This window comes from Zootoca vivipara, chromosome 13 (genome assembly GCF_965207765.1).
Source record: "Zootoca vivipara chromosome 13, rZooViv2.hap1.1, whole genome shotgun sequence".
NCBI lineage: Eukaryota > Metazoa > Chordata > Lepidosauria > Squamata > Lacertidae > Zootoca > Zootoca vivipara.
This window is the reverse complement of record NC_142596.1, coordinates 17,796,376-17,940,554: the sequence shown is the minus strand read 5'-3', so window position 1 is coordinate 17,940,554 and position 144,179 is coordinate 17,796,376. Positions and strand designations below refer to the sequence as shown.

The 144,179-nt window shown below is 45.4% G+C and overlaps 1 protein-coding gene across 2 annotated transcripts; it reads left to right on the top strand.

Moving 5' to 3' along the window:
- Positions 1-48,575: 48,575 nt before the first annotated feature.
- Positions 48,576-139,456, top strand: ACAN (aggrecan). Of its 2 annotated transcripts, XM_035132015.3 has the most exons (19): positions 48,576-48,937; positions 94,465-94,541; positions 95,252-95,635; positions 96,832-97,006; positions 98,461-98,588; positions 99,634-99,927; positions 100,767-101,234; positions 102,024-102,198; positions 106,961-107,088; positions 110,427-110,720; positions 111,596-111,775; positions 112,927-115,374; positions 116,128-116,241; positions 123,136-123,249; positions 129,865-130,023; positions 130,982-131,064; positions 132,205-132,349; positions 135,305-135,487; positions 138,842-139,456. In XM_035132015.3, the coding sequence occupies exons 2-19, from the start codon at positions 94,472-94,474 to the stop codon at positions 138,928-138,930; spliced, it is 5,631 nt and encodes a 1,876-aa protein (XP_034987906.3). In that variant the 5' UTR covers positions 48,576-48,937; positions 94,465-94,471; the 3' UTR covers positions 138,931-139,456. The 2 variants fall into 2 exon arrangements, with proteins under 2 accessions (XP_034987906.3, XP_034987909.3); XM_035132018.3 differs by lacking the exon at positions 123,136-123,249 and having other exon boundaries at positions 48,579-48,937.
- The last annotated feature ends 4,723 nt before the right edge of the window (positions 139,457-144,179 follow it).

The window sequence follows — 144,179 nt, the reverse complement described above, 5'->3', positions numbered from 1 at the left end:
GATGTTGGGAAAGATTGAGGGCACTAGGAGAAGGGGACGACAGAGGACGAGATGGTTGGACAGTGTTCTCAAAGCTACGAACATGAGTTTGACCAAACTGCGGGAGGCAGTGGAAGACAGGAGTGCCTGGCATGCTCTGGTCCATGGGTCACGAAGAGTCGGACATGACTAAACGACTAAACAACAACAACAAGCACCTGAACAGGTTGGTAAAAAGGAAGTTGAAATGGGAAAGTCAGGAGCATCTTATCTCTCCAGTGCCCTTGGGGGTCGTCCAAAACCATAACAATAAAAGTTCCATTTAGAATGTAGAGATCAGCAAAGGCACCACCACATCCAAGAGGATGCCAGTGTGATTAATGAGCAGAGTCAAGGAAGCTAAAAGAGGCAAGAAGGCTTCCTTCAGAAAACAGCAAGTCTTGCCCAAACAAGGAGAACAAAAAGGAACACAAGCTTTGGCAAAAGAAATGCAAGCAAAGAGTAAAGCGGGAGGATGACAAGGAGGGAGAGCAGAAAAGGCCTTGAAATTCTGTCCATGAGCAATTACTAGTTATTTAAAAGCATTTCTATACCACTGAATATTTTTTAAAAATCTAATAAATCTCTAGGCAGCATAACATCAATCTATCATTAAAACACAACTTCATACCAGTGAAACAGCAGTGTAAAAACACATAAAGGCAAATAAAGTGGAGATCTAGAAGATTTTAAACACATAAAACAGGGTGCAATCTTATGAGTCAGGGAAAGCCTGGGCAAAAAGATCAGCCTTTACAAGACTAGTGGTTGATGGTTTACGTATGGTAGAGGGAAAGGTATTCCAAAAAACAGGGGCAACAGCAGAAAATACCCATTTTGGGGTCACTGCCCTCTGATATTCTGCAGGGCATGGAGCCACGAGTAGAATTTCCCCAGAAGATAATTAATAATAATAATAATAATAATAATAATAATAATAATAATAATAGCAACCTGCCCATCTGACTGGGTTATCCCAGCCTCTCCAGGCAGTTAGCATAATAAAACATCAAACATTAAAACATTAAAAATTCCCTATGCAGGGTTGCCTTCAAATGTCTTCTAAAGGTTGTATAGTTACAGTCATGTTGTTGTTGTTTAGTCGTTTAGTCGTGTCCGACTCTTCGTGACCCCATGGACCATAGCACGCCAGGCACTCCTGTCTTGCACTGCCTCCCGCAGTTTGGTCAAACTCATGTTCGTAGCTTCGAGAACACTGTCCATCCATCTTGTCCTCTGTCGTCCCCTTCTCCTAGTGCCCTCAATCTTTCCCAACATCAGGGTCTTTTCCAAGGATTCTTCTCGTCTCATGAGGTGGCCAAAGTATTGGAGCCTCAGCTTCACGATCTGTCCTTCCAGGGAGCACTCAGGGCTGATTTCCTTAAGAATGGATAGGTTTGATCTTCTTGCAGTCCATGGGACTCTCAAGAGTCTCCTCCAGCACCATAATTCAAAAGCATCAATTCTTCGGCGATCAGCCTTCTTTATGGTCCAGCTCTCACTTCCATACATCACTACTGGGAAAACCATAGCTTTAACTATACGGACCTTTGTCATACCTCGGTTTAAGTACGCCTCGGTTTGATTATTTTCAGTTTAAGTACTCTGCGGACCTATCTGGAACGGATTAATCCACTTTCCATTATGTTCAATTGGAAAGTTCGCTTCAGGTTAAGTACGCTTCAGTTTAAGTACAGACTTCCGGAACCAATTGCATTTGTAAACCGAGGTACCACTGTACTTATCTCCTTGGCTCCAGTGTTGCATAACTCCATACCCTCCAACATTTCCCCAATGAAAATAGGGATTGTCCTACTGCTCTGGTTTCAGTGTTCCGTTGCGCCAGAAGTGGCTTAGTCATGCTGGCCACATGACCCGGAAAAACTGTCTGCGGAGCAGACAAACGCCAGCTCCCTCGGCCTGTAAAGCGAGGTGAGCGCCGCAACCCCAGAGTCGTTCATGATTGGACTTGACTGTCAGGGGTCCCCTTTACCTTTTACCATACCTTCCAACATTTCTCCAATGAAAACAGGTACACCTAAGGAAAAGTGGGACATTCTGGGATCAAATCAGAAACCGGGATGGCCTCTGTAAATCTGGGACTGTCCCTGGAAAATAGGGACACTTGGTGGGTCTGTCTTAAAGGTCAATACAGGGGGAGGTGGTCTTGCAGGAGGTAACCTGTTCAGGGCTGGAACATGGCCTGGTAGCTGATCAACAGCCAGTGCAGTTCCTCAGCAAAGGTGTTACTTGCACCCATCTCGGTGCTTCTCTCAGCAACCGGACCTCAGCATCCCAGTTAGCACCTGGAAGCAGACTGAGCAGAGATTCAACACACCTGGCCACAGCCTTCCCTATATTGGGGAGATGCATTTGGTTCCAATTGAAACTGCAGCAAGTATTTTTAAATTTGCACCGATATGTATAAGTTAGCATATACACAAGTATGTGTTCTCTTTTTGTGGGTGATGTAAATCCTCCCTTTTTAAGCAACGCATATCCGGACCTCTCGCTTTAGGAAATTCCCTGGCCCCTTCCTGTCCGTTAAGAAACCATGTTCTGTTTTTAGGATTGTATGGAAAAGCTTTTGTGGTTCGTGTTCTCCACGCATTTTGCAAAGGAAAAACCCCAATAAGCTAAAAACAGCACATTCCATTGCAATATTTAAAAAAACAAAACAAAAAAACACCCACAGGCAGGACAGATTTGTTTACCTATTGATATGCCAGGTAAATAACCAAGAAATGGAAACGACCAAAGTTGGGGTTATGTAGGGCAATGTTGGGGTACCACTTTAGGAAAATGTTTGGCTGCGTCAAAGAAAAATGAGTCTAAAAATGAGCCACTCTCTCTTCCCAACCTCCCAGTTAATTGAATATAACTTCTATTTTTGAATCGTAACTGCTCACTCTCCCACAATGAATAAATCTGGGCTGTTTTAACTTCTGAACAGCCTTGTGCTGTCCTGATATGCACTTTCTAGAGGAGTGAAACACTTAAAAAAACTCGGTTATGAGTGACACATGAGGAAGACAGACCTTAGTATTATAAATGAGGGATAATGGAGCAATTCAGCCTTTATAAATTCCACTGCGAACTGATCTGATCTATATGGGCTAATGCCCAGATCTGACCTCAATTTCTTCATCATCTTTCACACATTAAGAAGGTTCTGACGTACCGGTATATATATATATATAGAGAGAGAGAGCATTTAAAATGTATACTTTGGGAGAAAATGTCTTTAGAAATGCATGCTTTGCGAGAGAGAAACAACTGTTTATAAATAATTGTTTGGAGAGAAAATATATTTTTAAAAATCAGGTTTTGAGAGAAAACATGTTTCAAAACATGGATGTAAATAAATATTGAAATGTGGATTTTCGTGCAAATTAAAAACATTCACAGTTTAATACAGAAACAGGATGCCATGGACTTATGAATGAATTTATTTGATAGTATAACACCTGGAAAATGACTGATTTATTCTAGTTTAACCCCAGGACACTTGTAAAAAGCCAATTACAGAATCTAGAGCAGGCATCCCCAAACTTCGGCCCTCCAGATGTTTTGGACTACAATTCCCATCATCACTGACCACTGGTTCTGTTAGCTAGGGATCATGGGAGTTGTAGGCCAAAACATTTGGAGGGCCGAAGTTTGGGGATGCCTGATCTAGAGATACCAGTTTGGAGATTAGATAGATAGATGATAGATAGATTAGATAGATAGATAGATTAGATAGATAGATAGATAGAAAGATAGATAGATAGATAGAAGAAGAAGAGTTTGGATTTGATATCCCGCTTTATCACTACCCGAAGGAGTCTCAAAGCGGCTAACAATCTCCCCCCCCCCACAACAGACACTCTGTGAGGTGGGTGGGGCTGAGAGACTTCAGAGAAGTGTGACTAGCCCAAGGTCACCCAGCAGCTGCATGTGGAGGAGCGGAGATGCGAACCCGGTTCCCCAGATTACGAGTCTACCGCTCTTAACCACTATACCACACTGGCTCTGATGATAGATAGATAGATAGATAGATAGATAGATAGATAGATAGATATGAAATACAAGCATAGCTGCCAAGTTTTCCCTTTTCTCGCGAGGAAGCCTATTCAGCATAATGGAATTTCCCTTTAAAAAAGGGATAACTTGGCAGCTATGAATACAAGGCCAATTTAAAGTTGACAATGACCTCAGTTTAATGTAAATTCCTGTTCACAGCACAGGGGGGTAACTGATGGTACAAGGTTAAAAGATCACATTTGGTGCTAAATATATTTCAGTATGGACCTTTAACTTTTTCACACTTTGCAAAGATTTGGAGATTTTTAACTGTGGAAACCTGGGTTACATCCTTGCCATATTATTAGAGTATTTGAAATGAATCTATAAAGTAAATCATTTTATGCATTTTTTAAAAAGCCAACCAAACCTGACTGCACAGGTAATGACCCCCTATGGGATGATGTAGAGACCCCTAATTCTACACTCCTTCACTTTTTCCTTCCATTCAAATCCTCCTAAAGATAAACACGTTTTGAAGGACATGACCTGATGCATCATCAACACAGTACAGCTGCTGTGTAAAATTCAAATTTTCACTATGTTATCATTTCCTTAGACTCCCAGAATATTTTGAGCATAGAGGGTTTCATACCCACTCCATTACTTTAATTGGGGGTTCCCTTTTAAATAAAGTAAAACTGTCAACTGAAGCTCACAAATATGGGAGAGGTCCGAAAGACTATCTCTCTTTGTAGCAAGAAAATATCAATTAGCACAGGTATAAGGTAAAGGTAAAGGGACCCCTGACTGTTAGGTCCAGTCGTGGATGACTCTGGGGTTGCAGCGCTCATCTCGCTTTACTGGCCGAGGGAACTGGCGTATAGCTTCCAGGTCATGTGGCAAGCATGAATAAGCTGCTTCTGGTGAACCAGAGCAGCGCACGGAAACACTGTTTACCTTCCCGCTGGAGCAGTACCTATTTATCTACTTGCACTACATGCTTTCAAACTTCTAGGCTGGCAGGAGCAGGGACCGAGCAATGGGAGCTCACCCCTTCGTGGGGATTCGAATCGCCAACCTTCCGATCGGCAAGCCCTAGGCTCTGTGGTTTAACCCACAGTGCCACCTGTTTCCCTACAGGTATAAGAGGGTCCTTCAAAACATATTTTCATACCTCTTTGGGGTCATCTATGAACTACTCCCAAAGCATTGATTAGTTGAAATAACAAATGAATGGGGAGGAGCTGGTGGCAATTTAGAAGCAAACCAACTCCACTGTCTTTCACTTTCATGAGAATCGGGTTGCAGCTGGGATCTGGGTAACAGGATGTTTCAAGCTGAGGGTTTATGAAAACTCTTTTCATGAGCAGCACAGAAGATTGGCTGTTCCCAGGACCAGGGCCTTTAAACTCTCTCTCTTTCTCCCACCTCCCCGCATGGGTTGGTTCTGCACTTGAAATATGCCCAGTTCGCGGTGAACAAGACAACCCAGAGGAAGGAATTTACAGCAGCGGTTCAAATTTGGCAGCAGCTGGAGGCGTGGCTGCAGGCAAGAGGAGTTAGGAGCAGCCTGGGCTGGTGGGGAGAGGGTGTCTCATCAACGCCGGTACTGTAACTTGACGGTGCCAGTTTTGCTCTGTGGCCACAGGACCTTCCAGAAGTCCAGCTCAAGCACAGATGTTCCCATTGTACATCGAGCCGAAGAACCTTTTTGGAAAAAGCTCAAAAATGCTTCACCTCTCAGTCTGCCTCGTCGGGATTCCCACCCCCTGCCATTAGCACCATCGCCGAAATAAGGCAGATGGAGAGCTGAGAGAAAAGAGATCCCAACAACACTTTTCTGAAGAAACTGGACAAAAACAGCATATAATTTGAGGAGAAAGGAGCAGAGAGGTTTTGCCGTCTTTCCTTCCTGCCTTGGTGCATGGCAGGGAAAACATTCAGTCAAACCTACAGTGGAAGAACTCCCTCAGAAATACACAGTTGATCGGAACATGGGCTGCCTCGGTAAACATCATGCCACTTGGTCTCCACAGCCCCTTCTTGGCTAGTTGACTTTAGCACTAACCCTTAAGCTGCACACAAGCTGATCTCTGCCGTTGCACTTCCAACACCCCTCTCTGAAAAAACAGCAGGAAATGCTTTCCCTTCCCCTGCCTTCAGCAATCCCAGAATTCCAAAAGACTTCTGATTTCAGACTTCTGACATTCAGATAGGAATGTCCCTATTTCCCCTGTCAGTGCCACTGCCATTGAGCTTGGGGATGTTTTTGAGTTAAATGTTTTTGAGTTAAAGCATGGGTAGGCAAACTAAGGCCCAGGGGCCGGATCCAGCCCAACTGCCTTCTAAATCCGGCCCGCAGACGGTCCGGGAATCAGCGTGTTTTTACATGAGTAGAATGTGTCCTTTTATTTAAAATGCATCTCTGGGTTATTTGTGGGGCATAGGAATTCGTTCATTCCACCCCCCCCAAAAAAAATAGTCTGGCCCCCCACAAGGTCTGAGGTACAGTGGACCGGCCCCTTGCCGAAAAAGTTTGCTGACCCCTGAGTTAAAGTGAAGGGGACTAAGAAATTAGGAGTTCTCATCCTAAGGATGCCATATTTCAAAAAGTGAAAATTTGGCCAATTCAGTTCAGCTTTTTTCAGTTTTGCCCAAAGTTGTCAAGCTTTTCTCGCAAGATCTAAAAAAAGAGAAAGAAATTAGCTAAAATCTACTTTTCCAACATACATCCAGACACTGTTTTCGACGGCCGAATCCTGGCAATATCCGGGAAATTCTGGACGTATGGCAACCCTAAGACATCCTAGTCCATAATAATGATAATGATGATGATGACAATAATAAAAAATTTATACCTACCCATCTGATTGGGTTGTCTCAGCCATTCTGGGCGGCTTTCAACATATAAAAAAACATAATAAAACAATGAACATTAAAAAAAACTTCCCTGTAAAGGGCTGCCTTCAGATGGCTTGTGGTTTGGATAACTCATTCCCGTCCCCCAACATTTCTCCGATGAAAATAGGGACATCCTAAGGAAAAGCGGGACATTCCGGGATCAGATCAGAAACTGGGGCGGCTTCTGTAAATCTGGGGCTGTCCCAAGTAAAAAGGAACACTTGGAGGGTCTGTTACTGTCACCCCATCATTCACCCAGTTAGAAACTATTCATATATACTCCAAAAAGTTTGGTTAATTCTGGAGCCCCATAATTCTGTAAAAACTTACTGCTGGGAAATGCCATTATGCAACCTGGGGGCAGGCTGGAATTAACCACCTCAATTTATGGGAGAATCTTTATGGGAGATGTTCTCTTTGTTCCAGTTGTAGAAATTGTCGAATATAATGGAAGAGCTGAAATCATTTCTCCTTCAGTGCTTGCAAATGGGGAGCTTTATTTTAAATAAGTTAAGAGAGGATAATTTGAGAGAATTGCAACCATCCGCACAAAACTCTCTTATCTGTTCTGACTGAGTTCAAGGGCTTATTATTGACAGCCGGCAATATTCTTATTAGTTTTGTAATGCCGGATGATTCGTCTTGCAGGATTTGTCCTGCAGATTGACATTAAACTACTGTCCTTTTATATGGACTAAAAGTCCTGGATATTCCAGATGTGCTCTTAATCTGCTGCCTAAAAGAAGAAGGGGACACGGGTGGCGCTGTGGTCAAAACCACAGAGCCTAGGGCTTGCTGATCAGAAGGTCGGCGGTTCGAATCCCTGCAATGGGGTGAGCTCCCGTTGCTCGGTCCCTGCTCCTGCCCACCTAGCAGTTCAGAAGCACATCAAAGTACAAGTAGATAAATATGTACTGCTCCGGTGGGAAGGTAGACGGCGTTTCCGTGCGCTGTTCTGGTTCGCCAGAAGCGGCTTAGTCATGCTGGCCACATGACCCAGATGCTGTCTGTGGACAAACGCCGGCTCCCTCAGCCTATAGATGAGCGCCATGAATGGACCTAATGGTCAGGGGTACCTTTACCTTTAAAAGAAGAAGAAATCATTTTTAGAAATGTAAAGTTGTCTCCGACTCAGCGTAGATTACCCCTCACAGAATCATGTACCCAGCACCCTTAAAACAAATTACAGTTCCCAGGGTCCTTTAGAGAAAGCCAGTGCTTGAAATGCGCTTTAAAGCAAACCTATGCTGTGAACATGACTGTTATCTGTCCCTTTTGATATGCTTGTTTTCTAGATGCAGAGAGTGGGGCTTTTAGGAAGGGAAGCTATGGAGAACACTGGTCATCTAAGCCAAGCAGCTGTGAACAGTGTTTTCTTTTGCTACAAATTGAGGTGTTGGTGATCATCTATATATATAAAAATGTAAAGGGTCCGTGTTTGGAACTTTGCACTTTTCTCGAAAACCGCTTGACCGATTGTGTTCAAATTTGGACACAGTGTCCAGTACCAATATGCGAGTGCCAACATAACCTTAGATTCCACACACGCGCAAACCCTTGGCAGGTAAAAACGGAATTTTCTCAAAAAACAAAACAAAAAACATAGCACCCTCCACTGGAACAGATGCCATATCCTTTTGCAGCTAGAAAACCTTCGCCCTCTATTGGCAGCTACACTGGTACTGCACCTAGAAAACCTTCCCTCTCCACAGCACCTCGGCTTGCCTTTACAGACTAGGCTGAACTAGGCCGAATGGAGGTGGGGACTCGCATGGGTGGGTGTTGTGGGGAGGAGGGGACGGAATAGGTCATGGATTGGGACGGGGGGGGGGGAGACACAGGGATGAACCACAGCAATGTGTGGCCGGGCCAGCTAGTATCTTGATAAAAGTGCTGTGGGTGCCAGCTGTCATGGACAAGAAGGGGGGGAGGAGGTGCTGGCCTTCCATACTAGTGAGTACCAACACAACACACACACACACACACACACACACACAGAGAGAGAGAGAGAGAGAGAGAGAGCGAGAGAGCTCAATGGGTCTGGTTCAGATGGGCCAATCTGTCAAGAGCCAGTGTAGTATAGTGGTTAGAGTGTCAGAACCTGGGAGACCAGGGGTGGATCTAAACACAGGGGGGAAATGCTATAAATAAGTCGGAAATTTGATCGTTATAACTACTGGCAGAGGAAGAGGGGTGTGATGGGTACGGTCCGCCCCGGGTGTCATCCCTAAGGGGGGGGTGACATCGCTGTGCCACCCCCCTCCCCGGGATGTTCACCCTGCTGCTGGTACACAGCATGTGCGCCGCTCCGGGTGCTGGAGCAGCTAGCTCCGCCTCTGGTTATAACAAAAGGGGGGAACCCTATGGAAAATCATGTATAAAATTCTCCTGCTCTCTGGCGCCATCTGGTGTTGCATGTTTATAACGCATTCAAATCATTGTTGTTGTTTTTCTAATGTAGCTGAGTCCCAGGGTTTAAATCTCCACTAGGCCACGAAGCCTACTGGTGCGCCCTTGGGCCAGTTGCAGTCTCTCAGCCTAACCTACCTCACAATATTGTTGTGGACATTAAATGAGGAGGGGCAGAACTGTGTATGTTACCTTGAGCTGCCTGGAGAAATAGAAAGGATACAAATGCAATAAATAAAATAGAATTTGGGTTTCTCTGGTTTGCTCCTTTTTCCAAACATAGGTTCAGTTTGCCCCATTTTCCGCATCAGCTTGTAATTTTCTTTTAAAAGACCATATGAAAATTCGGAAGTATGTTTGGGCAGCTTTTCAAAATATTTTTATTTTTTATTTTATTTTGGATTACAGTTATATCCCACCTTTCTTCCAAGAAGTTCAAAGTCTTGTATGTGGTTCTCCCCACTTAATCAGCAGATCAGCCCTGTGATGCAGGTTCAACAGACATATACATGCATTTGGGATGCAATTTTGCCTAATATCTGTACTTTTGCTAGCAGTTTTCCCCGATAGAATGCATTTCCCTACATTATTTTCACCAATACGCACAGTTTGGTTACACTTCCCCACCAATAGACACATTCTTATGCGGAGAAGTGAATTTTGATGGATACCTGCATTTATCTTTGGACATTGGTTTGGGAAGCAGGAATTAGGTAGGCTTGCATTAAAATGTCAACTGGATGAATCACCCCTGCCTGCATCCCTAGTGCTGGTTGGCGTCTGGATGAGAGACTGCCGAGGAGCACATTTCCCTTGACTCCCATGGTGGAAGAAAAGTGAGATATAGAATCATAGAATTTGAAGAGACCGCAAGGATTATGTACTCCAACCCCCTGCAAGGCAAGAATCTTTTGCCCAACACGGACCTCGAACCCATGACCCTGAGATGAAGAGTCTCATGTTTAACCGACTGAGGTATCTAAATGTATTTATATACCTCCTAAAGAGGCACATTCCCTACTGAAAGGCACTGAGTATCTATTCCAAATATGATGATGGATTCCTTATGTGTGCTGCTAGGCCAAACGCCCCTGAACAAGTTTGATTCCACCCTCCCCCTTTTCTTTCCAGGGTCCCAAATACCTCCATTCATTGATAGAATTGCTATGCGATACTCTATTCACCTCCCTCTTCCACTTCCTGCTGTTCTCAAAGGACCAACAGAGCCCTTGTGAATGACCACACAGTGGATTCCTACAAAACACCTATTCATGTTTTTAAAAAGGAAAAATGACTTACACAAACTCCACGACATTAGCAGTAAAACAGCTCTTTATATACCTTACCTGAGTTTAAAAGGTCAATATAGTTAAGCCACTGCCCCATAGATACAGCTTTTTCCTCTTTAAGCCTGGGGTGTCCGCAGTAGCAAGAGTTTCTCTGCCGCTTGGAAACACATGACAGAAGAAAAGAGGACACTGGAGGGTTTGCTGGGACTGTACTGTGAGATATTGATACCCCCAAATCTACCTGGGCTGAGATATCTTGTCAGTGAATCAGAGGGTGCTCATAGCCTGTAACTGACTGTAATCATAGTGGGTGCTAAGTGGATTGAGAACGGAATGAGAACGGAAACATAAATCGCCCCTTTTTGATTTGTTCGTCCCATGTCTAAGGTCCGAAACAATCTAGCAAATACTATCAGTATTTGCTGTTGTTATTTTCAGTCCACAAATGATACGGCATTTATTATGCCACATACTCACCCACCCCAATTTGCAATGAAATGAATGGAGTGGAACAATGTCATGACATTATGCAATTTACACAAGTTACAAAGCTTCACCACAGTGGCCAGCAAGACAAACAAGGTAGTTTTGGCTGGAAGATGAAGTGCAGCGGAACGGGAATAATGCTACATTCAACAAATTCGGGGTGGAATGGAAAACAATGCGTTTTTTACATCCTTACTCCCAAGTAAGAACATCAGCCTGGTGTTTAGAGAAGCAAACTTGATCCGCAGGGACTGTCAGTGCCAGGTTCAAGTTCCCAGATAGAAATGGGCAAACTGAGGCCCAGTGGGCATCTCTTTTTAAATGTATCCATCCTATGTTTTATACATTGCTCTGCATTCAGAGACTACCTGAGCAGTGTCCAAAAATATTATATAACACAGAATGCAGATAGTAAAAGATTATTAAAACATAAAACCAACAAGAATTAAAAACTAGACTAAAACTAGACTATCCTAGATTCAGGTAGGTAGCCGTGTTGATCTGACGCAGTCAAAATAAATTAAGAAATTGCCCAGTAGCACTTTAGAGACCAACAAAGTTTGTTCTGGGTATAATCTTTCGTGTGCATGCACACTTCTTCAGATACCTGTTATCTGACGTTATCTGAAGAGGTGTGCATGCACATGAAAGCTTATACCCAGAACAGCTTCCTATGTTCCTAAGGACATGTGCATTTCTATTGCATTCTGCTTTTGCGGTGCTTCTTTCAGCTGAGGACTGATGCACATATATCACAAGGCACAGACTGGAAATTCTGCTGTCATCTCTCCCCCCACCCCACCCCAGCTCCATTGGCTGGAGGTAACAGCATCACAACCATCCCAGCTGCTATAGATGGCGTATGCATTCCCCCCCCCCCGACTTCTCCACTCACTTACACTTCCCCAAAAATGTTATTTTTAAAAGCTTGGCCTCACGAGCCTTTATGGGCTCTTAACTTCCCATCTGTCAGCTGCTGACACGTTTGCAGTTTGTCTGCCCGCGGAACAGCAGCGCAGGGAGACAGCCCATGCACTTCAAATGCGGAGAGGATCGCGAAAGAGGCTCAGCTCTGCTTCTCTGGAAAATCTGAAGCTTTTCCGTTATGACATATGCGGCTTGCCTGGAATTGAATTGAAAGGAAAAGCCCTCCCTACCAGCTGGGAAGGAACCTGGAGAATCTGATTCTACACGGACTGTAGATGGAAAGAAAGAGAAGTGTGTGTATGTGTGTGTGTGTGTGTGTCAGCTAAATTCACACATTTAAACCACTCTTTTCAACTTTCCCCCAAAGAATTCTGGGAACTGTAGTTTGTTAAAGGGCACTGAGAGTTCTTAAGGAAACCCTCATTCTCCTCACAGAGCTACATTTTTCAGAGTGGTTTAACGGCCAATCCCTCTTCTCAGGGAAATCTGGGAAATATAGCTCTATGGGGGTGGGGATTAGGGGTCTGCTCACAACTCCCAGCACCCTTAACAAACTACAGCTCCCAGAATTCTTTGGGGGAGCCACAACTGCGGTATCATAGTCGTAGCTGTCAAGTTCTCCCTTGTTTTTAAGGGAAATTCCCTTATGCTGAATAGGCTTCCTCGCGAGAAAAGGGAAAACTTGACAGCTATGATCATAGTGCTTTAAATGTATGGTGTCAATGTGGCTGAGACTTAAGGAGAAGGAAGCTGACAGACAGCACCACCCTCTGGGCTGACTGTATGTGGAGAGGCAGGCAGGTGGGGGGCTTGGTGGCCCATGACTTCATTTGCCCAAATTGGCTAGTCAAGACAGGCTTGGCCTGATCCAGGAAGGATCTCCTTAATGTTGCTATGCTCCTGCTCTAACGGTCCTGGTAATCAGTGGTCTAAAGGGCTTGGAATTGCACCAACACGAATCCTTCATATAGAAGAGAGAGCGTTTGTCTGTTTGTTTGAAGAGAGAGCAAGGAGAGAAGAATCTTTGAAGAGAATTCCCACCAGGCACCAAGGGCTCAGTGGAGCCTCCAGCTCTCTCTCCTCCCCCCCACCCCCCTGCCCCACCTCCTTTCCTTTTCTGAACAAACCCATGGATTCCCCGAATCCCAGCTCTCTCCTCCTCGCCTGTCTGCAGCCCAGGGAACAGGGCCATCCAGTCTGACTCGGTAGCAGACTGTAACTCCTTGATAGGCTCCAAAGACTGGCAGTCTTGTTCCTCGGCATAAGGAAACAGTGTTCGAGAGACGCCAGTCTCCCGGGCTTTCTCCCCACAAACTGTGTGATTATGTCATGTCTCTGTGAGGTCAGTTTAACGTTTCTGTAAGTTAAAGGAGCTTAAATCATTCCAGGCCTCCTCTCCGCAAGGTCACTACGGGGAGCACAGGGTGCGAAACTTCAGGTTCTGTTTAGCTGGGGGCCAGAGCAAACTCCCCCACCTCTTTCCCCACTTCTGGAAAGAAAAGAGCTTTTCTTCCCTGTCTCCCTGGAAATATATATATATGCGCGCAACCTGAAATGGTAAAGGTTTGGAAATCTAACACCTCGCTTTTCAGAGGCCAGGAAAAGCTAACGAGTGGCTCGGAGCCCAGTCCAGATTTTTCTTCCTCTTCTCGTGTGTTTTTAAAAACATGTTTTTAAGATTTTTTAAAAATTGTTCTATCAGTTGCCGTTTGCCATCCTGGGCTCCTTTGGGATGAAGTGTGGTTATAGGCATGTAATAAATAAATACATGCCGTCTCCCCAAATTACTTATGGAATTTTTGGGGTGTGTGCATGGTTTTGGTCCCGAGCTCATGTGGGAGCAATCTGACTCGCACCAAAGCACTGGAACAAAAAATGGGACGTTCTGGGATCCAATCAGAAGCTGGGGTGGCTTTTCTAATTCAGGGATGTCCTGCTCAAAAGGGGTTCTGCCCTCTGGCTTTGCTCCAAACCCTTCTCAAGTGTTTTTGCCTGACTGGCACATGCCCTTGAACTCTTCTTATGTCTCTTGATTGCCCAGATGGAGGACAGAGAGGGATGTGTGAGCATGTGGAAACATAAGCCCCGCCCGCCTTTGCCTCTGACCCCGCCCACCAACAGCATGTGGCCCCTGGAAGATGTGGCCCAGAAGAAAAGGTGGCCCTTGAGGTGAAAAAGCTTTCCCGCCTTTGCTTTAGATTCTCCTCCAGTTCTGCAGAAAACAAAACCCGCCGATTACTAAGAGATGTTCTTGAACAACCCCCGAGGGATGTTGCTGGTTTTATTGCAACGTCTTTTGGCTCGCTTCAAAATCCCTCAGATTTTGTTCCGTTTTGGTGTTGAATTTGACTATAGGCGATAAACAGAAAAGGCAGCCTGTTCCTAAAGCTTGGTGAACCGTTGCTCCAAGACCTGCCTCTTTTTACACCTCTCAGGTTTGGGACTATTCCCATTGCAGTGCCACGCATGAACCCGGCAGCCGGCTGATTTAGATAATAGAGGGAGCTCTGTGCTGCAGAGAGAACGATGCCCAAAACGCTAACCCAGTATGATTCATTGCTCACATTTTCTGCCTGGAAGGAAGGCGTAAATCCTGTAACACTGGCAAAAAATAAATAAATTTAAAAATGGCTTTTTAAAATTTCCTCTTCTTTCAGCTGGAGGGGCTCGGCGTGTATTTTTAGCCCTGGAATTCTGTTGCCATCAGGTGACGTCTCCATTTTCTTGGTTCCGATTTCCCAGCTGCAAAGATGCTGAGGTAGCAGGAAGCTCCCTTGAAGCAGCGTTCTGTGCCGCTGGCTGGCTGGCTGCTGAACTTCTGAGGATGTGCATTTCCGATGGCATCACCCGCTCCCTGGTGGGACACAGTTTCGTCTCTTTCTTGGCCTTGTCATGAAATACATGCTGCTATCCCGGGGGGAAAAAGATGCAGCCGAATGTGCCTGGGAAATTTCTAGCTGTTGTCAAGGCGCACAGCTACAAGTAGCTTCACTGACATTCCCTGCAACAGCAAACTCAGATCATCACATTAACCACATAGCTTCCTTTCCTGTTCTCTTTTAAGGTGGTGATCATCAACGTACAGGTGTACACTTGGCTGCAGGTAAAATAGCACACACACAGCACCTTGACACAGCCATGCGTGCAATCACATTTATTTCTTGCATTGTATTGTTACTCCACCTTTCCTCCAAGGATCTCAGGGTGGTGTACATTGTTTCCCCCTTCTCTATATTATCCATGCATCAGTTTTGCCAGGTCGGTTAGGCTGAGAGTTGAGGAGAGAGGTGGGCCAAGGTGAACATTGCAGCTGAGACGGGATTGTGAACTCTGCTCTCCGAGATCCGAGAAAGGAATAGATAAAGCAGTCTTAAACTGCTTAATGCCTCTTCTACGCATGGCCCAAGTACATCAATTCTGTCCCATTTCCATGATGATTATTAAAGTGGGAGTCCTGTTTGGAAACTAAACTTAGACCCTACATAATGAAGAAAGGAGTGCCTGGTGTGCTCTGGTCCATGGGGTCCCAAAGAGTCATAGAATCATAGAATCATAGAATCATAGAGTTGGAAGAGACCACAAGGGCCATCCAGTCCAACACCCTGCCAAGCAGGAAACACCATCAAAGCATTCCTGACAGATGGCTGTCAAGCCTCTGCTTAAAGACCTCCAAAGAAGGAGACTCCACCACACTCCTTGGCAGCAAATTCCACTGCCGAACAGCTCTTACTGTCAGGAAGTTCTTCCTAATGTTTAGGTGGAATTTTCTTTCTTGTAGTTTGAATCCGTTGCTCCGTGTCCGCTTCTCTGGAGCAGCAGAAAACAACCTTTCTCCCTCCTTTATATGACATCCTTTTATATATTTGAACATGGTTATCATATCACCCCTTAACCTTCTCTTCTCCAGGCTAAACATACCCAGCTCCCTAAGCCGTTCCTCATAAGGCATCGTTTCCAGGCCTTTGACCATTTTGGTTGCCCTCTTCTGGACACGTTCCAGCTTATCAGTATCCTTCTTGAACTGTGGTGCCCAGAACTGGACACAATACTCCAGGTGAGGTCTGACCAGAGCAGAATACAGTGGTACTATTACTTCCCTTGATCTAGATGCTATACTCCTATTGATGCAGCCCAGAATTGCATTGGCTTTTTTAGCTGCTGCATCACACTGCTGACTCATGTCAAGTTTGTGGTCAACCAAAACTCCTAGATCCTTTTCACATGTACTGCTCTCAAGCCAGGTGTCTCCCATCCTGTATCTGTGCCTTTCATTTTTTTTGCCCAAGTGTAGTACTTTACATTTCTCCTTGTTAAAATTCATCTTGTTTGCTTTGGCCCAGTTGTCTAATCTGTTAAGGTCATTCTGAAGTGTGATCCTGTCCTCTGGGGTGTTAGCCACCCCTCCCAACTTGGTGTCATCTGCAAACTTGCTCAGGATTCCCTCAAGCCCATCATCCAAGTCATTGATAAAGATGTTGAACAAGACTGGGCCCAAGACAGAACCCTGTGGCACCCCACTAGTCACTACTCTCCAGGATGAGGAGGAGCCATTGATGAGCACCCTTTGGGTTCGGTCAGTAATCCAGCTACAAATCCACTGAATGGTAGCATTGTCTAGCCCACATTTTACCAGCTTCTTTACAAGAATATCATGGGGCACCTTGTCAAAGGCCTTGCTGAAATCAAGATAGGCTACATCCACAGCGTTCCCTTCATCTACCAGGCTTGTAATTCTGTCAAAAAATGAGATCAGATTAGTCTGACATGACTTATTTTTCAGGAACCCATGCTGACTTTTAGTGATCACAGAGTTTCTTTCTAGGTGCTCACAGACTGTTTGCTTAATGATCTGCTCTAGAATCTTTCCTGGTATTGATGTCAGGCTGACTGGGCGGTAATTGTTTGGGTCCTCTCTTTTCCCCTTTTTGAAAATAGGGACAACATTTGCCCTCCTCCAGTCTGCTGGAACTTCGCCTGTTCTCCAGGAATTTTCAAAGATTATTGCCAGTGGTTCTGAAATCACCTCTGCCAGTTCTTTTAATACTCTTGGATGTAGTTCGTCTGGCCCTGGAGACTTGAATACATCTAAACTAGCCAAGTATTCTTGTACTACCTCCTTACTTATTCTGGGCTGTGTTTCCCCTGCTGAATCATCTGCTCCATATTCTTCAGGTCGGGCGTTGTTTTCTTTCTTGGAGAAGACTGAGGCAAAGAAGGCATTGAGGAGTTCTGCCCTTTCTCTGTCCCCTGTTTGCATTTCACCATCTTCTCCTCTGAGTGACCCCACTGTTTCCTTGTTTTTCCTTTTGCTACGGACATACCCATAAAAGCCCTTTTTGTTGCTTTTAACCTCTCTGGCGAGCCTGAGTTCATTCTGTGCTTTAGCTTTTCTGACTTTGTCTCTACACGTGCTGGCTATATGTTTGAATTCCTCTCTGGAGATTTCCCCCCTTTTCCATTTTTTGTACATATCCCTTTTAAATCTTAACTCAGTCAAAAGTTCTTTAGATAGCCAGCCTGGCTTCTTTAGGCACCTTCCATGTTTCCGTCTCATTGGTATTGCCTGAAGTTGTGCTTTTAATATCTCCCTTTTAACAAACTCCCAACCATCATGAACTCCCTTCCCTTTTAATATTACTGTCCATGGGATTTCACCCAGCGTTTCCCTAAGTTTTCTGAAGTCGGCTTTCTTAAAGTCTAGAATTTGGACCTTAGTATGCTTGGTTGCTCCTTTCCGCTGGATAATAAACTCCAGAAGAGCATGGTCACTCCCACCTAATGATCCTGCCACTTCTACCCCACTAACCAAGTCATCACTATTGGTTAGGACCAGATCTAAAATGGCTGATCCTCTTGTTGCTTCTCCCACTTTCTGGACAATGAAGTTGTCTGCAAGGCCAGTGAGGAATCTGTTCGACCTTATGCTCTTGGCTGAGTTTGACATCCAACAAATATCAGGATAGTTGAAATCCCCCATTACTACTATCTCACTTCCTTTGGAATGCTTGGCCATCTGTTCCAGGAAGGCATCATCTGTGTCCTCAGTTTGGCTTGGGGATCTATAGTAAACTCCCACAATGAGATCACTGTTGTTTTTCTCTCCCTTAATTTTGACCCAGATACTCTCAATTTGGCTTTGAAGTTTTAAATCCTGGATCTCTTCACAGGTATACATTTCCCTAACATATAAAGCTACTCCTCCTCCTTTCCTGTTTGGTCTATTTCTCTTAAATAGATTGTATCCCTCTATTACTACATTCCAGTCATGAGACTCATCCCACCAGGTTTCAGTGATGCCTATTATGTCATATTTAGTTTGCTGTACCAAGAGCTCAAGTTCATCGGACATGACTAAATGACAAAACAACAACAACAACAAACCTACATAATCTGCAAAAATTAGTAATTTTTTATGGCTGCGGAGACCACATAATACCGGTCATGAAAGGTCTACATTGGTTCCCAGGACATCTCCGAGCACAATTCAAAGTGTTGGTGCTGACCTTTAAAGCCCTAAACAGCCTCATCCCAGTATACCTGAAGGAGCGTCTCCACCCCCTGGACACTGAGGTCCAGCTCTGAGGGCCTTTTGGCGGTTCCCTCACTGCGAGAAGCAAAGCTACAGGGAACCAGGCAGAGGGCCTTCTCGGTAGTGGTGCCTGCCCTGTGGAACACCCTCCCACCAGATGTCAAAGGGGGAAAAAACTACCAGACTTTTAGAAGACATCTGAAGGCAGCCCTGTTTAGGGAAGCTTTTAATGTTTGATGTTTTTTATCATGTTTTTAATATTCTGTTGGGAGGTGCCCAGAGTGGCTGGGAAAACCCTGCCAGATGGACAGGGTATAAATAAATTATTATTATTATTATTATTATTATTATTATTATTATTATTACTATTATTATTAAAAATCTCCCCAAAGGTTTCATTTCCTTCCTTCCTTCCTTCCTTCCTTCCTTCCTTCCTTCCTTCCTTCCTTCCTTCCTTCCTTCCTTCCTTCCATGCCAGCTGTGGGTAGCTGAGGTTTCCCACCCACAGAGAGAGAGAGAGAGAGAGAGAGAGAGAGAGAGAGAGAGAGAGAGAGAGAGATCCTGATAGGGGCAGCACATCATCTCCCAGGGGAAATTGCAGCCACATTTCCCACACGAGCAGTAGGAACCCCATGTGCTAGCCACTTTAATGGCAAGTACCTGTTTGCTTGTTTTTTTCTTAGAAAGGAAAGAGTCAGCGCTCAGAGCATCTCAATGTGGAATCTGGTAAGAGTATATAGATTTTGAGGCAGATCACTACTGAGCAGCTGCATGTTGGTCCAAAGGGTGTGGATCAGGTGAGTCCTGTTTGGAAACTAAACTTAGACCCCATCTGCACTATGCATTTAAACTCACACCATGCCACTTTTCTTCCTGCTGCAAAGCACATGAATCTGACCTTTGAAGAGTTTGTAAGTAAACCCTTTTTAACTTACCAAGCGTATGGTCTCTTTTTGTGCTAAAGGAAGTGCAGAACTTTGAGAAGCAACTCAGAAGGGGATATTTTAAAGGTCTAACAGCCTCTATTTCCATGGTTTGCTTATTATTTTGTGATTTTAAATCTCTGCTGGGGCTCTTTCACCAAAGAGCACTTGCTCCAAACCTGGATCCAGGCATCCAGGATATTTTCCTTTTATTATATCATATCTAACATTTTTTACTTTTACCAAACCTAATCCAACAGGGTTGAGGAGAAATGTATTTGATTGGCATTTTAATGAAATTTACCAAATCCACACTTCCCAATCCAATACGTGAACCAAAACCATGCTCTCCATCAAAATTCACATTTCTCCACATTTTGCAACATAGTTGTTGAACGAAGGCACACATAGGAAGTGTGCGTATGCTAGCTAAAAGTGTATGCAAACATGGATATAGTAGTGAAGAAGTCATATTAAAATGTATTTTATTAGTTAGAAATCGCTTGCGAAAATGCCCATACACGGGACAAAATTGTGTACGAAAGCGAGTACAGTACAATTTTTCATCCAGACCTTTTTTTAAGAAAAAGAAATTGCAAATGCATGTGGAATTAGGGTAGTCTTATTTTAAGGCTGGAAACTTGAGAAACTGAGAGAAACCAAAATTGACAGATTCATCCACCCCTATGTAAAACTCAGCCTCAGCAACAGAGAAGCTGAATCACTGAACAGAGTTTGGCAAATATGTTTCAATGACACACAGTGCATTTTACAAAGTATACCAGCTTGCGGTTTGAAAGCACTGTGTCAAGAGGCATTGTCAGTAAACCCATGCTTGCAAATGTGGTCTCGTCAGTTCTCCGAAATGGAACAAGGCTGGTGTTTGAAAGCAAAGGCTTTCCAAGGATCCCTCAGCTCAGGGATTATAATGACTGGGTTAAAAAAAAAAAGGCCACACTTTCCTCTTGAATCAGCACAAAGTGAAGTCATGCTTTTTGGAAGTTATGGCAAGAGATCAATAAACCCCAATGTGTAGGTGATTTCACAAGGGAGAAATAATTTTCAGACTACACAGAGATGGCAAGATTAACTGGGAAAATCAGAAACCAGGAGGATCAAAAATTCAATAAAGATTGGGACAAATTTATATTTATAAAATGTTTAATGCTTTATTATGTTGTTATACAGTGGTACCTCGGTTTACAAACACAATTAGTTCCGGAAGTCTGTACTTAAGCTGAAGCGTACTTAACCTGAAGCGAACTTTCCCATTGAAAGTAATGGAAAGTGGATTAATCCGTTCCAGATGGTCCATGGAGTACTCAACCTGAAGCGTACTTAACCCGAATTATGAATGTAATTGGTTCTGGAAGTCCGTACTTAAACTGAAGCGCACTTAACCTGAAGTGAACTTTCCCATTGAAAGCAATGGAAAGTGGATTTAATCCGTTCCAGACAGGTCCGCGGAGTACTTAAACTGAAAGTACTCAAACCGAGGTGTACTTAAACCGAGGTATGACTGTATATTTGAAAGACCACTGTAAACACTTGAACTCTTTACCAGGTTTTAAATAACTCTTGCAAGGATACCGTACATAGATTTTGGATACAGCAGAGGACAGTAAACTGGATGGACCTATAATATGCAGTTAAAAAGTTATTCAAAGAACCCACAGAGAGGAGGGAAGTCTTGAAATTCAGAAGAATCTTGTGTATTTTTACTATGGATGAATATGAATGTTAAACGAATTTGTAAAACCAAATAAAAATTATTTATAAAATAATAAAAATAATAATTTACATTGCCCCACCCCCTCTAAAAGGGACCCAGGTGGCGCTGTGGGTTAAACCACTGAGCCTAGCGGCTTGCTGATCAGAAGGTTGGCGGTTCGAATCCCTGTGACGGGGTGAGCTCCCTTTGCTTGGTCCCAGCTCCTGCCAACCTAGCAGTTCAAAAGCACATCAAAATGCAAGTAGATAAATAGGAACCGCTCCAGCGGGAAGGTAAACGGCGTTTCCATGTGCTGCTCTGGTTTGCCAGAAGCGGCTTTGTCATGCTGGCCACATGAACTGGAAGCTATACGCCGGCTCCCTTGGCCAGGGTCAGGGGTCCCTTTACCTTTACCTTTACCCCCTCTAAAAAGTTGACAAGGGACTCATACCTTACAAAGATAATGTTTGTTTCTTGGAAAAGAGACACTTAACTTTAAAAAAAACCAAAAACAACCGCACACTTTTGCACATTATGATACAAAGCTTCAGGGAACTTCAAAGGTTAATGTGGCTAAATGGATGGAGCCACGCAGTGGTCCCTCAGCAATTTAATCACTATGTTCTAGCAAGAAATTATCCTGCAAGTAGGACATCTGGCATTCTTAACTGCTGCATGCCAAATTTGCTGTAAATTCAGCGTGCTGTTTTATTCTTTTTAACAGTAGAATCCCATCCTAGCCTACATCTGATTTAAGTGTCTGAAAGCGCTCACAGGGCTGGCACTTGTATTAGGAATTTTGGGAGCTGTAGTTTGCTAAGGGTGCTGAGCGTTGTTAGCAGGCCCCTATTCCACTCACGCAGCTATGATTCTCAAGAGAGGCTTCACAGCATACCTGCCAAGTCTCCAGCTGAAAAATGTGGGATCAGCATAGAAGCAACTTCCGGGGCCGCTCTTCCCATGTGTGGGCACCATAAATCGGGCAGAGTGGCACCGGAAGTCGCCTCTACGCATGCCCGGCAGCCATCTTGGTGGTGGCCACATGGCGACGGCCATCTTGGTGATCACCAAGATGGCCGCCGGGCATGTGTAGAAGCGACTTCCAGTCCCGCTCTGCCCGATTTCTGGTGCCCACACATGGGAAGAGCGGCACCCAAAATGGAGGCTCCCTGGCAGGTAGGAAATCCGGGGGATTTCCGGGATTTTTCTCCATTCAGGAGAACAGCGGGAAACGGATTAAAATGGGGGGGGGGTTTCCCGTGAAAAACGGGATACTTGGCAGCTAAGCTTCACAGTCAATCCCTCTTCCCAGGGGATGAATCTGACGCAGGGCTCCTTTTATGCCCATACAACTTCTCCATCTTTCCCACCCAGGAAGTGTTCAGCCTGTGAAAGGTGACCAGTCACTGCACATTTATTTCGCAGCCTGGCATAGTGCTTCAAGTTATATAAGGTGAAGTTCAGATCCCAAGCAAAATAAATAAATAAAATACCAGCATATTCATGGAATATTTAAATATCCTCGTGTCTTGACTGGGCTTTTTCTCTCTATCCACCTTCTCCAAAAACGACACTTTCAAAAGGGCCTTTCAAGGGTGCTTTTGCAAATAGGAATAACTGCTGGGCAAGCTGGTGCCAACACCGTGGAGACTTCCAGCAGAGGAGGGGGGAAATAACATTTCACTTTTCATTACATACATTCGTGAAAAATATATACATCTTGATACTGGACTGGCAACAGGGCCAGATTTAGGTTTGATGAGGCCCTAAGCTACTGATGTCCAGCTGTCCTTTGTCAACAACAAATTGTCATTGTTTTTTGTGTTGAATATATGCTATATGGTGATTTATGGACCTAATAGGTATCTAAACATAGCTGCCAAGTACACTGTTTTCCCCAGGAAATCCCCGTTTTTTCGTACCGTTTCCCGGAGGTCCCCCGTATCGGTTCCTCTCCCGTTATTCTCCCTTATTCCGCTCCTGGCAGTGGCCATTTTTGTAAAAAAATTTTTTTGCTGCTTTGCCCATCTATGGGCACCGAAAATGGCTGGTGCCGGAAGTCGTGTCTACGCATGTCTGGAAGTGTGTAGACGTGACTTCCAGCGCCGGCCATTTTTGGTGCCCATAGATAGGCAAAGCGACATCGGAAGTCACCTCTACGCATGTCCGAAAGTGTGTAGATGTGACTTCTGTTGTCGGCGCCACCATTTTTGGTGCCCATAGATGGGCAAAGCGACACTGGAAGTCGCGTCACACAGCTGCCGATCCCGGATTTTGCAATCCAGGACTTGGCAGGTATGTATCTAAAGCCATTTGTCATGCAGAATGTAGGCACCCCATATATGTTGTTGTTGTTTAGTCATTTAGTTATGTCCGACTCTTCATGACCCCATGGACCAAAGCACACCAGGCACTCCTGTCTTCCACTGCCTCCCGCAGTTTGGTCAAACTCATGTTCGTAGCTTCGAGAACATGCTAAAGCTCTCCTCTCAGATCCAACTGCTTAGTTTACCCCACACCCCAGTGAGAAAGTATAGGGTTCTCACCACCTAAGTTTCATTAGAGAAAACTCATTGGAATCAAGAAAGCTTTTGTTGTTGTTTAGTCGTTTAGTCGTGTCCGACTCTTCGTGACCCCATGGACCATAGCACGCCAGGCACTCCTGTCTTGCACTGCCTCCCGCAGTTTGGTCAAACTCATGTTCGTAGCTTCGAGAACACTGTCCAACCATCTCATCCTCTGTCATCCCCTTCTCCTAGTGCCCTCAATCTTTCCCAACATCAGGGTCTTTTCCAGGGAGTCTTCTCTTCTCATGAGGTGGCCAAAGTATTGGAGCCTCAGCTTCAGGATTTGTCCTTCCAGTGAGCACTCAGGGCTGATTTCCTTCAGAATGGATAGGTTTGATATTCTTGCAGTCCATGGGACTCTCAAGTCTCCTCTAGCACCATAATTCAAAAGCATCAATTCTTCGGGGATCAGCCTTCTTTATGGTCCAGCTCTCACTTCCATACATCACTACTGGGAAAACATAGCTGGAAAGACTGAGGGCACAAGGAGAAGGGGATGACTGAGGATGAGATGGTTGGACAGTGTTCTCGAAGCTACCAACATGAGTTTGACCAAACTGTGGGAGGCAATAGAAGACAGGAGTGCCTGGCGTGCTCTGGTCCATGGGGTCACGAAGAATCGGGCACAATTAAATGACTAAAAAACAACAACAACAACAACAACAACAACAACAATTCTGCCCTACTTTGCCCTACAGTTAATGTGAACCTGCTTTCACATTTCCCCCCAACGGAGTTAGGAGCAGTCAGCTTGATTCTATAGCTCATTCACTCAGCTCCTCCTGTTTACCATGATGAATCTGAGTCATTCCCTTGTAAGCCTCACAAGTTATAAAGCAGGACACCTGAATTTTCCACAGCCGTTTGGATGACACCTCAACCGTTCACTATTAAAAGCAACACAGTGTTCCCAAGGAGAGGAGCAGTACTAATAGAAACAGGGGGGGGGGAAACGCCCAATAAGCAAAAAGGTGTGGTTGGGCAGGAAGAGTGACTGGACATTGTTTCTTCCCCACTTTTCCGAACTTCATCTGTTAACCCTTTTTTGGCTTTCACCAATGAAAGAGAAAATAAACCAAAGTTAACCAAAAGGCCAGTGTGCATCTCAAATACATATTCATCTCTGGATGGAAGAGGAATAAGATCCAGGTTGCATTCAAAGGTGAATCTGTCTAATTTGGACTTTCTAAAATAATATGAGAACTGTAACACAGTCACAGACCCTCCAAGTGCCCCTATTTTCTTGGGGCGGTCCCAGATTTACAGAAGCTGTTCTGGTTTCTGATTTGATCCTGGAATGTCCTGCTTTTCCTTAGCATGTCCCTATTTTCATCGGAGAAATGTTGGAGGGTATGGAGTTATGTGACCTCCCCAAGCCAAGGAGATAAGTAACTATACAACCTTTAGAAGTCATCTGAAGGCAGCCCTGTACAGGGAGGATTAAAAAAAAAGTTTAATGTTTAATTATGTTTGTGTGTGTGTGTGTGTGTGTGTGTGTGTGTATGTATGTATGTATATATATATATATATATATATATATATATATATATATATATATATATAGTAAGTCACCCAGAGTGACTGGAGCAACCCAATCAGATGGGCAGGGTATTATTATTATTATTATTATTATTATTATTATTATTAATATCATTGAATAGGACACTCCTCTTTTCATCAGAGAAATGTTGGAGGATATGCAGCCATCCTTCAATATTCACACATTTTTTTTAAAAAAATCAACCTGATGTGGAAATGTGGAGAACTGAATTTAAGATGGGAAAAATGACAAATGCAGAGAAAGCAAATGGTGCAGATTCGCCCATCCCTGTTTACGACCGAGTTGATACTGTGGCACGACTCCCAAGAAGACCCTCGAAACATTCCATCAGCTTTCACAGTCCCTGCAGATTGCTGAATTTTGCTCCCGCCTTGCTAAATTCCTCCACTTCTTTTAAGCCCTGTGAGCAGTTGACATCTTCATCTCCAGCGAGGTGAGCCACGCCTCGGCTGCATTCCAAAACCCTGCCCTGCTAGAAGATGGAAATAAGTCCGAGGGCAGAGGAATGATGTGCGGAGGACAAACCTGACTGCTGGGGCCAGGCCAGGTTACAAGGCTCTGAGGCGGTGTATGGCTTTGACTCGGTTAAATGACTGCAGGCCCTTGCCTCGTGCGCTCCAGGGGGAATGGAAAAGTACCAGGATTCGCTGCAACAAATGAAATGGAACTGGGTGAGGGCGGAAAATCCCACAAGCAAGTTCCATTCATTCAAATGTGCTTGCGCAACCATGCTCCTTGTCACACAAACATGGGTTTGGTGAATACCTGAGCAGGGCACAAAGCCACACCACCAAGGAGCCATATTCCTGAATGTGTCCCATGATTAGGGTTGTTGAGCTTCTTCCCTTTTTTTGGCAAAGTTGATTAGCTTTTTGTGTGTGCAAAATCTAAAGAAAAACGAGAAGTTTTTACCTATATTTTAAGGAAAAAAAGCAACCTGGGCAACCTTGGCTAACAACACTTCAGTACGCCATTAGCCACTTTTTAAAAATTTTGCCCAGACGCCATTTTCGAAGGGCAAATCCTGGCTATGTCCAGCAGATTCCAGACATATCGCAGCCCTGCCCATGATGCCTGGGCATTCAGTGGAACACATGAATGGGGCATGTACATGCGTAGAGAGCTGTATCTGCATAGGAGATCCTTTCATATGTTCCTAATGTGAGTCCTAATGACTCATGCATTGCCAAAAGAAAAGGGAATGCCTTCTCTTCTTCCTCCTCCTCCTCCTCCTTCTTCATTGTCATCTTTTGACTACCCTCTGTTAGGGCGCCGACAGGTTGAAGGTGGAGCCTAGGCCCAACAGTCTGGGCCAGGAACCAGCCGAGGTTGGGTATCAGTACCGGGGGTCAGGAGAAGCCGAAGTCAGGAACACTGGAATCAGGAACAGGATGAGCGAGGACAAACCACGTGCTTCAGCACAGCAGTTGTGTGGCGAGGCTGCCAGAAATCCCCCCTTAATCATTCACAACAGACACAATATTTTAGTTTGGGTTTTTAGCACTAATTTTGGCCACAACTTTATACAATTTCAATTCGAGTGTTGGCTTAGGCTTTTGGTTAACCATTCGTCCTTCTGTAAGAAGGACCATCTTCATCTGTCCATTTAGGACAGGACTCAATTCATCTGTCCCCTTGGGACAGGACTCCGATCTTCTGTCCACTTGGGACAGGACTCACATCATCTGTCCACTTGGGACAATACCAGCTCTGACTTCCCATGGGTATAGGGAAGTCAAGTAAACACCCCTGTGAGAGGAGGTAGCTGTGCCCGGACATTCTCCCCTCTTGACCAAGAATGTTTCCCAAGGCTCGTACTCTATAAATGGCCCCCCAGGTTGGGCAAAGTGGGTGTAGAATTAGATTGCACATTGGAAAGTGTTGGGTAGCAAACAGCCCTTGCAGTCATCAGAGTGCCAGGGGTGTGTGTGTCCTAAAGCTGTACAACAGGAGTTCGCTGTTAAGCAGGCAGACCAGAACTTCCAGTTCTTCTCTGAAATGGGTGTCCCAGGAATTGCTGTTTCCCTGCCAAGTTCTTGTGGACATCAGCTTCCTGGCTCAGGCACCTGAGACAAGACATCTAGAACTGCTCTCCAGCCCACTCTGAAGATGAAGAGCGGCTGAACCACTGAGATCGGCACATTTTGCACTTCCTTGAGAAATTGTTTCTGTGTAAATACAAGCACACTCTTCATTAGGAGGATTGATGGCAAGAGCTTGACCCTCAACGTCTGATCACTGAGGCCCAGCTATCTCAAATAAAAACCCAGAGGGACACTATTCACTATGAACCTTTTTTTAAAAAAAATGTTGAATTTTCCTTCTGCCTGCTCAGCATACAGGCAGAAGTGTCGCTGGCAGGTTCCCCAAGGCAGGGCTGGCCTAATGCATTTTGCTGCTTGAGGCAAATCAGAAAATGGTGTTCCCTGTGCTCTTTCCAGTGGCAGAGCTGCCTGAGGCAACTGGAGGTGGCCTGTGTGCTAAAGACGGCAAGGAAGAGAAAAGGAGACCAGAGAGGAGCAGGCAGCAGCAGAGTGACCTTCCTGCTCAGGGGGTGACTGGGATGGCAGTGGTGGTGGTTCCTATCCTCAGCCAGAGGAGGGGTGGCAAAGGCATGTGAGCAGGGCTGGATTTAAATGAAGAGAGGCCCTAGGTAGGGTTGCCAGACTCAATAGAGGACAGCACCTCTGTGCCTTTAATTGCCCTGCTCTCTTTTAAGTCTGGAAACCTTAAAGAGAAACCAGCAGGCCCTTTGCTTGGAAATTAAACAAAGGGCCTGCTGGTTTCTCTTTAAGGTTTCCAGACTCAAAAGAGAGCAGGGCAATTAAAGGCACAGAAGTCCTGCCCTCTATTGAGTCTGGCAACCCTAACTTGTGAGGCCCATCTCCGTCCCCCACCCTCACAACTCGAATAAAATGGAAGATTGTTACAAACAAAACTGAGCAAAGGAAAGGATGGTGACAGGTATTTAAAATTCTGCAATTCACAATTTCGACATAAGATATTATTGTTAAAGACCATGGTGATTAAAAAAAAATCTGCAATTCACAATTTCTCCTCTAAAAGATGTAAGATATTATTGTTAAACACCATGGTGATTTAAAAGAAATGCATAAAATTAACACTGATTTTTTTTTTGCAGTAACTGAACTTTTTAAACCTTTTGTGGAATAAGCATAATTTTTTTCAGGGAAATGAAGTTGTAATGATATTCTTTAAAAAACAACAACCGTGGAGCTACCCTGTGCTGTGTGGCTCCTGCCCTGCCATTTGATAGGGTGTCCACTTGCCATCCTTTTTTTTAATTAAAGATTTTCTTGATTTACAGAAATATGTGCAATGTCTCTCATAACATTTTTACAAATCAGTTTCATTTGTTGAGACATTAGGGGATGAAAGGGGGAGAGGTAGATGGGAGAAAGATGGGTGGAGGTGGAGTGGGGTGACAGTGTTTCTATTCTACTTGGTATATGTGGGGGTTTTTTTGTCAGCGTTGCTTGTGCTGGTTCTCTGCTGTTTGCTTGTGTTCCTTTGGAGTTGAGAAGTTGGGATTGGCCTAGGGCAGGCATCCCCAAACTGCGGCCCTCCAGATGCTTTGGCCTACAATTCCCATCTTCCCCGACCACTGGTCCTGTTAGCTAGGGATCATGGGAGCCCTAGCTAACAGGACCAGTGATTGGTGAAGATGGGAATTGTAGTCCAAAACATCTGGAGGGCCGAAGTTTGGGAATGCCTGGCCTAGGGTGTGGTTGTTCATTTGTGGTTGGTTGTGGTGGTCTTTGTTTCGTGTGTGAGTGGGGTGTGTGTGTGTTTTGGGTCAGGTTAGCCATATTGATTTGTATGCTGTTGGTGGATTTTTGTCATTGTCTTGTTGGGCTGTGTATGTGATAAAGGGGAACCATACCTGGGTGAAGCCATCCTCTTCTATTTGTCCCTGTGTCATTCTCAGCTTGTTAGTTAATTTTTCTAGTAAGGCTGTTTCCTATACAGTTTGGTACCATTGGTCTATGCCAGGCATCCCCAAACTTCGGCCCTCCAGATGTTTTGGACTACATTTCCCATCATCCCTGACCACTGGTCCTATTAGCTAGGGATCATGGGAGTTGTAGGCCAAAACATCTGGAGGGCTGCAGTTTGGGGGTGCCTGGTCTATGCTTACTCCTGGCAGGTCTCTCCAGTGTCTGGTTATGGTGTTTCTGGTTGCTGAGAGTAGGTGGGTTATGAGTATTGCCCACTTGCCCTCCTTCTTGACATGGAATGCTCTCTATTGGGGTCTCCAGGTCCGGTACAAAGACCATAAGAAGGGAGAGCAGGGACCTTGAAGTTCCTAACAGCTGTTAATCAAGCAAGCAAGCACACAGGTCACCTTTGTCACAGTCAGGACGCCTATGTCCTGGCCAGGCCTGCCTGCGCCCAATCCCGTTTTTGTACACTCTTGTTTGTTCTCAGTAACCAAAACTATATTATCAACATTTATAAGCAGAAAAGTTGTTTTCCTTCATTTGCAAGGAATCGTACAAAACAAAGTGGCACTAATAAAGAAAAGTTCCAGGGTAGCAACAGAAAGCAAACTAAAAATGCTTTTGCAGTTCATCAAAACTATCCAGCAATATCAAGTTATAGGAAAACTGGTGCTATTAACAGTAATCCTTCTAGTTGGTTAATTGGTTCGGCAACTTCCATGCACATGACATGTGGTGCCAATTATTTCCCCAGAGAGTTAAATGATAACTAATCAGAGGCAGCTACAGTTGCAAATGGCAACAAAATATATGTGAAAGGAAAAGGAACAGGTTTGCTCAAGTGTGTTGCCGGTAGAAATACTGTTTGTAATGAAGTGAGAGCAGTAGTTTGTTGTTGTTGTTTAGTCGTTTAGTCATGTCTGACTCTTTGTTTACTTGCTTGAATTAACAAATAAGAAAGTTTTGAGAATTTAAATTCTAGATTAAAATTGATTATTTGAGAAGGGGATTATAAGAAAAACACTGGGGCCTAATTTGAATAGCAGAGTGCCTGGTATCTGGTGGGCAATCTCATCCTTTATTTCCACACTGTGGCTGCAGACCAAATCACCTGTCACGAGAGTTATGAGATTCAGGTGAGGGTCAGATGCCTTGTCAATCCTAGCAGGTATATAAGAGGATGACCGCCTTCGCCTTGGCCAGACATTAGCACTAGATTTAGACATTAGCACCCCTAGATTTAGAGGCCCGAGTTGCCCTGCCCTCACATGAAGTCTTGGGTTTGCAATTTGGGGAGAGGGGAGACTGCCCGCTGGGGAGTGGGCAGGCTGGTGAGCCCCCCTAGATTTAGAGGCCCTAAGCTTCAGCCTACTTAGCCTATACATAAATCCGGCACTGCACATGAGGATGCTCCTCCCTTTCCAGATCTGCTGTGCCTTAAAGCTGTCCCCAGCCTACCGTCCGAGGTGACTGCCTCAGCAGGGCTAATGGGTGGGCTGGCCCTAGTTCAAGGATACATTCCAGTCAGCTGAAAGCACTTGAGAAGTCTATGCAGCAGGGCTCTGAGGGAGTAGCCTCTGAAGATTCTTTGAGGGCCAGATTAGAGAGGCCTGGAGGGCCACACTTGGACCTCACACCTGAGGTCTCTTACTTCTGCCATAAGGGAGACCGCAAAGTAGGGCCACATTCAGGCCCCAGGCCCAAGTTCCCCACCCCTGGATTGGAGGATATGGCCCAGCCCCTAACAATAGCTTACTTGCTCACGTGTCCTGGTATGGAACCAATCGTGCCTCCCACCCAGCCCAGTTGGTTAACATACCCTCCAACATTTCTCCCATGAAAATAGGGATGTCCCATTCCATAATGATAGATTTACTATTTATACCCCACACATCTTATTGGGTTGCCTCAGCCACTCTGGGCAGCTTCCAACATATATAAAAAACATAATTAAACATTAAACATTGAAAAAACCCTTCCCTATACAGGCTTGCTTTCAGATGGCTCAGGGGTTGGATAACTCCATAACCTCCAACATTTCTCCAATGGAAATAGGGACATCCTAAGGAAAAGCGGGACATTCTGGGATCAAATCAGAAACCGGGATGGCTTCTCTAAAAAGGGACTTCCCTGGAAAATAGGGACACCTGGAGGTTCTGGGTTAGAGCGTAGTGCTGATAATGCCAAGATTGCAGGTTCGATCCCCAGGGATCAGGGTCCTTTACAATTCTACAGCTCTCCGGGTTTGGGAAGTGCTGTACAAATTCACCTCAGACAGATCCTGCAGGACATATTTTGTGGATGTATGAGTTCCAGCTCCAAGGGCCTTCTGGCGGTTCCATCCCTGCAGGAAGAGGGCCTTCTCGATAGTGGCGCCCGCCCTGTGGAACGCCCTCCCATCAGATGTCAAGGAAATAAACAACTATCTGACTTTTAGAAGACATCTGAAGGCAGCCCTGTTTAGGGAATCTTTTAATGTTTGATGTTTTATCGTGTTTTTAATATTCTGTTGGGAGCTGCCCAGAGTGGCTGGGGAAACCCAGCCAGATGGGTGGGTATAAATAATAAAATCATTATTATTATTAGAGAGAGAGAGAGAAAGCTGACAACTTACTGCGAAGCAGCAAAGCGGAGCTGCTGAGAGGCCAGAAGCAAACATGTAAGAAAAATCCAGCAAGTTGGCACCGCTCTTACCTTTCCAACTCCACTTTTGCTCTTTGGGAATCTTTTCCTTGTTTCTGCCAAGACTCCTACCTCAAAACTCCAGACATGAAAGCAAACTATGTGGCTTGGAGGAAGAAGTGGGGATGCAGACACTACAGCGACTCAAGGGTCTGATGTTCACGCACACAGTCTCACCCTAAAACATACCAGGAGACCAGAGATGGGCAGGAGAAGCCCCTCTTTGTTAGGAGAGCAGAAGTACTAGCTTCTGACATCAAGGCCAGTGATTCCCACAGGGTGTGCTAGTTTGCCATCATGTACTGCAGTGGGGGCTGGTCTATGGGGTGCAGACTAGAGGGTGTCACTATCGGCTTCCTCCCTCGTAGTCTCACCGTTGCCCCTTGTAGAAATCAGCAGGGAGGAGAATGGGGGCAAAATGAGAAAGAGTTGACTCCACCTGTCATTGGCGGTGACGCCCCCTACTGTCGGGCTCCCTGCCTTCCATCATATCAGTCCCAATGGACATCAGCCACCACTGCTGAAGCCCACAGGCAGAGAAGAGTATATCTGGTACCTGCTTGATGCAAGGGACAACCCTCTGTTCTTTGCACACAGTCATGATGGAGGCCTCTTGCAAAAAGCAACTCCCTGATACCCAGCAGATGTATCGGGCCAATGCTGTGGTCCATTCTGGCTCAGTTCATCACAGCACCTGGAAGACCTACCTCAATCCCTTGAAGGGTTCCTTTCTTGCAGCCTGAACACCGCACATTGTCCTTCTCCTCCAACCACATGCAGTCTGGAGTTTTTCTCCCAGTTGCTGACGCTAAAAAAACAGGCTTTTCCTTGTTCATTCTCTTGCAATTTCCAGTAAAGTGCTCTTCGCACAATCTCTCTGCGGCTGTTATAATTATGTGCGAAATCTTTCTCCCCTATAAGGAAAGGAAAACAAAATCAACATACTAGAAGCCTTTCTCTTGACAGGGCCTGGGGGATTGAGCAAAGAGAAAGAAAGAATGAAAACCAAGGAAAGATGCATTGCAGCCTGAGCTGGACCTGGACTAGCTCAATAATGGCAGAGCTTTGTATGCCAAAGGTCCCAGGTTTAATCCCTGGCATTTGCAGATATGGCTGAGAAAGACCCCCCCCCCCCCCGGTGAAACCCTGGAGAGCCATTGCCAACCAATCAGCTAGATGGACCAATGGTGTGCTTTAATACAGGACTGTGCTCCTCCTTACAATGAGACAGCTACAATTATTATTACCATATTGGCCTGAATATGTCACACTTTATTCCAAATTCCGACCGTGAAAAGTTAAAGTGTGTATCTGTATCATCATCATCATCATCATCATCATCATCCAACTCTTCCTTCCCCAAAGAACCCAGGGCAGCAAATGGATTACAATTTAAAAAGAAACAATGCTAAAACAGATTAAAACATCCTAAGAACAATTATAATTGCAAACATCTAGGAACAAGGGTCAGCAAGGTTTACCTTGCCTGGGCCGGTTCACTCCAGCAGAGATCCCTCTGTGGGCTGGATCACGAGTGTGTGTGATCGCACCCGCCCGTGATTTCCGGTATCTGTGTCTGCGCAGACACGATTTCCAGTGCCGCAGAAGCGAGTCTCTGCGCTGCGGTGTGCCAGTTTAGCACAGCGCGGGGACTCAATGAGTGGGCAGCTCAGTTCAGGGGCTGCTCGTGGGCCAGTTAAAAGAGCCCAATGGGCCACTTGTGGCCCACGGGCCTTAGGTTGCCGACCCCTGATCTAGAAGCAGCTACAAGTAAAAACATACTTCCATCCAGTGATCTCAAGATCACGCAAAAAAAGGTAAAGGTAAAGGGGCCCCTGACCATCAGGTCCAGTCGTGTCCGACTCTGGGGTTGCGGCGCTCATCTCGCTCTATAGGCCAAGGGAGCCGGTGTTTGTCCGCAGACAGCTTCCAGGTCATGTGGCCAGCATGACAAAGCTGCTTCTGGCGAACCAGAGCAGCACACGGAAACGCCGTTTACCTTCCCGCCGGAGCGGTCCCTATTTATCTACTTGCACTTTGAGGTGCTTTCAAACTGCTAGGTGGGCAGGAGCTGGGACCGAACAACGGGAGCTCACCCCGTCACAGGGATTTGAACCGCCGACCTTCTGATCAGCAAGCCCCAGACTCTGTGGTTTAACCCACAGTGCCACCTGGGTCCCATAGGCCCGAGCAAACAGGGATGTTTTCAAATTCCTTATAGACAGGAACAACTCACTAGGAAAGGCATTCCACAATCAGGGAACCACCACTGAAAAGGCCCTGCCATGGTTTGGCACCAACCAAGCAATGGGCATCATATTTTACACAATATTTTTATTTCTATATTCCACATTCCACATATGATGGATTTTTCCATTCCCAATAAATAGGTTCATTTTGGACATCAAGTCATAAAGAATCAACTAGATATGAAGAGAATCATTGAGTCATAAAAGGAAGGCTCTCTTAGGTGTCTGGTTGGGTCACGTCAATGACGCTTGTTAGCATCTATGCTACCTTCACAATTTCAGGTTTCCAAGAAGCTTTTGTATGGCCATTGTGGGAAGCAGGAGGCAGGGCATGATGGAACTTTGATCTGATCCTGCAGAGCACTTCTTGTGTTCTTACTTATTTTGCTTGGCTGCTGTGATTCAGTAATGGACTGTCCATTATCTAAGACCATAAGAAGAGCCTTCTGAATCAGGCCAATGGCCCATCTAGTCCAACATCCTATTCTCACTGTGGCCAACCAGATGCCCGTAGGAAGCACACAAGCAAAATCTGAGCACATCTACACTCTCTCCTCCTGCAGTTTTCATTAACTGGCATTCAAAAGCACATAGCCATCATGGCTAAGAGTCATTGACAGCCTTGTCTTCCATGAATTTGCCCAATCCTCTTTTAGCCCAATCCAAGTGGGTGACCATCACCAGATCTTGTAGCGATTTCATAGTCAATTCCATAATTTAACTATGGGCTGCCTGAGGAAGCACTTTCTCTTGAAAGTCCAGAATCTTCCAACATTCTGCTCCCAACAGTCTACCTGTGGCAGTGCACCTGCTGTTGTGATAGCCTGTGGTCTGGAAGACATCACTTGACCCTGGAAGGGTCCACTTGATCAGTAAGGGAGCTGGTGGGTAGATGCTCCTGCTTTGGGGACAGGGAAGGTGAGACTAGATTATCTATTTCAGGTTTCTCCCAGCTGTCCGAGCCTATGAATCAGCATCCTCAGAATTCTTATGGCATAGTTCATTTGGTGAAGAGCTGCAGTTTGCAGGACCTATCCCTGTTCACAAATATTGACATTGCAGTTGGTGAGTCCAGTGCTAGGAATAACATTTCTAGGGCTGGCTTTAATCTGACAAGCCTTTCAGTTAGTTGAGTAGGAAGAAGAAGAAGAAGAAGAAGAAGAAGAAGAAGAAGAAGAAGAAGAAGAAGAAGAAGAAGAAGAAGAAGAAGAAGAAGAAGAAGAAGAAGAAGAATCAGTTCCACTCCCCACTCAACTCATTACATCAGCCATTCGGACATGAGGGTGTGCCTGTAGACAACACCATATTAATGTGAATATGTGAAGCTTTGCAGAGTAGCAAGGAAATAACAAGAGACACCTGGGGAGTAGAGGGCTTTATTATTAGGACATTAGTCATCTGTTTTCTGACCATATGTGTGTATGTCCCAATCTTATAGTTTTGGTGGAAAAGTAAATGTTCTATGTGCCAAGTGACACATTCTAGGCTTTGGTCGGAATTCCATTAAAAGATTCCACTAAAAAATATTGGGAGGGGCAGACCTTGAAGCCGGTGGTCCCTTCTACAGCTTCTCCTCCTCTCCAGCATTCACTTCTGCCTCTGATTTTGGACTGCTTTCTGTCACAGACTTTTCCTGCTCACTTGAACAATGTTGCCGGTCCAGCTTCCAACACTTCCTCTTCTCAGTCTTCTCTCTCTTCTCATTGTCATCTCCCAGTTCCCTGGCTCTGATCCTTCTCCCCTTGGGGGTTCCCTAGCTGATTCCTCCCACCACTCCTCTGCATCCAGCCAGTCCATGACAGCAATGCCGTTCTCCAGCCAAGAAATGTGTACAAAAAGGAACATTTGATCATGGGGGCGGGGCGGGGGATGCTTCCTAAATCCAGTTGCTGGTCATCATCATTGTAGGCCCCTCCAGATCTGTGGACCAAAATGCCAACCATCCATGGCTGTTGGCCATGCTAGCTGGGGTTGATGGGAAATGTAGTCTACAACATCTGGAAGACACCATATTGGGAGTGGCTGCTGAGACCACATAACCCTGGTCCTAAAAGACCTACATTGGCTTCCAGTACATTTCTGAGCACAATTCAAAGGGTTGGAGCTGACCTTTAAAGCCCTAAACGGCCTTGGCCCAGTATACCTGAAGAAGCGTCTCCATCCCCATCAGACACTGAGGTCCAGCACCGAGGGCCCTCTGGCGGTTCCCTGACTGTGAGAAGTGAAGCTACAGGGAACCAGGCAGAGGGCTTTCTTGGTAGTGGCGCCTGCCCTGTGGAATGCCCTCCCTTCAGATGTCAAGGAAATAAGATTAGAAGGTATCTGAAGGCAGCCCTGTTTAGGGAAGTTTTTAATGATTGATGTTGTTGCTTTTTTGTTATTGTTATTGGTGTTCTGTTGGGAGCTGCACAGAGCGGCTGGGGAAACCCAGCCAGATGGGCGGGGTATAAATAATAAATTATTATTATTATTATTATTATTATTATTATTATTATTACTCCTACTCTGGCCCATAACTGATCATGTGCTGCCTCCAGCTTGGATTATGGGGAAAGGGAAATGAATTGCCACACTCATGGATGTTCCTGATCACCCAAACCTTTTCATCACAGCCAGGTTTAACATCATATGTGTCATCCAAAAGAACTTGTCAGTTGACAAATTAGCCTACCCAAATTGACCTCATATAGACCAGGAACTATGTGTACTTGAGAAGCAATTCAGAAGTCCACTCCCCCCACCCCCCAAAAAACCCCTGTAAATATCAGCTACCCACTCAGAGACCAATGGAGAAGAATTTCCTTTCCTCCCTTTCATTTTTCTGTTCTGTTGTGCTGAACTTGTTCCTCTCTATGTTTGGATACACTGGAGGGAACTTGTGGTTATATGGGGAGGTAGGAAAGGGAATGTCCCACTTCCTGTTTCATTCCTGATTCCAAGTGTCACCATGTCGGAAAGGGACAAATAACAACATGAGGTATGCAACCACTTTAAGCAATGTTCTTTAGCTGAAAAATAAGTAAATAAATGACTCCCACTACATGAGCCACTGATCTAACAACTATCTTCTGGCCTGCTATTCATTCTGTGTCCATCCATTCTGTGTCCATTTGAATCCTTACCAAAAAAGAAAAACTCTCCAGATGGAATTTCTTCCCAGACACTGGTGTTCCAATCTTTCCCCCTGAAATGGTGGGATAGTTTTTTGGGGTGTGGCGTGGGGAATGAGGGGGAAATTTGGGGGGGGGGCACTGTATGCTTTGCATTTCCTTTTTAAAGGAGATGGGCAGGAAAGTGAAATGAACTGCTCTCCCTCCTTTAGTTTCTCCCTCCAGGCTATATGTACACACTCGACGCGACTTCCCTCAATGAATCCTGGGAACCGTAGTTTTCTAAGAGTGCTGGGAAACATAGTTATTTGGGGAAAGTCATGTGCTTTAAATGTTCTTTAAATGCATGCTGCATACACAGTCAGAGCTTAGCTGCCAAGTATCCCATTTTTCGTGGGAAACCTCCGGATTTAAATCCGTTTCCTGCTGTTCTCCCGAATGGAGAAAAATCCCGGAAATCCCCTGGATTCCCTACCTGCCAGGGAGCCTCCATTTTGGGTGCCGCTCTTCCCATGTGTGGGCACCGGAAACCGGGCAGAGCGGCACCGGAAGTCGCTTCTACGCATGCCTGGCGGCCATCTTGGTGGTGGCCGCATGGCGACGGCCATCTTAGTGGTGGCCACATGGCAGCGGCCGCCACCAAGATGGCTGCCGGGCATGCGTAGAAGCAACTTCCGGTGCCGCTCTGCCCGATTTCTGGTGCCCACACATGGGAAGAGCGGCCCCGGAAGTTGCTTCTATGCAACTTCCGGTGCCGCGCTGCTGCTGATCCCGCATTTTTCAGCAGGAGACTTGGCAGGTCAGAGACAGTGTGAGCTACCTGCTACTGTCTGGTTGGCCACTATGAGAAAAGGATGAGGGACTATATTTGCCATCTGTCTGATATAATAGGGCTCTTTCTATGTTTTTTTTAAATGTTGACTTCCTCCCAAGGGATGCACAGCTGCTCTCTTCAGTCATGTCAGGGGGGGGGTGGACTTTCAAAGTCTTATTTGTTTCAGGTAGCAGTTCTTGGAAGAAGAAAAAGTTTTGTCCTGGCTGGATCTTCTTTAAAATATTGTTGAGGGTGGGTTTATTTTTTGGGGGGAGGGGTGTCATAGAAGCATAGAATTGTAGCATTGGAAGGGAACCAGAGGATCATCTAGTCCCTCCCCCTGCAATGTACTAATATGCAGCTGTCCCTTAAGGGGATCAAACCTTCATCCTCGGTGTTAATGGCACCCTGTTCTAACCCAGTCTGGATTATATTCATGGGTTCCTTCTAGGTCTGTAATCCTGCATCTGAGGTTAGAAATGAATATATAAAAGGAAACCCATGAGAACAGTTTCTTTGCAAGATAATGCCCTTGGCTGGGCAGATGAATATTTCCATTTACATGTCTAAAGAAGTTGCTCTGTTGCCGTAGAGACAAATGCGCGGGTCTTTTCCCACCTCACCTGAATGGATTGTCATCCTAGAGAAGAGAATTACAGGTGGGGAAGGGGCTGTGTGTGTCAGTTTTAGCTGATGCTGGAAACTGGAGAAACCAAGGCATGTTTTGCTGTGTGCTAGGGAACCTAATGGAGAAGCAGTATCCGTTGGGATGTTAATTCTGTGAGCCCTTCCATCCTATACTCAGGCTGTATATATGCTTAAATAAAACTATGCATCCCAAAGACACAGCAGCCTCCATTGAACTTCATTCCAAGAAAACAAAACCCCGGGTAAACACAGGTTTTCCTGGAGTCTCTTGCCATTTGGAGATTGTGGAATGTACCACTGTTATTTATTTTTTAAAACCTGATATATATTTTTCCAGATCCAATACAGTGGTACCTCGACTTACGAACCACTCGACAACCGAATTTTCCGACTTACGAATGGGGGTAATGGCCGCGCGCTTACAAATGTCTCGACATCCGGGGGGAAACCACGGCAGTTTTAGATAGGGATTTTTTGACTTACGAATTTTTAGATAGGGTTGCTTCGACTTACGAATTTTTCTATTTCCAATGTATTCCTATGGGAAATCGCATTTCCAATGGCGTTTTTTGACTTACGAATTTTTCGACTTACGAAGGTGCCTTTCGGAACGGATAAAATTCATAAGTCGAGGCACCACTACAAGTCGTATGCAATGTTAGTAATACTTGGAGCAAACCTGCTGAAATGAATCAATGCAACTCCCCTAGGTTGATTTATTTCAATGGGTTTAGTTTGAGTTAGAATAGGGGTCAGCAAACTTTTTCAGCAGGGGGTCGGTCCACTGTCCCTCAGACCTTGTGGGGGGCCAGACTATATGTTGAAGGAAAAAAATGAACGAGTTCCTATGCTCCACAAATAACCCAGAGATGCATTTTAAATAAAAGGACACATTCTACTCATGTAAAAACACGCTGATTCCTGGACCGTCTAAAGGCCGGATTTAGAAGGCAATTGGGCGGATCCGGCCCCCGGGTCTTAGTTTGCCTACCCATGAGTTAGAACTTAGTTGGAGACAACCCTATGGAATTTTATGTCGGCATTCTTGTTTGTCGCCTTGAGAGGGCTTCTCTCCCACCTCATCCTGGAAAGGCGGTCTATAAATATTCAAATTAAATAAATATAAAGTAGACATGTGATGGAACAATGGCTCTGTTGAGCTACCTTCAGCTCTCACTTCTGTAGCTAAGGAGAGAAGCGTTTCACGGGCACAAATACCCAACACAGCAAACGCTCTTCACCTGAGGTAATCCCACTATTCATCTCCAAGGTCAACAGAGAGCTGTTTATACAGTGCTGAACTAGGAAGAAAATTCTGGGAGAAAAGTCAACAAGGGAGATGTCGTGTGTCCGCCTGCACAAAAGACACCATTTTCTCCTACTTACCTGGTTCATCTAGTGACGGGGCAAACATAAAATTAGCCCTGTTTTCATTTGTTCATTAGTGCCAGCCTTTGCGTTCTCTCTCTTTGAGTTTTCTGACCTGTGTGCAGCAGAGAAGCCAAAATAAAGACAAGGGAGCAGCTTGATGAAGAGGTGAACCACAGCGAATGGGCAAAGAAAGGGTGTGTGTGCCCACAGGGCTGGCTCCAGATTTGAAGAGACCCCTCAAGAAACTGTTCTCTGATTGGCTGCTCTTACATTCAGGGAGCCTGGCTGTGGACTTACCTAGCAACAGCGGTGGACAGCGACAAACGGCTGTTTTAAATTTCCCACAATACCCCTTAAAGGTAGCATGACTCTGAAGCATTGTGGGAAACAAGGGCTCACACAGGAGGTTCTAGGCAGGTGTTGATGCTAGTAGGCACTGCCAGGACCTCAGCATCTGCCCAAGGTGCTCAAACCAGGCCTGTGTTCGGCCCAGGGGAGTGTCACATCCACAAAATAGTGGGATGCACCATTGACAAGATGGCTGTGAGATCTAGTAGGGCCTAGTGGTCAGTCTGTCTCTGGCCTTCAGATATAAGTAGCTGTGCTACTTTGGAGGACAGCGCTTATTTGATGGAGCCTTCTATTTGAAGGGTAAGTCCAGATTAAAGATAAAGAAGATAAAGAACTATAAGAAGGGAGGTGGATCTTGAAGTTGCCCATCAATTGTTAGCCTTATCTGAACAGCAGACAGAGCAGGTGTACAGCTCCCCTGGTCTTTCCTGTTATGGTGGTATGAAAAAGTATTGAGAATCAGATTGATGTTGTGCTTAGAAGGTAGTTATTTATATCTCTCAACCACTGAAACCACCAAGAGCTCTTCCTATAATGCTTTTTAAAAGGCTCTACCCCAGTGTCTGGCATATGCCTGTATGGAAAGGTGTGTCTTCAGCTGGTGCCTAAATTGCATAAGTATTGGCACCAGCAATTTTTCAGAAGCAATAAAAAGACACAGAAACATTTTTCCAAATAGAATAATGGGTATAGCTAGAAAAGAAGCAAATGTTGGCCTGCAATTGTTCTGGGCTTGGAATTATAGTAAATAATAATGACCCAGGTGGCGCTGTGGTTAAACCACTGAACCTAGGGCTTGCTGATCAGAAGGTCGGCGGTTTGAATCCCTGTGACGGGGTGAGCTCCCGTTGCTTGGTCCCAGCTCCTGCCAACCTAGCAGTTCGAAAGCACGTCAAAGTGCAAGTAGATAAATAGGAACCGCTACAGCGGGAAGGTAAACGGCGTTTCCATGTGCTGCTCTGGTTTGCCAGAAGCGGCTTTGTCATGCTGGCCACATGACCTGGAAGCTGTACGCTGGCTCCCTCGACCAATAATGCGAGATGAGCGCGCAACCCCAGAGTCGGTCACGACTGGACCTAATGGTCAGGGGTCCCTTTACCTTTTTAATATTTGCATAGCATTTCTGGGCGTTTGATGCACGTCATGTGCATTTTCTAGTTGTAACCCTTTACAAAAGCCTTGCAAGATAAGTGGGATCACAGGAAACAGGGGAAGCTGTCTTATATCATTGATCCGCCTAGTTTAGGACTGCCTGCATTGACTGGCAGAGGCTCTCCAGGGTTTCAGATAGCAGTCTCTCTCCAAACCATACTTGGAGATTCCAGGGATCGAACCTGGGATCTTCTGCATGCCCTACAATTGAGCTGAGGCCTTTATTATTCCCTATATTGAAAATGGGAGGGACTGGGGCATCATCATACCACTTGAAACAGTCATGGCTTCCCCTAAAGAATCCTGGGGGCTGTAGTTTGTTAAGGATGCAGAGAGTTGCTAGGAGACCTCTATTCCCCTCACAGAACTACAATTTCTAGAGCAGTTCAACAACCAATCCCTCTTCCCATGGAATTCTGGGAACTGTGAGGGGCCCTCCTAAAAACTCTTAGCACTGTTAATGGACTACAGTTCCCAGGATTCTTTGGGGGAAAACCATGACTATTTCAAGTCATGGGACATTGCATTAACTGGGACCTGAGAGAGTGTATAGGTTTGCCTGGGGGCACCTTGCAAATTCACAACAGAGGCAATGCTTGAACCAAGGATCCGAACCGAGTTCAGCCGCTATGTTGCAGCAGTTACCAAGCTGTGTCTTGCTTTTTTTCTGGACAGAGCAACTGGAAAGATACAGAGAGAATATGAGGGACAGGGGGCTGGGAACAGCTTCTAAATAAACCCCGCTCTGTGTAAGCAAGGCCCATCCTTCCTGGAAGCCTCTGTTTTTATTTTTGCCAGGTGATGAATAAGCCACAATATTGGGGTGGTGGTAGAGAGGGAGGTGGGGAGTGGAGATGGGAGAGGACTGTGGCTGTTTACAACTAACCTTGTAAGAGGTGCCCAGTCTACGCAAAGAGAAGGAGCCTCATTCAGAGCCAGCCGCTGCAGGTTAAATAGAGGTGCATTGTCCTGGGGGCAGCAGGCTTGGGCCAAAGCAAGGTTACCAACCTGAGGCTCCAAACTGCCAGGCAGCTAAAAGGGGAGGGATTCGGCCGCTCCCAAATTTGTGCATGAAGCTATCGCTTGTGTTAATGAAGAACAGGGAGAAATTTGGGTTTCGGGTTGGGCTCTTGCAATGCAAGGACTGATGAAGAGATGCACTGGATCAGGCCAACAGCCCATTGCAGGGGGAGCCATTCTGTTGCCCTCTGGATGCTGCAGGACCCCAACTTCCATGGGCCCCAGTCAACGTAGCCTATGCTCAGGGGTAGTGGAAGCTTCTAGAAGGAACCACATTGGCTTCCCCTGGTCCATCTCAGCTAACAGTAGAGAAGCAGAGGCCAGCCAGATGCCTTTATGCTGCCCATCAGTAGGCATGAAGGCAATGGTCTCCCTGTGTCATTGCTACCCAGCACTGGCATTCTATAGTCATACTAGGAGGTTCCAAATAGCCATTGCTAGCCTTTTCTCCATGAATTTATCTAACCGTTCCCCTTTAAGCCCATCTAAAATAGTGGTGGCCCTAACTATACCTGTTGTCGGTGAATTCCATACATTATTCTGTTACAAAAGTTGGATGACTCACCTTCTCTCTGCCGAGTGAAGATTTCAGGGGTTCCAGGCACTCATCCAGGGTCTGTGTTCCTTTGGAGAATTGAGACACAGCAAAGACTGTTGTAGCTTTAAGAAACATGGTTTATTCACCCATTTACACCTTCATTCTGTATGGAGGGAGTCCAGATCTTACAGCGTAGTCATTTCAAGAGGGGCTTGTCCCCCACAGCATTGCAGCTAGCCTTCAGCCAGCCTGCCCAAGATGGAGCCCAGTCCTCCTCCTCCTCCTCCTCTCCAAGGCAAAATATTCCTCTCAAATGGCCCATTAACCCCATTAATACATTTGCTGCTCTTCACAAGGCCAGTCAGGCTGGTTTGCATAAGCCAGCCCAGGGATTCCCTGTCTGGCACAACTCTGCAGCTTGTAGTTTCATCCATATCCCAATTAATCAAAATCCTACCATTTATTTATTTCTAGGGCTTAGCCCCCGCCCCAAATGATAACGACGCACTGACCCACAAGTTCTTTTCAATCCGTGAAACTGTTCAGATGGGCAAGGTCTGCAGAATATTTGGAGGTCTGGGAATTGTGGCTCTGGGAGGGTTTCTCCTGACAATTCCCAGCATGCTTAAAAAACTTCTGTTAGAGTGGTACAAAAGTGCTTCAAATGTGTGGTGTGGTTATGAGCCAAGTCTCTGTCAGAATCCTGGCAGTTACAGTTCACAGACTGTCTTCAAGGGCAGCCCTACACAAAGACCGTTTCAGTAATCTAAAGTAGCAGTAATCAGGGCGGGCATGAAGCTCGGACATGGCCAGGTGTGGTTTTTCTAGAAAAGGCAGCAGCTGAAGCACCAGCTGGCACTGAATTAAAGTCCTGCAGCTGCTGCCACCTGGACATCTGGTACCAATGCTGATTTCAGGAGTAATGCCTTCCTTCCCCTCCCCATACTTGTGAATGTGATCTTTGAGCGGAATGCAGTTCAACAGAGAACAGATTGTATATGGGCACTCAGATCAACAGAACCCCAGTCAACAGCATTTCACTGTCTGGATAGGGGTGGGTGAATCTGTCAATTTCGGCTTCTGTCCATTTCGTATTCTTAAATTCCTCTCTCTCAATTTCTGCATCAGCTTACAGCAGCTGTTTTCTAACGCCTCGTGAAAATTTGCCAGCATTTTAGTGCAAATTTCTCCTAACATATCCATCCAACATAAACGGCCTCGGTCCAATATACCTGAAGGAGCGTCTCCTCCCCCATCGTTCTGCCCGGAGACTGAGGTCCAGCGGCGAGGGCCTTCTGGCGGTTCCCTCGCTACGAGAAGCCAAGTTACAGGGAACCAGGCAGAGGGCCTTCTCGGTAGTGGCACCCACCCTGTGGAATGCCCTCCCACCAGAGGTCAAAGAGAATAACAATTACCAGACCTTTAGAAGGCATCTCAAGGCAGCCCTGTTTAGGGAAGCTTGTAATGTTTGATGGATTTCTGTATTTTAATATTTTGTTGGAAGCCGCCCAGAGTGGCTGGGGGAACCCGGCCAGATGGGCGGGATATAAATAATAAATTATTATTATTATTATTATTATTATTATTATTATTATTATTATTATTATTATTATCTTTCTCTGCAGTTGGGCCCATGTTTGCAAGCAGTTTCTCCCAACACAATGCATTTTTATGCATTGTTTTCATGAATGTATGCATTTTATTTTATTTTATTTTTTGCATTAGTTGGCTGCAGAACCACATCACAACATTTACAGACGTGAGAATTTCCAAGGATGGCTTTCCTACAGTTCGGATATTGTTTCAGAAAGTGCAAGTTAGATAGGTTCACATTAAAATATGAACCGTACCAAATTTCACCTCTATCCCGTTGGCTGGATTAAGTTGCGGTTTGTTTGCCCGCATCCACTCCTCCAGCAATAATGCCAAACACTGACTCCATATCTTCTTCAGCACCTTCCTACGATGTGCTCTGTGTGGGGCTGCCCTTGATCCAGAAGCTGCAATTAGTGCAGAATGCTGCAGCATGATTGCTGCCAGGAGAGAGACCTGTCAGGATATAACACCTCTGGTCAGAAACCTGCACTGGTTACCATTTTGCTACTGGTGGAAACTAAAGTTGTTAGCATATGAAGTCTGTAGCAGCTTGGGGACTAGTTTACTTGCAAGATCTCCTCACCTCATAATATACCCACCCAGTAGAGAATGAGACTCTTAATATCAGGGCTGTGGCTTCGAGCCTCATGTTGGCATTGCAGGGGGTTGGATTAGATTACTCTTGTGGCCTCTTCCAACTCTACAATTCTATGATCTGTGGAACTGCCACATAACACTCGTTGAGCGTTCGTAAGGAATCAATCTTTTAGTTTGGCCATTGCCCCACTCTAAAAAACCCTGCCTCTTGACTTAAGGCAGGCTCCTTCAAGGTACTGTTTTTTTAACTGGTGCTTTTGTTTAGAAAAGCCTATCCAGACATGTAGAATATTGATGAGTTTTTATTTGGTTTCTTAGCTCACTGATGGTTTTAAATATGTTTGAATGTGTTTATTTGTTGCTTTTCACTGATAATTTTATTATTTCCTTCCTTTTGTAAAGCACTTGAAGGTTTTGTAACAATCAAGCAGTATATAAACCTTGTGAATTAAATAAACGGGCCCGGAAATCAAAACAAGAGGAAAGAGCTGAGTGTCAACAAACTGCTACGGTAATGTCTCTTCAATGCAAATCATCTTTTGCATCCAGGAAGTTAAGCCCTCGACATATTCAGTGAAAGGGGTCAGGTAGCATGTGAAAGACCCTGGGAACAGCTGGGAATCATTATAGTCAATACTGTACTGGTCTTGACAGACAAATACTCTAACCTGCTGTAAGGCAGCTTTCCCCCATGTCCCTATATTGAAACTAAAAACTATACCATTCAGTATTCCATTATTTGATTATTACATCCATCAAAACTTGTTTTCACTGTTGAATTTATCTTAATGCTGCCAGTGTTTTCAGCTGTACACAATTATTTCCCATATATTCAATAAACGTTTTCCAATCTTCTTTAAACGTATGCTCTTCTTGTTCTCTTATTCAATATGTTAAGTCTGCACGTTGTGCATATTATTATTATTATTATTATTATTCTGTCAACTTAAGTTGCCATTCTTCTTGGGTTGGGACCTCGCTCGTTTTCCACTTTTGGGCTAACAAAACACGGGCCACAGTAGTAGCATACATAAATAACCTTTTTTGAAACCTGGGAATTTCAGCCTGAATTATCCCCAATAGAAAGGACTCTGGGTGTGTGTGTGTGTTTTTTGGGTGGAGTACTTTAAAACATTTTTTTCATTTCATTATGGATCATTTCCCAATACTCTTTTATCCTTTTACAAGTCTGCCACATATGAAAAAACGTTCCCTCCACCTCTCAGTGCAATTTAACTGCTTAAAACACACCAACATATTTATTTCAACTGAAACAAACAGTGGTCCCTTCCAGTTGCTTCTCCATGAAGCACTTGTTGCCAGTTTTCTGTCCATCACAAGTATGGCGCTTCCAACCATATTCATTCATTGATTCATTTGTTTCAGAAAACAGTAACTGCAAAGTTATAGAACAGGGATGGACTCTCTATCTGCCCCTCATAACTCTCCCCAGGCCACAGCCCTTACTGGCCCTGACTCATCCCCCCCAAATGTTTTTGCCTGGCTGGAATGTGTCCTTAAACTCTGCAAGATTCCTGGGGGTTCCAGGCACTTATCAAGGATCTGTGTTCCTTTGGAGAACTGAGACATGGCAGAGACTGCCGTAGCTTTTAAAATATGATTTGTTCACCTATTTACACCTTCAGTCTGCATGGAGGGGGTCCAGATCTTACGGCATGGTCATTTCAAGAGGGGCTTGCACCCCACGGCAGTGCAGCCCTGGAGTCCAAGCCATCTCTCCCAGCCAGCTTTCAGCCAGCCTGCCCAAGATGGACCCGTCTCTCTTCTTCCTTCTTTCTAGAACACCCTGCTAAAAGCTCTCTTTTCCTGTCACCTCACACCCAATTACCCTGGCACCCCACTCTCTGTTCACATCTCAGGGCAAAGGGGATGGGGCGAAGACAGTTCCCTTGCGTTGCCAATGACCGGGTTGTTTTGCATAGGCTGGCTCAAGAATTCCCCTGTGGCTTATATTTCTCCCTTCCCACATCCCAAATAATCAAAATCCTACCACTTATTAATTTCTAGGGTCCCCCCTCACAAATCTATCACACTATACATGGCACCAATTGTCTTCTTGTTCCCTTCTCGCTGCACCTTCCTAGCAAGGTACCATTTGCCACCAAGTTCTGTTCAGGACTGGCGCACGACAGGGCAAACTGAGTGGCAACCTCAGAGTCAGCAGAAGTACCTATGGGCTGCTTGGCCAGTGCCTTCCCACTGGAGAGGCAGTGTGGTGTAGTGGTGAGAGTGCCAGACTAGGACCTGGGAGACCGGGGTTCAAATCCCCACTCTGCCATGAAGGTCACTGAATGACCTTGAAGCAGGTCACAGCCTCTCAGCCTAATCTACCTCACAGGTTGTTGTGGGGATTAAATGGGTGGGGAGAGAACCAGTTAAGCCACCTTGAACTCCTTGCGGGGAGGGAGGAAGGTGAAGTATAAATGCAATAAATGAATACTAATTAATATTCTGTGTCTGTGTAGCCGGATGCCTTCCAATTGCACCCTAACTGGAATCCTCCAAACTTTCCTCTCTTTTGCCTGCCTTGCATGTTTTGGGTCACCCCCCTATGGAAGATTCTCCAAATATTTATCCTGACAGCTCCCTTAGCCAGCCTGCAGTATTATTGACTGCATTGCAGGCACCCTCTCCCTCATTTTCACCCACTCGTCTTGCTGAGAGATTTTAATTAGATATATCTCGATTCTCTCTCTCCCCCCCATCCCCATTTTTTTGCACAAGTCCTGGTTCTCTCTTCAACCTCATTCCTTATATTCTTCCTTACTTTCAACCACTTGTGGTACATAGTTTGACTGCTCCCTCTCTCTCCAAACGGTTGTTTTGGTTTTTTAAAAAACAAAACAAAACCCCCAATTCCCTGTTCTCCCTATTCAGGACTTCTGGTCATCCTTTCTTTTTCTCTCCCCCCCCCCCAAGAGGTTTGGCTTCTCTTTTCTCTCTTACAGCCCTCCTTTTGCTGCCTCCCACCACCCTCCTCTTCCCCACCCAAGCTCCTGTCTTATTTTTCCTGGATTCCTGCCTACCTTGACTCAAACTTTTCATAGGAGGATTCAGTGCCTTTAGCAATCTGCCAGCTGTAGCAAGAGGTATCCAAGGAGGGACAGGAGGAGCCTGGAAGGTCTCTTTTCACAGCCAGGAGCAGCTCAACGTGGGCTGTTGCTTAAAATCTCTCACCCCCACCCCTTTGCTCTTTTCATTTTTTTCCCCTTCCAAAAAATTCAACCTTGCTGCTGCTGCTGCTGCTGCTGCTTTTGCTGCCACTGCATGAAAGGAACCTGACGTACCAATAATTTTGATTTCTTCTTGGGAGGTTAATAAACCAGGAAAGAAAAAGATCTAGCCACAAAACAAAAGCAGGAAATCTCATCTGGAGGCTGTGAAGGGGATCTACAGGGATCGCCGGACGTCGTAACCCCTTTCTTAACACACAAGAATCCTTATTGCCCTGTTAGGTGTATGGGACTTAAATTCTTGAAGCACTGAATTTGTTGAAGGTAAGCACGAGCAATTTATTTTTTTCCTTTTTTGCTGTTAAGTATTTTATTCTTAACCAAGGTGGGATGGGTTGGGTGCTTTCCCCTAGAATCCCGAGGCAGTGTACCTTTGAATGGCATACGCTTGGAGCATTGAACAGGGTTGAAGCTTTCATGCCATGCTTGTAGACTTCCTGGAGGGCTCTTGCTGACCACTGTCTGCAACACAATACTTGGGCAGATGCGCTGTCAGTCTGATTCAATGGATTATGTACGGTATGTGCAGGAATGCAAGAATATGGGCTGGTTTCGACACCCAACTTGTTGAAAAAAGTTGCACCCCAGAAAAGTTTGCTCATGTTAGAGAAGTGTATGCATGTGAGATGCCCGTTGTTGCCAAGCAACCAAGGAAAAGATCAGACTCTGCCAGCAACTCAGTCTGCTGAAATTTCAAGGAAATAGATCTATAGTCAGAAGAAGGGCATTTCCTAGTTTGCTTGGTAAAACAGTAATAATAACAGACTCTGCTTATAATGAAAGACGTAGAGTAGGGTTAGGGGTTACCCACCCACCCTTTTCCCCAATAAATTATGCCAGCTGAATACAGACGGCACTTTAGTGGAAAATTTATTCTGTAAGCCTCTTGTTTTCCATCAGGAATGTTGCTGTCATTGTGCCTCCCTATGCCACCCCAAATATCATCTTATTTTTATTTATACCATGCCACGATCATACAGCACCTTGCAGAGTTACATGGAGCTTCAGCATGGATGGGTCCCTGTCTGCAAGGAGCTTACAATCCACATAAAGTGGAATGAGGGGGAAATGAGGAGAGAATGAATGCTGACAAATGAAATCAATGCTTCTGAAATCCATTCATAAAGCAGGATTCAACTATTTGTTTTTGATTGTGAAACAATAGCATTTGTACATCTTCATCTTTTCAAATCTTCAGCTCGCCTCAGGAAATCAGCCTCACGAAATTTGCTTCTGTGGCTTTGGCTAATTCCAGTCTATTTTTGCTCTGTGTTAGTTCATTCAGATGTGTTCATTCATAAATCTGTTCTCTCTTGTCTCCTCATTCTGTAATTTTTTTAATTTTTATTTTAAAAAAACCAACATCACACCTCACACTGAGACAAATGTGCATTTTCTATGCATTTTACTCTAAAAATGCATTTCTTGTATATGTTTTATTTCCAAAAAGCACTTTATTTACAGTGTGAAATTTTGGGGGGGTTTTTGAGCCGAGAATTGTATAACAAAATTCAGAAAAATGTGGAAAACAAATGACAACTATATTCTAATATGCCTACCGGTATTAGTTTAGGAAGTCCACACCAGAACAGTTTGCTTAAAAATGTAGACCAAGTTAAAGCTTCAAGCATTTATATATGGAATAGCAGTGCACAACGACTATGGGGTGAATTTACCACAGCCCAGCCTAAATTTAGAATTCGGCTGCAATCTTAACCATATCTACACAAGAGGAGTAAATCCTATTGAAATCAATGGGGTTTACTCCCCGTTTAAGTGGGTCTAGGATTACAGTCTCAGTTTGTCACATAGGCACTTCTCACTCTTTCTTCCACAGACTTGTGAGTGGCGCGCATGGACTCATCCTAATTTTTCCTCACAACAACTCTGTGAGGTAGGCCAGCCTGAGAGATAGGGATTGGTCCATTGTCCTCAAGTGAGTTCCGTGGCTCAGAGCCCATGTCCTCAGCCCACCTCCCAAGCCCACACTGGCTGCCTTGGTCAATCGTGACTCATAAAGCAAAGCACTGATACCAAACAGCAAAATTATAGATCCGCTAATAATGTATTTGCAAACCGTTCTGCAAAACTGGAAATTACAGAGCTCACTGCCGTTAAGCAAGTTTCAAAAATCGCTATGCTGCAAAACCAAGAATTATTGGATGTGTTTGTACTTTGATGTCACCTCCTGGTATAAGCTGTCTGTGATTTCCATTATATGTAAGGGGGATTCTGTAGTTAAAGAGGCTGTAATTACCATAGGATTGGGTGGCTGGTGAGCTCAATACTAGTACATATGATGGATGAATGGTTGCATGAAAGGAGGGGGGAGTATGTTTGTCCTGCATTCTAAAATAAAACTTTTTAAAATAAAATCAATAGGCTTGGGCAGCTAACAGGGATTTGTTGCTGTTGAAATATGGTTTGTTGTAAGGTCTACAGTGACTTGGCATTCTTTTAAAGTCCAGGGATCTGCTTAGAATCTCTAAATACCAGCCTTCCTTTTGAATGAATGCACAGAAAGTGCAATTTTTCCAAGCTGCGGTTTCACATTGAAAAGAAAGTGTCGTTTCTACATGGAGACTGCTTTTTTCTTCTTCTTCTTTCAACCCCTTCATTACTCATGGAAGTTTGCATTTCCAACCTGATGCCAAAACCTCACATTTTCCCCCTACCCTATCCAGTTAGAAAGTTTCTTTTCTCTATGGCTCTATTAGCCTTATTTACTTTTTAAAAAAACTTCTTAGACTTCTTCCAACAGCAGAAGGGTAACACTCAGAAGACACATCACCTGCTTTTTTAAAAAAAATGTTAAAGCAAATTGCTCACTTCTATAAGTCAGTCCAAATTGACTGTATAAATTGTAAAGACGAGCAGGAAAAGTTATAAGGTGCTTTTTTTAAAAAAAAAAAAGCAATCGTTATAACCACCAGCACTGTCCACTAGTGCTTTGAAACTATTATTGGGAGAGTAACAGCAATTTAGCCAAATGGTGTTATTTACTAGGAAACTGTTTATCACTGAGATGGGGAGGAACCCTTATGTTATTTGGACCCCTGTGCACATAGATTGAATCCCCCCTTCCCACTTTCAGGTTTGTGTTAATAGATATGAGCCAACTCTGTGGCCGTAGAGACAGGTCCCACCACTATCGCAACGTTGTCCCAAAACGCCTGGGAGAAAATGCAATGAAAAAATTAACCAACACAGTTACCTTTCTGGGAGAATACAATAGCCATTTGTATCTATGGGAGAAAACTCATCGTCTGTGCTAATAAATATCATTGGGATGCATTTAAGAAGAGAGGCAGTGTGGAGCAGTGGTTAGAGTGCCGGACTAGACAGTGCCATGTCAGATCCCTCTTCAGACATGAAGCTCACTGGGTGACCTTGGGCCAGTCACTATCTCTTAGCCTAACTTAGGTCTCACAGAATTGTTGTGAAGATAAAACAGGGGTGCAATGACCATATATGCCCTGCCTTGGGATCCTTGCAGGAAAGGCAGGGTATAAATAAAATGGGTTGAAGACTTGAATTTTGATCTGCTACTTCAGTGGCCATAATGCCTTGGGAGGATAATGCACCTGCCTTAAAAGAGCAATGAAAAAGATACTCACCAGTGTCACTGAGGTAAGATAGTGTTTGTTGCATCCTTACTACAGAGGACCAGCATAAGTTGTGGGTCTTTTGACTGGCTCTTCTGAAAGTGGTCCATACGACCAAAGAAGAAGAAGACGTTATGGGTCATGTACTGTATATTCCTGCGTATAAGACTACTTTTTAACCCAGGAAAATCTTCTCAAAAGTCAGGGGTCGTCTTATACGCCGGGTTGTATTTCTTATACGGCGAGTATATCCCAAACTCTATATTTTAACTGGAAAAGTTGGGGGTCGTCTTATACGCCCAGTCGTCTTATACGCCGGAATATATGGTATATGGGGTCTAAACTTTATTTCACAAGAGATTGGGTGACTACAAAATAAGGACCTAGTTTTTGGCCTTGCTGGGTCACACACCCAGCCAATATGCAGCATCAGATTTTTAAAGAAAAAGTACATGTAGACACTGGGGTGGTTGGGGTGGCGGCAGGTAAGTAAAAGAAGGCTTATTCACAACTCCATTTGCTCTGCCATTTCTCCCCAGGAACACTCATGTTATAGCACCAAATCAGAACAAATGGCAATCAGTTTTTCAACGGATTGCTGTTTGTTCTGATTTAGCGCTAAAGAGTGCATTTTCTGGGGGAAAGCAGCACACATAGCTGTAAACTTCTCCCTTTTTTAAAGGGAAATTCCCTCATGCTGAATAGGCTTCCTCACGGGAAAAGGGAAAACTTGACAGCTATGGCAGCACAGCAAAGGCAAAACCACTCAGACCTTTGTTTAGAAAGCACAGGAAAAGCAGAAAAGCACCCAGACCTGTGCTTTCTAGGCATGAGACAGGAGGAAGTATGGGCAAGCCCAAAGAAATGGTAATACAGTCGTGGAATAAAATAATAACAATAAACCAGCATACCAAATTTCACTTTTGCTTCATTGAAGCATCAGATACTGGTGAAAACAGTACACTGCGGACTTTGCAATGGCCCTGCCAGATCTCTTCCTACTCCTTCCCCTGGTTTTTCTAATTTTCCAAATTTCCAATCTCCTAATTTATATTTCCCCCTCCCACATTTTGCCCTCACTCTGCCCCCTGATGCAACAATCCTTCAGGCTCTGAACCTAGACCTTTGCCTTGGCTTTTCCCTTCCTGGATCCACCCACTAGATCCACCCCTTGGTCTCCCCTCAAGACCCCCCCACTGCCCCTGCTTTGCAACCCCCCCTTGAGTGTTTTGTGCCTTGGTGAAATGTGTCCTTGAACTCTAATAATGCTTCTTGCCTAGGCAGAGGATAGGGACAAGCAGTGCTTTTTTCTGGTGGTACGAACAATATGCAGTAGTATCTTCTTGGGGGGTGAAGGGAAGGAAGTGGGAGGACTCTCAGACCCCATCAGAGCCTCCTTCCCCAAGCCTGGGAAGTGTTTGCTCAGCTTAGGGGAGGAGGCACGATGCTCTGACAGGATCCTGGAGCCTTGCTGCCTCCTTCCCAAGCCAGGCAGTGGAGGCCTCTTCATTGGGTGGCAGTGCCCCGGCAGGTGGGTGAGCGGCATAGCTGCCAAGTACCCCGTTTTCCCCGGGAAACCCCCGTTTTTACTTACCTTTTCCCGGTGGTCCCCCGTATCACTTCGTCTCCCGTTTTTCTCCGTTATTTTCTCCTGCCGGCGGCCATTCTCTTTTCTGATTTCCCCATCTATGGGCACCAAAAATGGCCACCGCCGGCTTCAAAAGTCGCATCTACGCATGTCCGGAAGTGCATAGATGCGACTTCTGGTGTCGGCAGTGGCCATTTTTGGTGCCCATAGATGGGCAGAGCGACACCGGAAGTTGCGTCAGCGCACTTCCTGACATGCGTACAAGCGACTTTCGAAGCCGGCGGCAGCCATTTTTGGTGCCCATAGAAGGGCAAAGCGACACCGGAAGTTACGTCGACGCAACTTCCGGTGTCACACGGCTGCCAGTCCCGGATTCTGCAGTCCGGGACTTGGAAGGTAAGGTGGGCGGGCAGGGGAGTGTCAAGCAGCTAACCCGCCTTCACCACCCAGCCTTGGCATCAGGCCACGCCCCTCCCACATGCACTGGCCCCTCCCCTTGCTTGCTGGTGAGTCCTGGCCTATTTTTCTAGGAAAAGAACCCACTGGGGGGACAGGGGTGTGTTTGTAGAAACTAGACTACTGTATAAAGGTAAAAAATCGCTTTCATTGCTCTGCTCACTTTTGCCTCCGGCCCAGTGTCCACCTCTTGCATGTGGCCCCCAGAAGGTTGCGCAAATGGTAATGTGGCCCTTGGGCTGAAAAAAGATCCTCATCCCTACCTTACAGAGACTGTTGGGAGGTGTAGGAGAGCAGGAGTATCTATAAAAAGAATACACTACATTAGATCAAAACAAACAGCAGTAAACCTAAGCCCACTCTTACATTATTATTTCTCTAAAATGCATATTTATATACAGTAAATGAACTAGATCCTTAAAATCCTACTTGTTGTTGTTTAGTCGTTTAGTCGTGTCCGACTCTTCGTGACCCCATGGACCATAGCACGCCAGGCACTCCTGTCTTGCACTGCCTCCCGCAGTTTGGTCAAAACCCTACTTAATCTGGGCTTTAAATCTGGAGGGTCACCGAACAGCTCATGCACTTAGAAGCCGTCTTCCCTGGAGTAGGTTTGACATAGACGTGTAGCCTCTGCTTCCCCTATCTCCTTGCTCCTGTTTTCACTGGATGCTTCCGCAGTTGTAGTTGAATCAGAATTATGATGAGGAACCTCTGCATCTCCATACTCAAGCTGGTACCCCAGGTGGAACCTTTCTCAGATGTTCAACATTTCTAATTACAACACTCCCATTTTCAGGGTTCATAGGCTCAAAGGAAGCGTGCAATCTGCTCCTAAGAATCACACAGTGCTCATGTCTACAGGTTGGCTGAAATTATTTGTCACCTGCAATATTGCTAGCAATGTTGACCAGGCGTGGGGCACCACCTGAACTACATCTCCCATTGGCCCTAGCAAGCATGGTCAATGGCCAGTGGAGATAGGAGTTGTAGTTCACCAATGTCTGAAGTGCCAAGGGTTCCCCAGAATGGAAGCAGGCCGACAACTCTGATGCTGTGTCCTTTAGCCCTATGTTTTGCATCACTGTATTGTTTCACCTTGTTCTGGTTCTGCTGGTGAGCCCAGGAAGTTTGGTGCATGGACACCTGTCAATTTGGCTAACCTCTAAGTTTCTCATTTTTCCAGTCTTCCATTTTCCGCATCAGTGTGTGATTTATTTATTTATTTTTGAAAGGCCTCGTGAAATTGATCGGCATTTTGGTGCAGATTTCTCCTAATGCATACTTTTTTTTTTTCCTTTGCAATTTTGCAAGGCGGTTTCCCCGGGTATGATATATTTTTGTATTTTTTAAAAAAATTACTAATATATGCATTTACATGCATGCTTTACTTGGCTGGAGAACTGCATTGCAAAAAATCTGGAGAAGTGGCAGCTTCACAGAATGACTGTGCTTCGGTTTGTGTGTTGTTTTAGAAAGTGCAGATTAGGTAGGTTTGCCTTCAAATGAAAACTTAATCAAATTTCACCCTGACCCTAGTTTGGTATGAATCTGACAAGAAAAATGCAATCTAGGAAATGTCTCCTCTGAAACTCTGCATGAAGTGGGTCAATAGGCCATTAAGATCTTTAATAATTCTATTTTCCAGTTCTGCCCTTCCCAGTGAGCTGCTTGCAGGGTTTTCTTCAAACAGCGAAGGAATGCCCAACCCAGATCCAGTCCACAATCAATTGGGGGCATGGGGCAAATGTTCGATTGGGGTTTTGAGAAGGGGAAGGAGATGCTCTACCTCCTTCCTTGCAGGGAACATGCTTGTGAATGAGCACCTGAATCCTGCGGGATTGAATTCTTTGCTCACCAGCTAGTGAGTGGAGGGTTCAGTCCTGCTGGGGTCTGCTTCCCCAGCCCATTCCCTGTGACGTGGAACATCCTGGGGCTGCCTGCCTCTCATTCCTGCCTGACACTCTGCCCCGTGACAGCCTTAGATCACTCTGGGCACTGGGGGAGGAACAGGGGTGCGGGGGGGTGCACCGCCCCTGGCGGCACAATCCAGGTGGGGTGCCATTGCAGCTGCCCCCCCAGCGCTGGGTGCCACACCCCCGCAGGCAGCATGCCACACACCCCAGGACACGTGCCATGCCCCTGCGGGTGGCGCACCATGCCCACGGTACATGTGCCACGTCCCTGCAGGCAGTGTGCCGCACCCCTGGGGCATGTGCAAGCCCCGCCCCCGCCTTCTCTCCGCCCCGCCCCCCCGCCGGAGCTTGAAGCTCCACCACTGACTCTGGGTACTCCAATGTGGGGTGATTTGAGGCTGTTTCCACCCAACTTGGGAAAAGCTTGGAGCCCCCCTTTTGAGCCTGATTCAGCCAAATCTGGTACACAGCCCTAATCATCAATGGCTGTGTGCAAAAAGGTTTGGAGTACATGTCCCACAGCATCAATGCCTAGCTTGGTCCAAGGATGGTGTAGCAACTGAAGAGGTCATGATGATGGATCATCATGTGAAGGTTGGGTCCATCCATACGCAGCATGTTCCTGTTATAGCGTTCCAAATCAGAACCCATATAAACCCATGTGCCAATAAAACTTTGCACATAGAGGTTGCTTGGTCCACAGAACCCCTTTGCTGTATCTTATCATGAGCCACCTTTAATGAATTGCATATCTTAGATTCAGGTATAGCAATCGCAGCAGGCATAACAACCCGCTCACCTCTTGACAGAACATCCTCATGGACGGAAATTTTGCCAGAGGCAAAATTGGTTATTTAATAAGATTCATGCACCACCACCAACAAAATCCTCCAAGCAGTTTACATGCTAAAAAGGGTGCAAATACCGGTAGGTGGGCACTGTCTGTGTGATCAGTTGCCAGATTGAATAATATGTTTCAACCTAGCAAGAAATACATCCCACTGATATCTTTTCTTCCAAGAGATTGAACCACAAAACACACATGCTGACAACCTTAACAAGGAGTTTCACCCCATTTCAGAGAGTGTAAGACGTCATAATAAAAGCAGCTGTGTTGGGCTTCCTAAAACTGTGTTTGATAGTATAAGCATAGTGAGATGCTGAAAGCAAGATGGTAAGACATTGTTTTTGTTGGTTGAAGCAGGTGTATGAGTACTTTGTGATCAGTCAACAACACAAAATGACATCCCTCAGAAGCAAGCATTACAATGTTTTATGAACCATACACGCCACAGAGTTTTACGTTCATTCTGTGAATACTGCTTCTCTGGAGTAGAAAAGGGAGCAGCTGGCATTAACCACAGGTTTCCAAGATTCAGCTGGTTAAGTCTGTAGCAAAATGACTCTTAGTCCAACAGCACTGTCCCTCCGTGTTTGGTACATGAAGGTTATAATAGACAAGACAATGGTCTTAGGTTAATGCAATTTTCAGGTGCTGAAAAGGTGGCAATGCCACTGTAGGACAGTTCAAGAAAAGCCCATTTTAGTCCAGAAAGTGGTTCTGAGATACCTACATAATTGGAGAGGGACGGTGGAGAGAGAGAGAGTCAGAAATTGCCAGGAAGGAACACAGAATTTTCAGATTCTTAGGTTTTGGAGTCTTTAAGGCAGCTTTCACTTTGTTGTGTCTGGCTTGATGCTCTCTCCTGAAACAACATGTCCTGATATCACAACTTCTTCAAGACAAAAGCAACATTTATTTTTGTTTAATTTTAGTCCTCTTTCCTGCAACCTCTCAAAAACTGCCTGGAATCTGTCAAAGAGTTTTTCAGTATTTGCTGCATACACAACGCCATCATCCATATGCCAGGCTATACTGGCAAGACTGCCCAAAAGATCGAATCCACAGCCTTATGATAAGCTGAGGCACTGAAAAGTTCAAGGGAAGTTTACAAAATCTGTAACAACCTGAATGCGTAACAAAAGTTGTCAAATGCTTGGGCTCTGGTGCAAATGCCACTTGCCAGAATTCTTTGGTGGCATCCAGCTTGGCAAATTTTCTTGCGCAGTGTACAAAAGAGTGGTTCTTGCCAGTACAGGGTGATGCTCCTACCCTACTGCTCTTAAATCAACACAAACTCTAATTTCACTGGTGCATTTTTGGGCATGCTCAACATCAGGCCGCTACCTTCATGCGCTTCTATAATGTCTTTCTCCAACATCTTGTCCAATTCATCATTCACATCTTCTAGCAGGGGATATGAAATGGGTCTTAGATTCTCAGCAACAGACATGACAGTCTCATCTACTGTAATTTTATGAGAATACCCTCTGCTGTAAGGGACGTGGCTGGCACTGTGGGTGGCGCTGTGGGTGGTGTTTCCATGTGCTGCTCTGGTTCGCCAGAAGTGGCTTTGTCATGCTGGCCACATGACCTGAAAGCTGTACGCCGGCTCCCTCGGCCAATAATGCAAGATGAGCGCGCAACCCCAGAGTCTGTCACGACTGGACCTAATGGTCAGGGGTCCCTTTACCTTTACCTTTAGCCTCTGCTCTGCCCCATACCTTTAAACTAGGGGTGGGGGATCTCTGCCCCCCAGGCCAAATTAGATCCAATAAGGGCCTCAATTTGATATGTGAGGCCATTTCCCCCAAACCCTGTCCCACACCTGATGTCATATATGATGTCAGGTGTGAGGCAGGGAGAGGCTCAGCTGGATTGGCTGTTTGATTGAGTTGTTTATGGGAATGCTATATCTGAAGCCATAGCCTGCCTAAGCAGTGACTTCACGCTTCAGCTGACCAGCCTTTTGTGATGTTATGGAGTCCAAAAAATCATTACCTAACATCATTTTGCCACACCCACCTATCAACTTTGGCCCATGAAGGGTAAGGGAGATCAGGATCTGGCCTACTGACTGAATCATATTTCCCAGCCCTGCTTTAAACAGACCTATAGATGTTCCAGCAGGTTATTTAGGCAAGACTGAGTACTAAAGACTCCATTTGCGATCTGATTCACTGACTCTCCCTTCTGAAAAATTAGTACGACAAAAGCAGTCTTCTAGGCAAGTAGATGTTCCACATGACCAACATACAACAGTATTTTTCTATGAGAACTGTGCTTCCCAGTAACCCATAAACATGAATGGATGGAGCTGAGCATAAGTGATTTTTCTTGTTATTTGTGGGCAACAGCCTTAATTGTGTGTTTGCCAACAGAGCGTGGTAAAGTTTGGCACTAACAAAATTCATTTCACTCCTAGTCTCAATCACCATCTCTGACTGCTTCCCGTTAACTTCCACACTTCATTTCCCTTTGTAATTCATAAAATAAACCATGCTCCCTTCCTCCTCATTTTCAGTTGCCAAGCCAGCTCATACAGGTTTGTCAAGGGCCAGCCCTACCATGAGGCAGAGTGGCACTGCTGCCTCAGGTGGCAGATGCTGAGAGTCATAAAGCAGGCGGCTGTGTAGCCAAGTGATCTGCCCTGTGAGCCCCTAAGCTAGCTACTTAGGTGCAGTGAAGGATGCTGTCCCATGTTGAAAAGAAGTGCCTGTGCTGGTGGTAAGGAAGGCATATTGTCTTTGCCTCAGGCGGAAAAATGTCTTCAGTTGGCCCATGAAAGTAGTTAGACTGCATCTCTCGCTTTTTTTGTGAGAAATCCGAGTTCAATGTCCACTTTATTATTTGCCATATAAACAAGTAGCATTTGTTGTTCCACACTGCTCTCAGGAGTGGTTCAGTTATTATTAATGTCAGGGGATTGTTGCGGCTACTCTCGAGTAAAGACACTGCAGCCTGCTCTGTCTTTAAGAGCTTTATTGTGCATACTATTTACAGTGCCGAGACATCAGAAAACATACTGCCTAGTCTGATTCAGAACTCGGCAATGGCGCTTGTCTGCTTTTGCGCCAGCATAATAGTCTGGGAACCCCAAAACGCCGCCCCCTTGCGCTACACCTGGGTGCATGACCCGACATGGGTGCTGGAAGGGGCTGCGTTCCTTCGCCCGTCCTTTGGCTGGAGTGTTGCAGAGGCTCCAATACCTCGCTGCGCTGTCCTTCCTCCTCTGGCCAGCTGGGTTGGTGCCGAGGCTCTGACATGTCTTGAAGCCCCCTCTCCATTCCGCTCCATACCTCATTCCCTCCTCCTGACCCCACTGCTTGCGCTGTCACTGGGCGAAGGGCTGGTCAGGATGACTGGGGGAGGGTCCCTATAGAGAGTCCCCCTGACAATTATCATTATTATAGATATTATTACCCACCATTCACCCTAAGGTCCCAGGGTGGGTTATAACAATTAAAACACAACATTAATATTAAAAAAAAAATTTTATGCAATATTTAAAACAACCAGCTACAAATGTCCAGTTTGGTTCTCTCTCTCATTTTTTAAATTCAATTCTCCACATTTCTTCAGCAATTTCTTTTTTTAAAAAAAATCCTCTTGAAATTCTACAGCATTCTCTTAATAAATACATTTTTGTATGCGTTTATGACTTTAAATGCAAACCACATTTAATTTCTCCCCCATCCCGAGTGGCAGCCAAGATTATCAGAGCTTGTCTGATTTGTATCCTGGGGTGCAGCATCCCTTGTGATTGCTACATTGCTGAGTGACACAATTAATGGACATATCTGCAGTCACCACACATAGCAGCCATTAGGCAATTTTATTCTTGAACCCTTTCATACAACCTGGCCATAGTAACTGCCTTCTCTGGTGGCTGTTCATCCTGCTGCAGATATTTATAATGTAATGTTTCGTGGATGCATTTTCCCAGCACCCGATTCCTAAATCATATAAGCTTCCAATTCTCTCTGCTCTCATGATTTAGCTAGTTATCATAGGCATATATAGATTCGCCCAGAGCTTGTATTCGGTGTCCATATTTAAATATTTCAACCACAACATTTATGTAGTGAAATACTTACAGAGGCAGCTCTAGATTGTGCAAATTGGAGGCGGGGGAAGTCAGTTGTATTCAATCTCCCAGACACTGTGAGAGTGTTGTCCTTCTGAAAGCATCATTTTTCTTGTCCAGTTTGGTGGTGATTTTATAAAATGTCAAAGAGCCCATCAATAACTGATACTCAATATATAGTCATACAGGATATAATCATTAGATTCTGGAGCAATATGACCCCAGTGAGCCATGAGGACACAGTGCAGGGAACTTTTGGCCTTCCAGATGTTGCTGAACTACACCTCCCATCAGCCCCAACAAGCGTGGCCAATGGCCAGGATGATGAGATTTGTAGTGGAGCAACATCTGGAGGGCCAAAGGTCCCCCCCTTGGCAATGCTTCTTGGTGCTGATGGGAGCTGTAGTTCAACAACATCTGGAGGACCCTAGGTTTCCCACTGCTACCTTTGACAGTGCATTGTTTTGACATTTTTATTCCTGTAATGCTTCTTCTAATCTCTAGCCCTTTTGTAGCCGCCGCCGCCACCACCTGTTCCCTCCTTCCTTTTACTTCTTTTGTCCCTTACAGCATCAGTGGGGAGCCTCCAACCCTTGGCCGTAATTAGACCCACAAGCCCTTTGCCTGCAAGACCATTTGGGGCAAACTACACCCTCCTGCCAGTCACCTGATTTCAGAGACATCAGAACCATTACCTCCAATCTAAGCACTAAGTGTTAACTTTGGAGATAAAGGGCTGTGCCCAATGTTCTCTGTCTGCTAGCGCAAAGACTCTTGAGCTAGCAGCAGGGCCGTCTCAAGCCGGTTGGGCGCCCTGGCGCCGTGGCGCGGAGATCGCTCCGGTGCCCCCACCCTCGTGGGCGGACGCAGCGCGCAGCACGGCTTCCGCATGGCTTCACCGCGCAGCGCCCTCCTGCTGGCCCGGTGCCCTGGCGCCCCGTGCCACCAAGACTACCCCTAGAGCCGGGCCTGGCTAACAGATGAATGAGTTTTGATGCTGCACAACAGAGGAATCCAATGCAACAGTTGTGCTAGCAGACACTTGTGGTGTAACATAATCTATTGCACAACAGAGCTACAAGCAAACTGCTCATGCGTTCTCTTGTGCAACTAATGTTCTGCTGGCATCAAAGCATTTTGCCAAAAGAACAAGTCAAAGTCACTTAGCGCTACATTAGATACAACCCAGTGGGTCTTTGATCTTAGAACTCAGCACCAGGGTGCTAAGATCAATAGCCTTCTGTTATTTGTGTCATTTTCACTCACACCAAGATTGGCTGCCTCATTATACATTGCTGAAGGGTCTTCCCACCTGCGCTATGCTTTTTTGTTTACTCCTCAATAGCCTCTCCCATTTATTTCAAAGCCAGTAGGGTGTTACGGAAACACATATTTGAATAATGCTGGCCGTTCAGAACATACCTCACAAGCTTCAGTGTGTGAAATAACATGATGCCCATAACATGGTGCTCTAGTGCACACACATTCACACATGCATGGATACTTGAGTCAACACACATACATTACCCACTCAAGCATTTAAACTCAAGAGCAGAGGTGCAGAGCTGGGTCTGGCCAGCTGGTCAAAAACTTGTCTTCCCCCACTCACTGTGGGCCAAGTTGAATAGGATGCCATTTTCTGCCCATGTGGTTTGAAATCAAACCAGGTGGACAAAGGTGCAACATTGCATTTTGCAAGTCCCACAGATCAGGTGATCATAGGTTATTAGGAAGCCCTGGGCACAGCACTTTAGAAGCCCTGATGATCACATGATTGGAGGGTAGGGATGGAGGAAAAAATTAGATTCAGTACACATTTAAAGCCAACTCTGTCAAATTCACACCATGCAAACCGAAACACAGTGATCCTTCAAAATTCGCACCAACCCGAATTTTGCGATGGTGTTCTCCACCCAACCAATGTTTACCAAACTATGCTTATATTAGGGAAAGTGTGCATAAAAATGAAGATAAGGGTGGAAATGAAATACAAAAATGCATTAGGGGAAATTGTGTTGCAGAAAATGTGTGCATTAGTCAAAACAGCTTACAGCAGGCACAGGCAATCTTGGCTCCTATGTCTGGCATATAGGAATGTGGTGGTGGTGTTTTGAGAAATTCACATTAAAATGCTGGTGAATCTTCATGATGATTTTTTTTAATCTGCTAATTGATGTGAAAGTGTGGAAAACTGAATTGGAAACTGACAGATCCATCTAGCCTTACTGGAGGGGCTTGAAGCACACTGTGTATGGGACCTTACACGGGTATTGGCAGGTGCTGTTCATCAGTGAGCTGCCTGCAAATCCTCTTTCAGCCCCTTTCCTGTCCCACATCTGGCATCAGCTATAGGGCAGGTGGGCCTGGCTTAGCCTTAGACAATATGGTCTAAGTAGGCATGTGGATCAGAGGTTCCCCACAGCTGCTCTGAAGAAAAGTAACTTACAGGAAGCTGCCTCGTACTGAGTCAGGCCATTAGTCTACCTAGCTCAGTATTGTCTAGTGACGGACAGTGGGTCTCCAAGATTCAGGGAGGGTTCTTTCCTAACCCTAACCAGAGATGCTAGGGGTTGAACCTGGGGCTGTTTGCATGCAAAGCAGATACTCTGCCGCTGAAACGCAGAAAACTCATATTTACAAGGCTAACCAGACATCACAAAACAGTCAAAACAGGAGCAGCGATTAGATCAAAGTATGTTCTATAAAGCAGTAGGTATAAAGGTGTGAATAAAAACAGCATGGAAGTGAGGGTGGGAAGTCAACATTTTCCAGAAAAAACATATATTGGAATGTAAATAAATTTGTAAAACCTGTGAAAATAAAATAAAAATAAAAATTATGTCCAAAACAGGAGCAATGTCTTACTAGAAAATTGACGGGGAAAAGAAGCATGTATTGTATAGCTCTATTCAGGCATTCAGAGAATGCATGCAACAAAGTGTAAACAGGGTATTGTGGGAGTGTGTGCCAGCCCCACTCCAACATCCCTGTTCCCACTGACCAGGGCTGCCCCAATACATTTTGGAACTTGAGGGGGAATCCTAAAATGGTGCCCCCTTCCCGCCAGGAAAGAAGGGGCCAGGGAAGATCTTTACATCAGGAACTGGGTGTTGGGGGAGATCAGCATTGATATCTGCTGCCCCATGGACCCTGCCGTCTGAGGCATTCATGTCACCTTGCCTCATGTGTGGGCCGGTCCTGCCACAACCTTCTTGCATTTAGTGGGGCAGTCTGAAAGTGGGGTTCTTCTTGGGATGTTCAGCTGGCCAGACTAAGAATACCCTGCTGCAATCAGGACCCAGATTGTGGAGAGAATTCTAAGCTAGTTCACCCAAACGCATGAAGAAATTTCCTTCAGACCTGCTACCGTGATGTGCAAAATTCAGAGGCAGAGCCATCACTGGTCAATCTGACACTCTCCAGTTGTTTGGAATGGCTCAGCTACCCACCAACCCTGACAATTGTCCACCCTGCTTCGGAGAAGATACCAAGTTGGAGAGGGCTGGTCAAAACAGTGTGAGAGAAAAAGCACACAGAGTGACGTGATTACTACCACTCTAGGTTTCTCTGCTTCTCTGTGGGGGCTGGGGCAGAAGGCTGAGAGCCCCAGTAGGCATAGCTGCCAAGTTTTCCCTTTTCTCGCGAGGAAGCCTATTCAGCATAAGGAAAAATCCCTTTTAAAAAGGGATAACTTGGCAGCTATGCCAGTAGGTAGAGCCAGAGCCAATGACAGGTAGAGCCAACTTACTCTAGAATCATAGAATTGTAGCGTTGGAAGGGACCCTGAGGATCTTTGACAGTTCTACAAGGGGCAACGCTGAAACGAAGGAGGGGGACTGGTTGTAAGAAAGAAGGCAGGCAGGTGCAGGCTGGCCGAGGAGAGGATGAGAAAGGTGAACCAGTGACCCATTTGCTCTCATGCAACTGCCTCTACTGTCTGTTCCTATATCCCATTCCTCTCCTCCCCCATTTTTTTCATGCCCCTGTGATCTCCCAGTCACATATTATTTAAAATCCTGGGGAAACCCAAATGTCGCTGGGCAAGCCCGAGCAAACCATTTGCATTTATCCCGGCCTCTATTATTTGCCCATTTCATGTGAGCCATACAATGTAGGTTTCCTTGGTGCAATGGTGTGTGTGTGTTTTATTATTGGCACAGTCCTGCCTAGATTTCTCGAGAAGAGGCACATTTGTATGCAGCCACTGTCAGCTTCTCAAGTGCTTCCATACCGTTTCGAAAATCAACAGGAGCTTTCATAGGTTATGAATGAGACATCTTTTCTGTCCTGGTGCTCTAACCTGCCCGTTCCCTTCTCCTTCTCCTTGTTGCATTGCAGAAAGGTGCCTGGCCACCGCAAGGTGCCATCGTCCCCAAAATTGGTCGCCTCCCCCTCCCTCCAGTCCCTCCACCACTCAGCTCCCGTGCACCAGACAAACCGGTCACTGTGTGTGTGTACCCTTTGCGGCCAGCTTCTCAGCAAGCAGCAACAAAAGCTGTGTTCATTGCAAGGCCTGGACCACATACGGTGCCAGCTTTCGGCCTCTGCAGAGCAGCTCTGAACATTCAAGGTCCTTTAAAAAGAGCAAGAATTGGGGCCAGAGCAGGGGGTAAGGGGAGAGAGAGAGAGAGAGAAGGAGAAGGTGGAACGAGAAAGAGAGTTGTTATATATTAAATTAACTTGAGCACCATGTAACAACGGAAACTGCACAGTTTGCTTTTTAAGAACTCACTGCCTCCTTGTGCGAGAGCAGAACAGATCACCCTGTGTGTGTACGAGCCTGAAGTTCTTCGGTCTTCCTTCCATCTGTGTGTACAAGGGGGAGTGGGTGTGAGTGGCTGCCTCTGCCTTCCCCTCTCAATGGGCTTACAGTGTGAGATGTATAGAAGCTTTTTTGTTGGGTTCAGGAATAGATGGGCCTTTTTATTTTATAATGGGAACTATCCACCTCTCTCTCTCTCTCTCTTTCTCTCTCTCTCTCTCAATATATATGTACACACACACACACACACACACACACACACACACACACACTGGTGCAATACATATGTTTGTGCGTGCAAAGTGTTTTCTCAACATAAAATGATCACATCCCCTTCAGGTTCAAAGGGGGTACAGGGAATTCAAAGTAGGATTGAGATGGCTTCTAACACAATTCCCCCCCCCCCCCATGTATACTTTACTTTAGATCTCTGTGCAATGTAGGGTTGTTGTCAACAGACCAGAGATTGGAGGGCGGCGGGGCTCAACCCAGCCACTGTTTATTTAGCTTTGGACCGAAGCCAAAGGAACAATTTGTGTGGTGGGCTCCACCCCCCAGGACCCAATTCAACCTGGGCTCCACCCCTATCTCTACCCACATACTGGAACTTTTGATTTCAAGAATCAGCAACTCTGATTTGATCCACCCCAAGACTCAGCAAGGGATATATTCAAGCTTCTCTCTTATTTTGCAATGCCAAAATATGCCAGTAGCCCTCATGTCTGTCAGGAGAAGTAAGGGAAATTGTGTTTTCCAGTGTTCCTGGCACCTTGCTTGCGGCTGTACGTCCTGAGGAAGGAGGGGGAAGAACCCCCTCCTTCCTCAATCTTTATCCAATAGCTGTCTAAGCCAGGCATAGGCAACCTTGGCTCTCCAGGTGTTTTGGAACTACAACTCCCATGATCCCTGACCACTGGCCCTGTTAGCTAGGGATCATGGGAGTTGTAGTTCCAAAACATCTGGAGAGCCAAGGTTGCCTATGCCTGGTCTAAGCAGTTGGAGAAAGGAGAACTGAGTCCTGGGCTTAAATTCCAGAATATTATATTCTTCGGTCCTGTGGCTGTGTTAGATGCTAACATGTTTGTAGCACAAAAACGTTAAGTTTTCTTTTAATCTGGAATTGCTCATGCTCATCCTCAACATGCTGTTTTCAGCCTAGCTTGAGTCTAGGTGTGCTTTCATACACCCCATTGCCAGGTCAGCTTACACCTGGTTTCAAATACATACTTCGGCGTAATGCAGAATCAATCTACAGTGAGCTTTAATATTCAGAATGAAACCAGTTTCACAAGAAGCGCTTTTTAGGGGACAAAAAATATGCAATAGATCTAGATTGTGCAATGACAAATACTCAGTCTCCATGGATTCTAGAAGAAAATGCTATGTATACACAGCCTATGTTTTCCTTCCCAGCTGTTTGGAACTCACGCTACAGAAAAATCCATAAGGGGAGAGGGAATGTTACATCAGAATGGAAACCCGGCTAGATCCGTAGGAGAGGCCAATGGGCAGGAGAGAGTTTGTCATATGCTCATACATCACAGATCTGCATTTCACGCACATGTTCTTCCATCCGCAGGAGTCATCCCTGCTTGTTATTAGATGTCTTCTAAACACTGCATTAGTAAGACAAGTCTTCCAGACCTGAGATTCTTTGCCAACCAGCTTGTACTGAATTACTTGAGGTTTTTAGTGTTTTTTTGTTGTACAGTGGTACTTCGGGTTACAAACACTTTGGGTTACAGACTCCGCTAACCTGGAAGTAGTACCTCGGGTTAATAACTTTGCCCCAGGATGAGAACAGAAATCGCGCAGCGGCCGCGCGGCGGCGGGAGGCCCCATTAGTTAAAGTGGTACCTCAGGTTACGAACGGTTTCAGGTTAAGAACAGACCTCCGGAACGAATTAAGTTTGTAACCAGAGGTACCACTGTGTACCTCCTTGTGATATTTTTATAGGAAAGTATGGTTTATAAATGTTCAAATAGCAAATAAATAAATGGAAAAGAATTCAAAGATATCTGCAAGGAGGCAGTGGCGTAGCATGGGTTGCCACGCCCGAGGCTGTGGGGAGGGCAGGGAGGGAAACAGATAGAGTATGTATTGCAGCCACAGAGATAAAAAGAGTCATTTTGTTGTCTAGAGAGGTCACTTCCTGGTTCACAGGAAGCACGATGGAAGTGCAGCACCAGGTATTGAGGCAGGAACAGGTGTTGAAATTTTGCGCCCCTAACAATGTTGTGTCAAGGGCAACCGCCCCCTGTGCCCCCCCCCTGTGCTACGCCACTGCAAGGAGGGGAATGAAGGATTGGAGTCACCCCTTGGATAATTTTTATTAGCATTACTCAAATGTATTTGGCTTTCTTGCAAAAAATTAATGATAAAATAGTAAAGCTCTCACAGAACAAGCTTGGACCCCAACTGCACAATACATTTAAAGCAGTATCATGCCATTTTAAAGTCATAGCTTCCCCCAAAGAATCATGGGAACTGTTGTTTGTTAAAGGTGCTGAGAGTTGTTAGGAGACCACATTTCCTCTCACAGAGCTAGTTTTCAGAGTGGTTCATCGATCAATGTCTGTTCCCTGGAAAGTCTGGAAACTGAAGATCTTCTGGCATCATCCTCCCTCAAAAAAAAAAAAAAAAAGATAAGAATGTTGGGGACTGTAGTTTATCCACCACAGAGCTCCATATCCCAGCACTCTTAACAAACTACAGTTCCCATGATTCTTTTAGTGGTGAGGAAATGTGCTTTAAAATATGATGTGCGCCTTTTAGAGACAGACTTGTAGTGTCTCTAGGCAACATGATCTGTGTCTCAGGGAGGTTGTGAGTTTGATGGGCCTGTCTTGTGAGACTTGACACATCTCAAGATGCACGGCAGAACCAAAGTTGCCTTTAGAGGGGGGGTGTCTGGTAGATGAGAGATTTAAAGAGGTGTGGGATTTTGGTGACAAAGGGGGCATAGAGAGCGTCCAAGGGCTGGGCATTTTCTATCCACCCAAGCTGGTGCCAGTGCAAGGAAGGCTAACAGAGAACTATTTGTGAGTCAGAAAGGCCGGCCTGCCTGCCACAGACAAGATGTTTGTGTGGCAGGAAACTAATGAGAAACCGAACATTGGCTTTTAACTTGAGGTGTGGCCATTTAAACCTGTTCCGTTCATCTGGCGTGTGGTCTTGTTTAAAATGCAAATGTGACTCATTCTGCTCTTTACTCAGGAACATGCTGACTGGAAAATAACTATTTTTGAAAAAAACTGAAATAAGTGTTGCCAAGTTAATCAGCCTTTGTGCAAGGTGCTAGCATGTGATATGGTTCACATAGCCACCGCCATTTTGTTTTTCTGAAGAAGTGAAGTCTGGTTTCATTCATATTGTCCTATAAAAATAGAAGGTTACCATCAGGGCTGTCTTTAGCAGATGCGGCGCCAGGGTGCAAATATCCGCTCAGCGTCCCCAAATTACCACGGATGGGGGGAGCTGTACACTGCCAGCCATGGGGGGGGGGTTGTGCAACTCTCCCCCATGCCGCTGTGGGAGAGCAATCCCCGCAGAGGGGAAGGAAGCTGCGCGCCTGTCAGCCATATAGCTGGTGGGACGCAGCTTCCGTTCTAAGCCTCTGTGGGGATCGCTCTCCTCCCGCGGAGGCTTGGGAGACAAGCTGCACGCCTGCCAGCCATATGGTTGGCGGGGTGCAGCTGGCGGGCATGCAGGGAAAAGGGAGGCTGCCGGCAAAGCTGCGCAGCTCCCCCACTCGCTGGGGTGCCCCATAGAGGCCGGTGCCCTGGCGCAATGCGCCACTAAGCCATATGGGAAAGATGGCTCTGGTTATCATCATGCAGCCCCTAGGGAAGGATTTCTAGGGCCTCATCAGAATCCAGTTTTTTTGTGAAATCAGGGCAGGCAAGGGGGCAAAAGAGAAGGTGGGTTTTAAAACAGTGGATTTCAACAACAGCAGAGGTTTGAGTAACATAGGGCTAGATGGGCACAGAGGAGCTGCAAGGATATTGGGGGCTTGAAAGAGTTGTGAGGGGGGGTGGGGTTGGTGAGCAATGTGAGCAGGGGTGGCAGCCTCTGGTGTGTACACAAACTTGAGACAAATAGTGAAAAATGGTGTGATAATTGCTTAAATAAATGAATAAACATATCACTGAGTTATACTGTGGAGGATGCCAATGTGGCAGTAAGTTTCAGCCACCAGGCCACCTGGCTTCTGGACTGGTGAAGGTACCACCTTGTCCTTCCCCTCAGGCACCAAAATATCTTGGAACAACAATGATGAGAAGCACTGGCCCCAAAGGTCCATGCTATGGCTTCTTCTCACGCCAGCATCTTGGGATGCTTTTGATGAGAGGCCCCAGGCCAAATGGGATGAGTCTATGCTGTGGCTTCCTCTCATACCAGCATCAGCCCTTGGGGCATCCCTGATGAGAAGCCCCAAGCCAAATGAGATGAGTCCATGGTCTCCAGGGCTCTAGACAGAGGTTCTCTATCAGCCCGGAGATGCCAGGGGTTGAACCTTAGACCTTCTGCATGCAAAGAAGAAGCTCTACCACTGATTGTATGGTTGTATGTTGTGACCCACCATAAGCTCATCTGTGCTGAAGGTATGAATGAATCAACGAAATAAAAATACCACTCTGGAGGCCAGCCTTCACCAAACTGGTGCCCTCCAGATGTTATGGATTTCAAATCCCATATGCCTCAGCCAGTACAGCCCATAGCCCCTCTTGCAGAACTACAGTTCCCAGAGTTCCATGGGGTGGGGAGAAAAAGGCTAGTTAACCAGTCCTCTATAGAAGATTTGTATGGGCAGGAAGGATTGCATTTGAGAGACATTTTAAGATAATCAAGCAACTCATTCATCACAAAGACCATACAAGATGATAGTATTACACCAGAAGCAAGTAAAGATTTATTAGGCCAGAGGTAGTGGGATAAGGTTTGTTAGCTCATCCTAAGTTGCTACATTGGGATGATTATACTGGCACAACTACCGATATGGACATGGGAAATTAACAGCACACTGAAAATGTCAAGATTATCTTTTATTTTGGAAAGTTCTCTCCTTGTTTGCTTTTCTTTCACTTTTGCTGAAACTTGGGCACTTCAGCTACAGAAGCAGAGGGTCAGAGCCCTGTTCAGGAATGCTAAAAGCATAGCTGCCAAGCCTCCCGCTGAAAAATGCGGGATCAGCAGTGGCGCGGCACCGGAAGTCGCTTCTACGCATGTCCGGACATGTGTAGAAGCGACTTCTGGTGCCGCTCTGTCCGATTTCCAGTGCCCAGACATGGGCAGAGTGGCACCCGAAATGGAGCCTCCCTGGCAGGTAGGAAATCCAGGGGATTTCTGGGATTTTTTTCTATTCGGGATAACAGCGGGAAACGGATTAAAATCTGGGGGTTTCCCACGAAAAAGGGGAGACTTGGCAGCTATGGCTAAAAGTGGGAATGAGGCTGGGGCACACTCCCAATGCCCCCACCTGTGTTGTCTCCACATCGGAGAGAAGGAAGGTTTGAAGGGAAATTTTAAGGGTGTTCGTAGCTGAAAGTGCTTAGAATATCCCCCATGATCAGAAACCATACTGTATCAGTGCTCCTGGTCACAACAATGAATCTAAGCACCTTACAATCTGCTTTCAGATTTTCCCTCTCAAAGTGGGAAAGTTTTAAGTCTAGCCAGAGGTCAGTGAGGTATTGGGGGGGGGGGTATCTGTATGCATACGCATTTGCCTACCCTCTTTAAACCCACGTCCATTCACCCAAACATCTGAAGAAGGCTTATTTCCCCCCAAAATCTGAACACATCTTTTCAAGATGTGAAATCTGTCTGGATATTATAATTGAGCAAGTCAGTTTACCAGCCAAACTTTTCATGGTCCAGTCCTGCTTCTGTCCTCCTGAGCTGTGAAAACTGATGAAGATCTTGAGGTAGGAGATGAGACCTGCCATCTGAAGAGAGCATAGAGACACTCCATTTCTACAATCAGGCCTGGCATCAATATATTCAGCATCTGTGGGCAGTTGCCAAGGCTCCAGAACCCAGAAAGGTCCCATGGGCACCTGCCTTGCTGTCTGCAAGCCACAATTTTAATATCCCACAATGTCCTTGACATAGTGCCTTTCCAGGAAATTTCCAGTGGTCCCACCACTGCTGAGCTGTGAAACGTGTGTGTGTGTGTGTGTGTGTGTGTGTGTGTGTGTGTGTGTGTGTGCCTTCTGCACACAAGAAGATCCTTTGCCAAAGGTCTCCCTTAAATCCCTGTATGTATCTATGGTGACTCATTCACAAAGCTTAGTACCTGATGAAATCCAAAAGTGGGCAAACTGTGGTCTTCAGCCAGGGCTGGATTTAGGTTTGATGAGGCCCTAAGCTACTGGAGGCAATGGGGCCCTTTATATGTCCAGCTGTCCTTTGTCAACAACAAATGGTCACTTTTTTGTGTTGATGTAAGGACGCTGAGTGGCTTCTCACAAGTAAGAGGCTCCAAACTCTGTAACTGTTTTTTTTACAGAGTTTTATTATATACAGTCAAACCTTGGTTTACGCCTACCTCGGCAAGCGACCGCTTCGGGGAGCGACCACCGTGGACCCGGAAGTGTTTACATCCGGGTTCCACGGCGTTGGATGCACAGATGCGATCTGCGCAGCGTATGCGTGTGCAGAAGTGCTCTATCGGCACTTCGCGCACGCGCAGAAGCGTGCCTTTGGCGAGCGACCATTTCGGCGGGCGACCGCCTCCGCGGAACGGATTGCGGTTGCAAACCGAGGTACCACTGTACATATGTACAAGTCAGAGCAAAAATGTCCATGACCGTTCAGTCCGAGTCAGAATCCGGAAGTGCCGCTTGGCAGGAACATTTCCAGCAAAGGAACTTTGGAGCTCTCAGCCTGCGCTTCTGTTCCCGGCGGTTGAGAAACTTCTGAGGGAGGTCCAAAGGCTGGTGACCAAGGAAAGAACCTTTTCGCTTGTGGCTCCCTGACTGCAGAATGCTCTCCCTAGTGATGACTGCCTGGTGCCAACATTAACATCTCTCAGGTGGCAGGTTAAAACCTGTATTTTCTCCCACATATCTAAAGGATTATAACCAGTTGGCTGATGGACTATTTGATGCAATATCATTGCTGCTGAAGTTTTCTCCTGGAACTATTTTGGATTTATTGCTTAGAGACTTCTTGTAGTCAGTGACTTATAGGGCAATTCCTTAATTAATTATTATCAATATGTCATTAATTATTGTTAATAATAATGTAGAGTGAGTCACTCACATCAGGCAGTAGATGCTGGGGGCTGGGGGAGGCACCAGTGGTAGACCCCCCTGGCTGTTCCTTATAAGCCACAATATCAACAACTGTTGATGGAACTGTTTTGGAGGACAATCCTGTGTGGAGGAGATGGAGAAAATTGATTCACTTCACATTTGAAGGCAAACCTCCCCAATTCACAATTTCTGAAAAAATATGTGAACCAAAACACAGTGGGTTTGTTTTGTTTTATTTAAAAAAATTGCATTTCTGCAAATTTTGTAATTCCATTCTCCAGTGTACAGAAAAGCATATTCAAAAATGCATCACATTAGGGAAGATTGCTTTGTAGGAATGTGTAAATCAAGCAATATTGTTTATGAAACCGTATAGACGAGGAGATAAAATTCCACGAAGGCTGCTGCTGCTGCTGCTTCTTCTTCTTCTTCTTCTTCTTCTTCTTCTTCTTCTTCTTCTTCTTCTTCTTCTTCTTCTTCTTCTTCTTCTTCTTCTTCTTCTTCTTCTTCTTCACGATGCAAACTGATGTGGAAATTCAGAGAACTGAATTAATATTTGAAAAATGAGAAACTGAGAGCCAATGTGGTATAGTGGTTAGAGTGTCAGACGAGGACCTGGAGGACCAGGGTTCAAATCCCCCATTTGGCCATGAAGCTCACTGGGTGACCTTAGGCCATTCGCTGCCTCCCAGCCTAACTTACCTCACAAGTTGTTCTGGAGATGGAATCAGTAGGCCACACACATCATCTGGAGCAAATTGGAGAAGGAGGAGTATAAATGCAATTAATGAACAAAATGGACCGATCCGATACCTGTGCACACTGTTCAGCCTCCTCGGAGGCTCTTAAGATAGCTTTCTGCCCTCAGGTGTGGTGGTAGATGTTCTCTTATTGTCAGTGTTGCAGTTAAAATTCAGCAGCCCGTCCAGCTGGCTTCTGTGGAATTGGGACGCAGGCGCCATCTTTGTCTCAGGCAGCAAAATGACTTGGGTCAGCCCTGTCTGTCATCTGAGGTGACCAGCACACCATTGGCTTTACCTCATGCTTTTTGTGGTGGTACTCACCCAGCACCTCTGTTTTCAGTTGCCCATGGCAGCCATTTTGTGCTGACACCCACAGCACTTCTTCGTTTGCAAGGTGTGCACTTTGCTACAATTCCACTAGAGGAGTGCTCATTTAACTTTAAAAGGGGGGAGAGGGAGAGACAGTTAAATGAGCACTTCTCCACTGGGTTTTTTCTTTTTAAAATTAGTTTTTTCTTTTGTTTTTAAAATTGTGCTACTAAACAAACAGATCAACAGGGAAAGGTACATCTATTGTCTCCACTTACAATTCGTAGTCTTTTTCACAGTTCGTTTACATTTGGTGAGAGACACTTTTGTCATAGACATCTTGCAGTTGGGAAAGAGGGGGGGAGGGAGATGGGGGTACTGATATTTTGTTCTATTGTCTATTACAGTCGTACCTCAGGTTGCGAACACCTCGGGTTACGAACAACCCGGGTTACGAACTTCGCAAACCCGGAAGTATTTTCGCCGCGCAAAGCGCGGAAATAGCACTTTGCGCATGCGCAAAACGGCGGTCCGGGCCCTTTTCGGGTTACGAACTTTTCGGGTTACGAACTGCAACCCGGAACGGATCGCGTTCGTAACCCGAGGTACCACTGTATTAGTATAGGGGTTTGTGTCAGCATCCCGTGGGCAAATCCTTTATCTTTTTTCATTTAAAAACTTCTAGGATGGCATCAATGAGGTTCAGCCACATGTGCATGTGTTGTTTACATTTTTTTAAAAAAAATGTTTTTCACCATGTCCCATTTGTCTACAGCATCTAGTGCAGTTGAATTGCTCTAGCTCAGGGGTCAGCAAACTTTTTCAGCAAAGTCCACTGTCCCTCAGACCTTGTGGGGGGGCGGACTATATTTTGGGGAAAAAAATGTGAATGAAGGTTTCTGGATGAAACATCGGCTTTAGATCCATTCCAGTCCGGCTTTCGTCCCGGCCACGGGACCGAGACAGCACTGGTCGCCCTAACAGATGATCTCCGTAAACAGCTGGATCAAGGCGGGTCGGGGCTGCTGATTCTTCTAGACTTGTCAGCCGCCTTCGACATGGTCGATTATGAGCTTTTAGACCACCGCCTTGCCGACGTGGGGATTCAGGGTACAGTCCAACAATGGCCGCGTTCCTTTATCTCAGGTCAGGGACAGAGGGTGGCGCTAGGGAGGGGGTTGTCACCGCGGCACTACTTGGTGTGTGGAGTCCCGCAAGGTCCAATCCTTTCCCCAATGCTTTTTAATATCTTCATGCGCCCCCTTGCCCAGATTGTCCAGAGTTTTGGGCTGGGTTGTCATCAATATGCTGATGACATCCAGATTTATCTGTTGATGGATGGCCATCCTGCCTCGGCCCCGGACACATTGACCAAGTGCCTGGAAGCTGTGGCTGGATGGCTACGTGGGAGTCGGCTGAAGCTAAATCCTTCGAAGACAGAGGTCCTCTGGCTGGGGCGGGATGACATGGGGCGGGGGGGCCAACTTCCATCTTTCACTGGGGCCCAATTAGTGTCAGCCCCTTCTGTCAAGAGCTTGGGTGTAACCTTGGATGCCTCCCTTTCCACGGAGGCACAGGTTGCAACCTCAGCCAAGGTGGCATTTTTCCATCTTCGCCGCATTAAGCAGTTGGTCCCCTACCTCTCTCAACCTGATCTGGCCACCATGATCCATGCGATGGTCACCTCTAGACTTGATTATTGTAACTCGCTCTATGCGGGGCTGCCCTTGAAACTGACCCAGAAACTCCAGCGGGTGCAGAATGCCGCGGCGAGGCTCCTTACGGGGTCCCGGCCGCGGGATCACATTCATCCAGTGCTTTACCAACTGCACTGGCTCCCGGTGAAGAACAGGATCAGGTTCAAGGTGCTGGTTTTGACCTTTAAAGCCTTATGCGGCTTAGGACCCTCATACCTACGGGACCGCCTCTCCCGGTATGACCCACAGAGGACATTACGGTCCACAAATAATAACATATTGGAGATCCTGAGTCACAAGGTGGCTAGGCTGGCCTCATCCAGGACCAGGGCCTTCTCAGTACTGGTCCCAACCTGGTGGAACGCTCTGTCCCAGGAGACTAGGGCCCTGCGGGATTTGTCATCTTTTCGTAGGGCCTGCAAGACAGAGCTGTTCCGTTTGGCCTTCGGACTGACGCAGTCTGACCCCACAGTTACCCTCCCCTAAGGTTTTATTTTATAATGGTCTTATCTTATTCGTAGATTTTCAATTTTAAAATTGAATTTTAACATTGTATTAATCTGTGTTTTAACTGAATTGTTTCTTTTATATTTGTGTTGATATTATTTGTTGTTAGCCGCCCTGAGCCCGGTCTTGACTGGGAAGGGCAGGGTATAAATAAAAATTATTATTATTATTATTATTATTATTATTATTATTATTATGCCCCACAAATAACCCAGAGATGCATTTTAAATAAAAGGACACATTCTACTCATGTAAAAACATGCTGATTCCTGGACCATCCGCAGGCCGGATTGAGAAGGTGACTGGGCCGCACGCGGCCCCCGGGCCTTAGTTTGGGGACCCCTGCTCTAGCTGGATCACAATAAAACAAGATTCACTTTGTAATGTTTTGGAGTTTCCTGGGAAAGATTGATTGTTAAACCATGCTGTAAATCTTCTTATATGGCGGAAGCCATAACTATCGTAACACTTTAAATGTAGGGTGTGAATGTGGCTGTCAAAGGAGGAGCCTGGAGTTTATGAATATGTTTCCTTAGTAGTCAGAAGCACATGGCTGGAGAAATTTTGGCCCTCCAGATGTTGCTGAACTCCAGTTCCACCGGCTGCAGCCAGTATAACCAGCAGTCATTGTTGATGGGAGTTGTAGTCCATCAACATCTGGAGGGTACTTAGTACCACCAAGTGAATGATGTATTGTTAAATGACAGGAAAATAGGCTTTGAGGATAAAATGTCCAATTTTCAAATGGAATTGTTGGAAGGCAGAGTGAAATTGTTATTGAAAATGTATAATTTTTCGTTAGAGTGGTTTACGAAAGATGAACTGACAAAAGATGTGACGATAAAATGGGCAAGAGACTTTGGGTACAATATTGAATATGACGCGTGGTTGAAACTGTGGAGTGAAAGATTGAAATTTACTGCATGTACCGCTTTGAAAGAAAATGTAATGAAAATGGTGTATAGATGATACCTAACACCAGTAAAATTAGCTAAAATGTATAGAATGAGTAGTAAATTATGCTGGAAATGTAAATATAAAGATGGTGAATTTTACCATATGTGGTGGACATGCGAAAAAGTGAAAAGATTTTGGGAAATGATATATAATGAATTGAAAAAGATGTTTAGGTATACCTTTCCCAAAAAACCTGAAGCTTTTCTATTGGGACTAATAGGAGAGGAAATAGCAAAAGGAGACCAGAGATTATTTATGTATGCTACAACTGTGGCAAGGACTTTATTAGCCCCAAAATGGAAACTACAAGAGATACCGACGATTGAGGAGTGACAGACGAAAATGATTGACTATGCAGAGTTAGCAAAGTTGACCTGCGGGATCCGTAACCAGGGAGAGACAAAGTTCCAAAGGGAATGGAGTAAATTAATTGACTATATGGAGACGAACTGTAGAAGTTTAAAGACACTTGCAGGACTGAAATAAATCCTACAAACTGGTTTAAAATGTGGGTAAAAAGGAACTGCGAGATAAGAGTGAGAAATAAAGCTGAATGACGGGAGGGAGGGAAGTCATAGCTCGGCAGAGCGAAATGAACTGAGATGGGTGAATGTAAGATGAATTGTATTTAAAAAATTGTTTTTGTTTTGTTTGTTTATTTGGAAAATTGAAAAAAATTATTATTATTTTTAAAAAAACATCTAGAGGGTACTTATAGCAGATGCATATCGTGTTTCTCCAAAAATAAGACACCGTCTTATATTTATTTTTCCTCAAAAAAACACACGGTGGCTTATTTTCAGGGGATGTCTTTTTTAAAAAAAATAAGTATATCACCTTGGCTTATTTTCGCGGTATGGCTCATTTTTGGGGTATGGCTTATTTTGGGGGGGTATGACTTATTTTCGGGGTATGGCTTATTTTCGGAGAAACACAATAGAAGAATGGTGTGGTAGTTTAAACCTCTTTCTGGGTAATCTGGTGGCTAAATGTGTGAGAGATCATTGAACTGCTTGCACTGCTAGGTTTTTTTTAAAAAAAATCAGTTCTGCTTAAAAGTTGGCATTGAACTGAAATGTTATCAATAAGCTATTGCAGACTTTTTATTGTTCCTTTTTCACATTGTATGGATTGTCATTTTGCTATTATTAACTTCTTATTTGTTGTTGCTAGCCCTTCTGGGCTTCCTCTGGGAAGTAAAAACAGGACACAAATGCTAAAATGAAATGAAATAAGATCAGGCTGTAAGTGAGTTTACTGAATGTACCAGCTACACTGAGGGAATCTTTAAAGCAGTTGCTCCTGATGCGCTTTTCCTTTTCCTTTAACTTTCTCCCTTCTCTTCTTTTGCAATTCAATCACTGTCAGGCCAGCAATGAAAGGCTTTCCCTAAAGTCTTTGTTGTACCTGATTGATGGGTCTCTTCATACCTGACCCAGAACAAGTGCTTGTAAACTATCTCACTTCGGCCTTTTGTCTTCGCTGTGCTTGAGCAATTTGGCTCTGTTGAAATAAACCACTGTAGATAATAGGGAGGGAAATGAGGGAAGATTTATTTTGCAGATTTGTTTTGCACTTGGAGTTCTGCCCCCAAAAAGAGAGGAACAGACTTAACCAAAGTTGCTATTTATTGATGGGATCAGCTGACTGAAAAGTACACCATTTTGATTGAGCGCAGTTGCTTGAATGCATTAGTTAGAGCAGCCTTGCATGGTTTTTGACTTTTCCGTTGCACTGGCAAAAGTGAAACCAAAACTTGCCCACAAAGAATTTATACCCGCTATCGCCATCAATCATTAACTTGCAACGTGACTTTCCCCCCAGCAACAAACTGTCCAATCACCCTGTGGCCATTTAAACTAATCTGCCCAGCAACCCCAGGGGATGTCCTGTTAACCCCACCGCAACATGTGCTGTCAATGAATAGAGAACCCGATTTGTCACTTTGCAGCCCACAATACATAAATGGAGGTTGCATTTCATACTCTCCAACATTTCTCTGATGAAAATAGGGACATCCCATTCCATAATGATAATTTTACTGTTTATACTCCACACATCTTACTGGGTTGCCCCAGCCACTCTGAGCAGCTTCCAACATACATTAAAACCTAATAAAATATTAAATATTAAAAATCTTCCCAATACGGGATTGCCTTCGGACAGCTCGGGGGTCAGATAACTCCATACCCTCCAACATTTCTCCAGTGAAAATAGGGAAATCCTAAGGAAAAGTGGGACATTCTGGGATCAAATCAGAAACTGGGATGGCTTCTCTAAATCAGGGGTGTTCCTGGAGAATAGGGGCACTTGGAGGGTCTGGTATTTGGCTTGATGATCCAAGTGCAGGACTGAATTAGAAGTAGGGATGTGTGAATCTGTCAGTTTTGGTTTCCCATGATTCCAGCCTTTAATTCAGTTCTCCACATTCCCATAACAGTCTGCAAATTCCCTTTTTAAAAAAATCCCTCATGAAACTTTAAAAGCGTTTTTCTCCAATATTTTTATATTGTTGTAAACCACCGGGATATCTATTTTATGATGTAGCAGTATATGCATATTTTTAATAAATAAACTGTGTGCATTTTTGCAAGCAATTTTCCCTAACGTGGTGCAGTTTTGTATGTTATTTTCAGTAACATTTCCATTTTTATGGACACTTAACCTCAGTATATGCACTCCTGTACACATTCCTTGGCTGGGGAATTGCATTGCAAAATTCAGAGAAGTGCAAATTTCAAAGTATGGTTGCGTTTTTGGTTCATGTATTATTTCAGGAAGTTTGATTTCCTGAAATAATACAGTCCTAGTGGTCTCATTAACTCTTTCTAGGAGGTCTTCCCCAAGGAAGCAGTTGCGAGGACTGAAAGTCCCCACTTTCCCAGTGCCCTAGGACTCCTCCTCTCCAGGGTCTTTCCCACACAGTCTGAGGCTGTGTCTGCATACAACCATCCTCTTCTCTGCCTGTTTCATTTCTCTGTGAGTTTTAAGGGACCAGGAGAAGGGGAGCTGGTTGCAGCAGGAGGGGGAGACTCCCTGGATTCTTCAGCATCCCATCTCCACTCTGCCTCTTGGCCACCCTCCCCTCCTGCCTCTGCCTCTGCCTCGGAGTCTGAACTGCTCTCTGCCACAGCCTCTTCATGTAAACTTAACCTTGCCACCTCTCCTGCTGCTGACACCTCCTCCTCCTGAACCAGCCACTTACCAGGTCTCAATTTCAACTGCAGTGCCGTCCCAGCTCTCTGAGTGTTAAAACCTGCCATGTCCTAACTAGGCAAACTGCTTGATTAGAAAGCTCTTTAAAAACCCATTTGGCTCTCCGCCCAAACTGCAGCCTTTGCATTTGGCCTCTGCAGAAGGGTTTGTTTTCTTAGCTGACTCTCTTGGCGCTATTTGGATGTCGCCCATGTATCTCGGGGTAATTGTGCTGCCGAGACTCAGAGGCAGGAGGACTTGGATACGGGCTCTCTTTGCCAGTGCTCAGCCCATCTCTGCGAGTTCTCCTTTCTTTCTCTCCCCTGCTTTTTTTGTTTGCAGGATGGTTGCCAAGGATGGAACACTTCCCATTTAAATGGCTGCTTAGCTCAGGAGTCACCAAAGTGTGTCCGCCAGTATCTACTACAGCGTTCGCAAAAGGTCTCAGTAAATGGCCCCTCCAAATTGACAATTCCTGTGAGGCTGCCTGTTCTTCTTCCTCAGTTCCTGCATTGAGTTGGAACAAACTACCGTAGTTTCATAGGATCATCTATTTGTGAAGAGCTCTCAATACTTTGCCATGACGAAGGTTTCAGATTCAATTCCTGGTGTTGCCAGCAGTGGCACAGTGGCAAATTCGGAAGTGCAGGGTCCTTCATGATAGTCACACCCACTCCCTTGCTAAGAATATACAACCTTATAAGATTTTACAATAAACTTACAATTATACAACAAGAATAATTAGGGATATTTAGCAACGGTCAATGCAGATCTCCAGGAGTTGCCTTTCAGCTAGATCTAATATTTTCCGCGCACATACATGGGGAAATGATTTGGAGTGCTCTAATAACTTCTTTTGGAGTGAATTTAGTTGTGTTCTCCATGAAGTCCCATTGCATATCATACTCTTGAAACTGAAGCATCTTGTGTTTTCAGTGTCCCTGAGTGTTTGCTTTGGAGCATACAGTGGCCAAAAAGCTCCCAGTTCCTGCTGATTGGGTAACTCTAGGATACTGAAGTATCTAGGATCTAGTAGGGGCTCTGCAGAAATAGTAATGGGTGTTTGACACCACCACTACTGCACCAATGGATCGTAGTTATTTCAAAGCTCTTGGGTAGAAGAGATGGATAAATCTTTATACAATCTTGGGCAAGTAGCATACCTATAACCTGGCTCATTTTAAGGTAGCATTGTCCATCGGCCTTATGCCAGAGTTTGGAGAGCTGAGCTCCCTAGTACAGTGGTGCCTCGCTTAACGAATGCCCTGCTTAACGAAATTTCCGCTTAACGAAAGGTTTTTTCTAGCGGAGGTTGCCTCGCTAGACGAATGTGTTTTATGAAAAATTCATTTAGCGAATCGCGGTTTCCCAATAGGAATGCATTGAAATTCAATTAATGCGTTCCTATGGGCAAAAAAAATTCAATGCATTCCTATGGGATTTGCTAGACGAATTTTTCGTTATAAGAAAAGACCTGGGGAACGAATTAAATTCGTCTAGTGAGGCACCAGTGTACTGGATTAAAGTTCATGCATAGTGAGCTACAGAGTAGATACCCTGTGACATATTCAAGGTCCTTGTGGAGTAATTTTGTTTGAATGGCCTTCATCGTATCCCTGGCCCTGTATTCTTTTAAACTTCTCCTTACCCCAAAGAAGCTTTCCAAAAATGCTTCTTGAACTTCACACTCAGGGCCAATCTGCTACATCAGATCAATAGAGCGATAGACTACTGAGGAAGCCTGGTGGCACAGTTAACCAAATGATCATCAATTGCAGCAGCAGCAACAGCATTTTGAGGGATGAATGCACACCCACCAATGATGGGATAGGGATACTTTGCCTTCTTGTTACTCCCCTCTTCTCATACCAAGGATGAGTCTGGAATATCCATCCCTTCCTGATACAAATACGCAACCTGCTACGCATTGCCGAAAGCTGTTGCCTGCCTGCTAAGCAGTCTGTTCATTTACTCTGCAATAGTTTGTCCTGTGAGAGTGCTTGTTCTTTTGGCTACAGATAATATTAGGAAAAACAATATTTGTTTCCCTCACCCCACCCCACCTGCCTGCAATATTGCTATCAGAAGCCTCAGCATCCGAAACTGCAAGCTGAGACGGATTATATTTCTGTGTAAATCACTGTAAATTATTTCTAAATTTGCACCTAGACATACACATTAGCACCTGTAAATTCCATGCCACTCTGGGCCCTCTTAGGAGCCGACACACACAACTGAACACCCTGGTGTTTCAATCCAAATAACAATCTTCCTCCGTTTTGGTGATGCTGCGTAAGCGATGGTTTGTGAAAAGCCACGATCACATTTCGAGTATCTGGGTTTGTTTTTGTCTAGGTATTAAACAGCAGCTGCTGGGTAGAAGATGGGGAGGGAATAAAGTTCAGGCCACAGGGGCTACTTTTCCAGAATCTACCCACCAAACCAAACCACCCCATCACAACGCTGCCCTTTACCACAGGAGACAAGCATTACCTTCTTCCAGTGCCATGATATTATGTCTTGGTTGGTGGGAGAGCATGATTATGGCAAGCACACAGATTCAGCAGATGAAGCAAAAAGCTTATTTCCTCCCCTGCGTCAAGACTAGAGGGATGTGTTGGCTGCCAGCTATGTCACCCACAGCACCGGTTAACTCTGCTTGGTCTCGCGTCTTATCACTGAGCACCATAATGGCCTTCAATAACACAGAACATTGTGTTTTGTCTCTCGGCATCTGCGTACATTCCTTTTTCTGGCAACCTAGGAAAGCTAAGGCAGATGCTTCCATAGAACCATGCGTCCAGATTGCCCTGCCTGCTTACTGCCTCGAAAGGACCCTACCTTCTCTCTCCCTCTTTTCTTGAAGGACCCTGCTAACCTCTAGTCTGAAGCAGCTAGCCCTGGAGACTTAATGGAGATTCAATCCTGCTGACTTCTAGTTCCAGGTAACCAACCAGCTGCCCTTTGATTTTGTAAGTCTCTGGGAATGGCATAATAAACCTGGAGTCGAAGCAGGAGGAGGAAGGAAGCAAATAATGAAGATAGGGTTAGGGTTAACCCTCACTGTGCTAATTCACCTTGCTGGGTCACCTTAGAAACCCACCAGTTAGGTAATTTTAGACTCTGGGTTTATGGGTCTTATGGATGGTTCGCCTCCAGAAATTTGTATTGGTTTGTTTGCTTCAAAATGTGGTAAACCAGCTCTGCTGATCTCATTCTCCTGAGCAGGGCCTTGGACCTCTTGCCCCCAAATTCTACCTTAACAGCAAGCACCGCTGGTATCCACTTGATGGGGAAATAATTTATCAAGCTGGTTTTAAGGCAACAGGCCATACAGTATTGCTTGCTTGCTTGCTTTTTTAATCATTCATTATTATTTTTTACTGAATGGCACCATAGCTGCCAAGTTTTCCCTTTTCTCACGAGGAAGCCTATTCAGCATAAGGGAAAATCCCTTTAAAAAAGGGGTAACTTGGCAGCTATGAATGGCACACACACGAAGATGTTTAAAGGAGGGGAAACATCCATGAGTTTTCAGCTTCTGCACTCCAGCCTAAAGTTATACATAAGGAAACATGGTCTCTTGTGTGAGAGAACGTTTGATGGACATTGGGGTATTTAAAATGTGTGTGTGTGTGTTGTCAGAGACAGAGGGGAGAGCGAGAGAGAGAGAGAGACTATAATATTCATGACATGTTGGCTGTCATGAATATTATAGTAGAACCCCCCTGGGCTAAAAACCTGTCTCCTTGACATTGTTTATAGCAGAACAAGAGCTCCTCAGAGTACTAATTGCTTTAATAGTGTAAGCAAACTCCTTCAGTTACTTGAGTAAATCTCCCTGTTGAGATAAAGGTCCTGTTGAAGCTAGCATAGCACAGTAACTGAGCCTGCAATTGTTGTTGTTGTTTAGTCGTTTAGTCGTGTCCGACTCTTTGTGACCCCATGGACCAGAGCACGCCAGGCACTCCTGTCTTCCACTACCTCCCACAGATTGGTCAAACTCATGTGCGTACCGGGTAGCTTCGAGAACACTGTCCAACCATCTCGTCCTCTGTCGTCCCCTTCTCCTAGTGCCCTCAATCTTTCCCAACATCAGGGTATTTTCCAGGGAGTCTTCTCTTCTCATGAGGTGGCCAAAGTATTGGAGTCTCAGCTTCACGATCTGTCCTTCCAGTGAGCACTCAGGGCTGATTTCCTTCAGAATGGATAGGTTTGATCTTCTTGCAGTCCATGGGACTCTCAAGAGTCTCCTCCAGCACCATAATTCAAAAGCCTGCAATACTTTTACTCATTTACCTGGGAGCAGTGATTTAATTTCTTAAAAAATGTTTAGGGGTACTCTTATTTTCCTACTCATATTGCCCTGCAATGAGGCCAAACTTAGATTCACAAAATGTTTAGGGGTATGCCTGCGTACCCCCCAGAAAAGAAGCACTCCCTGGAAGCAAGTCCTATTGAACTCAGCAGGGCTTACTTCTGAGTAGGCAGGTGTCAGCTTGAATTGGAAGAGTCTTGCACTCCGACTTGGGAAGCCTCTTTTTTGAGTCTTGGGTCTCTGCCATGAATTTACTATGTAGCCTTAGGTAAGGCAGCCTCCAGTCCTCATCTGCACTATAATATAACCCACATCTGTACTCACTTCACAGGGTCATAGTGAAGACTGCAGCAATGTGTCTGAAGTGTTCTGACCCCTCTGAAGCAGGGGTGTAGGGGCCTGTCACCTTCTAGATGTTGTTGGACTCAACACCCATCAGCCAGCAGAGCCACCAGCCAAGGCTGATGGGAGTTGTAGTCCATCCACATCTGGAGGGTAGCAGTTCCCCATCCCTGCTCTCAAGTGGTGTATTAAAGCTAAGCTATTAATGATGTTATTACTGCGGTGTATTCTCCCGGTTGGCGCAGTGGGTTAAACCACAGGGCCTAGGGCTTGCTGATCAGAAGGTCGGCAGTTTGAATCCCCAAGACGGGGTGAGCTCCCATTGTTCGGTCCCAGCTCCTGCCAACCTAGCAGTTCGAAAGCACGTCAAAGTGCAAGTAGGTAAATAGGTACCGCTCCTGCGGGAAGGTAAACGGCGTTTCCGTGTGCTGCTCTGGTTCTCCAGAAGCAGCTTAGTCATGCTGGTCACATGACCCAGAAGCTGTATGCCGGCTCCCTCGGCCAATAAAGCAAGATGAGCGCCACAACCCCAGAGTCGTCCGCAACTGGACCTAATGGTCAGGGGTCCCTTTACCTTTACCTAAGGAAACGTGGGACATCCCGGGATCAAATCAGAAACTGGGACAGCATCTCTAAATCAGGGAAGTCCCTGGAAAAATAGGACCAGGGAATTAGCTGTATGCCGGCTCCCTTGGCCAATAGCGCGAGATGAGCGCCGCAACCCCAGAGTCGGTCACGACTGGACCTAATGGTCAGGGGTCCCTTTTCCTTTATTCTCCCTGGAATAACTGAGCACAGGGGGCACTGGGGAGAAAGGAGAAACATACCAAAGCCAGGCTTCCCTTTTCTAATCCCATTTTCATATTGGACAGCACTCAATAATTTTCAACAGTTGCTCTGCAAGGAGAAATTGAGCAGGTGGAAACTTTTCCTATCACTGTACCTATGGTGGTGATAAAGCTTCACCTACTGAATTTCTGCCTGTTGTGTGTCTGTACCCATTAAAGCAGGGATGGGGAACTTCCAGTGTTGTTGGACCACAACTCCCATCATCCCTCCCATGCCAAGCAACAGCTGGAGGACCACAGTTTCCTCAACACTGGTTAAAGGCACAGGAGCCATTCCTGGGTGTGAGTGTGTGAATTGTTGGCAACCCAAAGTGCAACCCAACACAAGCTTTCCTAATTGCTATCCTTGCCAGATGCAAAGAAGAAAAGAAGCTGTATAGTTGGCATGAGGTGGACTTGTTTTGTTTTCTTTTTTTAAAAATGCATCTGCAGGGACCCTGTTTTGAATGTTTGCCTTCTGTTATGATCTAACCTTTTGCTTCCATGCCACAGGACCAATCATGGTCAAGATTCTCCACATCTGCCTTTTAGGGGAAAAACAAACATGGGGCCTTCCAGTCACAAAACCCTGAGCTTACATTCTTCTTTCTTCTTTGGCAATCACTTGTTTCCGAGTAAGATTGTCTTCCATAAACACGGTTTTAACAATGGGTCCATGACTGTGGAGGCCAATTCTGGATCCACACGTCCTTCCACAGTGGGGACATTGGTTTCCAGGCAGGAGTTGATCACGGTGTGGATTTGCCAAGCGTGCCTTCCTCTTAGCACGTTTCTCCCTTGAGTCCTGAGATCGAGTGTCTTCCAAGCCCATGACACCTTTGGTAAAGGCTGTTCTCCAACTGGAGCGCTTGCAGGCCAGTGTTTCCCAAATGTGTTTATACTACATTTTTTTAGATTTGCCTTGAGACAGTCTTTAAACCTCTTTTGTTGACCACCAGCATTACGCTTTCCATTTTTAAGTTCGGAATAGAGTAGTTGCTTTGGAAGACATTCATCAGGCACCCACACAACATGACCAGCCCAACGAAGTTGATGTTGAAGAATCATTGCTTCAACACTGGTGATCTTTGCTTCTTCCAGTACACTGGCATTAGTTCGCCTGTCTTCCCAAGTGATGTGTAAAAAAATTCGGAGACACCATTGATTTAAAGCAGTATCATACCACTGTAAACAGGTATGGTTCCCCCAAAGAATCATGGGAAGTATTGTTTATTAAGGCTGCTGAGAGGATACCCCCTACTACCCTCACAGAGCTATATTTATCAGAGTGGCTTAACAATTAATCCCTCTTCCCAGGGAACTCTGAGAATTGGTAGGTCTGTGAAGGGACCAGGAGATCTCCTAACAACTCTCAGCACTCATAAAATTGTATGAGTCGTGCAGGGGAATTCTCTCCTTTATATGCTAGTTTTCTGAGAGCAAGAGTTTTTGCACACAAATATGTGACCCCCACACAGGGAAGTCCCGCACCAAACATTTAAAGCACACCCATCGCACATTGGAAGCACATGGCTTTCAGTTCTCAGTACCCTTAAACTACAGTTCCCAGGATTCATTGGGGGAAGTCATGTGCTTTAAATGTGTGACGTGGACCTGCCCACACACATACCTGCAACCTGAAATGGTACAGTCCAGGAAAAGCTTGACCACTGCATCCTGCTGTATAAACATGGCTCTCAACGAGAGAGAAAGCAGACCCTCTTGTATGGTGAGCGCCAAGAGGATATACTGTATTATTATTTTTCCATGTGCCCAAAAGGGAAAGCTGTTCCAAGCAAAATGTCTGGGTCTGAGGAGTTTCCACCATAGCGGTTGATCAGGTTCTTGTTGAGACTAGCACTGTGTGCAAATGGCCTCTCGAAACTCTCTCCACTCTATTCGTAATCTGAGAAATTAGAAAGGGCGAACCATTTCATTGAATCTCTCTAGAGCAGTGGTTCCCAACCTTTTTTTGGCCATGCCCCACCTAAGCATCTCTAAAATCCTGGTGTGTCCCCCTCCCCCCGTGACATATACTTCTTATTATTCAAAAAGTGAACTTCTATTCACGTGGAGGAAGCCTAAAAGGCCATTAACAGCTGTTAATAACTCATTCTCAAATTGCCCCCCTTAAAAATCAAATTGCCCCCCCCCGTGGGGCGTGTGCCCCACATTGGAAACCACAGCTTGAGAGAGAGGAGAAATTAACAGTTTCTCAAGTGTTAGGCTCACCGTTAAAATGACAAGAACGCAAAGTTGCTTTTCTTTTCTTTTTTGCTGCCACTGCAAATGATGCCAGTAGCAAAAGTGCCTCCTGCCTGGCTGCAATTTGGTCTCTTCCAAAAAAGAAGTGTCTCACAAGGGGAGGTGGAGCCACTGGGCCAATTTCCTGGCAGCTGGGTCACTGTTGCCTACCAAAGGGAGAGCAGGAGCAGGGCCGTCTTAAGTATATTTGGCGCCCTGGCGACGTGGTGCGACGGATCCCTCTGGCGCCCCCGCCCCGTTTCCCAGCGCGGCGGGCGGGCGGAGCTGCGTGGCCGGAACTGCGCGGGCGGGTGCAGCGCACAGTACGGCTGCTGGGGGTGCAGCTCTGCGGCGGGTGGGCGGGCACAGCTCCGCAGCGGGCAGGTGGGCACAGCTGTGCAGCGCCCCCCTGGCCGTAGGGCCGGCCCTGAGCAGGAGGTCAACGTGGGGAGGTTAGTGTGGCCCAAATGCACTCCCTTCTCTCATAACACTAGCACTAGTGCACAGTGACACTGTGTTGCTCCTAAGATTGGGGGGGGACCATGCGTATGTGACATCCTGCACACTTCACGCAATGTCACACATGTCTCCGAACCGGTGCAGCTTTCTGCGATGTTGCACTGGGGCCCCTCAATATTGGGAGGGCTTAGCCCCCTTCAAACAAATACTGAGAGTTCGGAAGACAACTCCACCCCCTAGAGTTGGCGCACCTGCTCATTGACTAGCAATGAAGCTGAATGTTGGAAAATTCACAACCGATAAAAGAAAGCAGTGCATAGTTAAGCTACAGAACTCGCTGCCACAAGAGGCAGTGATAGCCACCAAATTGGATGGCTTAAAAAGAAGTCATAGAGCAGGGGTCCCCAAACTAAGGCCTGGGGGCCGGATGCGGCCCAATCGCCTTCTAAATCTGGCCTGCGGAAGGTCTGGGAATCAGCATATTTTTACATGAGTAGAATGTGTCCTTTTATTTAAAATGCATCTCTGGGTTATTTGTGGGGCCTGCCTGGTGTTTTTACATGAGTAGAATGTGCCCTTTTATTTAAAATGCATCTCTGGGTTATTTGTGGGGCATAGGAATTTGTTCCTATTTTTTTCAAAATATAGTCTGGCCCCCCACAAGGTCTGAGGGACAGTGGACCGGCCCCCTGCTGAAAAAGTTTGCTGACCCCTGTCATAGAGGATAAGACTATCAATGGCTACCAGCTAGTGGCTATGCTCTGCCTCAAGGGCCGGAAACTGTAATGCTTCCAGCCAGTGGGTTGCAAGCTGACCTTTGCTGAATCGCACTATCGTCTTTTCTTTCATATATATATATATATATATATATATATATATAATTCTGTCTTCCAATTTAAGATACTCATTTTTACATCCTTAAGATATCAGTGACTTCCCTTCTTCTCTTTCCGTGGTTCATTTTGCATATCATAAATTCCCTGCATATTTTACAGAAACTATACCATTCAGCATTCCATTATTGCATCCATCAAGGCTTATTTACACTGCTGAATTTATCTTAATGCTGCCAGCGTTTTCAGCTGTACACGGTTATTTCCCATATATTCAATAAACGTTTTCCAATCTTCTCTAAACGTATGCTCTTCTTGTTCTATATGTTAAGTCCACAAGCTGCGCATATTCTGTCAACTTAAGCTGCCGTTCTTCTTTAGTTGGGACCTCGCTCGTTTTCCATTTGAGGGCTAACAAAAAAAATCTTCCTACTGTGCTCTCTTTTAGGACCAGCTTCTGGCCCCATTTGTATAGTTGCTTCAGAGGCACCTGCTTCCTTCACCCATTGACACAGTTACCTGGTGGGGGTGGGGGTGTTGCTAATCTGGTTGCAGTGGAAGCTGCTCCATTAAGGCAAATGGGGCATTGCCCCATGAACCCCCAGCTACCCTCAGCCAGTCCTGACCTGCCTGCCTTCTTCCTTACAAGCAGCCAAGGGAGAGCACAGCCTATCAGCTTCCTCCTCTTTATCTTAGTGCCACCATTGGAGAACATAGGAGAATTGGTTGACTCTGCCTGTTATTGGCTCTCGCACCACCTGCTGTTGGTCTTCCTGCCTTCCGCCCTACAGGTCCCAAAGGGGTTGGCTCCAGGCAGCTGCCATTTAAGTTCTAGTACTGTCTCAAAGCAGCACTACATCACGGGTGCTAGAGGAATTAACATGGTAGCCAGGGCCAGCCCAAGATTTTTGGCACCTGAGGCAAGACATGCCACCAACGCTTCCCCACACAGATCCGGTCCCGGTGGAGAGGTAGGAGCATACCACCCGAGCTGGTTTGCCTCATGTCACCTCATTGGTGTGCCAGCTATGTTATGGCAACAAGCTAGCTTAGGGACTGCAGGGCAGACCACATGGCACACCTTTCTAGCCACTTTCCACCCCTCAGAATTTGCCTCGTGATAGGGCTGGCCCTGATGGAAGCTACCAGACTTAGTGCCAGAAAAAAAATTAAAGGAGGTCCTGGAAATGTGCTTGGCTGCCCAAGAGCCCTTCTGGAGCGATGAGGTCCTGGTAGATGCCAAAGGGTGTCACATGGTGATTCCAGGACTGTTGTGTTTAAGAAAGAAAGAAAGAGAAGGAGAGAAGGCGAATGACTGGGTGGAAATGAGGACAAGGGACCCTTTGCATCTAAACAGCTGGGTAATAGGCCTAAACAGCTTGTTAACATTAATTGCCGCTTACTGAAAGAAATCGCAGTTTACTGCACCTTTGGGGGCAAACAGTAGCTCTGTTGGGGGTGATTTTTCTAGCAGGAAACCAGCGCAAGGAACAATATGGATCAGAAGTGTGACGCTGTATTAAGGCACTGCTGGCTGCTTTTGGTTCAAAACAAAAGTGAATTTGTTAGACATACACACACAATGTACTTTGGCTCACAAAGTCCTCCTGTCATGTCGTCTTTTGGCAATTGATGATCCAGAGAGAAATGGAGAAAGATAGGCCTATTCAGAAAATCAATTTATATGCTGGGTCCTCGGTGCTTGAAGATGACAGCTCTAAGCTATGTTTTCTTTCAAGAGTGAAACGCTAGCTCCCATTACAGCAGGCGTGAGGTGCACCCAGTGAAGACCTGCTCTCTTTGTGAAAATCTGGCTGTTCTTTCCAATATAAGGTGCACATTTACTTTGCATTCGTTTGTATAAAACTCAGACACCTTCAATGCACCCGTGCGTTCAGCTAATTCCCTGGTCCTATTTTCCAGGGACATCCCTGATTTAGAGATGCTGTCCCAGTTTCTGATTTGATCCTGGGATGTCCCACTTTTCCTCAGGTAAAGGTAAAGGGACCCCTGACCATTAGGTCGAGTTGCGGACGACTCTGGGGTTGTGGCGCTCATCTCGCTTTATTGGCCGAGGGAGCCGGCATTCAGCTTCTGGGTCATGTGACCAGCATGACTAGGCTGCTTCTGGCAAACCAGAGCAGCGCACAGAAACACCGTTTACCTTCCCGTCGGAGTGGTCCCTATTTATCTACTTGCACTGGCGTGCTTTTGAACTGCTAGGTTGGCAGGAGCAGGGACCGAGCAACGGGAGCTCACCCCATTGCAGGGATTCGAACCACCGACCTTCTGATCGGCAAGCCCTGGGCTCTGTGGTTTAACCCACAGTGCCACCCACATTCCACAACTTTTCCTTAGGATGTCCCTATTTCATTGGAGGGTATGGAGTTATCTGACTCCCGAGCTGTCTGGAGGCATTCCTGTATAGGGAAGTTTTTTTCCAATGTTTAATGTTTTATGATGTTTTTATATATGTTGGAGGCTGCCTAGAGTGGCTGCGGCAACCCAGGAAGATGAATAGTAAAATTATCATTATGGAATGGGACGTCCCTATTTTCAGTGGAGAAATGTTGAAGAGCATGTTATTTTGTTTCAGTTAATTTGATGACCAAGGAAATAAGGACGGGAGAGGAGAAGAGCTCACCATTCCAAGTAGCTAAATGTATAAAGGAGTTTCAGTCTTGGGATGGTTTGGAAGCCGGTCAGAATGGAATAAATTTCTTATTTTTGCTACAGCTGAGAAAACACACATACACAAAAAGTCACAGAAGTATATTTATTTCTGTATTTGGGTTCCAGCGTTTGCCTTATTTAAGAAGGGGGGGAGGGAAAGAGATGTAAAATGAGTTCCTCCCCTGCCTAAAAACTCTCCCCTCCCATTTCCTGAAGCAAGCTGGATTTTGAACAGAAAAACTCTCAGTTCTAGGAAGGCATCTTGTGAAAACAATCAGGGATTTGTTCACAGAAGTGTGCACCAAATCACGGAACCCAAATGAACCAGAGCTCCTCCACATTTCCTCCGTTATGTTAGAGCCCTGTTTGGGCAGGACTCCCCAAGCATCAGATCTCTGTTCTGGCCCATGGTGTGGTTGAGGGGGTCACAAAATGAAACTGATTGGCGGTTGGTCCAAGATTGATAAACGAATGTCCATTTTTATGCCATGTGTATTTAATTACAGTAAGAGGCGGGGCACCTCAGACTCAGGAGCCAAATGTGGCCCTCCACACCTTTCAGTGTGGCCCTTGGGACTATTCCTAGGACACCCTCTTCCCCAGCCACGCCCCCTCTTATCAGACCACACCCTTCTCCAGCCCTGCTTTCCACCCTCCTTACATGGTTTTCCCATCTAGAATATGTTTTTGAACTCTGATAATGCATCTTGCCTACCTGAATGGAGGAAAGAGAGAGCAGTGTGTCATTTTGTGTAGAAAATGGTCTGCCATTCAAAGGTAAATTTTACATTTGTTGCTTTGGCCAAGTTTTGTCTCTGGCCCTGCCCACCACTCACATGTGGCCTCCCAGAAAGTTGCCCAGAATGGAATACAGCCCTTGGTGCTGAAAGGGGCTTCCCATTCCTGACCACCAGCACCCACTGTTGCAAGGGGTGATGATCATAGCTGCCAAGTTTTCCCTTTTCTCGCGAGGAAGCCTATTCAGCATAATGGAATTTCCCTTAAAAAAAGGGATAACTTGGCAGCTATGGTGATGATGGCTGCTTGCTTAGAAGGCTTCCAGAAAGAATATGAATGCCAGTTGCTTGGGAATACAAGAGGGAGAAGTCTATTGCACTCACAGCCCGCTTGCAGTCTTCCAAGATGCACTGCACAAAACACAGTGCAGGAATTGATGGGCTTTTGGTCTGATCCTGCAGGATTTTTCTCATGTCCTTATTGTGCTTAGGTGCAGAAAAATAGATGACTAAGAGGTCACAATAGAGGGGTGTTTTGGTTTGGTTTTTTTAATTAGTATAGAGAGAATGGACTCACAATTTTTCTCCCATAATACTAGGCGGATCACCCAATGAAAGTGATAGGTACTAAGAGCATAGGAATAGAATAAAAGGCCAATCTGATTTCCACAGTAGCCAACCAGGTTCCTAGAAAAAGAAGGCCACTTTGCTGAATCATCTCTGAATATCATCCACTGTTTTCATGTGTTGGCCACCACTTTCTCTCCAGTTTGTTATGTCTCTCTATATGCTTCACCAGAATTGGTTCCACAATGTGTTGTTGTTTTTTGGGGGTTTTTTTTTTGAGGGTTTCTTTTTACATCATCATGATAGATTGTATCCAGCTAAATTCTACTTGGAGTACAGCCACTGGAATTAATGAACCTTAGTTATTCACATGCGTTCATTTCAATGGGGTTACTCTGCGTAGGCCAGCATGGTAGAGCGGTTAGCGTATCGGTGTAGGACCTTGCAGATCAGGGTTCATCCTCACTCAGCCATAAAGTACAATGGGTGGCTTTGGACCACTCACTGTCTCTCAGCCTAACCTACTACACAGGGTTATGTAGGAATAAAATGGAGAGCGGGTGAACCACGTTTGCCACCATGAGCGCCTTGGAGGAAAGGTAGAAACAACAGCAACACTGGATACAACCTAATTAACATTACTAATTAATAATATATCACTCAGTGAAGGTTCTTCTTCTCCATTGTCATTTCCAGAAGTTGAACCGATGTTTGCTCCACACCTCTTGCAAATACAGGAGCCAGATGGGCAGGGTACAAATAATAGATTATTATTATTATTACTCTCACTTCTTGTCACCTTCATTCCACAAAAGATGGTGCTGCCCATTTCTCTAACACAGCTCTTTTGTCTTTGTGCTTCTTTCAGGAAAACAATGACCACTTTTCTACTAGCCTTTGTGTGTTTGCGAATCATCACTGCAGCTGTCGCTGTGGAAGTCTTAGGTATGTGAGACCCCCAGAGCCATACTTAAAATATATGAAGTTTTGTGGGGTGGGGAGTGCTAGGCCTCGAGCCCCTTCCTGTGAACAGCATCCTGTCCTCACAGCAGCCAGCCAGTTAGTTGCATGTGGCAAACCCACAAGCAGGACCCAAGCACAAGAGCACTCTCCCTTCCCCGGGTATTCAGAAGCATTACTGCTTCCAAACATGGAGGCAGAACCTAGCCGCTAGTGGTGTGTGGTCTATGGACATGGGGCACTAGGCTAGTCCCTTACATGTTCCCAGTAAATTAGAGTATTAAAGCCTGGCTCCTCCTTCCCAAAGCCTGAGAAGCTTCTACCCAGCTTAGGGAGGGAGGTGCAATGTGCCGACTGAGTCCTGGCCCTCCCACCATCTTCCCAAGGCCTCCCTAGCTTTGGGAAGGAGGCAGCAGGACTCTAGTATCCTGTCCGAGGCCTGGCACCCCCTTCCCAAAGCCCAGAAGTTCCTGCCCAGCTTAGGGAGGGAGGTGTGATGTTCATGCATGCAACATCAGGACATCGTGATGTCACACGCATGATGTCAGGGGGCCCCATCGCCTTTGTAAGCTGGTGCCTCTAGCCCTAACTATGCCCCTATGAAAGATTTCACCGCATGCCACCGATAGCCGCCATGACTAGCAATGGATGAATGCTGCTGATTTCTCCCTCCCTCATCTTCTTGGAACCAGCAGATCATGGTGCCACACTGAGTGTGAGCATACCTTTACGCTCCCCCCTGCACATTCCCCTGGGAAGCACCCTGACCATCCCCTGTTACTACATTGACACATTGGAACACGTCACCACATCTCCGTTCACCCCGCCTCTGACTCCGCGGATCAAATGGAGCAAGTTGTCGGGCGGCAAAGAGGTTGTCTTGCTGGTGGCCATGGATGGGCATGTGAGAATCAACACTGCATACCAGGAGGTGGTCTCTTTGCCCAATTACCCTGCCATACCCACTGATGCCACGCTGGAAATCAAGGCACTTCGCTCCAATGATACCGGGGTCTATCGCTGCGAGGTGATACATGGCATTGAGGATAGCCAGGACACAGTAGAGGTGAAGGTAAAAGGTAAGGTTGCATCTTTTCGGCTGACCTTTCCGAGTTGGGTTCTCCAGATGGCCAGGCACTTCACACAAGGAGTGGTTGGTGGGGCAAGCTAGCAGGGCTTACTGGACCTTCCACCATTGGCATCGCTGCAGTTTACTGGGAGGCGGTGAGTTTGGCGCAGCCCGCCACCAACAACTGCTGTTAGATGCAGGAGAAGTTGGCAACAACGGAAGTTTGCTTCGCTGGGTCTAACTACAGGAGTGGGGGGGATTTTGACAGGCCCATGACATTGTCGGGGACTGGGCAGAAGAGGAATGGTGGAGACCCCCTCCCCATCCTGACCCTTCCAGGGAAGAGGAAGAGGAAGACAGTATAGATTTAGAGGTCGCAGCTCAAAGGCTGATGAAGGGCAAAGTTGGGAAATCATGGGAGAGCCAGAGCAACACTTGGCTGAAACGTCGTCATTAGAAAGCATTCCAGGCCCTCCATATCCCAGAACCCGGAGGGCCTTAAAAGTAGGAGAGCAAAGAGCTCAAAGACAGAGGGCACTTCTCAGCACCCGTTGAGAGATGATGAGAATGTCGAATGAGGAAGTGGGAGAGACGACGGGTGGAGATTCACTCAGGACAACGCCATTATCCAAGAGGCTGGGTTCTAGAGCCTCTTTCTGTAAAGATTGAAATAAAAAAGGGCTATAAGAAACTTTTCCTTGTCTCTATAATTCCTGGGCAACCGGCCATGGTAGCAATCCTGCTCACCTACCAATTGGTGTTAAAGGTGGGGGAGGGGCAAACAGACTGATCAAATGGACATTAATGCCATATCAGTTTTGTCCTTTAGGGTTAGATTACAGGTCACCACCATGGTACCTTTCCCCTGCCCATCCTGAAATTTGACTTGAAAGAAACATTGTGTTGTAGTCAATGAGAATAAGTTGTGGTGTGTGCTTGGTTGCAGTGTGTGTATTTTTGTGCAGTGCCCACAACACTTTCTCCAGTTGGAAGGAGGATCCGTGGGCCCCAAAAGGTTACTAGTTTATGTGTTTCAGAACTGCAGGGACCCAGAAGCAAGCACACAGGCAACGCTAGATTCTCTGCAGTATCACTCCAGTTCCTGAAAATCCTAAGTCGCTGCCCTCTGCCTCACTTTTTAAAAAACTCAACTGGTTTGGGTTATTTACTGATATGTATATGTATGTTGGTGAATGTGTTTTCCAGGCATCGTGTTCCATTACAGAGCCATCTCCACCCGGTACACTTTGGACTTTGAGAAGGCCAAGCAGGCCTGCATCCAGAACAGTGCTGTCATTGCAACTCCAGAACAGCTCCAGGCTGCCTACGACGATGGCTTTGACCAATGTGATGCTGGGTGGTTGGCTGATCAGACCGTCAGGTAAGTTCTGGCAGGGAGTTATATGAACAAACCACAGGGGCGAAATTGGCCATTGGGGAAAACTCAGGTTGTCATGGACAAGGAATCAGAAAAGGGTCAGAGGTCAATGTGACTAGGGGCTGTTCCACACTGATTTTTGCTTCTTGCAGCTGTATTCTGCAACATGGAATTGGGTTTATTGTTGATTTTCCTGCTCTTTTTGTACTGCGGTACCTGTTGGGTCATGGAACTGTAGCTTTTTGACCCATATACCCTCATGTTATATACCAGATTTCATTCCCACCAGCGGACATCACAATGAACGTCACTGGACGTCGCTATTCTTCCATTTTTTCTGCACATGTGTGCTTCTTTTCCCTCATGATTCCCCCCTGAAAGCAGCAGGGAAGAACTGCATGTGGGAATGCCACCCCAATTTTCATCACCTTGCTCCTGCAATTTCCCAGGTTAATGGAACATATATATTTTTTCCTCGATCAAATCAAGGGATACACATTGGCCTTCCCCCTCAAATTTCATATAGATGCTAAAGAGGTTTGGAGTGGTGGTGACTGACCAGGCACAAGACCTTGGGGTTGTAGTGGATAATTCAATGAAGGTATTGACCAAGTGTGTGGCAGCTGTAAAGATGGAGAAGCCCATGTTAGGGACTGGAAATTAAACAGCCAATATCACAATGCCATTATACAACTCTATGTTGTAACCACACTTGGAATACCGTTTACACTTCTGGCCATCTCACCTCCACAAGGAAGTTGTAGAGCTGTAGAAGGTTCAGAAAAGAGTAATCAAAATGATCGAGGGGCTGGAGCAACTCCCCTATGCGAAACAGTTGCAACATTTGGGGGTTTTTTGTTTGGAGAAAAGGCAATTGAGTGGGTATGCGGTGGAGGTGTCTAAGATTATGCATGGTACAGAAAAAGTGAATAGAGAGGTGGTTTTCTCCCCCTCTCTCATACTTTAGATCCTGGGGCCCTATGATGAAGCTGAATGTTGGAGGATTCAGCATAGACAAAATAATTTGCTTCTTCACACAGTGCAATTGAGCTACGGAATCTGCTCCCACCGGGTGCAGCGGTGGCTACCAGCTTGGATTGTTTTAGAGGAGAATTAGACAAATCTATGAGGTCAACACTGTATTTGGCTAGGCTAATAACCCTGATGCCTGTGTTCTACCTCCACTGCTGGAAGTAGTTTATCAAGTGGGGACAGCTGCTGTTACACTCAGGTTCTGCTTCCAGGCTTCGCATGAGCATCTGGTTGGCTACTGGACTAGATGGGCTTTTGATCCAGCTGCTAGGCTGTTCATACAGTGCATATCCAAATTCTGCTTAGGTTCCCTTTGTTCTTCAAGTTACTACCTCCATCCCAGCACCATAAAGTACACAGTATTTCGCCACCCCATCCCCAGGCAACACAGTCTCTTCTTCTCACTGAATCTCTCACTGAATCAGGTACCCAATGCACCATCCCCGGGAAGGTTGTTATGGTGACAAGGATGAGTTTCCTGGAGTGAGAACATATGGTGTTCGTGAGACGGATGAGACATACGATGTGTATTGTTATGCAGAAGAAATGGAAGGTAATTGTTTCTTATTTATTTAACACGTATACACTCCATTTGCCACCTCAAGCTACTCATGACAGTTGGTGGTCTGCGGCCTTCTTGTGCTGCGGCAGAGCCCTGGGTGACTTTACATTCATGACTTAGCTTCTCCAAGTCCTCAACGTTATCATTTTGAATAAAATATACATGCAATCCTATCTGTCCCAGTGGTGGTGAACCTCCAGCCCTTGGAACAAACTTCACCAGTCATCTCTCCCCATTTAGACCACAAAGCCATTTTCTCCAAGCCATGACTACCTGTCCCACATCTGATGTCATATGTGATGCCCGGTATCAGGCAGGTAAAGGTGGCTGCAGGGTGGGGGAAGGATTAAACTCCCCAGGGGAACTGGCTGGCCTTGCAGATTGTAGGATTGAACCCCACTCCCCAGGCATCAGCTGAGTTGAGTCTCGCTTGGTTCAGTCACATCAGCCAGTTCAACTGACATTTTATAATTTATGAGGAAATTATATAAATTTCCTTAGCATTCATCCAGTATCTGCAGACTGTATCTTTCCCATTCAAGACATGCTTGCCTTTTTGAATCTCCTCGCCTCTGTTCCCTTTGACCCCTTGACCCTGTGAACTATCTAAGAAAAGGCCAAGATCACTGTGTAAAAAAGAAAAAGATGCAAGCCTTCGGTAAATCCTTGGTTTAAGTACTTTAGATTACTGCAGTTTGTGGGAGAGCTTCTCTGCAAATTCCAAAGATTTCAAAAGCCACAGTAACTCAGATCAGGGCCTTTAGTGTGCCTGTCCCTGTTTTCTGGAATAGCAATCCTGTCGAGACACAACAGGTGCCCACTAACTCCCCTTTCCAGAAACAGTTGAAGACATTTTTGTCCCAACAGGCTTTCCCAGCTAGATAAATGGGTCTTGACCATGAGTGTCATGAGGGTTTGGGGTCTCGTTGTTTTTGAGCTTTTAACTATCTTGTGTGCAAATTGGCTTGAGACAGTGGTTTAGAGGGCAATTAATAAATCAATTGTAATAAATAATAATTGCTGTGTGTGATTGCAGGTAAAGTCTTCTATGCCACCTCCCCGGAGAAGTTCAGCTTCCCAGAAGCTGCAGAGAAATGCCACCGCCTCGGTGCTCGTTTGGCAACGACGGGAGAACTGTACTTGGCCTGGAAGGATGGGATGGATGTCTGCAGCGCTGGCTGGCTGGCAGACCGCAGCGTCCGGTACCCCATCAACAAGGCACGCCCCACCTGTGGTGGCGGCCTGGTTGGGGTGCGCACCGTGTACCTCCACGTCAACCAGACAGGGTATCCTCACCCCCATTCCCGCTATGATGCCATCTGCTACGCTGGTAAGTGCTGGGTCCCAAGTTATTTCTTCATACTTTCCTAGATGCAAGAGTACAGAAGAATGAGAGTCATGGGCCAATCTCCAGCAACCTCCTGTCACCACCCATTTACTGGGTGAAAGAAGTGATAGGGCTGGGAGAGACACCCATTGTCAGGGACTGGACTGAGGGGGATGGGACTGAGGAGGAATGGTGGAGGCCGGCCGCCCTCCCCTTGAACCTTTTAGAGAAGAGGAAGGCAGTATTGATTTACAGCAGTGGTTTGAGGAAGGTCACAGCTCAGAGACAAGTGAACAGAAGAGCTGGGAGGTGTTGGGAGAACAGAAGGGGGAGACAGAGACAGAGCAGCCAGCTGACACGTTATCACTGGAAAGCATTCCCGACCCCCCTTCTCCCAAAACCCAGCGTGCATTGAAAGTGGAAGAGCAAAGGACTCAAAGACAATTAGCCCCTGGCGGTCACCATAAGGGGAAGTGCTGTTGCTAGGAAGGAGGGGGGGGAGCTCAGCTGGAGCAGCACCATTAATCTAAGAAGCAGCATACATGAGCCTCTCACTGTGAATACTGAATAAAGACTCGGTAAGAGCTTCCTTGTCTACTTCCTTGGCTGTCTGCTGTGAGCAGGGGAGGATCAGAATTCACTGAAGCCTCACACCCATGGAGAGCCACTGCTAGTCAGTGTGGACAATACTGAGCTAGATCTGTCCACCGTGTAAGTTTCCTATAAACTCCCCTGATGTAGCATTGTTTCAGGACTTTGGGGGACCTAAGGTTGTAGCCTGGGAATGCTTTGTATTCATCCATTGCATTCATATCCCAAGAATCCTCACTCTTTCACCCTAGGTCGCGACTTGGACACGATCACCGGTGAGATAATTGATGAACTGGGCAGTGGCTTCACCATCCAGACAGTCACTGAGACAGATGTTGAGCTGGAATTTGCACGCAACGCCACTGAGGAGGAGGCCCGAGGCAGCATTGCCACCTTGGAGCCAATAGACTTTACTGGCTCGGAGGTGGACGAAGGCTTCACAGCAACACCAGATCTCTTTGTTACTAGCTTCGTTGAAGAGGCAGAGAACAGGACAGATGTGGGGATCTGGGAGGGTCTAGAAAATGCCACCTTCTCGCTCCTAGATGCTCTTCCCACCACCGATACCCTGGAGGTGAGCTCGGTGGAAGACAGCTTGTGGGCTACCATCACGCCAGGACTAGAATCCACCTTGCCATTTACCGGGGAAGATCAAATTGTACCGGGAACAGCTGCTCCTGATATTGGCCTCATTCCTGGGCAACCCATTTCTCCCACAGGTATGTGGCAATGCCTAGTGCTTTATGCAAATGCAGAGTAACAAAATCCACCTGATTCAGTAGCCCAGTGTGGTCCACAACGAATCACATAAGAACGTGAGAAGAGCCTGCTGGATCAGGCAATGTCCCATCTAGTCCAGCATCCTATTCTCACTGTGGCCCACCTGAAACCCGCAAGAGGGACCCGATCACACCTAGAAATGGACTAGTCTAGCAATTCCAGTTTCCCATTTTTCCAGTCTGGTGTTCACTTCTCCAGATTTCTCCATCAACTAGGAAACCTTTAAAGAAAATGACCTCATGAAAAATTGTCTGCATTTTGCTGAATGCACACATTTTTGCATGCAATTGCCCCTAATCTAATGCAAATTTTGTATATTGATTTCACTAAGACACACATTATTATGCATACTTTCCCCTAATGTATGAATTTTGGGGTACATTATTGGGTCAGAGAGCTTCTTTGCAAAATTCAGAGGTGTGAATTTCAAAGAATAGCTGCATTCTGGTTTCCATATTGTCTTAAGAAGTGCAGATTGGGTAGGTTCGCATCAAAATAAAAAATAAAAAACTGACTGAATTTCTCCTACATCCCTAATCACAAATATTTCAAGGAAAACAGGACTGAGCCAAAACCAGTGACAAACACTCATCCTCCAGAGGGAACTCCTTTTAGAGTCAGTTTCAGTTCTCCAGAAACACATATTGAAATTGCAGAAATATTAGCACATCCCATGATGGGTTCATGCCTAGTTGCCCCTTCAGTTGTTTTTCCTTTTCCTTCAACAGGTGTCATCTTTCATTACCGGCCATCCACCAACAGGTATTCCCTGACTTTTGTCAAAGCTCAGCAAGCTTGCCTGGATAATAATGCAGTGATTGCCACTCCCGAACAACTGCAGGCAGCCTATGAGAACGGTTACGATCAGTGTGATGCTGGCTGGCTGAGAGACCAGACGGTCAGGTAAGGAAAGATGATGATTCAGCAAGTCCAGTGGGAAGGTTAATGAGCAGGGTATTTTCTAGCCTGCAGGGTACATGATGAAGTGGTGGGGTAGATGTCATCTTCAAGCATTTGAAGAGCTGTTGCGTTGATGATGAAGCCAATTTGTTTTCTATTGCTCCAGAGAATAAGGATGTGAATTAGTGAGTTCAAATTACAAGAAAGAGGGTTTCAGCTAAAGCAGGGGCAGGGAACTTCGTGTCTTCCAGATGCTGCTAAACTATAACTCTTGCCTTCCCTGACCTCTGGCCATATTACCTGGACTTGATGAGAGCCGGAGTCCAAGAACATCTGGATATGAACAAGGTCCATGTCTCTGACTTTATAGGAGTCCAATAGCATCTGGAAGGCAATGGGGTCCCTATCCCTGACTTAAAAGCATCATGCAGTACACGTCTTGTTGTTTAACTCACTACAGCTGCTGCAGGATACATCAGACTCTTGATCATATATTACAGGATACAGTTCCCCCCCCCCCAGTATGTGGAACCAATTACCTAGAGGGATGCTAGGTGTGACGTTTTTACGCTGTTTGTTATAGCTTTATCAACCCGACCCATCAAGGGTTAACTCAGACTCCGTGTCAACTGACTGGACATTCCATGAGGGGAGAGGAATGGTTGAATGTTTAAAGAGAAGGGACAGCCGTTTGGTCAGTTGAGAGGGTGCTGGGGAGCGGGAGTGTGAGGGTGGTTGTAAAGAAGATCTAGGAGAGTAGGTTTAGGTTAGGTAGTCGTTAGGTTATCTAGTACATGAGTAACAAGGTTATTACCATTGAAACTAAGCTTGTACAACAGGAATACCGTAAAGCAACCATTATGTTCTTGAGAAATAAAAATTCCAGTGTTAAAGTGCCAATCAGAAAATCGTTGGTGTTATTTTCCAGCCAAGGTACATGAAACTCATTCATGAGGACCCCCATGTATCTTTGGGGGTGCACCAAGAGGGCGAGCCAGGCAGACAGACCCAGGGTGTCATAAAGTTACCTCAGGGAAGGGGTAAACTTTTACAGAAAGGGGTTCTTAGAGGCAGAACTCCCTATACTGTGGACACAAGGGATAGTCTCAGATATAGCCCTGAACTTTAATAGGTACCTGGCCACGGTTGTGCTGGAAGAGGACTCTCTTTTGTATAAAAGAAGAGGAAATAGAATTAAACCCTCAAGTGCATGAGGGAATACAGAAAGGCTAAGGGGAGCAATAGGAGGGAGGATTGGTTTACCCCAGACCATCCCTGTTAGTTTTGATAATAAGTGAGAGGTAGAATAAATAAGACGGAAGCAAGGGTCTTTCGTCGCAGTAGGCTCTCCCGCACCTGAGGTCTTTTACCAGAAGCTGAACAGCTATCTGCTGAGGATGCCCTATCTCTGAACACACTTGCCCAATGGTGCCCCAAAACTAGAGCCAGCACAGGGAGCTGCTGTGTTTTTATGCTCCTCCATACAGAAACTTCTATCCACATAGAAAATTAGATGTCAGGGGGCATGACATGCCAGGCTGACATGCTAATTTTCTCAGTAGAGGGGTTTGTTTTAAGGGGCCATTCCAGTCATGTGAGTCCTCATCTGACGACTGAAGTTTTGCAACCAAGGTACAGGTTTACTGCCTCCCTGAGAACTCGGTGCAGTCATACTAGGGAATGATTCCTGAATGACAGATTCACTAGACTCCTAGGGAGAGACTTTTTAGAGAAATGCCCCGTGGAGCTTTGGAAGCAATTGTGCAATTCTGTGCCTGTCTCAGAGAACTAGTGGCATGTGCTGAACTCCACACACGCCCCTTCCCCAACAAGATGTTTATGCTGTATTTGTCAGCTCAGAGGGGTGTTCAGAATTCTTTGAATTGCAACAAGAGAAGCTGCCCACAGTGTGACAGAGCAGACCAGAAAGGTGATGTGCTGTGTAGTCTGAAAATGTTCCTCATCGCCATGTTTTCCCCAGCACTGAAGACACATTTCCAACATTTTCAAATCATGCAAAAGTGAGGCTTGCTGTAAGTTGACTGACACCTATGACAAGCCCATCAGCATTGAAGTTGGGTCCCCTGCCATCATGAGGACATCAGGTGATGGACTGTGTGGTGGCTCCGCCCACATGTCAACATGGCACAAAGCGGGGGGGAGGGGGCAGCTCAGAATCCAGCCTGATAGGAAACTCCTTTGCTCTGCCCTAAGTACTATAACTGTTGCTTACAGAGAGCCGGTGTGACATAAGTGGCTAAAATTTTGCAAATCCCAGAGCAAATTGCATGCAGCTGCCAGTCCCAGTGTCAGTATTTGACCAGATGATTCTTCTAAGACTGGAATGGTTCTTGTAAGACAGGCATCCCCAAACTTCGGCCCTCCAGATGTTTTGGACTACAATTCCCATCTTCCCCGACCACTGGTCCTGTTAGCTAGGGATCATGGGAGTTGTAGGCCAAAACATCTGGAGGGCTGCAGTTTGGGGATGCCTGTTGTAAGATGATGTTTGCTGTGCTAAAAAACCAAAAAAGGATTCTATTTTCTTTAGAATGGATGGATTTCTGTATTTTAATGTTTTGTTGGAAGCCGCCCAGAGTGGCTGGGGGAACCCGGCCAGATGGGTGGGGTATAAATAATATATTATTATTATTGTTATTGTTATTGTTATTATTATTATTATTATTATTATTATTATTACTATTGTTTCTTCTCATATGCAGATATAATAATAATAATAATAATAATAATAATAATAATAATAATAATAATACGTAATAATTTATTACTTATACCCCATCCCTCTGGCCAGGCCTCCCCAGCCATTCTGAGCGGCTCCCAACAGAATATTTAAAACACGGTGAAACAGGCACCCCCAAACTTCGGCCCTCCAGATGTTTTGGACTACAATTCCCATCTTCCCCGGCCACTGGTCCTGTTAGCTAGGGATCATGGGAGTTGTAGGCCAAAACATCTGGAGGGCCGCAGTTTGGGGATGCCTGCGGTAAAACATCAAACATTAAAAACTTCCCTAAACAGGGCTGCCCTCAGGTGTTTTCTAAAAGTCAGGTAGTTGTCTATTTCCTTCACATCTGATGGGAGGGCGTTCCACAGGGCGGGCGCATATTTAAGCATTTAATGAAACTAAAATACATACAATTAATAAATGAATGTTCATTGAACTGAGTGGCGTTGCTGGTGATCTCATTTCTACTATTGCTACTACCTCTACCATCAATGTATTGATCTACATTGGGGAAAGGCTGTGGCTCAGTGGGAGAGCATTTGTTTTGCCTGGAGAAGGGCCCAGGTTCATTCCCCGGCATCTCCAGGTTGGACAAGGAATATCTCCTGCCTGAAACCTTGGAGAGCCACTGCCAGGCACTATGGAAAACACTGAGCAACATAGTCTGCTGTCAGGGAACCCTGAGAGGGGAGAGAGTTCGCCCAGGGACAGGAACCTGAGGAAAGGGCAGAGCAAGAGGAAAGCTGGCAGGAGAGCGAAACGGAAAGTGGTGCAAGGGCTCCGAGCGAGGCGGAGGGGCTTAGGGATGCTACCGATGCACGTGCAGGAGAGGAGGTGTCCGAAGGTACTGCAGCAGGGGAGGTTTCAGAAGTTGGGGCAACGAGGAGGCTGTTGAGCAGTTCAAGAGAGGGGTCTGGTCCCGCTCCCTCCCCTGAGGTCCGTAGATGGGGAAAGCGTCAGGAGGAAACGAGGCGGGCCAAAGTTGTTCTGCTGGCGTAGATCGAGATGCCAGTTCCGGATTCTGACTCATGTCTTTCTGAACTTTGAACTGTACATATGTATATAGCAGTAAAGCTTGAAAACCCATCATCGAGTTTTGGTGGTCTTTGGTCGTGGGAAGCCGCACACCAGCCCTGATAGTCTACCTTGTTATGAATCAACTTCCTATGGCCACTACTGAGAAGGTGATGTTTCTCATGTGGCCAATCTACCGTAATTGATCTTACAGTCATGCCTGTGCAATTGCTGCATCCATTCTGCATTGTGAGGAGACATTTATTTAGCGTGGCAGCAGCTGTACTTCAGAGCTCCTTGCCTATTGACAACTAAGCAGGTGCCCTTGGTGAAAGTTTTTAGGCGCATGCGGCCCTCGAGGCCTTTTTTGCATCCCTCAGCAACATATGACACCCTCCAGCCCTTGCACTGCCTTCCCAAAGTTGGGTAATCGAGGAATTGGTTTTGGGGAAGGAGGTGTGAGGGCCCTGGCAGAGTCCAAAGTCCTCCTGTCTCCTTCCCAAAGTCTGATTTGCACTTTCCCAGCCTTGGGAAGGAGGAAGGAGGGCTCTAGGACCCTGCCAGAGCCTCGCTCCTCACTTAGCGGGCTTTGGGAAGGCAGTGTGGAGGCTGGGGGATGCCAAATTTTGGACTCGCTCTGCCCCACACATGCCAAGGCAGCTTCCAAAGTCCTCTTGCAGCCCACTTTGTATGAAAAGTTGGGCTGCCCTATTTTAAACACCTGCTGAAAACTTTTTTGTTTTGTTTTGCCAAGATATAATTAGTTACCCTATACAGTATTTGTTTCAAAAGAGTTATTGAGTTTATATTTGCTTTTAACGGTGGTGGTTTCATGCATATTTGTTTTTAATTGGTTTGTGGATCTTAGCTGTGTTTTATTTACAGCTTCTTCTTTTTTTGCACACCACGCAGAGAGCTATTTGATCAAGGGGTTCCTACATCTTCTAAATAGATAGATAGGTGAGATCTTGGGTGAAAAAATTAACAAATGTCCTTAATGGCCAGGTACCCTATTGTGGTTCCACGGAGCAAATGTGAAGGAGACAAAGACGACATCCCAGGCGTACGGACATATGGCATGCGCCCAGCATCTGAGATGTTTGATGTCTACTGCTATATTGACAGACTGAATGGTAAGTTTTCTTTCATATTTCCCGCTTTGGAGTAAAGTGCATTTGAATGTATCCATGCGCCGGACACAGTGCCGGATTTACATATAAGCTAAACAAGCTATAGTTTAGGGCCCCACTCTCTTGGGGGCCCCCAAAAAATTAAAGGGAAAAAAACACCTGGATTTACATTTCCAAAATATAAGATAAAAAACAAATAAAATAAAACCTACTTGCAACAGCAGTGCTTTGTGTTGTGTAGGCTCCTGTGATGTAAGTCATGGGCCCCGCCTGCTAGCCTGCTCCCTAAAATATCACTGGTTTGCTCCTTTCTATATATAGGGTGCCTGCATTCTGCATGGACTGGCTGCATGGGAACACGTAGCATGCAGCTGCAGACTGCAATGCTGCACAGTTGAATGTAGGTCAAGCTGTTGTACCTGTTATGTAATATTAAAGAGTGCTTGTAGACCAGGCATCCCCAAACTTCGGCCCTCCAGATGTTTTGGACTACAATTCCCATCATCCCTGACCACTGGTCCTATTAGCTAGGGATCATGGGAGTTGTAGGCCAAAACATCTGGAAGGCCACAGTTTGAGGATGCCTGTTGTAGACTGATGATCAGGCAGCATAGATTAAGGGTATGAGTCTTATGCCTACTGATTGATTTCATGTAATAATTTATTTATTTTGATCCCATTATAAAACTACTGAAGAAAAATATTCATCTTTATTATTTAGTAGGCCTATATTATTATTTACTAGTATGAACAGTTCCCTATTACCCCCACTTGCTACTATAATACTATATATAAATATTATAATTATTCAACACAAAGAAAGGGGAAATTTGTTGTTGACAAAGGATAGCTGGACATCTAAAGGGCCCCATTAACTTCAGTAGTTTAGGGCCTCATCAAACCTAAATCCAGCCCTGGCCAGACATGTTAATATTCTGGTTGCCTCACCTCAAAAAAGATATTGTAGAGTTGGAAAAGGTTTAGGAAAGGGCAACCAAATCAAGGAGATGATGCGCCCACTATGAACAAAGGCTACAGTGCATAGCTGTCAACTTCTCCCTTTTTTTAAAGGGAAATTCCCTTATTCTGAATAGGATTCCTCGCGAGAAACGTTGACTGCTATGCTACAGCATCTGGGACTTTTTAGTTTAGAGAAAAGGCAAGTAAGAGGTGACACAGTAGAAGTTTATAAAATCACACCTGGCATGGAGAAAGTGGTTGGAAAGAAACATTTTCCTCCCTCTCCCACGGCACTCATCAACATCCAATGAAACTGAATGCTGGAAGATTCAGGGCAAGCAAAAGAAAGTACCTTTTTCATGCAACACACTGTTAAACTATGGAACTCACTGCTACAGGAGGCCACCAACCTAGATGGCTTTGGAAAGAATTAGACCAATTCATGGAGGAGGGGACTATACTGTAGATGGCTGTTAGCCATGATGGCTATTTCTGCTTCTACAGTCAAGGGATGAATACAAGTTTTCGGAAACAGTAGGAGAGGAGAGTGGTCTTGTGCTCGCGTCCTGCTTCTGGGTTTTCCACAGGCATCTGGTTGGCTGCGGTGAGAACAGCAGGCTGGCCCATTGGCCTGATCCAGCAGAGCTCTTATTATGTTCTTATACTCATGGGAAACAAATCTGAGTCAAAACGAGGGGCGTAAGATGGCATTGTTTCTGCTCTGCCCTGTATAAGTCACATGCAGCGCTCTTTCCATTCCATGGCAGTCCATATCCCGTCAAGGGGTTTAACCATTTTTAACGATCAACTTGGTTTGCCAAGCTGTTAAAGGTAAAGGGACCCCTGACCATTAGGTCCAGTCGTGACCGACTCTGGGGTTGCGGCGCTCATCTCGCATTATTGGCCGAGGGAGCCAGCGTACAGCTTCCAGGTCATGTGGCCAGCATGACAAAGCCACTTCTGGCAAACCAGAGCAGCGCATGGAAACACCGTTTACCTATTTATCTACTTGCACTTTGACATGCTTTCGAACTGCTAGGTTGGCAGGAGCTGGGACCGAGCAATGGGAGCTCACCCCGTCGCGGGGATTCGAACCGCCGACCTTCTGATCGGCAAGCCCTGGGCTCTGTGGTTTAACCCACAGCGCCACCCGCGTCCGCCACCAAGCTGTTAGACTATGCCTAAATGGCAAAACTGACCGGAAAGCTCAGGGATCAAGAAGACAAAAACTTCAAGAATGAATGGGGGGGAATTATAATTTACTTAGGACACCACTGTAAGCAGATGAAAACATTAGGATTTTAATCTAACTTGCAGTGTAACAAATACTATGGACAATATGGATAGATACAAAATATAGACTATGAAATGATATGCAGTTGAAAATGTTGACAATAGGACCCATGGAGGGGATGGGGGAAGTCTTGAGATTCAGAGAAACCTCTCTATATGGATATGTATTTGATTTTGTTATAAATTTATATTTGTGAAATCAAATAAAAATGATTTTAAAAAACAATTTTTATCAAACCCTCTTCCTGGGGAACCCTGGGGAACCTTTCTGGAGGGAATAGCGGTCTCCTAAGAATTCTCAGTACCTTTGCCTATGTTTCCCAGGATTTTTGTAGAAAGCCATGACTGTTTAAATTGGGATGACGATGCTTTAAATGTATAGTGCAGGTGTGACCTGAATTAGTAATCTCACTGTCCCCCCACATAGTGAAATTTCATCACTTACATAATTTGCGTATTTAATTACATAAATTATGTTCTCATTACATTAATCCACCCCACGTATTTCAGTGCAGAGGAAACGCAATGCAAATATGGAGGAATGTAATCAATCAAGTGCAGTCATACCTCAGTTTAAGTACACTTCGGTTTCAGTACTTTCAGTTTAAGTACGGTACTCCGCGGACCCGTCTGGAACGGATTAATCCACTTTCCATTACTTTCAATGGGAAAGTTCGCTTCAGGTTAAGTAAGCTTCAGGCTAAGTATGGACTTCCAGAACCAATTACACTCATACTTCAGGTTAAGTACGCTTCAGGTTGAGTATTCCGTGGACCCGTCTAGAATGGATTAATCCACTTTCCATTACTTTCAGTTGGAAAGTTCGCTTCAGGTTAAGTACACTTCAGGTTAAGTACACACTTCCGGAACCAATTGTGTACTTAAACCGAGGTACCACTGTTCCATTTGCGGACTGAAAGCAAAGGTGAACAGCAATCATATTTGCTGGATTAATTTTTGTTCCACACATGGGAACATAAGGGAATGTCAGCAATTTCCACCACCACCACCCCATTTCCATTTCCATAGGACCTCTCCAATATATAAATATATCTAGCCAAAACTCATGCTTACTATTTTATCCCTAGGTGAGGTCTTCTTCGCAACACAACCAGACGAGTTCACCTTACAGGAAGCTCAAGAATATTGTCAGAGCCAGAATGCCACACTGGCTTCAACTGGTCAACTCTATGCAGCCTGGAAGCTGGGTCTGGATAACTGCCGGGCTGGCTGGCTGGCTGATGGCAGCCTTCGATATCCCATTGTTCACCCACGTCCTGCGTGTGGTGGGGAGAAGCCTGGTGTGAGGACCACCTACCTGTACCCCAATCAGACGGGATTCCCTGATCCTCAGTCAAAGCACCACGCTTTTTGTTTCAGAGGTACTGTCTGGGAGAGTGCTGTTGTGGTCAGGTCATGCCCACAGGCATCTGTCTGGCCTCTGTGAGAACAGGAGAACAGATGGGCTTTAAGCTAGCAGGCTCTTCTTATGATGTTCTTGTGTCTCTGTGACTCATCACAGAAGGTTTTTCAAGCACTACAGGGCCAGAATAATACCACATAATGTATTCCAGAAGAGAAGAACGATGTGAATTGTTTTTAAATGGTGAAACTGTAAGCCACTTTGAGTCCAAGCCTGGGGGAAAGGCAGGATATTAATATTAATATTAATATTGATAGTGATATTGGTATTGGTATTGTTAGTGATCTTGTTAATAATTTTATTATTTGTACCCTGCCCATCTGACTGGGTCACTCCAGCCACTCTGGGTGGCTTCTAGCATATCCAGATGCATAATAAAACATCAGACATTAAGAACTTCCCTATACAGGGTTGCCTTCAGATGCCTTCTAAAGGTTGTATCTCCTTGACATCTGCTGGGAAGGCATTCCACAGGGAGGGTGCCACTGGCAAGAAGACCCTCTGCCTGGTTCCCTGTACCCTCTTAACAGTGAGGGAACTGCCAGAAGGCCCTTGGAACTAGATCTCAGTGTCTGGGCTAATGACGGAATAATAAAAATAAAAATAAATAACAACATCAACAACAACAACAAACAATGTAAGACTTTTAGCGGAGGAAATGAAATATGGGGGTCATGATAGACCAATGAGAATTACATTGAGTAGGGCATTACTGTATTCATTCAGAATTGAGGATATTCCAAAAATCTTCCCCACACTAAACAGGGTAGACATAAGACATCTGAGACAGACAGGACACTGTGGATATTCACTGTGATGTTTTTTGTCTTTCAGCTCAACCATCTCAGTATGAGAGCATAGAGGAAGAGCTCATTGCAGCCCAGCTAGTTCCTGGGGTCGAGGAAGTCCCTTCTGGGGAGGAAACAACTGTGGAAATGGAGTTTGCCACTGATTCTGAAAATCAGACTGAGTGGGGAACAGAAGTATTTCCAACAAACATATCATTGTTGTCTGGTATGTTGGGCTCCATGGTTATAACTCTGCAGCCCTATTCAGAGGTGGCTCTAAACGTGTGCTTCCAATGTGTGATGGACACAATGATGCATGTAGACCATCCAGATGTTGTTGGCCTATAAGCCATGCTGACTGGGACTGGTGGGAGGGGGAGTCAACAACATCTGGAAAACAAGTCCTATGAAGAATGGTTGAAGGAACCAGGGGAGAAGACAAAATTGAGGAGACATGATAGGGCTGTTCAAATACCCAGAGGAACATGACACAGAACAGGGCAAAGATTTCTTCCCTGATGTCCCAGAGGACAAGACAATATCCAAAGAACTTAATTTACAGGATGGTAGATTTAGAGAAGGTGCCTGCCTGATATATAATGGGGGGGGGGTCCTCCAAAGCGTAGCCACACAGACCTGCTGACAGGATGCTTTCCCCTGTAGAATACAGTAATAGGTTTGACCCATAGGGGATGAGACGATCTTTTAGGTTTTCTGGGTATCCTGATCGCAGGCTGCATAAGGCTTTGTATGGCAGTACCAGCACCTATAAGTTCTCCCAGTGGCTAAATGGAAGCCAATGCAGTTCTTTCCACAGCAATATGGTGATATTCTGCCCTAATGAACAGCCGGGTCTCTGCCTTTTGCATTAGCTGCATCTTCCAGGTCAGTCTTAAGGGCAATCCCATATAGAGCACATTGCAGTACAGGCAACTCCCCCAATTACGCATGTTCAATATCTGCATGACCGTGCATACGTGAATTGCTCCGAACCCGTAAGTGAGCTGAAAATGTTACAAAAAGGGACAGAATGGGGCAGTTGCAGGCTTTTTCCAGTGGTGTTTCAAATATATGCGATTTCACGGATGCAGTGGGGGGCTGCCTGTAATCTAATCTGCCAATGACCAGCACATAGCCAACAGTGGAACAGGAGGTGTCTGCAGTGAAAAGGATCCAGTAGCAGGCAGTGGGTGAGACCTTCTGCTTGAGTTCCTTGGCTGCCATAGCTAGTTAGAGATGATAATGGACAATTGATATTGAACAGAGTTCAAGCTGATGTTTCTATTTATATCATGTGAGAAAATGTCAGTGTCCTTGAACAAGATTTGTTTAATGTTCTCTCTCTCTCTCTCTCTCCCACACACTTCTTTTTTTAAGTGATTCCATCAGCTGTTGCTCCTATTGATGCCATACCTAGTGAAACAAGTGCAGAAGCTCCAATCACACAAACATCTGCTTCTGGGTGGACATCTGGAGCTCCAGATACAAGTGGAATGTATGAACCTAGTGGAGAACCCTCTGGATTTGGAGAAAGTGGGTTTCCTTCTGGCGCCACCGATTTCAGCGGACTCCCTTCTGGTGAGAGTGGCCTACCATCAGGAGACATAAGTGGCCTGTCTTCCGGTGTTATTGAAGTCAGCATTTTACCTTCTGGAGATGAAGAACTGACATCAGGGATTGGCTCAGGAATCCAAGAGCAAGTACCTGGACTTCAAGAAGGCAAAGGGGTTCCAGAAATCAGTGGGTTGCCTTCTGGATTCAGTGGAGATGGTTCTGGTGCGGACCTTTTCAGTGGCTTACCATCTGGAGAGTATGATTACAGTGGTCTCCCATCTGGATTTCCTACCGTGTCCCTTGTCAATGCTACATTGGTGGAAGTTGTCACCACAGCAACGGACAAGGAAGTGGAAGGGAAAGGAACCATTGGGGTCAGTGGAGATGGAGACTTATCAGGGTTGCCCTCTGCTGGATGGGACATGAGTGGCATAACCAGTGGGTTACCCTCGGGATTTGATGTCAGTGGAATACCTGACATCAGTGGGTTTTCCTCAGGACTTGATATCAGTGGGGAGCTGCCTAGGATACCTGATATCAGTGGATTACCATCCGGACTTGATGCTAGCGGACAACCATCTGGCCTACCAGATATTAGTGGGTTGTCCTCAGGAATTGACTTCAGTGGGGAACATTTTGGGATACCTGATATAAGTGGCTTCGTGGACTTAAGTGGCCACGCTTCCGGTACTGATGGAAGTGGCGAGCCTTCAGGGGTAACCTTCATAGATGCCAATTTGTTTGAAGTGACAACTCCTTCAGCTAAAGAAGAAGAAGGCAAAGGATTTGTAGAAATGAGTGGGTTGTCTTCAGGAGATGAAGATCTATCAGGCATAGTATCTGGAATGTTAGATGTGAGTGGTCAGCCTTCTGGCCAAATAGACTTCAGTGGGTGGACTTCAGGATCTCATGAAATTAGTGGACTTCCAAGTGGACTAACAGACATTAGTGGGGAAAGTTCTGGTGTTGGTCTCACCAGTGGCTTGTCATCTGGAATTTACGATTACAGTGGGCTCACGTCTGGGTTTCCCACGGTCTCCCTTGTGGATACAACTTTGGTGGAAGTTGTAACACAGCCATCGGTTGCCCAGGAACTTGGAGAAGGGACATCTGGGGTATTAGAAATCAGTGGATTTCCTTCAGGAGATAGGGAGGCATCTGGAGAACCATACGATGTGACAACAGTTAGCGGCTATCCATCAGGAACAATTGACATCAGTGGAACATCATCGGGTGTTCCTTATTTTAGTGGAGAAATTACTGGTGTCACTGACCTAAGTGGAGAGTCTTCAACCGTGGCTGGTACTAGTGGTGATGCCTCTGGAATCCCAGAAATCACCTTAGTAACATCTGATCTTATAGAAGCTGTGACAAGCCCTGCAGTTTCACAGGAAATGGCTGGAGGAACAGAGGCAACACATCCCCATTTTTCTGAATCAAGTGGGGAAACCTCCGCGACTGGTGGAGAAACTTCTGGCTATCATGAAAGTACCATAAGCCCACCTGAATATCATGATATTAGTGGTGAAACATCCACGTTTCATGAAGCTGGTGTAGAATCCTCAACTGTTCATGAAACCAGTGGTGAGATATCCACGTTTCATGAAGCTGGTGTAGAATCCTCAACTGTTCATGAAACCAGTGGTGAGACATCCACGTTTCATGAAGCTGGTGTAGAATCCTCAACTGTTCATGAAACCAGTGGTGAGATATCCACGTTTCATGAAGCTGGTGTAGAATCCTCAACTGTTCATGAAACCAGTGGTGAGATATCCACATTTCATGAAGCTGGTGTAGAAACCGCCACCATTCATGAAACAAGTGGTGAAGCATCAGCATTACCAGACAGACACCCTGAAATGCCAACCCTTTATGAAGCGGGTAGTGAAACATCAGCATTGCCTGAAACCCATACAGAAACATCTGGAGTACCTTATTTCAGCGGATTGCCCTCTGAGGCACTTGAAGAAAGAAGCCAGATTCATGGGGATAGTTCTGGGCCACCTCCGGACCCTGCCTCTGACGTTCTGGAGAAAGCTCTGCTGCCAGATAGTCTACCAGGAACCAGTGAACCAGATGCTGAAATAACTGCAAAGTCCAAGCATCTAGAAGAAGGCCAGGTTGAAACAGAGGCCTATACACACAAAATACCAGGTTCGGAAACAGAAGGTTTAGCTTTTCCAGAGGTTCCACCAACACCTCCGACTGCCAAGGATGTCCTGCCTGAAGTTTCACCAGAGGTTACAGATGAGACAGAATCTACTATACAAGGTACAGTTAAAAATATACAGTGGAACCCCCCATAGCCAGCCTTGGTTATCTGAATCTCCAGAATGCTCACACTCCCTGAGGTGGAATCTACATACATATTTTTAAAAAAATATGAAAATGCTTTTTAAAAAGTGTTTGTAAAAATACATTGAATTTTCCATTAGGCTCACAATCGCCATCTAGTGTCACATTGCACATTGCATTTAAAAGACAGTTCAAATGTTTTATTTGCAGCTGTATAGCTGAGCCCTGAGTCTCTCCTAGACCATCTTTTATCATACTGCCTTTCATCAGCAGAACCTCATTCCTGTTCACCTAAATCAGTGGTCAGGAACCTATTTCAAATTGAGGGCCGCATATTCTTTCTGGGAACTTTTTTGGGGGAGGTGAGAGCATGACTAAAGGCAAATGTGGGTGAAGAAATGAATGTTACTTTTGTCAACAGGAAAGAGAATGTAGACAAAACTAGAACTACAGTGGTGCCCCGCAAGACAAAATTAATTTGTTCCGCGAGTTGTTTTGTATTGTGGAAATTTCGTCTTGCGGTTTTCCAATTTAAACAAAGCAACAAAAAAAAAATTACAAAAAAATCATCTTGCAAAGCACGGCCATAGAAAAATTCATCTTGCGAGGTACCACTGTAGTTGGCTTCGCCTGTCATTGGTTGTACTGCCACCTACTGTTGACCACCCAGCCTTCCACCCTACCAGTTCCAAAGGGATAATTAATGCTTATCTCCTTTCATGGTTGCAGTTATGCCCAAGACATGTGAAGAGAAACCATGTGGTGCTGGAACCTGCCAAGAACAAGATGGAAGCATCACTTGTGTGTGCCCACCTGGGTATATGGGCGATCGCTGTGACATAGGTAAGTCCTAACTTCTTCTTAATATGGAGGTTGAGAGGGTAATATGCACCCCACCAAGAAAATGTTATTGCAAAACTGTGTTGCTTGTTGGGCACGTTGAGCAAATATCCCAGGTTCTGAGCACGGAGGCAGAACCAAGAAACAGAAGAACAGATGGGCTATCCACAACACACTATTGTTACGTTTCTTTGTTCATGCGCACGTGGAACTACAGATCTGCTCTACTGATCCGCAATTCAATGAACAACTAATGCAGCTCAGTGCAAACGGAAAATAATCCAAAAGTGATGTATCAGAAATGGCTGTCAAGCATCAGCCCCACAACAACTGATATATGTAACCGCACTGGGAAGAGAGTTTCTCACCCAGTGCAGCATTACAAGCCCAGGAAGAAGGCTTCATTCATAGTTCTAGTTGCAGAGCAAGTGGGGCTGGTCTCACTCAGCCCAAGATGGAACACACATGCCTTTGCGAACAGCAGCACTGCTTAAAGTGGTGTCACTGTGCTTTAAACGTATGGTGTAAATGTGGTCTCTAGGTCTGTCTCTTGTCCTGCATACTAACATACTAACAGTAGTACGGTTACCAAAGTGACAGTCCGGACAGAAAACTTGCTGAGCTTTTTGGGGCAAAGTGGCTGAGCTTTTTTGGGGGGGGGTTGCCATGCGTCCGGATTTTCCCAAACATGTCAGCAATTTCTGACATGTTTCCGACTGCCATGTTCCAGCTATGTTCGGGAAAATCCAGACATACCGTAGGGTAACCCTAAATAGTAGTAGCCTTTTACACCCAATACACGAGGGGTTAATAAAGAAAAAAAGAAGAATATTTCCTTCTGAGGAAGGAGGCTCTTATTCTGAAATGCTTCCCAGCAGTCCAGGACTATTCTCTGAAAACCATGTCCTTCTGGAATGTAACTCACAAGGGAGTGTCCATCAGACCAGCAGAAGTCATCCATACCTCTGTCTCTAAAGCCAAACCATTGGTAGTCTTGAACATTGTCTACAAAGGAGAGAGGAAGACGGAATGGATATCTTTCTATCTATCATCTATCACCTATCTATCATCTGTCTATCTATCTCCATCCATCTTGGGTCTCCAGCTGTTTTTGGACTACAACTCCCATCACCCCTAGCTAGCAGGACCAGTGGTCAAGGATGATGAAATTTTAGTCCAAAAACAGTTGGAGACCCAAGTTTGGGGAACCCCGCTATAGAGGAACCCATGGCTGCTTAAAGTGGTATCATAGTCAGTGATGCACCTACCATTTGGGGGCCCTGAAGCTTGAACTGTTATGGGGTGGGGGTGGGGGCTTCACAACCAGCAACGAGGTCTGAATAACCACTTTTCACTTTTTCAATGGGGCAGTTCCACAACAGATCAACACTTTAAAAACAAAACAAAACAACTACATCTCAGATTTTGATTAAAATCGCTGTACATGTCAAAATTATCTCACATGTAAAGTCACTGGTGTGAATAAAAAATTTCCTATCCCTTTAGTTTTCAAATTCCTGCAACACACCACCTGTAGAACATCTGTGCTACTGACTCTCAAACTTTGGAATTGTTGAAATATATACAACAAAAAATTAATCAATTTGAATTGTGTGACTCAAATTGGATGTACTAGCCCCTTCCTCTCTCCCCCCCCCCAAATAAATTAAGCAGCGTGGACTAAAGTCGTTTCTGGGGGCCCTCTGGGTTTAGGGGCCCTAAAGCTTAATCTTCTTTAGTTTTATAGTAGATCCACCCTGATCATAGTGCTTTGAATGTATGGTCTCCATGTGGTCTCCAAAGGAGGTTCTTCTTCACACAGTGAATAGTTAAACTATGCAATTTGCTACCATGAGATGGATCAATGGCCTCAACTTAGCTGGCTTTGAAAGGGGATGAGACAAATTCATGGAGGATAAGGCTATCAATGCTTACCACAAAGATGCAATACCTCTCTCCATGTGGAACATCCCAGATGCTGCAATCGTCATCTGAGGCACTTCTCCATCTGCCCCTGACACAGGAGATCCAAAGGGTGGCAACACAAAAAAGGGCCTTTTCAGTGGTGGCTTCCCGCTTGTAGAAACACTGTCCTCAGGGAGGCTCTCCTGGCATCTTTTATATATTTCTAAACATCTGGCAAAATTTGGCCTTTTTACAGAGGCTTTTGGCCCTTAATCTGAAGGCCTTTCAAGTATTTGCGGCCTCTTTCAGTGCGGCAGGATCTGTAAGATCTTTGTATAGAGGTGGGGTTCTTTCGTTTCTTTTATTGTCTTTGCTGGAATCGGTTTCAGTATTTCTGTTGTGTCTGTAAGTTGCTTTGAGTCGTTTCCATTATCATGGCTATGTGCTACACAGGGACGCGGGTGGCGCTGTGGTCTAAACCACTGAGCCTCTTGGGCTTGCCGATCAGAAGGTTGGTGGTTCGAATCCCCGTGACAGAGTGAGCTCCCATTGCTCTGTCCCAGCTTCTGCCAACCTAGCAGTTCAAAAGCATGCCAGTGCAAGTAGATAAATAGGTACCACTGTGGCGGGAAGGTAAATGCTGTTTCCATGCGCTCTGGTTTCTGTCACGGTGTCCTGTTGCGCCAGAAGCGGTTTAGTCATGCTGGCCACATGATCCAGAAAGCTGTCTATGGACAACACAGGCTCCTTCGGCCTGAAAGCAAGATGAGCGCTGCAACCCCATAGTTGCCTTTGACTGGACTTAACTGTCCAGGGGTCCTTTACCTTTACCTTTTACCTTTTGCTACACCTCCAAGGTCTGGGGTGCTACACCTCCAAGGCACCCGGTTGGCCACCGTGAGAAGAGGATGTCCAACTAGATGGGCCTTCGGTCTTATCCAGGAAAACCTCTTCTTATGTTCTTACAGCGCCATCTACTGTTGCTCCTCCTTGCCTTTGCCATCACCTGCTCTCTTGCCAGGTAAAAAGCCAGGAAGCAGGTAGGCCGAGGCAGCAGCAGCAGCTGCTGCTGCTCCTTCATCTCACCACCGTTGCCATCCCCTTGCTTACGTCTTCTGGGCCAGAGGAAGAGATAAAGCAAGCAAGCGAGAGACAGAGGTGAAGAGGAGGAGAAGCAGGTTCAGGGAATTTGCAGCAGTCACACCCTTCTGGGGTGTGGAGCTCAGCAAATGCTGAACCGGGCTGACTCCCGGTGCTTCCCTGCTCTCTGCTGGTAGGTCTTTTTAGAGTAAGCACTTTACATCACTATACCTTGGAGGGTTTTTCTGTATAAGAGAAGTGACAAAATAACATTTTTCAGGAAAGTGCCATAGAGCCTCATTCTCTGACAGCTAGGGATGGGTGAATCTGTCAATTATATATTCTCTTGATATCTCATTTTTTCCTATCTTAAGCTCTTCACATTTCCACATCAGTTTGCAATTTTAAGAAAAAAAGATTCTCATGAAAATTCATCACCACTTTGCTGCAAATTTACCCTAATATACAAATTTTTGTATGCAAATTTTGCCTGATGTACACATTTCCTAATATTTATATTTCCCCTAATGCTGTGCATTTTTTATTTTACATTTCAGTCATGTGCACATTTTTGTGCACGCTTTACGTGACCATGTGCATTTTTGTACACATTACTTGGCTGGAGAACTGCATGGCAAAATTCGGAGAAGTGCAATTCGCATATTGTTTTGGACAGTGTGAATTACGTAGATTTGCCTTTAAATGTGAACTGAATCACACACACCCATTCCTATGTTTTTCTATGATTATAGAAACTTCCTGCAAACAATGAAGACTGGATATAATCTCACCTCTGTGTAACTTTTGCTCAAGCAAATCAATAAATAGTTCATCAGATGGAGCCCTAATTCCCTGACAGCCAGTCTATGCATACTTCAAAATCCCATGGTGAAGATTTTTCAGATGGGAAGAGAAATGGCATGATTGCCTGTTCACTGTCAAAGAAAAGGGGAGAAACCCTCCATAAGTTACTTGTACAAAAGCCATTTTTTGTTTCGTTAGCAGATACAAGTGAGAAAGGAGGTGTGGGGTGCAAATAAGTTTTTGATTCAAGTTTAGATGGGTTTTCTATAATGTACAGACCTTTTTAATGCTGTTAATTTCCTGTGCTGTTTCCTTATTTTCTTTAGCTCATCCGCACTTCCTTTTGTACTGCGATTTCCAGGAAGAGGTCCATGCTTTAATATACCTTTCATGTCTGAGCATTTGTTTGTTTGCTTTGGTCTCAGCGCTTTCCCCAGGAAAACCTGTGTTTCACCACCGAATTGGAGAAAACGACAATCTGCAGAAAACCTGATTGCTGTTTCCTCTGATTCAGCAGTAAACGCAGGGGGAAAACACTGAGACAAAAAAGCAAAAAACAAAGCTTGGATATGGATCTTTAAAGCCCCAACCTGTGCCTAGAAATGCGGCACAAAAGGAAGTCTAGATAAGCCCAAAGTTGGAAATAAGGATGTGGCTGGTTATCTTCTCTTATCACTTGGCTTGTGAAATGAATGTGCGATGATGACCAGTGTCTAAGGCTCTGGATAAAGATGAAACAATTAGAAGCAGACAAAAGCCCCCTCCAGGCTATCAGTATTTTGTGGGAGAAATTCAAGAGCATACTGGGAATTTTTTTTTAAAAGGTAAAGGACCCCTGACAGTTAAGTCCAGTCACGAATGACTCTGGGGATGCAGCGCTCATCTCGCTTTACAAGCCAAGGGACCCGATGTTTGTCCGCAGACAGTTTTTCCAGGTCATGTGGCCAGCATGACTAAGCTGCTTCTGGCAAAACCAGAGCAGCACACGGAAATGCCGTTTACCTTCCCGCCGGAGCGGTACCTATTTATCTACTTGCACTTTGACGTGCTTTCGAACTGCTAGGTTGGCAGGAGCTGGGACTGAGCAACGGGAGCTCACCCTGTCGTGGGGATTCAAACTGCCAACCTTCCAATAGGCAAGCCCAAGAGGCTCAGTGGTTTAGACCACAGCGCCACCCGCATCCTCACTGGGAAATTTGGGCTTGCTCAATTAAAGTGGATTGATGCCTACTGCTGCCCTAGTGCAACAGATCCACGTTTTTAAAAAAGGAAACAGACTTTTTGCATTTGTGGGATGAATGGCTGATTAGTTGGAAGACACACCACGAGCAAATCAGGATGAATGGCCAGTACAGAAGAGCAGCTCAGAAACAAGGCGCTGTTGAGAATCATAGAATCATAGAGTTGGATTGGGGCCCTGTGGATCATCTAGCCCAACCCTCTACAATGCAGGAATATGCAGCTGCCCTATACAGGGATCGAACCTGCAACCTTGGGGTTATCGGCACCATGCTCAAACCAACATGAGCTATCCAGGCACTGAGCTATCCAGGCTCAGAGACCAAGAACTTGCTTTCAGTACCAGAACTGGAGGTCTTGCATGGATCCATTCACACATACACCTACTTCTGTTTGCTTCAAAACTTTCTCGATTTCAGCAGTCAAATTTTGGAGAGGAGGGAAAGGCTTTGGGGGGGTGTCACTCTTATTAAACCACTGGAAGTTGTCAACCCTCGCTGAGCTACTGCAAGTTACCCAGAGATGTCCCAGTAGGTCCTGATTTAGACATGCTTCGTTTCTGCTGGAGAACTCTTTCATCTGCTCATAGAATCATAAAATTGTAGAGCTGGAAGGGACTATGAGGGTCACCTAAGTCCAACTCCCTGCAAAGCAGGACTCTTTTGCCCAATGCTGGGCTCAAACCCGCAACCCAGAGATTGTCTCAGGCTCTACCAAATGATAGCTAGGTGACCAGAGGGGTGAGAAAGCCACAAGCAGAGGTGTCCAAATGAAGCAGACAGCAAAAAGGCATGGCAATAATTGATTTTGCAGGATGTGCTAAAAAGACTTGGAAAAAGTGGGGCTCCTTTTCATTGATAAATAACCTGAGGCACCCAGAGCTTGGGGGGGGCAAGCTAAGGTTGTGGGGGGGTTTCTGCTCTATGTGAATTACCGTAAGTTCTTGTCCCATGCCATTGCACATTGAGGAACATAACAATATCATATCATTATCATCATCATCATCATCATTTACCTGTCCTTCACCTTAAGGTCCCCAGGGTTACAACAATTAAAACAAAATTTTAAAAACAGTTTAAAACAATGTGCAAACACGGAAACATGGTCGGTCCTAACAAAACAAATCTTAAGTGTCAACAGGCAGGCTAAAGTGGGGCGCTTTCAACATTTGCTGTATAATGAAGGTGACAGAGAAACCTCTCTTCCTGTTCTTTAGGACCGTTACATAACCACATCGCCCTCCTCTGAATTTCCAGCATTTGCTATATAAAATAAAAAGTCTCTGGAATTATAGGGGTGTTTTTTACTTGTGGGTCTAAAGGAGAAAAATGCCAGTGGCTCACTAATACAATTAAATAAATTTGCAACCATATGAAGCTCCCTTTCCTGACTTCTGTCCAAGGGTTGGCTTTTCCATTTAGGTCCTCTCATCACAAAAATGACCCACAATTTTCTTTTATTTTCTCCCCTTTACGAGCATGTCTATGTCCTGCGTAGCCCATCACAATCTTACGCATCTTGAGCGCATCCCCATCAAAATACTATACTGCCTTTCTTTCTCCCAAATGCAAGCAGTTGTTTTCCTCTATGGTTGATCTGTCATCCCTGCTGGTAAGCAAAGGGGAAGCCCTCCTGGCACATCCTAGCCTGCCCTTCCCATTCCCCATTCCTCTTCTACTTCTTTGGCGGTGATAGTTCTAAGGCAAAAGCTGGTGCCCGCTTCCAAGTTTCCCCCACTGCCTCTCCAAACCATTCATTCATTCTTCCTGCCTTGCCCTGCCCTGCAAGACAAGCAAGGAAAGCCTTTCTCCTGCTGATGGACCTCCCTCCAGAGCCTGAGTCCTAATGGCAGCCCTTGATTTCTTGCAGACACTGATGAGTGCCACTCCAGCCCCTGTCTGAATGGAGCTACCTGCGTCGATGGCATCCACACTTTCAAATGCTTATGCCTTCCCAGCTACGGAGGGGACCTCTGTGACGTTGGTACGCCCTGCCTACCTGGCTTCAGCTAATCGTACTAACAGTATCCCTTCTCTCTCCCCTGGGTTGGGAGGTGTGGGGAGACATCCTCTCTATCACACACACACACACACACACACACACACACACACACACCCATCCCATCCTCATCTAACTCTTTAACAACTGTAATTTTAAAAACCAGTAAAAACTGCAACAGAACATTGCAGTATGAAGTGCTGCTGCTGTTCAGGACTCCACGTCCACTCAGCGTTTTCTCATTGCCCTGCCAAATATCTAATCTGCATGCCATGACCACTGAGCATGCTCAGACCTCACTGAGCTAGCCTGGGATTCCCTCCCACTAGAGTTTTCTCACCGGTTTTCGTTTGCTCATATGTCTGCAAACTTTGGAGTTTCCCCTAAGCCTGCTGATGCATCCCTCTTGCAAGCTCATGCTGGTGTCATTTTTTGCTATGTACATAATCAACAGCACCTGAAGGTTGCATGTTAGTAATAGAAGGAATTGTGCATTTTTGCCACAAGGAAAGCTGGTTTCTTTGCTTACCAGCCCATATTTATCTTGTGTATGGCAAGGAATTTCCATACGTAGTTTCTGTCTTTCTCTTTTTATAACTCTCAAGACTCCTGGGTATTCTCTTGGTCACACTTAGAAACCAAAGGAAGCCTTTGTTGGGCAGTTCCCAACATTCTTTCTCTTGGTCACATTCTTAAATGTCCAAGCTCGTTCCAAAAACACAAGGGTGGGATTATGGAGGGTCTGACTCAAACTAACTGGACCCTGCTGAAATGTGTGGAAGAAAGAAAAGGAGGCTGAAATCCGAGGTGCACTTGGGGAAAGGTGAAATCTGTTGCCTCACCTCTGCAACTTTAACCCCCTGTAGTTGTGTGTCTAAATGTATCCCTTCACTTTCTTCCTATGAATGAGTGGATTCACTTCTGGTGGGGGGGGCAGGGAGTAGTACATTAAGGGAGACGGCCCTACCACTAGGCCTAGTGAGATGACTGCTTCAGGAGACAAATGATATTTGTTGCAGTAGCAGTAGACTGTTTCTCCTTCACCCTTCTGTTGGTTGACAAAACTGTATGTGGCCCAATGGCCCATTGTGCATCCCCCTAACTAGCCTTCAGCATTACTTTTTTTTTGGGGGGGGGCACTTCCAGACCATCACTTTTCAGATGGAATTCAATCACATACCAGCAAATTCTGGTTGCACAATTACGGTTGAGTGGGTGGTCTTGTGCAACAAGCTGGCCTCCCAAAATGACTGGATTCTTTGGGCTGGGGAAATGCCCTGGGATGATATTTGCTTTGATGCAGCCGCATCCAATCACCCTACAAGCAAATCAGAATGAATGCTCATTAAACAGGCAACCCCATCTAGCCACCTTGCAAACAAAGCAGGATGAATGCCCAGCAAATGGGTTGCCGGGAAGCACCCTCAGACAATGCCAACCAGTTGTCTCCACTCTTTTCATAATGGTATAAATTCTGATCATTCCTTACCCCCTCCTAGTTTATTTACAAGTTCCATACTTTAGCTTTTCCTCATAGGGAATACTCCAGCGGCAAGCAAAACATGATACCATTCCATGTGCCAACACAGATGAGTTCCTTGGTGGGGACAAAAAAAGAATATTTCTTTTCAAGCTGGGCTACGGAACTTCCCTTAGGAGCCTCAAGTAAAAACATCCATCCATTCATCCCTCCCATCTTCTTACTAATAGGCAGGCAGGATGAATTCACATCCGATTTCTCCTACATCTTTCTTCCTCCCACCCACGTTACTTGCAGAACAAGCTGAGAGCAACAAACAGCCAGGCAGGGTTTTTGCCTGTTTACCTTGGCAAACAGGACCAGAAAAGAAATGGACCGTGTACAACCAAGAGGGAGATGCTTTCTTAGCCCAAGGGCCACATTTCCTTCTGTGAAATCTTCTGGGGGGCTGTGTGGAAGTTGTGGGTGGGACCAGGGACAAAAGTGGGTGGAGCAATGAATATAAATGTTACCTTTATACATTCAGGCACATTCAGTATCTTCCTTCCAGGCAAACAAGAAATATTAGGAGAGTTCGAGAACATGCCAGGCAAAAGGTCATGTTAATGGAAGTTCCTTTGCATGGGAATAAATATGAAGGGGGGGGGCTTTCACCTGCTCAGCTGAAGACATATGGATGTTGGACACACAGCCAGCGGGGGCCATGCCAAGACAAGTCTTTCTTCCCTTGCTGAATATCCATGATAAATTAAAGCAATTCTTTAAAAAATGTATTTTAAAAGACTATTCTTGAAAACCTAAAAACTCCCTTAAAAGAATCAAGTCTTCAAAAAAGTTATATGATCTAAGAAAGCCTTTAAAAGAATCCTTCCAGAAGAGTTAAAAAATTAAAAAGTAGCACCTTAGAGACCAACTGAATAATTTTAGGTATAAGCTTTTGTGTGCATGCGCACTTCTTCAGATACACTGAAACAGAAGTCATCAGACCTTTATACATAATGAGAGGGAGGGGGGAATGGGTGATTGGCTAATGGATATGGTAAGTTTGACTAACAGACTTAACATACCTTTTTAAAGAATTACTTTAAACTATCTTTCTAAAGAATCATTTAAATTTATTTTGACTATGGCAGACCAACATAGCTACCTACTTGAATATCCATGGTGTTTGACCTAAACAGGGCTCAATTGCACAGTAGTAATGAAAGGGCTGTTCACACATTGCATGCAAACCCTCCAACATTTCTCCGATGAAAATAGGGACATCCTATTCCACAGCCTCCAGCATTTTTCCAGTCAAAATTGAGGCGTCCTAAGGAAAAGCAGGCTGTTCTGGGATCAAATCAGAAACTGAAGCAACTTCTGTAAATCCAGGACAGTCCCTGGAAAATAGGGACACGTGTGCTATGTAGTGGCACTGCTCCAGCGCCGTACGGGGATGGTGCTGGGATCCTCTGCTCGTGGCTGCATCCTCTGCTCGCTTGGCCCCCATCACACCCCCTTGCTACGCCAGTGATTTTCTGATTGATGGAAATTTCAAGGGACAGAGATGCTGGGGGGGGGGCGGGGACTAAACTCATTTCACCTGTACTGGATTAAGGAGAGCAAACAAAATGTCAACAAAAATGAGAGGAAGTTAATTCCTCTGGGATTATGTAAACCATGTTTAGTTGTGGCATAATCCACTGAGGTGGGTCCTACTTCTTACAATATGCTCCATGGATTTCCACTGCCCTGCCTGTTAGGCATATTTAAATCAGCCTAAAGTTCTTCTCCAGCTCACTGTATCCTAGATGTCATCTGCACTAGACATTTAAAGCAGTATCATACCACTTTAAACAGTCATGGCTTCCTCCAAAAGAACCTGGGGATTGCAATGGGTTGATGATGTTTAGTCGTTTAGTCGTGTCCGACTCTTCGTGACCCCATGGACCATAGCACAATGGGTTAAGGGTGATGAAAGCAGGTTCACGCAGCTAACCCAGTTTCTAGTATTATGAAACAGAGAGAAAAAGCTATCTCCATTGGTATTTTACATATAATTCGTAATTTTGAAATTTCCCCCTTTCTTAATCATCATTTTTCTAATCTACAAAACAGCCCCTAACACTTTTGCTTTCCTCATAGTGAACATTCTCCAGCTTTTCATCATCGGAGTGATCGAACACAACACAAAATATTTTGTGTGTTTATAACAAAGCTAGATATGTATTATCTGTTGACCACAGCTCCAAGCCATGACTGTTTAAAGTGGTACCGCAGTGCTTTGAACGTATGGTGTGAATCTGGCCCCAATTATTATTATTTTAGGGCCTAACACAGCCTTGCAGCGATTTCTTTACCTGCTCACAATTTATCTCAGAAAACTTCCCTGCTCCCTCAAGCTCAGCTTCTTGGAATACAAGCGACTGACCGTGTTGCCCTGTTTCCAGTTTGGCAGTCTTAAAAGGCTCTTCCATTCTCTCCTTGTCTCTTTGGCACACTGTGGTGTCCTTTAATGGGCTTTTGAAATTTTTCCTCAGCACGGTAGGAAGCCTCCTCGACAGGGAAGTCAATAACTCTTCTTGTCTGAGAGGACAACTGTGCATCACAGCAAAGGGTGACCTAGGCGTCTTCACGGCGGGCAGAAGACATTTTCTTCTCTGAGGTGGAGCAGCAAATGGGCTCCCCTTCCAAGTCAAGATACATAATGCCCAAAGCTGGTCAAGTTATTTTGGCACCTAAGCAGAAGGGGGGGGGAATCCCACAAGCGCCTCTCTTCCCTGCCTGGCAGTGAAAATGCAACAATAATAAATTAAATAGCTAACCTTTTGCTGTCCTTCCATGATGTCCAAAATTAGCTGCCTGGGGGTAACTGGCTCATTCTGCCTATGTAGCCAGTAATTGCTCAGAGATTTGCATGGGGCTGCCATTTTGTCACTAGGCAAAGTTCAAGGTTTTTTGCTGTTTGCATATAAAGCACTTAACAGTTTGGGAGTAGTTCATTTATTTTATTATTTATTTGATTTATTGAATTTATATAGCGCCCTATATACCCAGGGGGTCTCACAGAATAAAATCACTCACTTGACTCCTTTGATCTGCCGAACTGGCACTATTAGAGGTGCCGCATAATACTTGTTCCCTGCTTGTGAAGTCTTTTAGCATAGCAGCACCTAAACTTCGGAACTCCCTGCATATTGTCATCAGGCAGGCGCATTTGCCGTAACCTTTTCAGAACTTGTTAAAAACGGAACTTTGTTCGGGCAAGCCTACCTAGAAACATAGAAGCTGCTATGTGTTGTAACCATCTTCTATTTTTAGTTTAGCTGTTTATTTTAATTATATTTTTTAGTTTAGTTTAACTGTTTACTTTAATTATATTTTGATTTATTTATTTATTTATTTATTTGGAATACCTGGTTTTAAACATTGTCATTCTTTGACCATTTTGGCTTTGTTCTGTTTCTGGCAAACCACTGAGAGGTTCTATTTACAATGAAGTGATACATACATTTTGTTAAATGAATAAAAATGTGTGCTCATATTTTTTAAAAGCATATGCAGTTACTTGATAGATGCAATGCATATTATGCATGTACATATTTAAAAGCATTTCTAAGCCACTTAATATCTGAAAATCCCTAAGTGATATACAAAAATAACATTAAAATGCTATAAATTAGCATTATTAAAAAAAACAGGTAAAAGCAGGTACAGGTAAAATCAGAAATCTACTAAAAGCAGGATCCAATCTTATGAGTCAAAAAGATGCATCTTTTCAAGATACCTGAAGCAACTGATGGATGGTACTTCATGTATGGCAGAAAGAAGAGCATTCCACAGTGGCAAAAAAATGTTTGCTCTCAGGTCACTGCCCTAGGATATTCTGTAGGGTATGATGCCTTGAGTAATATTATACATCACTACAAGGGCAGGCAGCGTTTCATTATTATTATTATTATTATTATTATTATTATTATAGTTTTTATTTACACTTTTCAAATTTATACATTTCATTAGTTTTACAATCTATTTAACATTTCAAAGTTTGACTTCCTTCCCCCTCTTTCTGTGGTTCCTTAAATTTATTTTTTAATACCTTCTACATAATCTTTGGGGACCCAGGTGGTGCTGTGGGTTAAACCACTGAGCCTAGGGCTTGCTGATCAGAAGGTCGGCGGTTCGAATCCCTGTGACGGGGTGAGCTCCCGTTGCTTGTTCCCAGCTCCTGCCAACCTAGCAGTTCGAAATGCAAGTAGATAAATAGGAACCGCTACAGCGGGAAGGTAAACGGCGTTTCCATGTGCTGCTCTGGTTTGCCAGAAGCGGCTTTGTCATGCTGGCCACATGACATGGATGCTATACGCCAGCTCCCTCGGCCAATAATGCGAGATGAGCGTGCAACCCCAGAGTCAGTCACGACTGGACCTAATGGTCAGGGGTCCCTTTACCTTTTACATAATCTTTAATTTTTAACATCTTCTAATATCTTTAATTTGCTCATTTAATTATCTACTTTAAATATAAATACTCTTATGAAACTGCAGGTTATTACAATAACCGTGCTAATGTTTTTATCTGTTTGCAATTTATCTGTATATATTCAATAAACCATTTCCATTCTTTTATAAAAAGTTTGTTACCATGATTTCTTCTTCCAGTAAGTTTTGCCATTTCTGCATATTCCATAAGTTTCTGTATCCATTCTTCCTTTGCTGGGACTTCTGCTTCTTTCCACTTTTGGGCGAGTAACATTCTTGCCACTGTGGTAGCATACATAAATAAATTTCTATACAATTTAGGTAGTTCTGTCTCTATAATTCCTGAAAGAAAAGCTTCTGGTTTTTTTTACAAAAGTTATTTTGAACATCCTTTTCCATTCATTGTATATCATTTCCCAGTAAGCTGTAACCTTACTACAAGACCACCACATAGAATAAAAAGAACCTTCTTTCTCTTTACATTTCCAACACTTGTTTGATTTAGATTTATACGTTTTCATATAATTTTCTCTTAAACTATAACGTGCTGTAAATTTTATATCCATATAGGGCAGGCATTGTTTCAGATAACCTGGTCCTGAGTTGTTGAAGAACCTTTGCTTCTTGTTCACATGCATTCCCCTTATTTATCTCCAGATCTGGCAGAATGTGAAGCAGGCTGGACCAAATTCCAAGGCAACTGTTACAAGCACTTTGAAGAAAAGCACACGTGGGTGGATGCTGAGAACCTCTGCCGAGAGCATCAGTCTCACCTGAGCAGTATCATCACTCCCGAAGAGCAAGAGTTTGTGAACAGTAAGTGTGGTGATTTGAGGAGTACGCAGGGCCAGAGATCCAGGTTGCACTTTCCAAACAGGTGGCATTGGCTGATCGAGAAACTACAAATTCCTCTTGAGTTTAGAAGTAGAATCAAAACGTTGCAATTTGCAGTCATTCCAGATTGGTTGTGCGGGAGTTGTGGGGTGGGTGTAGCCAATTAAGGCATTAGTGGTAGAATTATACTGGGCCACCCACCCATCATTCCATTTTATTTGTCGTTTTATGATGCTTCCCCAGTGTTGTCATATTATTGCGGGTGGCGCTGTGGTCTAGACCAGTGGTCCTCAACCTTGGGCCTCCAGATGTTTATGGACTACAACTCCCATGATCCCTAGCTAGCAGGACCAGTGGTCAGGGATGATGGGAATTGTAGTCTCAAAACATCTGGAGGCCCAAGGTTGAGGACCACTGGTCTAGACCACTGAGCCTCTTGGGCCTGCCGATCAGAAAGTCGGCGGTTCGAATCCCTGCAACGGGGTGAGCTCCCATTGCTGTGTCCCAGCTCCTGCCAACCTAGCAGTTCGAAAGCACGCCAAAAAAAGTGCAAGTAGATAAACAGGTACCACTGCGGCAGGAAGGTAAACAGCGTTTCCGTGCGCTCTGGTTTCTGTCACAGTGCTCCATTGTGCCAGAAGCAGTTTAGTCCTGCTGACCACATGACCCCAAAAGCTGTCTGTGGACAAACGCCAGCTCCCTTGGCCTGAAAGCGAGATGAGCACCACAACCCCATAGTCGCCTTTGACTGGACTTAACCGTCCAGGGGTCCTTTACCTTTACCTTTTTACCTTACCTGTCTGGAAGAGCACCCAGGCACAACAAAAGCAGGGCAAAGGGAAAGGGTGGAACATTTGTGGTGTAAAAATTTGCAGGATTTCAGCAGGAAGTTACAGGCTAACTTTCTAATCTTTATGCTTTCTCTATCTCTCCTTTCTAGACAACGCTCAAGACTACCAATGGATTGGCCTTAGTGACAGAGCGGTTGAAGATGACTTTCGCTGGTCTGATGGACACTCCCTTGTGAGTTACATTCCAGAAGGACATGGTTTTCAGCAAATGATCCTGGGCTGCTGGGAATCATTTCAGCATAAGAGCTTCCTTCCTCACAACGAAATATAATTCTGGGCTTTATTTATTCCCCCCCCCCTCGTGCCCAAGAGTGAAAGGGGCTTCTATGTTTAGTGAGACAGGACAAGAGACAGAGAGAACATTACCACAACACATTTAAAGCACTGTGATACCACTTTAAACAGTCATGGCTTCCCCAAGTGGAAACTGTAGTTTAAGGGATGATGAGAGTTCTTAGGAGACCTCTGTTCTCCTCACTGAGCTCCAATTCCCAGAGTTATCTGCAAAGAAAGATTGGTTGTTAAACCACTCTGGGAACTGGAGCTTTGTGGGGGGAATAGGGGGAATAGTGCTTTAGATATATGGTGTGCTTGTGACCAGAGTTAGGGCTGGCTGCAGGTTTGATTGCGGCTTTGACCACTTGCCCTTCAGAGCTGCCAAGTGTCCCATAAGGAGTTGGGCATAGACAGGTACCTGCATGGCATTCGAATATTTTCGCTGGCCATAAGCGGAGGTGGCTGGTGCTCGTTGTGACTGGTAGGGTGGAAGGCAGGGAGGCCACTAGTAGGTGGAGCTAGAGCTAACAAGAGGCAGCACTAGAGACAATGGAAGGTGGAGCAACCAATCCTCATGTTGTCCCCTTCCCTTCTACAAGGAGCAACATCAAAACTAAGGTTAAGGAACCTGGCAGGCAGTGCCACTCCCTAGACTGCTAGGAAACTGACAGGCAGTGCCACCCTCTGGAATGGTAATAAGAAGGCAGGCCGGTGGGGCTGGCTAAAGCCAGACAGAGGTTGGTGTAACAATGTCCCATTTGCCCAGCTGGACCACATTCCAATGCCTGCAGAGCAAATAACAACTTTGCAAGAGTGGGTGTGAATTTAGACCAGAAAAGTCTGGGGAGAATAAGCCCCTCACTTTTAAGGATTATGATCCCACCTTCACCTGGGGGACCCTGCAAAAACAAAAAACCATGGGTGATCCGATGGCCATTTCCTCCACCATTGGGTCTAATTAGACCCTAAGGAAAAGCCTCCCCAACTGTCTTCTCTGTCTAAGTTCCAATACCAGCTTCATTCTCATCTCTCGCAGCAATACGAGAACTGGCGGCCCAACCAACCCGATAATTTCTTTGCCAAAGGAGAAGATTGCGTCGTAATGATCTGGCATGAGAAGGGAGAGTGGAACGACGTCCCCTGCAACTACCACCTCCCATTCACGTGCAAGAAAGGAACAGGTAAGGCAGGATTCCTGGCAGCGAGTGTCCTACGGGACAAGGAAGGACAAGATAGCAGCCCTTCCCCAAGGCCACTCGTGCAGGTGTGGGGAAACCTTTGGCCGTCCAGAGGTTGCTGAACTACAGTTTCCAACAGTTCCCTGGCAAACATGGCCAATGCACAAGGGTGACAGGAGTTGTAATTCCACAACATCTAGGGAGCCAAAGGTTCGCCGCACCTGCAGTCATGTGTGTGACTTGAGAGATCTGCAAGTCTGCTGTGTGAAAGAAATTCAGTAATTAAGTTGGGTATGGGAAACATGTGTTTCCAACCCCAGATGTAATTATATTTCAGCTTCCATCAGCCCCTTTGAAGCAATTTGAAGGCTAATGTCCAAGGGAATGGGGCATCAGTCTAGCAACATCAGCCACATGTTCCCCTTTCCTGAATTAAATTTTCCTCATAGGGTCAGTGACTCACACAGAGATGCAACAAGTCGGAGGGCAGGAAATGGCAGAAATCTGCCAGGGCTTTCCTTTCTCAGATAAAGCTGCTCTAGGTGGAAGTGACCTACTCAGAGTTAAAAGCGTGTTTTGTGTTGGAGAACTGTGTTGCAAAATTCATAGGCGTGTGAATTTCAAAGGTCGGCTGAGTTCCACTTTGCACGTTGTTTCAGGAAGCGAAAATTAAGTAGTTCACCTTTAAATGTGGCCTGAATCAGATTCCCCCAGCTTCTCTAGATGCTAGTTAACCAGTTGTTTATAGCTCTAATCCTGCCTGCCACATTTAACAAAAAAGATGACCCTCTGCAGCCACTAAGCCTGGCTCATGGACCAGGCAACAGAAGGCTCTTAGCAACCTTGGCGGCTGAAGGTCTCATAAACCAAACAGCAGACAAAGGCTTCCCCCTTCCTGCATGGAATCAAAAGTCAGAGCTGTAGGAACACTTATATAATATAGCAGAGTTAAACAATTCCTTGTTTGAGTTTACACAGCAGCAAACGGATTGCTAACTCGTTTGAGTCCTTTTAATAATTATGCCTTCTACCTTCCTGCCTTCTTGCCTTCCTGGTTGATAATCCCTTCTGTCCCTCTTGAAGAAAAATGATATTTTCTGAATGATAATAACATAAACTACTTTACTGTCAGATTCATTGCGTACATACTTAGGTTACATAACATATAAACTATATACTAGATATTAGGTAAAGGTAAAGGGACCCCTGACCATTAGGTCCAGTCGTGACCGACTCTGGGGTTGCGCGCTCATCTCGCATTATTGGCCGAGGGAGCCGGCGTATAGCTTCCAGGTCATGTGGCCAGCATGACAAAGCCGCTTCTGGCAAACCAGAGCAGCACATGGAAACGCCGTTTACCTTCCCGCTGTAGCGGTTCCTATTCATCTACTTGCACTTTGACGTGCTTTCGAACTGCTAGGTTGGCAGGAGCTGGGACCGAGCAACGGGAGCTCACCCCGTCACAGGGATTCGAACCGCCGACCTTCTGGTCAGCAAGCCCTAGGCTCAGTGGTTTAGCCCACAGCGCCACCTGGGTCCCATACTAGGTATTAGTGAGTCCTAAAAAGACTCCATCAGAGCATTTACTACTTAATACTCCTATCAGCAGCAGACCAACCAACCAAATGACAAAACTGACTGTCACATAAAGGCAGTTAGTCCTCTCTTAGAATGTTGGAGTTGACTGACATATCCCACAAACCTCTTCTCAGGCAATACAACATTAATAAATTAAACAACTTTACTCTGCTACACAAAGTCCCAGTTTTCTTCGTAAGCTCTGGAAACTTTCCTTTGTCAGATGTTTGGTTAGGATATCTGCCGCCATCTCTTTGGTGCTGCAGTAACATAGCTCCACAAGACTACTTTGAATCATGCCAGTCAAATCCAACAAGAGCAAGGATAAATTTTCGGAGGATCTGCTCTTGAGCCCAATAAGTGCAGAGAAGACCAACAGCATTTTAAGGACGGGACCAGCATCTCATACTTGTAAATCCCCCAAGATCTCTGTTTCTAACTTAGTTCCCCAGCCCCATTTTTTAAAAATATCGAAGCACACTTTTTTTCTGAACCAAACTTCAACGTTTGCTTCACTCTTAACCCTCAAGAAGATTTGCTTTCAGATTGTGTAAGCAGAAAAACTCTCTGCACTCGGAGCATCCTCCTGCACTGCTAAGTGAGCAGGGATAGAGGAGGAGCTCAATTCCGTGTGCCTCTAAAGGAGAATTTTCCAAATTTGCAGTTTTCAGAAGAACATGTGAGCCAAAGTGCAGCCATCCTTTGAAATTTGCACTTACCTGAATTTTGCAATTTACTTCTCCAGCCAAGTAATGTGCATAAATATATGCACAGACATATGTATTCATGAAAAGGGCATACAAAAGTCTGTTATTTTAGGGGGAAATTGTTTTGCATAAATGTGTAAGCAATTTGTATGCAGGGTTGCATACAAAATTGTATATATAAATTAGAAGAAATTTGCACTAGAATGGGCATAAATTTACATTGGGGCTGTGAAAAACGCACACAATTAAGTGTGAATAAACTGAACTTAAAATTGGAAAAATGAGAAACCCAAGCGACTCTTCCGTGTATGACTCCTGACTGTAAGGAGACAGGTACTGAGCAGCCTCGACAGACGTCCTTCTCTGAGCTCAGGTGACTGATTCTGCTGCATATCTGTACCAAGAGTGACTGGATGTTACAATCACACCAAGGAAGAGACAGAGCAGAATTAGACAGCCCAATTGGATGCTGATGGTGTAAAGTGAAAACCAGAGCAGTAAATCATACAGAGACATAGCCGGCATCCTATCAACTGGTTAGCAATATGGTGTCACGCATTTTTAATATTAAAAGTTCGTGCGATGATAGGAGAAGAAGGTTAGGAGCAGCACACCAGCCACTGAGCTGCTTTGTGCTGAAAGCAACTTTGAAGGCTTTCCTTTCCTCCACCAGTTTCCTGTGGAGACCCACCCGTGGTTGAGAACGCCAGGCACTTCGGAAAGAAGAAAGACCGCTACGAGATCAACTCCATGGTGCGGTACCAGTGCAATCAGGGCTACATTCAGCGCCATCTGCCCACCATCCGGTGTCAACCCAACGGGCACTGGGAAGAGCCACGGATAGCCTGTATTGATCGTATGTAGTGGTTTATCTTATTTGTACTGCAGACCAATATCCTGATTCAGTACAAGACAGCTTCCTATGTCTCTGTGTAACCTCCATGCAAGTTTTGTGTGAATGTATCACCACAAATGCTCAATAAATAGCCAGCCTAGAAACGCCCAGGGATAGAGAGTGCAAAAGAGTTTATCCAACTCCCATTTGAATTAGACAAATAGTGTGTGTGTGCAGTCCATCGGCCTTTGCCAGCCAGTAGTTGACCCACACTTTCCAGGGGAAATTTCCCATCACTTTTCTTATTGGACTTTTTGTGGTTAGAAAAGCTACGAGATAATTGCACTAGAAAGATGTGGGGTGATGACCAAATTTTGTGCAAATCCACAGCTATAAAGTGGTACCTCGGTTTACAAACACAATTGGTTCCGGAAGTCTGTACTTAACCTGAAGTGTACTTAATCTCAAGCGAACTTTCCCATTGAAAGTAATGGAAAGTGGATTAATCCATTCCAGACGGTCCGAGGAGTACTTAAACTGAAGCGTACTTAACCTGAAGCGAACTTTCCCATTGAAAGTAATGGAAAGTGGATTAAGCTGTTCCAGGCGGGTCCGCGGAGTACTCAACCTGAAGCGTACTTAACCCGAGGTATGAGTGTAATTGGTTCCGGAAGTCCATACTTAACCTGAAGCGTACTTAACCTGAAGCGAACTTTCCCATTGAAAGTAATGGAAAGTGGATTAATCCGTTCCAGATGGGTCCACGGAGTACTTAAACCAAAAATATCAAACCGAGGCATACTTAAACCGGAGTATGACTGTACTGGAAAGGCCTTCATGAATGTAGTGCCTGCACCGGACCAGAATGCTCTCTGGTATACCAAAGTATTATTCTCTAGCTTCTTCTTCCTCATTAGGAATGATCAGACAGTTCAGACCCACAGCAAGGGAGAGGCTGGCTGAAGCTTCCTCATGTGTGACAATGGTGCTATTAGTTAAAGCTCAGTCTGACAAGGACTCCAGGTCTATCCCTCTCCCATGCAGAGCTGGCTCACAAGGGCCAGCTGGATACTCAGCTTGGGGGACGTTTCATTCCATAGCGATGCCAACAGCTGGCAAGTCCTTCTTGGCCAACATGTTGTGCTCAGCAGACTCTCTGTAAGTCTTTGAGTTCTCTGCCTTGTGAATGGACAGAGGGCAGGGATAAGATTCGCAGGGGTAGAGGAGAGGCAGCTAGATGGCAGCTCCCATGCCACCCTTTCAATTGGCTAATAAAACGTTTGGGAATCAACTTAACTATGGGTTTTCCTTTAAGGATACCGACTAGGGATGGGGGAGAAGTTCGGCTCAGTTTGCATTTTAATGGGGACCTCCCTTATTCACACTTCCTGACACGATGCACAAATCAAAACCATGCTGTCCTTTGAAGTCCACACCTCTCCTAACGTTAGGATGCAGTTCGCCAACCAAATGATGAGCAGGAAAAAGTGCACGTTAGGCAAAAGTGTGCATAAAAATGTGTCTGTTCGTGAAGATATGCAAAAATGCATTATATAGCGAGAAAATGACTTGCAGAAAAGTGTGTGTATTAAGACAGAATTGCGTGAAAAATATTAAGAGAAATGTGCGCTAAATGCTGGCCATTTTCATGATGACTTTTTGTTTTTTTTTTTAAAAAAAAATCACAAACTGTTGGGGAAATCTGGAAACCAAACTTCAGATGGGGGAGATGAGAAGAACTGAAATTGACAGATTCACCCATCCCTCTTCCTGAATGTAAAGTATTTGGGGAAAAGAAATACTAAATAGATCCAGGGTTGGGGCCATGTTTGGAAAATATAGGCCTGTAGTCAATTAAGTCTTACTCCAAGTAGACCGATTGAAATGAATGTGCCTAAGTTAGTTTATGTTGATTAACTTTAATGGGTCTGCTCTGAGTTCGACTGGCATTGAATACAACCAATAACATTCCCTTCTCCAGATTTAACCTACACACCTCCTCTGATGCTTGGGCTGTCTGGGGGCACTCTTGCATTGGTTGAAGATACCCACATCCCACCATCAGAGGTAGCCAGATGTTGTTGACTACAATGCCCACCATCCCTGACCATTGGCCATGCTGACTTGGACTGATGGGAGTTGGAGTTCACCAACATCTGGAGGGTATCACATTGGCTACCCCATGGTGGGGGTGGTGCTGTGGTCTAAACCACTGAGCCTCTTGGGCTTGCTGATCGGAAGGTCAGCGGTTCAAATCCCTGTGGCAGAGTGAGCTCCCATTGCTCTCTGCCAGCTCCTGCCAACCTAGCAATTTGAAAGCACACCAGTGCAAGTAGATAAATAGCTACCGCTGTGGCAGGAAGGTAAACAGTGCTTCCATGCGCTCTGGCACTCATCACAGTGTACTGTTGCACCAGAAATGGTTTAGTCCTGCTGGCCACATGACCCGGAAAGCTATCTGTGGACAAACACCGGCTCCTTCGGCCTGAAAGCGAGATGAGCGCTGCAACCCCATAGTCAACTTTGACTGGACTTAATCGTCCAGGGGTCCTTTACCTTTTACCTTTTACAGATGTGGCTCAGTTGGCTCTTAGCTCTGTGTGCACTTTGTGCCAGCAAATCAGAAGGCTAAAAAAACAGGCCATCTGGAGGAGCCCATTGTCAATGATGTAGCTTGCTTTAAAATAATAATAATAATAATAATTGTCACAGGGCAGAGGACGTTTTGAATTTTGTCCTCAGGCACCAACGTGTCTTGGGCTGTTTTTTTTTTCCTGGATTCCTCCTCTGCAAAGAGAGAGGGCTCTTCTCTTCTCCAGCTATGGCTCCTTGAACAGGGAGTCTGCCTCATGGGCTGGCGATGTCTCGGCCTATCAACCGTTATTGGAAAGGGCAGACTTTATTCCCTCACCCCACCCCACGCCACAACAGACAGTAGCAGAGTTGTCTGTGGCACCCCCAAATCTCTTTCCCCTTAGTGTTAGCTGGAAGGGACAGAGCCTGGTACAAAGTGCCATAGAGGGGGGGGGGAACCCACCCAGCTGGTTCATTGGGTCCCAGAGCACCGGAGGTGAGAGAAGGCCCGATTGTGCGACGGTGAGAATGCTGGCGCCGTGGCACGTTCGGCACGGCCAGCCAAAGAAACAACATGCTACAGCCTCGGCAGTGTTTTTCCAGAGAGCAAGAGGGAGAGAGGTGTTTGGTCAAGCCAGCTGAGGACAAGCAAGGCCTCTGTAACCTCCATCCCTAGCTAACAAGGTGCCTTTTCTTCTTCTTCTCCTTCTCCTTCTCCTTCTTCTTCTTCTTCTTCTTCTTCTTCTTCTTCTTCTTCTTCTTCTTCTTCTTCTTCTTCTTCTTCTTCTTCCCCTCCCACAGCCTCCACCTACAAGCACAGACTACATAAGAGGAGCGCAAGGACTCGATCAAGGACCAATGGAGGAATGGCACAGAGACCCACCCATTAAAGAGGAGACAGAGAGAGGAGATAAGAGAAAGAGAGAGATTTTATGGAACAGTTATATTAACAGATTCGATTTCTTCTTGTTGCTTTTTTGTTGTTGTTATATAAGGGGAAAATATATTAAAGAAAAATCCACCTTGTGCATATGTAAAAAAAGAGAGAGAGAAAAAAACTTTTGCAAAACAGCAAAGCAAAAGCTTTTTTTTTTTACTAACCGTCTGGATCCAATTATCTTTGTGCCTTTTCGGGGAAGGGGATGGAGAGGGTCGCAAGAGGGTGAGGGTTAAGTTAAATAATAAAGAAGATTTGCTATTTTTTTGTGGGAGAGGTCCTGGTTTTATTCACAGGCCATGTAATTATTTAATCTGCAGGGTGGACAAGACTCTCTCTTTTTCTTTTTCTTTTGTAAGCCATTGTGTTTCTCCTTCCCTGTCCCACTCAGCTTCTTCCCACTGTTGCAGATTACCTTGTAGTGTTCAGAGGGAGCCACTGGGAATGTGTAAATCGAGAGAGAGAGAGAGAGAGAGAGATGAAATGGGCTGAATCTTTTCAATGAGAAAGGAATGGAAAAGAGGATTTCCACCTCTCCCAGGGAGGTGGGGGAAACAGCCATTGCTTGTTTGGATATGTCAATTCTTTTAAATAAATGCAAAATGTAAAATAATGTGTGGAGGCTGAAATTAACCAGAACGTCAGACTAGTGGCATTCATATAAAGAATGAAGGGCAGAGTTAAAAGCTGAACCTCTGAGGCTATTTTAGTTCTTGTCAGTTTCCAGCTACTCTTGGTCAATTTCTCCTCCCCTCCATTTTTATTATTTTTTTAATATTTAAAGTTGTGTGAAGGAAATGAGAGAAGAAATGACTGGAGCAACAAGATTCAAGTCTTGATACTGACAATTGGCAAGCCAGCTTCATATGTACTCCTATAAATCGACCTTAGTGGGTCATTCCGGAGATTCCCCCTCAAGTCCCAACATGCTGAATGAACAGAGGCAATATCTGTTTTCAGCCGTTGTGTGAATGAATGTAACCACTTTGTAAGCTGTTTGTAACATCCTGTCAGGTGTTGATCATTGGGCCACATTCTTTGATCCCCAGAATTTTGTTGAAACAAAAGTGTAGTTGAACCAATACTTGACAAGAAGTTACAGAGGTGCAACTTGTGGTCAGTTACCATGTTGGTCAGTGGTCATCTGTATTGACCTACTAGCTACGGTTGCTAGACTCAATAGAGGACAGGACTTCTGTGCCTTTAATTGCCCTGCTCTCTTTTGAGTCTGGAAACCTTAAAGAGAAACCAGCAGACCCTTTGCTTGGAAATTAAACAAAGGGTCTGCTGGTTTCTCTTTAAGGTTTCCAGACTCAAAAGAGAGCAGGGCAATTAAAGGCACAGAAGTCCTGTCCTCTATTGAGTCTGGCAACCCTACTCCTCGCTCAAGTCAAATGCTGTTGCAAAGTTCTTAAGCAGGGCACAGGAAGCTGCCGTACCCAGTTGGGCCATAGGTCCATCAAGCACAACATTAGGGTTTCCTAAACCTGGGTCACTGGTTGTTTGGGGTACTACAATTCCCATCATCCCTGACCACTGATGCTGCTAACTAGGGATTATGAGAGTTGTAGTTCAACAGCAGCTGGAGAACCAAGTTTGGGAAACTCTGGTAGAAGCATAGAATCATAGAGATGAAAGGGACCCTGAGGGTCATCTTGATCCAACCCCCTGCAATGCTGGAATATGCAGCTGTCCTATAAAGGGATTGAACTTGCAACCTTGGCATTAACAGCACCATGCTCTAACCAACTGAGCTATCCAGGCTGGTCTACACTGACTGGAAGGCACAGTTTTCAAAGGCCCAGGGATTTTCCCAGCCCTACATGGAGGTGCGAGGGATTGAAACTGGGGCCTTCTGCACTCAAAGCGGATGTTATGCCGCTGAGCCATGGCCCTTCAGTTCAACGCATGATAGCATCCTTGGCATCGGTAACTAAAGAGAGACTTCCTCTGCCTATTGAGTCTCCCCCTCTTTTTTAGCTACCATGATTGTCGTCTGCCCCATAAAACTCTCTAATCTAATTTTTAAAAGTGGAGGAAATAACACTTAAAGCTTTTAGTCAAATTTATTATGGGTGATGAGCAGGTCCATGAATTAGATGCATTCCTTCATGCAAAGGTGTGGGGCAGGATCCAATGTAGAGTTAAATTAAAGCCACTTGGTGGCCAACTTGTTCCTCTGGAGAAATGTTTTGTCCCAGCAGGACGTTGTGTTGTGCGAGAGAATGCACTAGCAAGTGGCTGGTAGCTTTGCCACACAATAGATTGAGCCATCTAGTCCAACCCCATGTAGCGCAGGAATCTTTTGCCCAGTGGGGGACTCGAACCCACGACCCTGAGATTAAGAGTCTTATGCTCTGCTATCTGAGCTAAGCTGGTTGTGTTGAATTAAAACTTGCCCTTGCACTGGGACAGAGAACATGGGATACAGACCATGGCTACTTCACATTTAACCTTTGTCTCTAAGGAGCTCAGGAGAGCGGACAAGGGTCCATGCCATTTTATCCTCACAACAGCCTTGTGAGGTGGGTTTCACTTCCCTCTGTTTGTTCCGAACCTGCTGTCAGTCATTTCATTGGCTTTTTCTCCCTCTCAGAGTAATGCTTGAATTGTGCACAGGGGGGCAGGGAGGTTGTGGCAGCCTTCATGAAGTCTACAAAGTCCATCCTTGAATTTGTCTACTTTTAGCCAAATCGTGATACAAACATCCCACCCCGTTTGCCATAACTTTCTAAAAAACAACAGGTGTTCAGGAGCTGGCACAAAATGGTAAGGGGGCTGAGCCCCCTCTGGCCTGCCTATAATTTGAGCCACAGAATCACTCAGCTGACAACATCATGGGTTTGTTTCTTTCTTCAGCCATCTTCTCCCTGCTTTCCTGAGTGCATCTTAAAGATGCAAGTAGAGGACATAGAAATATATCTATAACGCAACTTCGTAAGCCTGTGTCCCCCCCCCCCACCATGGCTGTTTCCTACCCGCCCACCAGGACATATGGAAAAGCAGCTCCCATCCTGAGATGGCGCTTTCTCAAGGGGGACCGTGCCGGGCACCTGAGTTCCCTGCACCTATTTATATATATATTTTAAAAAACATAATGGTAATAATTATTGAAAACAAAGAGAAAACTGGTCATTTTTACAATAATTTAAATGGACTCGCCGATTTCTCAAGGATGCTGGTAGGAGCCTGACTTTAGATGTGTGTTCTGTTTTCAAAGTGGGGATGTGGGAATGGTATGGGGGGTGGGGGGGATGTGGGATGAAGCAAAGAAGAGCTTGCCTGGTTTTTTTTTTCTGTAAAAAGCAATAAAAAATAAAAAATTTCTTCTTCCTTTTTTTTGGCAGTGTTGGTGGGTGGGGGTGTTTAACTCTTATGCATAAAATGCAAGACTCAAAATTAAAACAGCTATTGGCGCTGTTGTGAACCCTGTAAAATAAAAGTTTGTTGTATTTTATCCTTGTGGAGGTGCTGGTTGCATGCTGTGTGTGTGTGTGTTCTGTGTGTGTGCATTTGGGAACACTTGTGCACACATCGTCGCAGATCAGAAGCCACGTTACAAAACAAAGGGGTTATGTCAAAAGCACAGTGGTGGAGTTTAGGGACTGCAAAGAAACTGATGTATTGATCAGGGCAAGGCAAAGGCATCCAGTATAGATTGCAATCACTCCCAGCCTCAAGCAATGCAGGGCTGCTCTGCAGGTGAACAGGAAGCTGCCTTTTGTCAGGTCAGAATATTTCTCCATCCAGCTCAGTACTGCCTACTCTGACTGGCAGCAGCTCTCCAGGATCCCAGGAAGATGTGCTTTATGTGACTTCATTCCTGGGGCCTTTTAGCCCCTTACATGAAGGATCAGGCACATGTATCTAGACTACAACTCACACCATTCCAGACCACTGGGCATGCTGGCTGGGAGTCTGAAAGGAGTTGTGTTTATTTGTATTGTTTTCTCAACCAATTTTGGTGGTTTTATTGCATATCACCTCAAAATTTATGTGAAAGGTGATTCATAAATGCATAAGCAAATAAATGTGAAATGAATAAATGACTGGAGGTGCCATCTTAGATCCTCCTTCAGGAAAAATAAGTGATCTGCTGCTAAGATATGACCCTGTACTGAATCGGGCAAACATACAGGTATATTGTCTGTACACTGCAGTTGTCATACGTACTGTCATAAACAGTTCAGTTGGGCCTTCGCTGTTTGCCCAACTTTTGTAACTGCCCAAAGCAGTCTCCTGCTATCTTTTGGGGGGGGGACAAATTTGATTCAGTATACATTTCATGGCAATCCTGCCAAATTTGCAGCTTCCAAAGCAATGCAGAAAGCCACCTCTCAAAATCTGCATGAATTTTGCAAAGCAGGTCTTCAGTCAAGCAATGTGTGCAAAAATGTATACGCTAGGGTAACACATGCTTTAAAAGGCATATATTAATGACAGTAACATAGAGAAGTGCATTGCATTGTGGGAAATTGCTTTGCAAAAATGTGTATATCAAAGCAAAATTACATAGAAAAATGTGGGTATTAGGAGAGATTCACAGAAATTCGCAGTAAAATGCTGGTGAATTTTCATGAGGACTTTTTTCTTTTTAATTCAAACTAACGTGAGAATTGAAAAAGGAGAAACAGAGAGAAACCAAAATTGATACACTCCTGCATTCCTAGCTCTGTCGTAAAGGAAACTGTTAGGTTGGCAGGAGCTGGGACAGAGCAACGGGAGCTCACCCCGTCACGGGGATTCGAACTGCCAACCTTACGATCAGCAAGCCCAAGAGGCTCAGTGGTGTAGACCACAGCGCCACCTGCGTCCCAGTGTAAGTAGATAAATAGGTACCGCTGCTACCACATGAATGAACAAAAAGAGCAGTGTGCCCATTGGGTTTTCTGCCTTAAGCATCGCTGTGTCTTTGCACAGCTCATTGCTAACATGTCCCTGTCAGGCTCGCTTCATTATTCCCGGAGAAGGCGGAGGCAAACAAACCACGGCAAACTTTTTAGAATTCATTGCATGAGTTGGGAGCTGGATTTTAATTAAATATTTAAGCAGAGAGTTCTTTGATATGCTGTGGAAAGGTAAGCATGGGCTTTTGATTAAATTGTTGGCAGCTACATGAATGCAGTTCATTCAGGGCGCCTTCCAACAGGCTTGTAGCTTCTCTCACATACATGTGCAGCCACAGCCCCACACCGCTATTTC

Coding starts and splice junctions, on each gene's coding strand:
- ACAN (XM_035132015.3), top strand. CDS start 94,472: ATGACCACTTTTCTACTAGCCTTTGTGTGTTTGCGAATCATCACTGCA. Junction 107,089..110,426: donor CTATATTGACAGACTGAATG/GTAAGTTTTCTT, acceptor TTTTATCCCTAG/GTGAGGTCTTCTTCGCAACA. Junction 132,350..135,304: donor CACGTGCAAGAAAGGAACAG/GTAAGGCAGGAT, acceptor TTCCTCCACCAG/TTTCCTGTGGAGACCCACCC.